The sequence below is a fragment of the Neoarius graeffei genome, chromosome 22 (genome assembly GCF_027579695.1).
Source record: "Neoarius graeffei isolate fNeoGra1 chromosome 22, fNeoGra1.pri, whole genome shotgun sequence".
Classification (NCBI taxonomy): domain Eukaryota; kingdom Metazoa; phylum Chordata; class Actinopteri; order Siluriformes; family Ariidae; genus Neoarius; species Neoarius graeffei.
Window position 1 is genome coordinate 28,399,026 of NC_083590.1, and position 140,156 is coordinate 28,539,181.

Consider the following 140,156-nt stretch of genomic DNA (forward strand, 5'->3'; position numbering starts at 1 on the left):
ACACACACACACATAAATAACATATCCAGTTCATATTTTTTCTCAACAATTAGGTGAATAACATGTCCAGTTTTGTGTAGCTTCCTAGGCAGAGATATGACAGTATGGATCCGATGTGCGTGGTAACATGGCGCCCAGATCGCTTCACTCTGATTGGCCAATGAGTGTTACGTAGAGATCAGTGAGCAGGCAGCGCTGCCTTTTCGAGAACAAGAATTGACGCATGCGCAGTAATAATTTCGGTGAAGGACATTGGAAGAGATGTGACATTAAGAACCAATTCTGATGTTGCAGTATTTGCGTTATAAAATCGTTGAGTGCATCTGGCCACACATTCACGTTTCCTCCTGACAGGTACGCCTTAAAGTGCTCACCTGGAGAAAAGCCGGGATTGATGGCTCATCGCTTTAGCGGAGTTTGAATGTGTTAGCATGGAATGCTAATGCCTGATAGAGCGAACGTTCTAGCTAACAGAATCACAGCGTAGTTTGTCACTGAGTCTCTTCTCACAGGCGGGGAGTTTTCCTCGGTGGTGACTGCTCGAACAGTTCAGGGAAAATAATTTAACAGCAGGCAAACAAATGTAAAGAGACGCGGCTGTGTGTGTGTGTGGGGGGGGTTGTTCAGAAGTGCGAGCTGTAAGGAGTGGAGTTAAAGCTAACCGCAATGTTTCACTCAGGTTCGGGAAGAAGCACCGAATTTCTCTCATGGAGAAGTTAAGTTCAACTAAAGTTAGTACAGAAAGGTTTTTTTTCTGGGTAAACGTTTCAGCACATTAATTTTTTTCCCAAACATCACAAACTTGGTGCTCTCACTCAGCCAGGGACAAGTCACGTGACCTTTTAGTGCAGGAATTTGTAAATAAAAGTGAATCTGTGTTGGATTTTTGGAAATTCACGAACCATTTCTTGATTTTATATAATCTCTGACTGCACTCGTCTAAATTTTATTGGGAGGTAGCTTTTCTTTTGTGTAATATACTCTGGGTTAATAAGATCTCTGTCGGTGTCTGTCTGTCTGCGTCTTTCTGTTTTTCTGTCGCTGTCTTTCTGTTTCTGTCTGTCTTTGTCTTTCTGTCTCTCTGTGTGTTTCTCTGTTTCTCTGTCTGTCTGTTTCTCTGTCTGTGTCTGTCTGTTTCTCTGTCTGTGTCTGTCTGTTTCTCTGTCTGTGTCTGTCTGTTTCTCTGTCTGTGTCTGTCTGTTTCTCTGTCTGTGTCTGTCTCTGTTTCTCTGTCTGTGTCTGTCTCTGTTTCTCTGTCTGTGTCTGTCTCTGTTTCTCTGTCTGTGTCTGTCTGTCGGTGTCTCTCTTTGTCTGTCCAAAGGTTTTTTGACTGCATTGCAGAGGTACAGGGATAGAAAACTACAATTCCAACTGCTCCTGTGATTTGCTCCACTATGCTCCTTTGCTGATCATCTCATGTTGTGAGGATCGTGAGCAGTCTGTCCTGAATGGCTGTGTGCAGAAGAAGCGTGTCGTTTTGTGGAGGTTACATTCAGAGCCGCAACTGCCAGCCACTGATAAAGAAACAGAGCTGGAATGTATGGCAGGTGAGGTGTATCATATGATCTTTTTAGGCATGATTGGATAAATCTGATATTGATTATAAGACACAGCACTGGCCTTAAACACTGTCTCGGTATTGGATTGGATTTGACACATTTATCAGTCCTGTCCACTGATGCATTTTTTGCTGTAAGCCATGTCTAATATTGACTGAAGAGACTCAGATCTTGCTTATTAACACGGGACGCAACTTGCTTGCCACATCACATCCAGAGTCTTATTTAGCAACTCCCAGTACACGTTGGGAAACTTGCGTTTAGCGCACGTGTGTGAACACAGCTATACAAAATCAGCACTAATAAATCCCACACGTTCTAATTTACTCTGCTTGTTCATAGCTACACGTATTCACATAATAAAACGTCTCAGGATCTCCATATATGGTGATCAGCTTCCTTTTAAAAGGTTGATTGTTATGGCTGTGTGTGTTGCACCAGTTATATTTAGAAAAGCTGTGATTTTCTGTGAAAATGCCTCATTACTCTTATTTCCTCTGCCGCATTTAGAAATGTAGTGTATCACAGCGTGAACGATGTGAATGCATGTAAGATGTGCCATTATTCAGCTCATAGCTGATTGAGAAATCCCAGGCCTGTCTCCATTTTTTTTCCCCCATGTTTTTGTTGCATTTTGTCCAAAAGTGAAGTGAGCTGCTGTCAGAAATCACTTGAAATAAATCAAGGTGAGCAAATGAAATCGACTAATCAGCTCAGCAGTCTAAACATCAGTCAAGGCATCTTTAGATGAGCCTTTTATGATTTTACTCCACATTTCATGTGCGCCACCCATCCACACTTCGTAAACATCTGTTCAGTTATGCTGACATGATGGGTGAGATGGGAACGCCTCGTGATCAGTGATCTGCAATTACACTTTTTGACCACTAGGTGTTTCTGCATAACGTGATTAGAAGAACAACTTTATTCATCACATGTACACTTGTGAAATTCCTCTCTGCATTTAACCCATCTGAAGCAGTGAACGCACATACATACCCAGAGCAGTGGGCAGCCATCCTCAAGGGCACCTCAGCCTAAGGTTGCCCCTTGTTAACCTAACCACATGCCTTTGGACTGTGGGGAAAACCCACACAGACACGGGGAGAACATACAGACTCCACACAGAAAGGCTCTTGTCGGCTGCTGGGCTCGAACCCAGAACCTTCTTGCCATGAGGCGACAGTACTAACCACTAGGCTACACCACCGTGCCACCCAAATTAATCACACCCTATAGCTGCTTTTACATGGGCACTTGCGCTGGAACAATTTGCTGCTAGCTCAACTGCCCGTCTAAACACAGTTTGTTCCAGAACAATTTTTTTTGTTTGTTTTTTATCCCCCCCCCCACAAGCCAGTCGCAGTGATAACTGGACTAAAGAAGTTCTTACCCCTATCCAGTTATGGGGAGATACAGATCATTGTTTGCTTTTTCAACTTAAAGTTCATCTCAGAGTCGATTTGTTCCCTGAATGACTCATCACTTGGAGTGAATCAGTTTTCCGGAAGTGAAAGTTGGATTTATTGCCAAATCACTGAGCGTTTAAATAGAAACGAGCGGCAAGAGGACAATAAAACAAGTTAAAAACAAGCTTCTGATGACTGATTTGCGCATGTGCACTTTAGGGTTTACCACCATTAGAAAGTAAGTGTGTAAACATGAAGGAAAGTGGGAACAACTTGTTTGTGCTGCCCTGTAAAAAGTGTGTATGCAATGTTTAGGCACAAAACTGCATGGCTGATAAATTGGGTTTCACGTCATTCAGGAAAAGACAGTTGCAGAGAGTCACTCGGATACTAACGGAAAAGGTGTGATTGTATTTAAAGTTGCTTATATCATTTTTTATATTTGCAGGTGGCGTTAAATGCCCCCTGTAGGTCTTTGAGCAGTGGATCATGGGCCTTGGCTCCTCCAAACAGCCTTCGTTGTCAGTCTGTCCAGAAACCGTCCCCACCTAACCCATTCCATTATGTGTCCTTGTTGAGAGAGCAAACTCCAGAAGAAAACTGGGAGGAGACCCTTAGTATGTATGTTCTGCTCAAACACAGAGAAGCAGTCGATCAGCACACACTGGTGGAGGTTCCGCTGTTTGGACAAATCAAACTGAGTGAGCTCCTGGCGCTGGGAGCCAACCGTCCCACTGACTTTTCTTTCCCTTTAACCACTGTTGATGGAAGAAGAGAAGATGACATTAGTGTTACTGGAGAGTCAAGGACCGAGTTGAAACCAGATCGAGAGCAGAGCTCATTTCGGAGTTTGTTCGAGGCTGAAAGATGTCCTGCGCCGTTCGTGTTGGGATCACGCTTTTATTGCTTTCACTGTCCTGGAACAGAGCCTGTACCTGAGACTGGAGATAAGCTGAGAATTGAACATGCCACCTTTCCACATTCTTTTCGCTCTCTCTGTAGTTATGCAGAGACAGAACACATGGACAGGGGTTCCAGTCAGAAGGACAATGAGAATGAGGAGAAATTGGCACTGATGCATGAAAAGCTCAGGATTGAGGTAAGCTTAGGGTCTTGGGTCTGCTTGTAGACGTAACTTTCTCATCAGAATAATGTCCTGAAGTGTATACGTTGTGTTTCAGCTCCCCAGTTTTTTTCTGAAGAATCATGATTACAGCATGTATTCTAACAACGTGGAGTTCATCAACAACCTTCTCAACATGAAAACCAGGTATTGTATGGAATTCTCATATTCGATTGGTCAGAAGGTGTTGATTAATTTTCAGTAACAGCAGGTCTGTATTACTGTGCTTGTTCGGATGTTGTTATTTCTATTGTGCATTAGAGTGTTCGACACCCTAAAGATTTAAAGTGCATGTTCTGGACCAATTTTTTTTTTTTTTTTATGAAAGTATGTCCCTTTACACACTCATCCAGAAGGGTAATTTTGCACAAGGCCATCTGTCTACAGCAGAAAAAAATAAAATAACAAAACACGTCTGGAAAAATCCCAAGGGAGTCTGGAGCCAGATTCGTGACGTTACCTGCGGAAGCGTGAGCAGGCTGAGAGAGCTTTGCACAGTTTCAGTGCACAGCCTGGGTAGACCAAGCGCTCCCATTTCTCTCTCATTGTCCGGTCTTTTGGGAAACGATGAGTACTAATCCCATCAAGATTGGTGCTGCTACACCCTCCTACGATACATCTGTTAACCATTTTAATAATTACGTGATAACGTTGAAGAAATTTGCAGAAAACCACCAGGTCATTTTCTCATAAACAAACCAGCGCTGACGTAGGATTCATGCCCCTTTTCCACCAAAGCAGTTCCAGGGCTGGTTCGGGGCCAGTGCTTAGTTTGGAACCGGGTTTTCTGTTTCCACTGACAAAGAACTGGCTCTGGGGCCAGAGAAACCGGTTCCAGGCTAGCACCAACTCTTTGCTGGGCCAGAGGAAAGAACCGCTTACGTCAGCGGGGGGGTGGAGTTGTTAAGACCAACAACAATAGCAAGATCGCGAAAGGTCGCCATTTTTAAGTGGCGAGAAGCGGCAGCTGTACAAATGCGAAGTCATCCATTATTGTTGTTGCTGCTGCTTCTTCTCCGTGTTGTTGTTGCTACGATGTTCACGCCAAGGTTTATACAAACGCAGCGACGTAACTGACGTATACAGCGACGTAATGACGTGGCTCCGCTTAGCACCCCAAGCTATGGAAAAGCAAACTGGTTCTCGGCTGGCTCGCAAGTTAAACGAGTTGTGAACCAGCACCAGCACTGGCCCCGAACCAGCCCTGGAACTGATTTGGTGGAAAAGGGGTATCAGAAGGAGGCGTCCCGCGTACCACGTCACGAAAATCAATGTTTGCCGGAAAATCCAAATGGCAAGTTTTTTCAGAGGCGGACCAATTCGCCTCAAATGGCTCGATTTCAACTGAATTTTTCTGGTATTGCGCAAGGTAAAAAAATTGCATAAAATGTGACAGATATTTGACCAAAGTTTAATATAAAATAGGAGAACTACATTGATCTTGCTCCTGAATTTACCCGTGATATGCACTTTAAACAACATCTGTAATTGTTGCTATGGTGAGGTTTTCTGTGAGGGGGAAACTTTTGGAAGGAGTCTCCAGTGTCAGTAACGCTGTAACTAAGTTTTCCACCACATAAAACTTTGATTAACGTCATTCTTTAATAGACAAAATTGCTGTGGTATAAGAGGAATAAAACACTTCTGTTATTAGAAAATGATCAACTTCAGGGTGGTAACAGTAACGCTGCTTCACACAAGACCACCTCACACCACCCTGTTATTGATTATTTTCCTATAACAGCATTCCTTCCCTGTTATGTTTTATTAGCTCATCTGGCCATAAGACTGATGAGCTGTTGCCATGGCATCCGTCCGTCGTCCACAATTCAGTTAAATCGTATCTTCTCCGTCAGTTCTACACAAATTTCCGTTCCGATTGTTTTGTTTGAAAGAACTCCTCACTCTGCACAAAACTTGGTTGTTGTTTTGTCAGAATTTTTGCTAACGAGTTAATTAGGCCAAATTAACAAGTTTTCTAGGCCTCTCACTAGAATTGTGAGGGGGCCTTTCATTTCTCATCCGATTCCAGTTCTGATCGATGTTTTGGGTAGATCTTCCCTTGAGGAACAAAACTTGGTTGTGTGTTTTGTTGATTTTCCTGTTGTAAACAATTTATTTTCAGTTAAATCATATCCCTTCCTTCAGTTCTCAGTAGATTTCAGTTCCATCTTCACATTTGTTGTTTTGTTCTTTACATAACCGCAGGACCTCAATTTCAAAACCAACTTGCATTGGTTTAAAATACATGTCCGTCTTGCACAGAATATTTTGAACATAATATAACTGCAAGCATGCATTCTGACTTGCTCGCCATAATTTCATTAACCCTCTAGGCTCCAAATGAAAATGCAAATACAGTGGCCGTATGTGACCACCTCAGGACCAAAGAAAAGTGGTCACATAATAGGGGTGGTGTCTCATCAGAGGGACCTAATAAAGTACATTCTTTCAGTGGACTTACCGCCAAGCTGAGGTGCCTGGATAAGAAGGGGAGCTGCTCATCAGAGGGGTCACATAACCGAGGGGCTGCTGTATCGCGCTACAATTATTTATGTAAATGGTCTGAAATGGGTATCAAACTCCCACTCTCGCACATCTGCTACCGAGGTCACCAAAAAGGCCAGGACTTTTTGCAACTCACACTGTGAGTCCAGTTCTATTATAAAACACTCCTTTCAGTCTGTAGACTATGTAACATGACTGGCATGTACATACAGTGGTGCTTGAAAGTTTGTGGACCCTTTAGAATTTTCTACATTTCTGCGTAAATGTGACCTAAAACATCATCAGATTTTCACACAAGTCCTAAAAGTAGATAAAGAGAACCCAGTTAAACAAATGAGACAAAAATATTATACTTGGTCATTTATTTATTGAGGAAAATGATCCAATATTACATATCTGTGAGTGGCAAAAGTATGTGAACCTTTGCTTTCAGTATCTGGTGTGGCCCCCTTGTGCAGCAATAACTGCAACTAAGCGTTTGCGGTAACTGTTGATCAGTCCTGCACACTGGCTTGGAGGAATTTTAGCCCATTCATCCGTACAGAACAGCTTCAACTCTGGGATGTTGGTGGGTTTCCTCACATGAACTGCTCGCTTCAGGTCCTTCCACAACATTTCCATTGGATTAAAGTCAGGACTTTGATTTGGCCATTCCAAAACATTAACTTTTATTCTTCTTTAACCATTCTTTGGTAGAACGACTTGTGTGCTTAGGGTCGTTGTCTTGCTGCATGACCCACCTTCTCTTGAGATGCAGTTTATGGACAGATGTCCTGACATTTTCCTTTAGAATTCGCTGGTATAATTCAGAATTCATTGTTCCATCAATGATGGCAAGCCGTCCTGGCCCAGATGCAGCAAAACAGGCCCAAACCATGATACTACCACCACCATGTTTCACAGATGGGATAAGGTTCTTATGCTGGAATGCAGTGTTTTCCTTTTTCCAAACATAACGCTTCTCATTTAAACCAAAAAGTTCTATTTTGGTCTCATCCGTCCACAAAGCATTTTACCAATAGCCTTCTGGCTTGTCCACACGATCTTTAGCAAACTGCAGACGAGCAGCAATGTTCTTTTTGGAGAGCAGTGGCTTTCTCCTTGCAACCCTGCCATGCACACCATTGTTGTTCAATGTTCTCCTGATGGTGGACTCATGAACATTGGCTAATGTGAGAGAGGCCTTCAGTTGCTGAGAAGTTACCCTGGGGTCCTTTGTGACCTTGCCGATTATTACACGCCTTGCTCTTGGAGTAATCTTTGTTGGTCGACCACTCCTGGGGAGGGTAACAATGGTTTTGAATTTCCTCCATTTGTACACAATCTGTCTGACTGTGGATTGGTGGAGTCCAAACTCTTTAGAGATGGTTTTGTAACCTTTTCCAGCCTCATGAGCATCAACAACGCTTTTTCTGAGGTCCTCAGAAATCTCCTTTGTTCGTGCCATGATACACTTCCACAAACATGTGTTGTGAAGATCAGACTTTGATAGATCCCTGTTCTTTAAATAAAACAGGGTGCCCACTCACACCTGATTGTCATCCCATTGATTGAAAACACCTGACTCTAATTTCACCTTTAAATTAACTGCTAATCCTAGAGGTTCGCATACTTTTGCCACTCACAGATATGTAATATTGGATCATTTTCCTCAATAAATAAATGACCAAGTATAATATTTTTGTCTCATTTGTTTAACTGGGTTCTCTTTATCTACTTTTAGGACTTGTGTGAAAATCTGATGATGTTTTAGGTCGTATTTATGCAGAAATATAGAAAATTCTAAAGGGTTCACAAACTTTCAAGCACCACTGTAATTATATCTGCCAAATAGTAAATTCACATTCATGACCGTGTTTCCTGAATCGGATTATACTATTCGCCATCGTCGTAGGTTAGTTTCACAGTTCTAGTGGTTTCATGCTTTTGGGTACAGTTTAAGAATGTAACCCATCTGAAGCAGTGCACACATGCATGCACACACAAGTGAGCAATGATCACACACACATACCCAAAGCAATGGGCAGCTATGCTACAGCACTCAGGGAGCAGTTCGGGGTTGGGTGCCTCGCTCAAGAGTGCTTCAGCCCAAGGCCGCCCCATGTTAACCTAACCGCATGTCTTTGGACTGTGGCGGAAACCCATGCAGACATGTGGAGAACATGCAAACTCCACACAGAAAGACCCATGTCGGCTGCTGGGCTCGAACCCAGAACCTTCTTGCCATGAGTCAACAGTGCTAACCACTACACCATTGTGTGTCTGGTGTTGTAGGTCATAATCAAGACGGATACGAGTCCTACACATTACAGATTCTATAGAGCATGCATGCTTGGTGTTTATAACTATTCAGTAGAGCATCTGATTTCAGTTCTGACCGATGTTTTGGATGGATCTTCCTGCAGAGAACAAAATTTAGTCCTTTGTTGATTTTCCTGTTGTGAACAGTTTGTTGTGGAAGTTGGTCCTCTCTCATGTCACATTTCTGTTCTATTTGGTAGTTTTGATGGCAGGCCAGATGAGTTACATCCTTGACGTTCCGGTTTGAGTAAACCATGATTTGGCTGTGCGATGTGATTTGATATTCGAACTCTGCCTCTGTTCTTTCTCCTTAGAGGCCGTGTAGCGTATCAGCTGACCCTGGCGCTGTGGAGACTCCTGTGCTTGTGCTATTACGCAGACGCACAGATGGAGGTGCTGAAGCTGACCAAGCACCCAGAGGACGGCTCGATCAAAGCGCGCTGGAGGGTCAAAGGGTTGCCCTTTCACACTCTTCTCTTCCGCTTCTACAAGAAGGATAAAAGCCAGTTTTACAGGTAGGATATAGTTACACACAGGGGATGATCTCATGACCTGAGAAGTTGAAGATGATTGGTACATTAACATCTGTTTTTTGTTTGTTTTGCATAGAACTTTTGATGCATTCTCTACCTTCTATCTGGGCTCTGACGGACTCATACACTGTCATAAAGTTGAAAAGGTAAAAACCTTTTTATTGTTTATTCTTTATGCTTGGCATGTTTTTTCATTGTCATGTTATAGGCATTTAGCAGATGCTCTTCTCCAGAGTGATGTACGATGAGCACACACCCAGGGCCTGGGGAGCACGGGGGGGGGTTAGGCGCCTTGCTCAAGGGCACTTCAGCTATGGATTTTCCTGCCAGTCCTGGGAATCGAACCAACAACCCTTTGGGCCCAAGTCTGCCCCACATTCATTAAAGGAGCAGTCTAATACCCCCCAACCAAACATCTGTCTCCCATAATTGTAGAGTATGTTTCAGCTATCCTTTTTTTGTGGGCAGGTTTTCTCTACTGAAAGACCCTTTTTTTTTTTTTTTTTTTAAATTATTTTTTTAATAATGGAAGTCTAAGGGCAGCTGTTGGGGTTATTTTGTGAACCGTATTGTATTTTTGTACAATTTCCTGAAATCTTCAATGATGTTTGTTATATTATGCTCTATAATGTTTGTCCTTATAGCAACGGGACAACTTTCTAAGAGAAACAGGGTTCTTCAGAAAATCTGAAGTAGCAAGCGAAAAAAAAATAGTAGGTGGCTCTGGAATTTGGCAAAGCCAAAGACATGCTAATGCCAGGGGGGTTTGGGGGCATGCCCCTTCCAGAAAATTTTGCGTGCCTTCTGGTACCTTCTCAGCTCATAAATTACTAACCGTTTCCCTGTAAAATACTTGCAAAATATGTATGAAATTTCCCTCCGGGGGGGGGGTGAGCTTGGCTTTCTCATTTTCCCCTCTGTAGTATGCTGCCTGGCTCTGTAACATAACTACATGGTGAGCTTATTTGGTGCATGTGTAATGTACTTGATGTGCTTCTGGTGTGGTGGTGTTTTAATTTTGGGATAAATATCTCCACACAATTAGTTATTTGCACTTTATAAGTACGAAGTCTTGGCTAAGGGACCAAACATCTCTATAGGAACTTTGGCACTCGGGTAGCTTCTGGACATGAAAATAACAACTCTTAGATGGTGACGAATCTTCTAATTATTTTATCAGAGGTGGACAAAGTACCCAACTTTATTACCTAAGTCAAAGTACAGATCCCGCTGTCAAATGTTACTCCGATACAAGTGAAAAGTTGTCTAGTCAAATTTTTACTGAAGTTAAAGTACTGAAGTACTTTTAAGTATTAAATGTACATTTTCTGTCAATGCATCATTGTATTATTACTACACTGCTTATAATACCTAATGTCGTTACCAAAGACAGAAATGTGAATTCACAAAATGAACGCATGCTGTACCATCATGGTGGTTTAACGTTAAGCTAGCTAGTTAGTGAAGCTCCACCTGACATGCTCGCAAACTCTTTTCAAACTTGAAATCATATTGGGTAGCTAACGCTACTAGAAAAGCTTTCTATATTCTGTTTATTTGGCAAGATTATGCTAAAGCATATTTCTGAAAGGACTTCAGATAAGTTAACGTTATTCATGCTAGCGTGACAGTGTTTTTACATGCAAACTAACTGTCCAAGTTAACTAGCTAAGTGTAAATGTTAGCCGTGGACAAGGCGATGGCAACTTGGCGGGCAAATCCATAGAAAGTCATTTGACTAACCAGACTGCATAGCTATTGCAACGTTATCGCTAGCTCCAAAAGCACAGACAACTCCGTTGCAGGCTTTCTTTTGGAATAAAACGTTTATATACCTCAGTATGCTTCCGCAGGTCGGACGGCGAGTTTTTGTAGGCCGTGATGTGGTTAGTTTTTGGCAAACATTTAAAACAAAACCCATCTTTAATCCTTTCAGAAAACTGAAACATGGGTTCATGGGCCATGAGTGCGTGCATTCGCCAGAAGAACTGCCTCCTTCCATTCTGCCGTCAACTGATCATGTTCAAATAACGCTGCTGAGAAATCACTGAACTTGATTTTATACAGTCTATGGACGTGACGTGACCCTAGTGATTACTGATCGGCGGTCTCAGTGTCGCCTGTGAAAAAACCATCACATTTTAAAAAAGAAAAGAAAAAAACCATCCACTTTCAAAGCTGCTTCATAGTAACGAGGAGCTTGATAGAAATGTAGTGGAGTGAAAAGTACGATATTTGTCTTTCAAATGTAGTGAAGTTAAAGTTATAAGTTTCCATAAAAAATTAATTTTCAAGTAAAGTACAGATACTCAGTGTACTTAAGTACAGTACTCAAGTCAATGCACTTCGTTACTGTCCACCTCTGTCATTTATACTTCCTAATCTAATAAATTTAGGAAAACTGCTACGGTGTGGTCACATGGTTCAGCTCAGCCAATCAGAGTGCGAGAATCAATCAACAAATATGGCATCGCTTTTGGTCATGTGAGACACAAATCGGAGACAATTTTGTGGTGAAATAATTGGATTTGCAGCAAATTACGGGCAGTGAAGATGATATAAATCACTTGAACTTTGAAAGGCAAGGTTGGCTTTTTTTTTAAAATAAATATTTATCTTTTCTGGGATCGAGTAGCCAGCGCAGACCGTCTGTGTAGGCAGAGAAAAATGCTGGTCACAGGCGCTTGTGGACAAATCTGGAGAAACTATTTTAAGAATGTGTGTTTAGGCGTTAAATGTGAACAATTTGTTTCATCATCATTGAGACACCTCCAGCTTTGGGAAGAATTTCTGTCGGGTGTGCTTTGAGACATGTATAAAGCCAGCTTTACAGAAATTTAGAGAGCATCCGGACTCTCAAGTGTTTTCAAAACAGAATTCAGCGTTGTCCTTACGAAATACATCTGAATTGTTACTTTAACTGCAGAAAAATTTAAAACTGAGCTGCGGAGTCATGGCTGTTCTGATGCGGAGTGCTGTGGTGTTAATAATTTTAATTTTTTCTGGTGCAGGTAATGCAGGCTCAGCCACCTGTGCTGCCCAAAGTGACATCGGTGCTGGCAGGAGCTCTGGTGGCTCTGGGGCTTCAAGAGAATCGTCCAGCTCTTAATCTTCTCCCAATGATCCTCTCCACCTTGAGACAAGCTCAAGATTAAAGAACACTGGACGGACATGGCACCGCACACCTACGTGTGGGTAGAGGGAGAAATATACATTTCTGTTGATGGTGAGAAGGACTAGGATCCATTCTCGTAGAGAAGAACGATAGATTTGGAGCAGTGAGATGTTCCTGATGATGGGTAACAAAAGAGATGAGCACAGTCCTCTTAACTGTTGAATATTAAGTGATACTGTACCATACGACATCCCAAAGCTCTGTCGAAGTAAGCTGATATAGGATTCACTACACCATTTACTTCCATTCTGTTTACTGTTTAAAATCTTCATTGGATTAAAATGTCTGGAATGGTAACATCCTTAAAATCGCATTAACAGAATCATCGCCCATAAAAAGGAGAAATGAAAACGCACACCTAGGCCGTGTCATACCGTAAATACTGTTTACCTTTAGGAGTACAATCGTCTTAAATGCTGTCGTGATGATTTTCTGGAAGAAATTTGTCAAGAGTAGCAAATATTTAATACTCAAGCACATTTCTTTATCAAACTGTAAAAACATACATGCAACTATTAGGATGTTTTTTGCTCCTGCGTAGGATGAGGAACTAGTCTGGTTGATGGTAAGATGAACGAGTAATTACCCTCGGGGACCTCAGGACTTGGAACAAATTCCACAAAGTGAGTTGTTTAGTTTGACGCAGAATTAAAATAAGTCAGCGCAGCTATGATTGTTTAAGGCAGATACATAGAGCTTATTCAGTACGCATACTTGCTTTTAATCGCCTGTTACACAAAGTGAAGTAGTTGTTGTGTTTATCTTGGCTGTAGCACAGAGCAAAAAGCACAGACTAATGTCAGGGTTCAGTTACGGTCAGTTATATACAGGGTGTTTCAAAAAATTTGATATTTATTTGAGATGTAAATATCCCAGAAACTGGGGCGGCACGGTGGTGTAGTGGTTAGCGCTGTCACCTCACAGCAAGAAGGTCCTGGGTTCGAGCCCCGGGGCCGGCGAGGGCCTTTCTGTGCGGAGTTTGCATGTTCTCCCCGTGTCCGCATGGGTTTCCTCCGGGTGCTCCGGTTTCCCCCACAGTCCAAAGACATGCAGGTTAGGTTAACTGGTGACTCTAAATTGACCGTAGGTGTGAATGTGAGTGTGAATGGTTGTCTGTGTTAGCCCTGCGATGACCTGGCGACTTGTCCAGGGTGTACCCCGCCTTTCGCCCGTAGTCAGCTGGGATAGGCTCCAGCTTGCCTGCAACCCTGTAGAAGGATAAAGCGGCTAGAGATAATGAGATGAGATATCCCAGAAACTAGATACTCTAAGGAAATGAAACCGAACAGGCTTAATGTTGAGCAATATAAGATTTATTCCTCAAAATTTAAATGAGAAATTCAAAAAGTATGTGGATTCTATGAACGATTTCACAAATTTTCAATATGTGCGCTGCCTGAAGCGCGCGCACAGCCTTCCTGTTTGAAGTGTTTGTGCCATGTCCAAATCTGCACTGCAGTTGGTGCGTTTTTAGAGAATAAATGCACGCTGCACACAGTCTTGTTCAAGCATACTCTAACACACAAAACGTCTTTTCTTTTCCAGTGAATGGCATTTCTATATACCTAAAAGGATTTTTAAAAAATACAATTTTGACCGGGCGGCACAGTGGTGTAGTGGTTAGCGCTGTCGCCTCACAGCAAGAAGGTCCGGGTTCGAGCCCCGTGGCCGGCGAGGGCCTTTCTGTGTGGAGTTTGCATGTTCTCCCCGTGTCCGCGTGGGTTTCCTCCGGGTGCTCCGGTTTCCCCCACAGTCCAAAGACATGCAGGTTAGGTTAACTGGTGACTCTAAATTGACCGTAGGTGTGAGTGTGAATGGTTGTCTGTGTCTATGTGTCAGCCCTGTGATGACCTGGCGACTTGTCCAGGGTGTACCCCGCCTTTCGCCCGTAGTCAGCTGGGATAGGCTCCAGCTTGCCTGTGACCCTGTAGAAGGATAAAGCGGCTAGAGATAATGTGATGTGATGTGTGACAATTTTGACCGGACGGCACGGTGGTGTAGTGGTTAGCGCTGTCGTCTCACAGCAAGAAGGTCCGGGTTCGAGCCCCGTGGCCGGCGAGGGCCTTTCTGTGTGGAGTTTGCATGTTCTCCCCGTGTCCGCGTGGGTTTCCTCCGGGTGCTCCGGTTTCCCCCACAGTCCAAAGACATGTAGGTTAGGTTAACTGGTGACTCTAAATTGACCGTAGGTGTGAATGTGAGTGTGAATGGTTGTCTGTGTCTATGTGTCAGCCCTGTGATGACCTGGCGACTTGTCCAGGGTGTACCCTGCCTTTCGCCCGTAGTCAGCTGGGATAGGCTCCAGCTTGCCTGTGACCCTGTAGAACAGGATAAAGCGGCTACAGATAATGAGATGAGATGATATCACTTTTTTTTTTTGAAACACCCTGTTTAATATTAGTGGAACCGTTTATCATTTACACCACGGCAATGTCGAATTCCTCAAATGGCCAATATCCACAATGGGGGGAAAGTCTTTAGAACAGAGGATACTGGTTTGCAGTCTCTCTAAAGCATAGGTGATGAGTGTTTCACGGAAATCCCATATCATTAAAATGCAACTATAAATGGATAAAAAGGACATGTTTGGTTCATTTAATTAAAAGAAAAGTAATATAAGAGGAATAAAACACTCCACAACATGGTGTTTTTACAGTATATCAGAGTAACTCCGACCTCTTCGCACCACCTGGTCGTTGATTAGTTTCCTATAACAGTATATTCCTTTAGTAATGGCTTTTAACACTATACTGTATTGTTTCATACATCCCTCACTGCTAACTGAGTAATGTTGGTATAGTCCATGACTATAGTTAATCCCCCAGTGTGGATAAAACGTGTTTCTCTGTAGCCTTTTGACTGATTTAGGTGTCAATTAAATAATCAGGGATTAGTGTAGCTTACCTGAACGGCCTGCAAAATTCCTAGTCATAAGAACTCGCTCTTCTGGTTGGAGCCTTGGACATAGATGATGGCAGTTTGAGGTACCATCAGTCCATGTAAGTGCACATAATAGATGTCCAGTTATTGACTAGTGGAATTTTCTCACACTTTTTAAAAATAAAAAAATTGCTTTCTCAGCATTGTGGTTGGCTGGACGTCTTTTGGTAAGATGATCCAGAAGTGAAACTGAGATGTTTAACCTTATGTCAGTGCGAAAACTCTGATCAGGGGTGGGTTTCCTGAAAGCATCGTAGCACAAAGATCATCGTTAAATGATAGAGTGAGAATCACAATGAACACACTCTTTTTCTCCTAGTTAAGATGCTCTTTGCATTAAGAGCACCCCCAGAACGGTCCACAAATCAAATCAGCGGTAGTCTGGTGGTGGTCACTTTTCTAAAGCTGTATACTGAGGGGGGAAAAAAAAAAAGCACCAATATGGTAGGTTCACCTGATAAAATGGCAGTCTTGAAAAAAACACAACTCCTTTGCACTTGTGCCTCACTTGTACACTGCTCTTTTAGTGAGAAACAGTTCTGCCTTAACAGGAAATCTGTGACTGACGAGTGAGGGACAGAAAAGGGGTGTCCTATACTTCTGAATGAAACACAGCCGTGACTTTATCTCGTATCTGTTTTTGCTTTTCATGTCCTAATCAATACAAAATGAGTGAAAATGTGCCAACTGATTCAGGAGCTGTTGATTAATTCCCTGCCCGACTTGCAAACCAAGCTCAGATGACTAGACAAAACATACATTACCATATGTATGCCAAAAGTTTGTGGACATCTGACCTTAACACTTTTTTATATTGTGCTTGCTGAACATCCCATTCCAGATTTATTTTCCCGTTACTGTTATCAACGCCATTCTTCGGCGAAGACTTTCCATTAGATTTTTGTTCATTCAGCCATAAGCACATTAGTAAGATCAGGTACTGATCTTGACTGAGGAGGTCTGAGATGTAGTCTGTGTTCCAATTCATCCCCAAAAGGTGTGCAGTGGGGTTGAGGTCAGGGCTCTGTGCAGGACTCTTCCACACCAAACTTGGCAAGCCATGTCTTCATGGGTTGCTTTGTGCACAGGGGCATTGTCATGCTGGAACAGGTTTGGGTCTCTTAGTTCCAGTGAAGGGAAATCTTAAAGGTACATCATAAAGAGAGCCTATAGAATTGTGTGCGTTTGTGACAACAGTTTGGGGAAGAACCTCACACAAGTGTCCATGTACTTTTGGTCATCTAGGGTCATTCCGCTCAAGTAAATCCATAAAACAGGAGTGGATTGTCTGTCTGCTGCATAAATATGCAAATTTTATTAGCATGTGGTGTTTTATTGATCAGTGTTCTATTCTGAGCCAAGTTTATGTTCTTTGACAAGATTTTGAAATCAAGTCTGGGGGGGATCTGTAATACGTCTGATCTACATGAAACTGAATTGTTGGTCTGATGCTGTGATGCTTATTTATTTGCTGCCATTAACCCAAATTCTGGTATGAAAACGTGGATAATAAAGTGTACAGGCAATGTTTAACATCTGAGCATTTAACTTTTTTTTTTTTTTTTTGAAAAACAAGTGAAAAGCAGCTTTCTATTCAGTCGCTGTTTTGGATAAGGAGATATTCTGGTGGTTAAAAAAAAAAAGTGCCCTGACAGCACAATATCCCCCACTGGCAACTCTATCGATGCTATAAGTGCCTAATACACCCTCATGAAATTGTCGAAGTACAAGTTTGGTAATCGAGGACCATAACTCTGGTGACCGAACTGAACAAAATTGTAATATGCGCATTACTGACATACAGCAAAGTTTTGGAAAATTCCTGCAAAAATTGAGAGAGGAGTTGATTTCAAACAACAAGCATCATTTCACGAAATTGTCAAAAGTACAAGTTTGGTAATCAAGGGCCAAAACTCTGAAAAAAATTTGACCAAATTGAACTAAAAATTAACATATGTCAAGTTTTGTGAAATTCCTCCAAAAATTGAGAGGAGTTGATTTCAGAAGGTGAATACCCTTACTGGGATGGATGGATAGATATCGCCATGATATAATCCCCCTCGAGGGATTTAAAAAAAAAAAATTTTTTCCAAGAACAATACATAGTAAAATTAAAGATGGATTTTATTACATCATGACAACTCTGACACAAAATATCGGTTTTAAAACATTGATTCTCTTACAAGTTTGAGATTTGTTTTTCAGCCCAACAAGCACATATACAGTCAGTATGCATCTCCGGTTAGGAAATCGACTGGCTCGAGGCCGAGTAAAGCATGAAGACAGAGTGGTAAAAGCTAATTACACATGACTGCTCTGCTATCACTAAATACACATCTGAGTGAACAGATTTAACAGCCTAATGTGTTTATATTGAAAATTACACATAGACCTACTTAGGTGATCAAGCCAGAACGTGGGTTTTTTATTTTTTAAGCACACTTCATGTATACATGGTATATGATAGCTGCTATTATTGCAACTACTAAAACAAATCATTACAACATTCATCTATTTTACATTACAAAGAAAACCTGGTGTAACAAGTTCATCTGAGTTCCAGTGCTGGGTGTTTCTGTGACCTCTACATGTATTTGATTATGTCTTCTTCTTGTGAAGCTCTTGTCTTATTGGTGCCGCAGTGCAGTGCATGCTATCGTGTATAAATTTGAGCTTTTCTGAATCATAGCCGTCGCAAAGCAAGACAAATTTTACCCCAGCTGTCACGTCCGCCAATGTTGATTACAAGGTTTCGGTGCAGTGAAATTGCAAGTGGACATACAGAAGAAATCCATTAAGAAGAGAGAACATGGAGATGTGTTAACAATAAACAGCCATCAATGGCTATTGCACACCGAGTGAAGATAAGCATCAGCTCCTTTCACAGAAGAATCCAGCTCCTCTATTTCCTGGCTATGGTGATTAATTCGTCTGAACTTGGAATAATTGTGCAAAAAAAAAAACGAACAATGAGATCAAGAGTCTTCAGAGAAAGCCTTGTGCGTGTTTGGGAAACGCTGAGAATTGTAGTCTGGGTCTTCGTTAACTCTTTTCTTTAGGTCACTCTTAATCTGAGAGAGATGAAGAAAAACAAACGGAGAACTACTTGTGAATACAAAACTTCAGTCAGACTGATTTAAATATACACAATTTTCAACTCCTGTGCTTTCTCACTGTCCATCAAAACTCCACTCAGCAGGAGATGAATCAAATGTCTTTGAGCATAGCAAGCGTGTCTAACACTACGTTCAGACTGCAACCTGAAACGACCCATATCCGATTTGTTGTGAAATCCGATTTTTTTGTTAGGCCGTTCACATTACCAATTATATAAGACTTGTATGCGATCTCCAATATGAACGGAAAACGACCCAAAAGTGTCCCGCATGCGCAAATTGACACGTAATAAGCACATCTACATAATACGTAAAAAAAAAAAAGAGCACTCATGTTTAATGATTTCTTTTTTTGGTTTGTTCGTTTAATTATCTGGTTAGTGTTAAAGTGTGAGGTCTCGTGTGTGTTTTTGTTTCTGAACTGAAATGAAAACGTGTAGCCTGGTAACGAGGGTTGACTCCTAAATGTCTCTCTAATTTATAAGTGCACTACATGTTACTAGGAAGTAATGGATTTTTAAACTCTATACAGTGCACTCGAGCTTCAGTAGGCAGTCATTTGGGATACGGCCGCTGTATTACCAAACTCTTAATTCAGGCTTAATAATTTGCACATATTTATTTCATCATATTAATAAACTTTCTACATTTTTATAAATATTTATTTAGATTGTTTATAGCCAGCTGAATTCTGCAACTTCTCTCAGCGCTGGCTCAAGGTGTATAAACACCAGTGCAGTTTGCTATGGAGATGAGGCGAGACCTGGCGATGTGGTTTTTGTGGCGGCGGCGGAACTCACACAATAATCTGATTAACAGCAGACTAATGAGATCGAAGGTGTCAAATTACTGGAAATTTCCAGAACAATCTTATAATACAGGATGGTTTAAGTTATAAATCAGTTATAGAAACTGTTTTATTTAATCAGGCTAACAGATCAACATCCAGGTCCCTACCAAATCCACCATTAGCTTGATCAATTCTATAAAAGTCTATTTAAATTCTGAAAACTGTACAAATGTTGTCGTTTTCCACCAAAGAGGCGGGATTAGCCAACGCAGAATAGTGACGTTTGTCTCTTGTTGATGACGTGTAGGTCGCATGAATGTGACCTGTCCGGTCAGACTGCAGTCGCATGTGAAAATAACGGATATGCATCGGATTTAGGACCACATATCCAAGCGGCCTGGGTCGCATGTGAAAAAATCGGATCTGTGTCGTTCAGATTGTCAATAACAAATCGGATACAGGTCGCATATGGGGAAAAAAAAAAAACGCATACGGGTCGTTTCAGGGTGCAGTCTGAATGTAGTCAAAGTCTGCTTTCCCTGTTTTGGATTCCCAGAAATCAGCTTAGCTAGAGAACACATTAATACCAACTAGTACCGAACAAAAACAGCTTGACATCATTTTAGTAAAATGATGTTTGTACTGTGGTCAGGGTTGTCACTGTGAGCACTATTTGTTTAAAAGAAATTGTCCATCTGTAAAAGTTAAATTATTTACCTAGTAAAATTACATGCACCAATGACCAGAATGCATCCTTGGTTGTTGTGTAGTGCCACAGGAGCTGAATAGATCATGAGTTGCTTAACCGTAAAACATACAATATAAACCAACTACATGATGTTACATTCAACCATAATCTCACACACACCAAGCTTAAAAAAAAAAAGCTCACAAAGAAACTATCAGGATGTTTCTCTTTCTGGTGGTGTAGTGGTTAGCACTGTCGCCTCACAGCAAGAAAGTTCTGGGTTCGAGCCCAGTGGTCGACGGGAGCCTCTCTGTGTGGAGTTTGCATGCTCTCCTCATGTCTGCGTGGGTTTCCCCCACAGTCCAAAGACATGCAGGTTAGGTTAATTAGTGGCTCTAAATTGAATGTGAATAGTTGTTTGTCTGTGTATCAGCCTTGTGATAATCTGGCAACTTGTCCAGGGTGTACCCCGCCTCTCACCCATAGTCAGCTGGGATAGGCTCCAGCTTGCCCGTGACCCTGCACAGGTTAAAGCATATACGCAGAGCCATGGCCTCACTTTCGTTTATAAATGCCTTGAGACCTCAAGAATGGCACAGGAATAGTTTTAAGCGTTAACAATAAATCTAATATAGTAATTTTTACGATTAAAGTGATTTATATAGGTAGCGGTCTGAGTGAATGACCTTGACGTCCGTAACGTCACAGCAGGAAGTCTATCGGTCTCACCGCCATTTCCGCTACACTGAAACACAGAGCTGACTGCAACTCCGATCCTCCATTTTGAGCTAATTTATCACCATGCCACGGAGATGTGTTTTTGGCCGGTGCAGCAACACGACAGAAGGTGGATTTACGTTGCATTCATGGCCCAAGAATGTTCAAACTGCAAAGATTTGGACGCGTTTTGCGAGAAGTTCATGGGCACATTGGGCGGCTATGAAGTGGTCTCTCCTCCGCTCTGCACATTTTACTGAAGACTCGTACGAGACCTCTGACCTGTTGAGGAGCGTTGGCTATAAGCCCGTATTGAAAGAGGGTGCAGTACTAATAATTAAAGGAAAAGAAAACTACAAGCAAAGGAAAGTATTTTTTTTAAAAGGAAAGTTCAGTTGCACCAGTTTTCCCGGAGTGAGCCGAGGGTTGTTGCTAAAACCCGGGATGGAACAGGAAGTGACATACAGTATCGCTCGGGCAGTGGCCTCCCTGCAGTTGTTGCTAAAACTGGTGACGTCCCGTTCCATCCCGGGTTTTAGTAAGTGCTTGAGCCGAGCAGTAATAGCGGAATGCACAGTATGAAGAAAAGTGAAAGAGTGGAGCAGCCGTCTTATTTCTAATCTGGATATTGCTGCCATCTCGCCCTTACATGGAAGAAGCGAATGAACGGAGAACTGAATGAACAACTGAAAGTCAGATTGTTTCAAAACAATCGGCCACAAGATCGGCCTTCAAGAAGCGAGAACACAGACGGGTTACGCTCCGACTCTCATTTGGATACAAAACAACAAAAACACCACACGTTGTTTACCTGCATTTAGATTAATACACGTAACTTGTATTGTGTGTTTAAATTACCGGTATAAGATTATTTAATTTGCTTCAGAATGTGATTGTCTCAGTTCATCTGATTATTTAATGAGCCTTTTACGTTTTATCAGTGAAAATGCATGCATGTACATGTAAGTTATAACACCCATCCTGTTTTAATGAGCGTCAACCCACAATCAATGAAGTCAAATCAGTCTTAGTTGAGCAAGTCGGTAACGCTATTTATATATCGGTTACCGCAGGGACGTCACGCACTCAGGGCTGGCTGGCTCAGCGGGGCAGCTCGAATGCCAACACTGCGGTCGATTTTAACTCTCAAAAAAACATTTTTTGTTCCCATTTATGCAGCCATACAAGAGTCAAGGATGGAGATACTATCCACTCAGAAATTTATTTAAAAATAAAGGCTCTGCGTATCTGCTTTAAGCGGTTATGGATAATGGATGGATTTCTCTTTCTCTGATTAATGGATAGAAAAAAAGATGCTTGTCACCACTTTCTTAAAAAGCCTACCATCTAATTAATTAATAACAACTGAATTAAACCTACTTGTCCGCTGAACAACTAGGAATAGAAAACTAATATCCCGAACATCCAATCTGCTTGTCCTGGGTGCTGGAGCTCACGAATGATCCACCTGTGTGTCGCTAAACGTATGCAGCCAAGCAAAGCAGATATAAAACTCGTCATTAATTTTGTCACCTGTTGTGTGTAAGCGTCCTGCAGTTCTGGTGTGTCCAGCTCCCCCTGCAGGTTGTCTGGAGTAGTGATGGGCCGTGCTCCTACTGCTCGGGCAGCGACGCTCACGGCCTCCGAGAGCGAAATGTGTGGTCCCTCACCCTGAGCAGTCTATCAGACACAACACAGACCAGTATGAGTCTAAAACCTCTTCTGCTTCTGTTATACGCTGTATTTGAGAGCTCTATAAAACAAAACGTACAGAATTTGTCGTCATTAGTGCACTCTTTGATCTGGCTACAGGTAATATAAGGGGGAAAAAAATGTTATATATTATTACACACACACACACACACACACACACACAGCTGGGAGTAACGCGTTACAAAAGTAATGAATTACTGTAATGCATTGCTTTTTGCGGTAATGTAAGGCATTACAGAAAAAAATTTGGTAATATTTTACTCGGTACAAATGTCAGTAACGCGCGTTACAATGCATTTTTAACCTGGAATGAAGTGGTGGGCTTTTTTTTTTTTTCCTTCATACAAATTCGCCAAAATCACCGCGAGATCAGCAGAGATGAAACGTCCGTGCAAAATGTTTCGCTTCCTTTTCCTTTAGGCTAGTCAGACAGAAGAGAGAGAGGAGTGAACCTGCAGCTGATCTAACGTCGGATAGCACGTTCTCCAGATGGGCATACGCCCATTACTAAGTTTGTGAAAAATAAGGATGTGAAGAACATCGTAGTCAAATGCACTTTGTGTGCTAAACCTAAAGAACTGTCCACTTCCCGAAATAGCACCAATAATTTAACTAAGCATTTACAGAGGTGCCGTAGTAACATGAAGTTAGCAAGGAAGCAAGCGGAGGATGAGAGTGGCGATAAAATCACAAAGCAGCCAAAATTAACATTCTGCCGCTCTGAGATGCTCCTTCAGCCTCAGGAGGTTAGGACACTTGTGGCGGAGTATGTTGTTGAAGATATGCTGACAGTTTGTTTACATTTTTGTCCTGTATTCGACAAATTCACACCTCTCCCCCCCTCAGACATTAAAGACCCATTCACACCCCCTGCTATTCTGCCTCCTCTCGCCTCTGACCCCACACCAGCACTCAAGATCTATGAAGAGGATGTTTGTCAGCTTTTTCGCAGACAGAAGATCAGGAAGGCACCCGGCCCAGACAGTGTGTCACCCTCCTATCTGAAGGTCTGTGCTGATCAGCTGGCCCCCATCTTCACCCAGATCTTCAATAGATCCCTGGAGCTGTGTGAAGTCCCCTCATGCTTCAAATGCTCCACAATAATCCCGGTTCCCAACAAAACCACCATCACAGGACTGAATGACTACAGGCCTGTAGCCCTCACATCTGTAGTCATGAAGTCCTTCGAGAGACTGATGTTGTCACACCTGAAGGACATCACAGACTCCCTGCTGGACCCCCTGCAGTTTGCCTACCGGGCAAACAGGTCAGCGGATGATGCAATCAATATGGGACTGCACTACGTCCTGCAACACCTTGACTCTGCAGGGATGTACGCCAGGATCCTGTTCGTGGACTTCAGTTCGGCGTTCAACACCATCGTTCCAGACATCCTCCACACCAAGCTCACCCAGCTCACTGTGCCCTCCTCCACCTGTCAGTGGATTATAAATTTCCTGACTGACAGAAAGCAGCAGGTGAGGATGGGGAGCATCACATCCAGCACTCGGACTGTCAGCACTGGCGCCCCCCAGGGGTGTGTGCTCTCCCTACTGCTCTTCTCCCTTTATACCAACTACTGCACCTCAAGAGACCCGTCTGTTAAACTCCTGAAATTTGCAGACGATACAATGGTCATCGGCCTCATCCGGGACGGTGACGAGTCTGCATACAGACGGGAGGTTGAACGGCTGGTCTGGTGGTGTGGTCAGAACAATCTGGAGCTGAACACGCTCAAAACTGTGGAGATGACAGTGGACTTCAGGAGGAGCCCCCCCACTCTGCTGCCCATCACCATCAACGCTGTGACTGCCGTTGAAAGCTTCAGGGTTTCTGGGTTCCACAATCTCTCAGGACTTGAAGTGGGAGACAAACACCATCACTACCATCAAAGGCCCAGCAGAGGTTGTACTTTCTGCGCCAGCTCAGGAAGCTCAACCTGCCTAAGAAGCTGCTGACAATTCTACTCCACCATCATTCAGTCTGTTCTTTGCTCTTCCATCACTGTTTGGTTTGGATCAATCACCAAACAGGAGAACAGCAGACTGCAACGGACAATAAGGTCTGCAGAGAAAATTACTGGTGTCAACCTGCCCTCCATCCAAGACTTATACTTGTCCAGAGTCAGGAAACGGGCAGGTAACATCTCTGCAGACCCATCACATCCTGGTCACAATCTGTTTAATCTTCTCCCCTCAGGGAGGCGATATAGATCTCTGTATGCAAAAACAACCAGACACGAACAGTTTCTTCCCTCAGGCTGTGTCTGTGATGAACAGCTAAAATCCAGATTCATATATCAGTAATATCACTTGTAAAATATCTGAACGCTTATACCGTCATTCTGTGCACACTGTATACTTTATATTTATTTAACTATTCCATACTTGACTTACCTGGATTACTTTGCACTATGCACCTATTTTGTTGTTTGCTTGTTTGTTTGGTGTCTATGCTTTTTTATCTGTTTTGTACTATGAGAGCTAAGTGAACCGGAGTCAAATTCCTCGTGTGTGTCCACACACCTGGCAATTAAAGTGTTTCCGATTCTGTATAACAGTTTTTTTTTTTCTGGTCGGAAGTCAGACTAAAGTGATTGAGCTGCCTTTCCTTCGAGAGCTAATAGGCCTAAGCACTTCAACATCATTAAAAGCACTTTGATTTGTTATTTCTAATTCTGTTTTTCGAAATGTGACTGGGTAGCCTCATATAGCTAATAGTCATTGTCTAGCTGTGATTTAAAAGGCTTGTGGTTTTTTCAGGCCAGTTTTATTGTAGGCTACGATTTGCCATATGTTCATTTTTGTTAAATTTCTGAAATGGAGTCATATCCCTTAGGGCTAATCTTTTTTTTATGAAGCATAAACTATGCTTAATGCTGTAAACTTGAAAACAATAAAGGCATAGAAATGCTAATTTTGTATTCTGTCATATCTTTAGACATTAATTGAACTGTATTGTAATGTTAATATGAATAGGCCTAAAGTTACAGTATTTCTATCACAATTTGCCAGATTTTCACCTTTTGTCTGTTCTTGCGATGATTGTTCCTTGCATTGTGCCATGAGCCATCACTGTGGCTATTATATTCTAGTGTTTTTAACCATAAGCCGAGCTCAGTCAGATACCACATCACCTTCCACTGGATGTGTGATGAGCTAATTGAGCATCTTGAGCTACATTTAAATTGCCAAATCCATACTTCCAGTTATTTTGGTGAGAGTAACTTAAAAGTAATGCAATAGTAGTGTAATGCCTTACATTTTAAAAATACAGTAATATTGTAATGTAACTAATTACTTTAAAATGACAGTAACAAGTAATAAATAATGCAAAACAGTTTTGAAGTAACTTGCCCAACACTATGTGTGTGTGTGTGTGTGTGTGTGTGTGTGTGTGTGTGTGTGTGTGTGTATATATATATATATATATATATATATATATATATATATATATATATATATATCCTGCTTCTATATTATATATTTGAAGGCTGCTAAATGTAAAAATAAAGCATGTGATGTGTATATATTATATATATAAAAACGAGCCTCTACCTTCCTCCTCTTGGCCGGCATTCCCTGAAGGTAAGCATCAGACAGCGGAGGCTGAGCTTTTATCTTCCTTTGAGACAGCATGTCATGCCTAATGATGGGCACCCACTCCTGGCGCACACACACACACACCTTTTACTCAGTATTCACCTTTTATTCAGTACTTAGTGATTTACCTATTTACCTTTTATTCAGTACTTAGTGATTTACCTATTTACCTTTCATTCAGTACTTAGTGATTTACGATCATCTCATGTACGGATTTCACATGTAAGCTGCCAAAAAAAAAAAAAACCAGTCTGTCTTACAGGTGGCACGGCTGCTGCCCATGGCTCCGCCTCTGCTCCTGACTCCTCCCTCCCATTAGCTGCCATTCCAGAAGATTCCTGGGTGTTCACTGATGGCCTGTGAAGCGACATGAGATCTGGAGTTGGCTGCCTGGAGTCAGTTCTCTCTCCTGAAGGTGCCATGGCCTCCTCAGCAGTAGTTGCAGGTGCTGGAGACATCTGGAAAGACACACCTCTGTTATTAAAACAGCTTTTTTTTTTTTGCATTAGTCTACTGGTGTGATCACAAATCGGACAACTAAATCAAATGAGATCTCCAACTCACATCCCGTATGCTCTTACCTCCACGTTCTGGCTCTGCGTCTGCTGGACTGCCTCCGTATTCGACTCGGACTCAGGCTGAACAGAAACACAGTCTATTCAGAACCATGTAATTATAAAGCACAAACACGCGTTTGAGTTCTGAAGCTTGTATTTATGAGAACCTGACCTGTGTGTAGAGAACGTAATGCTGGATTTGGTCCTCTGTAACCGGGTTATGGTCCAGAATCACATGCAGCCTCATGGACATCATACTGGTCAGCCAGTTCACTAGACTGGGATTTACTTCTGCAGACATCCTTCTCTGTATACATATATACACACACACACACACACACACACACACACCCATTTCAGGGAAATTAACCAAGCGGACTGCTAATGCTTACTGAGCATTTTGTTTATAATTGATCATTTGTCTATAGATAAGGAATGTGAGCGTGAACTAACAATGCGATGGTTGATGACTGCTGTAAGGGCCCTCTGCTCTCCTCTTAGACAGTACAGGTTGAGAGCCAGACACTCAAACAGACCCTGAGTGCACAGAAACAGCAAGCGAGGACCAAACATGTGATCTGGAAAGAGAAATTAGGCATTCATTAGGCAGCTGGGCCATAGAAGGTTCACGCTGCACGCTGCATGCTGCACACTACACGCTACACGCGTGTAAAGAAAAGTGGACAAACGTAGCATGACTTGCTCTGGGCCATAGAACGGCGTTCACGTTGCACGCTGCACACTTCACGCGTGAAGCGTGAAATGAACATGCACACTTTTTTCTAGGCGTGAAGATGGAAATTCCAGTCAATGCATGCGGTCACCGCCACGCCAGCCAATCAGAACGGGTCTAGGGAGGTAACTCTATGCTTTCAGGGGAAAACTAAAGAAAAAATATAATTGAATGGTATAATTGAAAAATAGTTCTTCATCGGGATTGTCAAGCAGATTATAGAATGTTCGGTGAAATTCACCACGGGTTTCTCTCAGAAGGAAGTGTTCTCGGCTCCAAATTCTGTTCCTTTTTCTCTTCCTCTGTCTCAGTAAAAGCAGAATGAGGCAATCGTCGTCATCCGAAGAGTCCATATTGTTGGTTACTCGGTCAAAGTAGAACAGACGCAACACGTGAACATCCAAGCATGAAGTTTAATGGCCCAGGGTCCGGTTCTTCACGTGAACATGTAGCGTGCAGCATGCAGCGTGCAGCGTGAACCTTCTATGGCCCAGCTGCCTTAGACACTTACTCATCTCATCATCTCTAGCCGCTTTATCCTGTTCTACAGGGTCGCAGGCAAGCTGGAGCCTATCCCAGCTGACTACGGGCGAAAGGCGGGGTACACCCTGGACAAGTCGCCAGGTCATCACAGGGCTGACACATAGACACAGACAACCATTCACAATCACATTCACACCTACGGTCAATTTAGAGTCACCAGTTAACCTAACCTGCATGTCTTTGGACTGTGGGGCAAACCGGAGCACCTGGAGGAAACCCATGCGGACACGGGGAGAACATGCAAACTCCGCGCAGAAAGGCCCTCGCCGGCCACGGGGCTCGAACCCGGACCTTCTTGCTGTGAGGCAACAGTGCTAACCACTACACCACCGTGCCGCCACACTTAATACTTCCAAGTTAAAATGTAGATACAAAATATTGTCTATCCTATTAAAGGTGCAATGGTCACTTCTGTTTACTTCTTAGTTGTCCAAATAATCTGGATGGTATTTAGAATATGATAAAAAAAAAATTCTGGCCTCAGCACAAGTGTAGGAAGTGGCTGAGAAAACCTGTTTGGAAAATGGACTTTTGGTCTAGAATGCTTATTTGTGCTTGGATGGGCCGCCTGTCCTTGAGATTTGTGAACGTGGGATGGAGGTAGGCTCAAGGAATTTAAATAAATAAATACCTGCCTACATAACTGTTAGAGACCTAATCTTGATTTAAAAAAAAAAAGAGACTCATCTTACCTAATGCACCTTTAACAGTATTTATATTACTATACTATAACGTGGGTAGGCTCAAGGAATTTAAATAAACAAACAAAATGTCAAGCCTATCTACATAACTGTTAGACATTTAATCTTGATCTAAAAAAAAAAAAAAGACTAGTCTTACCTAATGCACCTTAAACAGTATTTATACTTGTTCTTAAGTTATTGCAATTTATACTAAAGCCAATCAATTCACATGATCCAGCAACAGGGGTAATGAGCATAACCAAATAATAACTACATATACAAGAGTGCTCCAAGAGCACAATCTCCCCCGCTGGCAACTCTGCCATAACTCTGGTAAAATGTGACTGAATTGAATGAAATTACAATACGCGTATTACCGACATATAACAAAGAATCCTGTCAAGTTTCAGGAATTCCTGCAAAAATTGTGAGAAGAGTTGATTTCAGAAGGTGAGTACCCTTACCGGGACCAATGGACATCGCCATAACATCATCCCCCTTCAGGCCTTTTGGCCAGTGGGGGATAAAAATTGTGAGGGAAGTTGATTTCAGAAAGCAAGCACACCTTGATGAAATTATTAACAAACTTGTACTTTGGTAATCAAGGGCAAAACTCTAGTAAAATCTGCCCAAATTAAAAACGAAATTTCAATCTGCGTATAACTATCATATAACAAAGCCTTTTGCCAAGTTTGGTGAAATTCCTCCACAAATTGTGAGAGGAGTTGATTTCAGAAGAACGTCCACCCTCATGAAACTGTCAAAGTACAAGTTATTTAATCAAGGATCAAAACTCTGGGAAAATTTTCACAAACTAAATTAAATCGCAATATGCGTATTATCGTTGTACAACAAGGCCTTTTACCAAGCTTTGAGAAATTTGTCCAAAAATTGCGAGAGGAGTTGACGTCAGAAGCCGAGCACACCTTCATGAAATTGTCAAAGTAAAAGGTTGTTAATCAAGAGCTGTAACTCCGGTAAAATGCGACCGAATTGAACAAAATAACAATATGCGTATTACTGACATATAACAAAGCTTTTTACCAAGTTTCGTGAAATTCTTCCACAAATTATGAGAGGGGTTGATTTCAGAAGGAAAACACACTCATGAAATTGTCAAGTTATAATTTTGTTAATCAAGGGCTGTAACTCTGATAAAATGTGAGCAAATTTAACAAAATTACAATATGCGTATTACCGACATATAACAAAGAATCCTGCCAAATTTCGTGAAATTCTTCCAAAAATTGTGAGAGGAGTTGATTTCAGAAGATGAGCACCCTTCGAGGGAGGGAGGGACGGACAGACAGACGGACGTCGCCACGACATAATCCCCTTCTGGGCCTTTCGGCCATTGGGGATAATAAAGTACAAAAACTTTAAAAATGGTTAATCATGATACCTATTTTAAGTTCGTTTCTTAAGACAAGGATTTTTTAAGATGTTGACAGTTTCGGCGAGAATCTTCCGCCTTCTTCAAAACAGTCACCAGATGTCGAGTGGTGACGTGCCTTATCAGCTGATGTTGCATTACGGAGGCGTGAACGTCCCGCCCAATTTGATAGTTCACGCCTCCTGCTGTCAGGTCGCTCCCCCAGGACGGCGCTCCAGGTGTGTGACGGCGCGTACGCTCCCTCATCCCGGTTCATCGTCCTCTGCACCCGCTTGCGTATCTCCACTGCCTCTAAAATCCAACGCTGGTATCTATTTTCTTCAGCGCAAATGACTCTGGCCTCTTCCCAATTCATTATATGATTATGTCGTTTGCAGTGGTCTGAAATGGCTGATTTTAGGTTTTCTTGGTTTGCTTTTTCGGATCTTGTGAGTCTTTCTGTTGTTTCTTTTTCACATTCTATTTGGTGTTCTTTCCTACGAGTATGGAAGCATCTGCCCTTGCCATTCATGTAATAGAGTCTATATTGATGAAACGGGCAGATGCTTCCATACTCGTAGGAAAGAACACCAAATAGAATGTGAAAAAGAAACAACAAAAAGACTCAAGATCCGAAAAAGAAAACCAAGAAAACCTAAAATCAGCCATTTCAGACCACTGCAAACGACATAATCATATAATGAATTGGGAAGAAGCCAGAGTCATTCGCGCTGAAGAAAATAGATACCAGCGTTGGATTTTAGAGGCAGTGGAGATACGCAAGCGGGTGCAGAGGACGATGAACCGGGATGAGGGAGCGTACGCGCCGTCACACACCTGGAGCGCAGTCCTGGGGGAGCGACCTGACAGCAGGAGGCGTGAACTACCTGTCAAATTGGGCGGGACGTTCACACCTCCGTAACGCAACATCAGCTGATAAGGCACGTCACCACTCGACATCTGGTGACTGTTTTGAAGAAGGCGGAAGATTCTCACCGAAACTGTCAACAAGGTAACATCTTAAAAAATCCTTGTCTTAAGAAACGAACTTAAAATAGCTTTAATAGTTAGACATAATGAACTTCCACTACATATGGTTAATCATGATGACGCCAACCGCAAGATCATCATTAAAAACTTGAGAACCATGGGTTTTAGATCATTGCACTGTACTTGTTATAGATGCGAGTACCTGTACAGCGGAGTATGTGCGTTGCCATGCGTGTGAACTGCTGTCTGAGGAAGGACATGTTTGTCTGGATGATGTCAACTCCGTCTCGCACTGTGACTGTGGACTGAATCACATTAGCCAGAGAAAACATCAGCCACCTGTTGAAGTGAAACGCTTCGAAATGACAGATCTTGCTTGTATGATTTAAATACAGACTTACAAAGCTCTCAGCAATATACTCCTCCAGTCCATTAATGAGATCTTCAGCAGCGGTCTAAAGAGAAATGTTAGTGTCATATGGCTCAAGGATTTCTAGACAGTTTAAGAATGAAATTATGTGGGAAAGAACCCAAGGAACGACTGTTTATAGCTCTTGTAGTAATAATTTGCTTCTAATGTTCCACAACATTAGAAACCGAACAATAAAAGGATAAAGAGTGCGGCGGGTCATGCTCGTTTTGGCAAATTACTATGGTATAGCAGGACCTGAAGGCTTTGAAGAAAATAATACATTTCAGACTGATAACGGTCGCTTGTAAAAACAACACACTACTGTCATTGATTATTTTCCTGGTACAGCACACAGGTTATGTTTTAATCCGTACAGACACTGCTACGTTAGTAAGCATCTGTAGAGTACTGCAGATAATTTTCACATACAACTACCTTACTAGAAAGTAAAAATAATATGCCCTCTGTTTTGACTCTGCATAATCATTCTAGCTTGCTAATGGGTTTGTAAAGATGGTTCAACCAGAGCAGACGGCGTATCGTAGTCTTACAGAAATATTAGCATCAGTAGGCTCTCGTCCATTGAGATAGTGCTCATTGAAGAAGGCAGCGAGTTCAGGCTGGATACGACTCAGAGGTTGAGGGTTGCCATGCAGCAACACCACCATATCCACCATGGAGAAACTCTGACACACCAGAGACAGCAAGTCTCCGAAGAAACCTGTCAGAAAGGCAGAGAGAATGACTCATGAATGATTAAAGCGTTTGTTATAATGGTGTAACAAGCATGATAAATGCTTCTGCTTAATAATATTAGGAGACAACAAATAGCAAGAAGCATGTCTAAACTTTACAAGCACTCACTCACCCACAGCATCTCCAGCTCCAGGAGTGAAGAGATTGCTGGTTTGAGAAAGTCTCTGAACGAATTGGGCAATGCTCTCAGTGTTACCCTGACCAGCTCCCAGAGAACCCATCATGGTGGACAGCACGCCCTGCACGATGCCTGTGAACAGCTCCGGGCTCAGCGTCTCCCCTCCGCCGCTGGGAGGATGAGGAGGGTTCAGAGGCGTCGCTGATGGGCCAGATGGAGCAGAGGAAACAGGCGGAGGCTGCTGGCTCGGGGGTGGAGGAAACACAGGCTGATTGGACTGAAAGGAAAACAGGAAGTACGTGCATTTTGTGAATATCTACAAATCAGTGTAATTTTTGTAAACCACTGGACAGAAACTGTCTCTAAACACCTGACTCTTCAAATCAATATAAAATGCATCTCAAGGTAAAAAAAAAATTATTAAATTTATACATCAATTATACACTACCGTTCAAAAGTTTGGGGTCACCCAGACAATTTTGTGTTTTCCATGAAAAGTCACACTTTTATTTACCACCATAAAGTTGTAAAATGAATAGAAAATATAGTCAAGACATTTTTCTGGCCATTTTGAGCATTTAATCGACCCCACAAATGTGATGCTCCAGAAACTCAATCTGCTCAAAGGAAGGTCAGTTTTATAGCTTCTCTAAAGAGCTCAACTGTTTTCAGCTGTGCTAACATGATTGTACAAGGGTTTTCTAATCATCCATTAGCCTTCTGAGGCAATGAGCAAACACATTGTACCATTAGAACACTGGAGTGAGAGTTGCTGGAAATGGGCCTCTATACACCTATGGAGATATTGCACCAAAAACCAGACATTTGCAGCTAGAATAGTCATTTACCACATTAGCAATGTATAGAGTGCATTTCTGATTAGTTTAAAGTGATCTTCATTGAAAAGAACAGTGCTTTTCTTTCAAAAATAAGGACATTTTAAAGTGACCCCAAACTTTTGAACGGTAGTGTATTTGTCAAAATTAACTGCCTTTATTCTTGCAACCAAGTACTCATGCTCATGTGTAATAAAAGTCTTGACGTTATAATCTTTACATTTTCATTAAATCAACCCTGACCTGGATAAACTCAGACATGCCCTGGATAAAGGCAGGCATGCCAGGCATGGTCACAGTAATGGAAGGAGAGCCTCCGGAGACACTCCCACCTACTCCAGCAGCTCCACCCAGGAGGGAACCCAGCAAGTGGGGCAAGTTCCCTTCCGGACCCTCGTTCTGTGACTGGCCTGTGGGAGCTGTGCTGGTAGTGTTAGAAGAGGTATGTGTTGATGTATTGGATGATGAGGAAGGGGGAACTGAGGAGGAGGAGGTAGAGATGGAGAACGAATGGGATGAAGAGCCAGTGGATGTTTGATCACCTGGTAAGAAAACATAACAGTTAGCTTTTTAGCTGAAGGGCCAGTGTTGCTTCAGGTTTTCTTCATTCCACCTGTTAAAATCGATTGATCTTGACCTCTGACTGACTACCACGTGTGGCTCTTGCTTGATCGATCAGTCAGACAGACAGACAGACAGACAGACAGACAGACAGATAACTCCAAGCATGTTATCCAAGTGTAGAAAGAAGGCTCTGCCAGATAACAGTACCAACAGTTGATACTTGTTGGTCATGATTTCACATCCAAGTCATGGTTGATGTATGCTGTCTATAATATTCTTTGGATCTCGAGAAGATTTAAAGATGTGTTGGGGTTTAAAAGGAGTAGAGTCTGTCTATAATGAGCATCTCACCTGTGTGCATCGGCATTAGCAGCTGCCCGACCAAACCACTCACCATCTGAGTGAGAGGAGAATTAGACACTGGGCCCTAGTGAAGATGAAGACGGTGAGAAAGTTTATAACATCCTATTAATGGTACAATACCAACAGATATCTCTACAAATCCTGTTAAAGCTAAAGGAACTAAAACATCTGCAATAACTCCAAACCTGTGCAGGCTGTTGGCCGGTGGTGGGTGGCACCGATGAACGCAGGTTGATGGTAGCTGCCCTGGTGCCAGCGGGCTGAGGAATCCGTGGGGTAAAGGTGGGTCGGGTGATGACGACTCTGGCTTGGGGAGGTGGAGGAACAGCTGGTGTGTCTCCGTTTGGGGCATTTGGTGCAGGAGTGCCTGACTGATGTCCATGGTGGCCAGTTGAGGCTGCAGTGGCCATTGCAACAGCCTGTTGGGAGATCTGATGCACGATAGCCTGCATGAACTCAGGAGGCAAGCCAGGGATGTGCACGGGAGGGGCAGAGCCTTTGGAGGAAGAAGGACTGTTAAAAACAAGCCTACACATACCACAGAGAGCTCTACATGGGATATATATAGCATATTAAAGCTGCAGCCAACATGGAGATGTTTGTTGCAAGTAAGCCATCACAAACTCATAGACCCCAGATATTGCTGCATTAAAGCCTGTTAATGTCAGCATTTGGTGTTCACTATGAGAAGCAGTGGACACTGACCAGTCTGTCCAGCAGCGTTGGGATTCTGTTGGCCTGGGGCCTGAGCTCCACTGCCTGAATCTGTTGCACAGAAATGCACAGATCAGTGGCTAGCATTAACACTAATGCCTCCCAGTCCAGGTCTGAGAGCGTTCCCTTTTATCGGGATAGTTGACTTGTATCAACTATACAAGATCAAATGAATCATGAACAATTGCCATGTCTTTATACTCCAGAATTAGTGACGCTAAAATAGTGTCAGACCAGGAATGGATGGCTAGACTAAAGGTATGCGATTTAAACCCCCTCCCTCCCCACACACACACACACACCAAGCTTAGGTGAAAGAGTTATCAGAGACTTACCATCCAGGTTCATCTGCATCATCACGACAGGCTCCATGGTCTGGTGGGTGATTCTGATCACACGAGGCGTCCCCTGATCAGGTGTCTGACTGCCTCCATTTGGTTGAGAGGACGGTGCCTGTGCCTGATCCTGCTCTTCTGACTGACCAGATGGTTGAGATGATTGAGGCTGACCTTCACCTGCCTGTCTGCCATTAGAGGTCATTGTAACTGTGGTTCCGATGTTCATCTGTTGTCAGTAAAATGTAAGTGGAAAAACAGTCAAAGGTGTATAGCTGGTTCAACAGCAGGGTTAAACTATCTTACAATGAATTCCTGATGTGCTTAGTAACTACTAAAACATAAGCCAGCTCACTGGTATCGGTATAGGAGGCAGACCACTCTGCAGCAGAACCGGTGACGTGTAGTGGGTTATAGGCCGAACCACGTGTAGGTGGCGGGGAGGCTGTGCAGCCAGGTTGCACCGAAGATCACTCAAAGCAACCAAGGTGTTGCCTAGAAGTCGAAGGGACTCGCCAACTACATTGAGGGTGCGCTGGTCTTCATCACGCTCTTGTGTCTGTCGCACAAACAACAGCAAACATGTTTATACTTATTTAAATTTGACAAATCTTCCTTGGGTTCCTGAAAACATTCAGTGGCCTATCATGAACCATAAGGCAAAATCTGAAACAGAAGAAGGGAATATAGCACATACATTGTTGTTGTAATCAGCAGAACTGGCTGCTCCCAGGATGGAGTGAGTTCTCTCCATGAAGGGGCGGAGCCTTTCCTCCACCCTCCGCACTTCTGAGAGCACCTCCATCAGCTCTGATGGGCTTGGGTGACTGAAGACACGGACAACGGCAAAGAGTCAAAAGACATTATTCTAGATTTATGGTTTGACCCCACAAAAAAAAAAAAAAGTGTCCGAGATCGCTCCCTACTCACTATATAGGGCACCATATAGTCAGGTCACCATTTTGTAGCGCTGTCCAAAACGATAGCGAGGATTATTACACCCTATATAGTGCACTCAAAGTATCCGACAATGCATCACGAAAAGTAGTGTACAACCAATGGTCACTAACCAAGCAATATATCCCATCATGCATTGCAGTCACGCTGAAAGAAATCAAATTAAGTCTCAAATTTGATTTAATAAAAGGAAGCAGCAAAGAAGAAAGTAAAGTATTCAGCCTTGATTTAAAAAAAACTGAAAGATGCAGGTACTTTGTATTGATTAATGTGGGAAATACGCTCAGTATAATATGGATTTATTACACAAATACATGCATGTATTTATTATTTTGAAAACCCACCAGCCAGCTGATCTGGCACATTTTAATTGTGTGACGGTAATGACGTAAATACCAGCACAACAGACTAGTGTCCAAAAGAGCTTTTTCATTTTACCAATGAGCTCAGTATATAGTAATTCCCTATACAGGGAGTAGTGAACGAGTGAGCGATTTTGGACACAGGGCCAGCAGCTTTATTCTATAGTGTAAACACATGATGATGAACACATGAAGTGAAGTAAAAAGTACGGTTTAAAGGAGTACTTCAGCGTTTTCCCAACCTAATCTATATCTACTGCGTAAACTCACTTAAACTGGAAGTCTAATAGCAGTTGTTGGGGCAAAAATAAACATTTGTGCAAAAGTTCTCAACCCTATGCAGTGTGATAGTCAGTGAATTTTTGCTGAAAGTGTAACAGCCACGCCCACTCATGGTAAAGCCACCTCCAAAACGAGTGTGGTATAGCAACAAGGTATCTGCTGTCATACAATCATATATCTTAAACATTTATTGACAAAATTCAACAATTTCCACTAAGCAGCTGTTATACATGACAGCTTTCTTTTCTTTCTCAGTACAGAGAAGTGTGTTGAAATTCTTGTAAGCATGCATACACAAGACAGATGAAGCGCAAAAAAAAAAAAACAAGAGCCGAGGTTGATAAATGCTGGAGTATTCCTTTGAACGTCGAACAGGGCGAGAGGTTTTCTTACTTTGGTCCAGAATGAGGAGGGCCTTCTGTCTGTGTGGAGGTGGAGGAAGAGGCAGGAGGTGGAGGTGGGGATGTGTCCATTGGTTGTGCTGATGAAGAAGAGGAATCTGCTGGCCCCTGCTGGGTGGATCCTTCACTCGCTTGACCCTAAAACAAGGTAATTTTAACAAGATGAGCCTAATAGAAATACAGAAACTACATTTATACAATTTGAATAACGCAGTACAAAAGGGGAAACAAATTACTGCAAAAAAATATCAAGTAACTATTTCTAATGGACGTTTCTCAGTGTCAGGAAAAAGTACGCACCTCCAGTCTGCGAATTAAGGACCGAGTCTCTCGCAACAAATTTTCCGCCAACTGGAGCCTTATCCTCGGTTCACTCTGAGCTGACTGGTCCAAGTTAATATGCACATCCACAGATCCATTGCTCTGAACAACAACATTTTAGTTAAACCTTTAATTATAAGCAAGCTAAAACATCGCCAAGCCTACTGTAAAAGCCATGCTCCAAGTTTAGTAACAAATCGCTAGATAAACATTAATTATTTTATTGGTCATCCACTAGTTCTGAAAATCTGTGAGTGATAGTAAATCTTGATTGTGGCTTTAATAAAGAATTTAATCTGTGGTAAAAAGGAACATAAAAATGCATGCAAAAGGCATCAATAGAAAATGCTAAATAATATTTACAAGTCGGAAAACATCAAATGAAAACCAGCACGAATCTACAGTGGTGCTTGAAAGTTTGTGAACCCTTTCGAATTTTCTACATTTCTGCCTAAATATGACCTAAAACATCATCAGATTTTTACATAAGTCCTATAAGTAGATAAAGAGAACCCAGTTAAACAAATGAGACAAAAATATTATACTTGGTCATTTATTGAGGAAAATGATCCAATATTACATACAGTGGGGCAAGAAAGTATTTAGTCAGTCACCAATTGGGCAAGTTCTCCCACTTAAAAAGATGAGAGAGGCCTGTAATTTTCATCATAGGTATACCTCAACTATGAGACAAAATGGAGAAAAAAAAAATCCAGAAAATCACATTGTCTGATTTTTAAAGAATTTATTATTTGCAAATTATGGTGGAAAATAAGTATTTGGTCAATAACAAAAGTTCATCTCAATACTTTGTTATATACCCTTTGTTGGCAATGACAGAGGTCAAATGTTTTCTGTAAGTCTTCACAAGGTTTTCACACACTGTTGCTGGTATTTTGGCCCATTCCTCCATGCAGATCTCCTCTAGAGCAGTGATGTTTTGGGGCTGTCGCTGGGCAACACGGACTTTCAACTCCCTCCAAAGATTTTCTATGGGGTTGAGATCTGGAGACTGGCTAGGCCACTCCAGGACTTTGAAATGCTTCTTACGAAGCCACTCCTTCGTTGCCCGGGCGGTGTGTTTGGGATCATTGTCATGCTGAAAGACCCAGCCACGTTTCATCTTCAATGCCCTTGCTGATGGAAGGAGGTTTTCACTCAAAATCTCACGATACATGGCCCCATTCATTCTTTCCTTTACACGGATCAGCCGTCCTGGTCCCTTTGCAGAAAAACAGCCCCAAAGCATGATGTTTCCACCCCCATGCTTCACAGTAGGTATGGTGTTCTTTGGATGCAACTCAGCATTCTTTCTCCTCCAAACACGACAAGTTGAGTTTTTACCAAAAAGTTCTATTTTGGTTTCATCTGACCATATGACATTCTCCCAATCCTCTTCTGGATCATCCAAATGCTCTCTTGCAAACTTCAGATGGGCCTGGACATGTACTGGCTTAAGCAGGGGGACACGTCTGGTACTGCAGGATTTGAGTCCCTGGCGGCGTAGTGTGTTTCTGATGGTAGCCTTTGTTACTTTGGTCTCAGCTCTCTGCAGATCATTCACTAGGTCCCCCCGTGTGGTTCTGGGATTTTTGCTCACTGTTCTTGTGATCATTTTGACCCCACGGGGTGAGATCTTACGTGGAGCCCCAGATCGAGGGAGATTATCAGTGGTCTTGTATGTCTTCCATTTTCTAATAATTGCTCCCACAGTTGATTTCTTCACACCAAGCTGCTTACCTATTGCAGATTCAGTCTTCCCAGCTGTCCTTTGACAGCTCTTTGGTCTTGGCCATAGTGGAGTTTGGAGTGTGACTGTTTGAGGTTGTGGACAGGTGTCTTTTATACTGATAACGAGTTCAAACAGGTGCCATTAATACAGGTAACGAGTGGAGGACAGAGGAGCCTCTTAAAGAAGTTGTTACAGGTCTGTGAGAGCCAGAAATCTTGCTTGTTTGTAGGTGACCAAATACTTATTTTACTGAGGAATTTACCAATTAATTCATTAAAAATCCTACAATGTGATTTCCTGGATTCTTTCCCCCCATTCTGTCTCTCATAGTTGAAGTGTACCTATGATGAAAATTACAGGCCTCTCTCGTCTTTTTAAGTGGGAGAACTTGCACAATTGGTGGTTGACTAAATACTTTTTTGCCCCACTGTATCTGTGAGTGGCAAAAGTATGTGAACCTTTGTTTTCAGTATCTGGTGTGACCCCCTTGTGCAGCAATAACTGCAACTAAATGTTTCCGGTAACTGTTGATCAGTCCTGCACACAGGCTGGGAGGAATTTTAGCCCATTCCTCCATACAGAACAGCTTCAACTCTGGGATGTTTGTGGGTTTCCTCACATGAACAGCTCGCTTCAGGTCCTTCCACAACATTTTGATTGGATTAAGGTCAGGACTTTGACTTGGCCATTCCAAAACATTAACTTTACTCTTCTTTAACCATTCTTTGGTAGAACGACTTGTGTGCTTAGGGTCATTGTCTTGCTGCATGACCCACCTTCTCTCAAGATTCAGTTCATGGACAGATGTCCTGACATTTTCCTTTAGAATAATTCAGAATTCATTGTTCCATCAATGATGGCAAGCCGTCCTGGCCCAGATGCAACAAAACAGGCCCAAACCATGATACTACCACCACCATGTTTCACAGATGGGATAAGGTTCTTATGCTGGAATGCAGTGTTTTCCTTTCTCCAAACTTAACACTTCTCATTTAAACCAAAAAGTTCCATTTTGGTCTCATCTGTCCACAAAACATTTTTCCAATAGCCTTCTGGCTTGTCCACGTGATCTTTAGCAAACTGCAGACGAGCAGCAATGTTCTTTTTAGAGAGCAGTGGCTTTCTCCTTGCAACCCTGCCATGCACACCATTGTTGTTCAGTGTTCTCCTGATGGTGGACTCATGAACATTAGCCAATGTGAGAGAAGCCTTCAGTTGCTTAGAAGTTACCCTGGGGTCCTTTGTGACCTCGCTGACTATTACACGCCTTGCTCTTGGAGTGATCTTTGTTGGTCGACCACTCCTGGGGAGGATGACAATGGTCTTGAATTTCTTCCATTTGTACACAATCTGTCTGACTGTGGATTGGTGGAGTCCAAACTCTTTAGAGATGGTTTTGTAACCTTTTCCAGCCTGATGAGCATCAACAACACTTTTTCTGAGGTCCTCAGAAATCTCCTTTGTTCGTGCCATGATACACTTCCACAAACATGTGTTGTGAAGATCAGACTTTGATAGATCCCTGTTCTTTAAATAAAACAGGGTGCCCACTCACACCTGATTGTCATCCCATTGATTGAAAACACCTGACTCTAATTTCACCTTCAAATTAACTGCTAATCCTAGAGGTTCACATACTTTTGCCAGATATGTAATATTGGATCATTTTCCTCAATAAATAAATGACCAAGTATAATATTTTTGTCTCATTTATATAACTGGGTTCTCTTTATCTACTTTTAGGACTTGTGTGAAAATCTGATGATGTTTTAGGTCATATTTATACAGAAATATAGAAAATTCTCAAGGGTTCACAAACTTTCAAGCACGACTGTAAGTGGGTTGCATGAACAATCCATAGAAATAGACGACTGTGTACGTTTATGAACAGACAATTGAAACCTTTTTTTTTTTGCTGGGTGATGAACTGCAGCAATTTTTTTCCACTACAGCAATAAACGATGAGGCGTGTTTTTGATGGTATTCTGGATATTGCCAGTACTTTTATAACATGTCCTCTTTTAATAAAATAGTTGAGTACAGGTCATGAAGCAGGAGAGGAGTCATGGAGAACGAGCAGGTAGTGAGTGAGTGTCTACATCTGTGTGCGCTTATTGCAATACTATTTCTGTACTCGGTGATAATTACAGAAATAAATAAGAACCATTTTGAGAGCTCATTACTGTGTAAAAGTCTTAGACACATGTAAAGAAATGCTGTCGACCAAAAATGGCTTAAAAAAAATAATGAAATGAAATGTTTCAACGTGAAAAAAAAAAAAAATTATATATATATATAAAAATAAGCAGTATGCCATACTAAATGACACGGTCAATATTTGGTGTGAGACGACCGTTTGCTTTATTAAAAAAAAAAAAAAAAAGTCGTCTCCGGTACTATGAGCTGTAGGTTTTACTGAGCGTCTTCCAGAACCAGCCACAGTTCTTCTGGACACTTTGACTGTCACACTCTTCATTTTGCACCAAAACCCAGCAGCCTTCATTATGTTTTCTTTTTTAATCTGAAAAGTGCTCTCTTATGGAATATGTTGCTCAGATACAAACTTTTTTTTTCTGTAACATTTAATGTTGTGCTGGAAAACGAACGTTTGGACTCTAAAATGTTTTTGACTCAATAATGTAGAAGTCATAAAACAGAAAACTATAACAAAGTTTGTATGAAAAAAAATAAGGCGCCTAAGACTTTTGCACAGTACTGTATATATAAATAGTGCATTTTGAAATTTTCTTTATGCATCATGGTGTTGCTGCATCACCTACTTACTGTATTAAGATAGTACTTTTATGCAGACATGTTTCTTACCCCAGTGCTCGTGTTGACTCTGGCGTTTCGTGCTCCATCGACACCAGCCATCATCTGCTGCACAGACATCTAAATACAGATACAAGAGATCCAGAACCTTTCAGCACATGGACCTAGAAATTATGTTTTTTCCATTTTCGATATAGTACCAATATAAAGGCTCAGAGTGTGGGGCTTATTACATCATCGTAGGTGTGATGGCAGTGTGCTTTACAACCAATTTCTACTTCTACCCAGTTCATACACTCATATGTTTATTTCCCACGTGACTAAATTAGCATGCACACCGTCACTCACTGATTCATCTGAAAGTGTCTGAGACTACAAATGTAGTAACCTGAATCTGCTGGGGGTCCAGGATGTTCACAGGGAGGTTAAAGGTGCCCAGCATGACGTAGCTGTTACCGTTGCGGTCATGCGGAGCTCCTTGGGAGGTGGAGGTAGAGGAATGAGTCGAGCCAGATGATCCCTCTCCGCCTCCTGATGAACCAGACACAGCATCTCCTCCACCTCCTGACTGTGTGGCTTGAGGAGGAGCCCGCTCGACGAGATGAATGACCTTCCCATCAACATCTGAGAGAGAGCAGGAGGGTCAGGGGGGAGGAAGGAGGGAATAAAAAAATTAAAAAAAAAATCATCAGCTGAGAGTGTTGTGTCTGTCTTATATAGAATCGAGTATCCTTTCTATCCAGAGTAAGAAAGATGTTCAATAATATTCTATACACATTCACTGGATACAAGTTCTGATTGGCTACTCTACTACTAGGATATCAACTCATATACCGTGAGTAGAGAAAAACAAAATGGCGGACCGTGTTGCTGAACCGAGGACGAAATGAAAACTCTACTAGAAAACAAAACCCCAAAAAATTATGAAATATTTAAAAGAAACAGAAATAGCTAAAAGAATATAGCTGGGGTCCTCCCCCCCCCCCCAAAAAAAAAATCTCCTGTTCCACACTCCAACCCAGTCAGTGGCGGTAATGCACCTTTAAGTTGGTTTGCCAACCCCCAAAAAACCCTGAAGACGACGACGACCCCCAAAAAATACAAAAAAAAGGCAACAAAACATGGAATAAAAGTATTTGATCGTAAGAACGTATAATTTCTTATTTTTAAGAATTATTATTATAGCATTTTTCACAAAGTGCTACTGTCAGTTCGCCTGTTTGTTTACATTCTAAATGGAAATTATGTTGTCGGACATTTTGTATAAAAGTTTTTATTTAACAAATTTGCAAAAAAACAAAAACGCTCCGTTTTTCAAAATCCAGTGAATGTGGACAGAATGTGGACAGTTATTCCACTCAATCTTGTTGTACATACCGTAGCTTCTAGCCGACTCGGTGCTACGCGTCTCATCAGCTATCAGCTCATGTACGATTCGATTTTGTGGAATAACTTAAATACGTGACTACAGACTTTACATCCTATCCGTAGTCTGTTTAGCTGCAATAGCTAGCTTTTAATGAGATGTAATGCTAACACACACAGCAAACTAGTAAATAACGTTAGCATTAAACTAGCATGACTTTAAATATGGGAATGACTAATTAGAATAAATACAATAATTATAATACAATAAGTCATAAGCTTCAACATGTGTCTACTGGGTTGCACAAAACTCTTTACTTATTTTTTTAAAAAAATTTTTGAAAAAAGTGCAGTTTTATTATGATTCAGAAAGTTTAAAAGACATAACCTTTTAAATTATAAGTGGGGGGTATTTTCTGCTGATTTAAAACAAAAGAATAAAACAAAGTGCAAGAAATCTGTGTGTAACCAGGCTGAAAAATTACACTCAATTATTATGCTTTAAATACTAAGCAATCATTTTCATCATCATTGACATTTTAGTGCAACCCTAAGTATCAGCATAGTGCAGAAGGGATGATCAGTAAATGCCAGGTTCAGAGATTCTCTTGAAGCGCAACATCAGATGAAATCTGCAGCTCGGTGAAGACCTGTACAGGGACGCTTACTGTATTCGGTCAGCGTCCGGTCATCTTGCAGCACCCTGCCCTGGTAGATCAGCCTCTGTTTATCAACTGGGATCTCAACCGAGGAAGCAATGTGCTCCTTAAACTCCTGCACCGTCCACTGAGAGGAGAGACGTGATCAAGTTGTTAGTCAAAACACCAAATATTGTAAAGAGCATTATTTTCTCATCGAAATCTATCTTCCTGATAGTTTGAGGTCTGACCTGACGAGAGATTGAGAGTGAAATAGTTAGACGGGACACGCTTATGTAATCTGAATGATTTTGACATGCAGTGGTTCTCTCTGGATTGGGGCGTATTTTACACACCGGCCACATCACTCTCATTTCACACACACACACACACACACACACACACACACACACACACACACAGGCTGTTTGGGGCATTCAAATATTGATACAAACTAGGCTATATTGAGCAATCCTACAAGTTGACCTGTTCTATTACACTGACTGGTTGGCTTTGTAGCTCAGCGTGAAAGGATTTCAAACTTTTAATCTTTGCTCTTGGAGAATTTTACAGCATTTTCAAAGGTGAGAACATGCATGTTTTGGTCTTTTTCTTTTATTCTTCTGCCAGTTTTCCTCTCCAATTTGTTCTTCTCCAATTCCTCCCAGCCAACGCTCCCTTATCATACGACAACTACAGTAGTGCTTGAAAGTTTGTGAACCCTTTAGAATTTTCTATATTTCTGCATAAATATGACCTAAAACTTCATCAGATTTTCACACAAGTCCTAAAAGTAGATAAAGAGAACCCAGTTAAACAAATGAGACAAAAATATTATACTTGGTCATTTATTTATTGAAGAAAATGATCCAATATTACATATCTGTGAATGACAAAAGTATGTGAACCTCTAGGATTAGCAGTTAATTTGAAGGTGAAATTAGAGTCAGGTGTTTTCAATCAGTGGGATGACAATCAGGTGTGAGTGGGCACCCTGTTTTATTTAAAGAACAGGGATCTATCAAAGTCTGATCTTCACAACGGATGTTTATGGAAGTGTATCATGGCACGAACAAAGGAGATTTCTGAGGACCTCAGAAAAAAAGTGTTGTTGATGCTCATCAGGCTGGAAAAGGTTACAAAACCATCTCTAAAGTGTTTGGACTCCACCAATCCACAGTCAGACAGATTGTGTGCAAATGGAAGAAATTCAAGACCATTGTTACCCTCCCCAGGAGTGGTCGACCAACAAAGATCACTCCAAGAGCAAGGCGTGTAATAGTCGACGAGGTCACAAAGGACCCCAGGGTAACTTCTAAGCAACTGAAGGCCTCTCTCACATTGGCTAATGTTCATGTTCATGAATCCACCATCAGGAGAACGCTGAACAACAATGGTGTGCATGGCAGGGTTGCAAGGAGAAAGCCACTGCTCTCCAAAACTTTTTGGTTTAAATGAGAAGCATTATGTTTGGAGAAAGGAAAAACACTGCATTCCAGCATAAGAACCTTATCCCATCTGTGAAACATGGTGGTGGTAGTATCATGGGTTGGGCCTGTTTTGCGGCATCTGGGCCAGGACGGCTTGCCATCATTGATGGAACAATGAATTCTGAATTATACACGTGAATTCTAAAGGAAAATGTCAGGACATCTGTCCATGAACTGAATCTCAAGAGAAGGTGGGTCATGCAGCAAGACAACAACCCTAAGCACGCAAGTCGTTCTACCAAAGAATGGTTAAAGAAGAATAAAGTTAATGTTTTGGAATGGCCAAGTCAAAGTCCTGACCTTAATCCAATGGAAATGTTGTGGAAGGACCTGAAGCGAGCAGTTCATGTGAGGAAACCCACCAACATCCCAGAGTTGAAGCTGTTCTGTACAGAGGAATGGGCTAAAATTCCTCCAAGCTGGTGTGCAGGACTGATCAACAGTTACCTCAAACGTTTAGTTGCAGTTATTGCTGCACAAGGGGGTCACACCAGATACTGAAAGCAAAGGTTCACATACTTTTGCCACTCACAGATATGTAATATTAGATCATTTTCCTCAATAAATAAATGACCAAGTATAATATTTTTGTCTCATTTGTTTAACTGGGTTCTCTTTATCTACTTTTAGGACTTGTGTGAAAATCTGATGATGTTTTAGGTCATATTTATACAGAAATATAGAAAATTTGAAAGGGTTCACAAACTTTCAAGCACCACTGTACAGTACCAACAGGGGAGGGTGAAGGTTAATACATGCTTCCTCCAAGACATGAGTAGCAAACGAATCGCATCATTTCAAACTGTTGCTCATGTTGAATTACATGGCGGTGTAACACACTAGGAGAAAAGCGCTATCAACGCTCTTCCACATACATGAGCTCAGAGACACCAAGGACTGACTTGTGTTGCTGTGATTTACAAGGGAGAGAGAGTATGCCACAGCCAATTGTGCTCTCTTGGACTCCCACCCATGGATAGCTGAAGCATTGTCAAGATTCAAACTTGTGATCTCTTGATGATATGATGAACACTTTTCTGCAGCACTGCTCATTAGCATTTTTCTCTTTAAAACCATACGGACTGTAATTAGCCCTGAATGTGGCATGATGTTGGTTGGTGACGGCAAAAATGTCAATTATTATTATTAATTTATTACAGCCACACACACACACACACACACACACCTTTCTATTCCTGAACTTAAAAGAACACATTAGGTCTAAATTCATATTACAGTATTATTATTTATAGGCTGATGTGTTTAAGGTGCGGTCTGGATTAAACCTGTTCAGTTCAAGTAAACAGTCAAATCAGCTATTTAAAAATATACAGTATAAATATTTTTAGTATAAATACAGAGGTGATTATAGAAACTCTCGCGGTTACGAGAACTAGCCCGCCCACTGTAACCCTAGCTATGTAATAGGCGAGAGGCCGAGGGCTACAGAAACAGAGATCGGCAGAGCCCTATGCGCCACATGGCGTGGGAAGGGACCTTGATTATAGAAAAACACGCACGCTGATTGGTCGAGAAATTTGGACTATTTCTCGATAAATCACTTCAAGCAACTCAGCAAAACGGCACCCGATTGCTTTGCCACCGTAAGTGAGGAAGAATTACAAATGATGAAAGAAAATGCTGGTCCTAAAAGCACTAAAGATGCTATGAAGTTTGGTCTAAAACTATTCAAAGGTAAGGTGGAATTGTGATTTATTTTATCCATTTCAAAACAAAAGTATTTTATGTGACTCGGTGTAGATAAGTGACGAGTCTGCGCCGCGCCATTATTACATTTGCATGCTACTTTTGAAGTTTGAAATAAATTATTTTTAATCCGATTTTCTTGAAATAATCACCGGTGTATTTATACGAAAACAATTATCTGTCTCAGGCTCAGTGAATAATAATCGAGACAAAGTCTTCATCTCGGTTACTGGGCGGCACGGTGGCGCAAGTGGTTAGCACGGTTGCCTCACAGCAAGAAGGTGCTGGGTTCAAGCCCAATGGCTAGCGGGGGCCTTTCTGTGCGGAGTTTGCATGGTCTGCGTGGGTTTGCTCCGATTTCCCCGACAGTTCAGACATGGGGTTAGGTTAATATGGGACGGCCTGGGGTTGAGGTGCCCTTGAGCGAGGCACCGAACTCCCAACTGCTCCCCGGGCGCTGTTAGCATGGCTGTGCATGTGTATCTTCACTGCTTCAGATGGGTTAAATGCAGAGAGGAACTTCACAAGTGTATGATGAATAAAGTTGTGCTTTCTTTCTTTTTCACTTCACCTTCTGCGAATAATTGTTATATATAAATGATGTGGATTGCAGAGGTGGACAGTGACGAAGTACATTTACTTAAGTACACTTTTTGAGTATCTGTACTTGAGTATTTTTTTTTTGGAAACTTATGACTTTAACTTCACTACATTTGAAAGACAAATATCGTATATTTCACTCCACTACATTTCTATCAAGGTCCTCGTTACTATGAAGCAGCTTTGAAAATTGATGTTTTTTTCTTTTCTAAAATGTGATTGTTTTTTCTACAGGTGACACTGAGACAGCCGATCAGTAATCACTAGGGTCACGTCACGTCCATAGACTGTATAAAATCAAGTTCAATGATTTCCCAGTAATATTATTTGAACACGATCAGCTGATGGCAGAATGGAAGGAGGCGGTTCTTCTGGGGAATGCACACACACATGGCCCATGAACCCATGTTTCAGTTTTCTGAAAAGGAATAAAGATTTGTTTCATTTTAAATGTTTGCTTTGTTTGCCGAAAACGAACCACATCAAGGCCTACAAAAACTCAACATCCAACCTGTGGAAGCATACTGAGGTATATAAATGTTTTATTCCAAGAGAAAGCTTGCAACAAAGTTGTCTGTGCTTTTAGAACCAACTCCCAGAGGACATTAAAAATGCTCCTGCTGTTGGCAGCTTCAAATCTAGACTAAAGACCAAGCTGTTCTCAGATGCTTTCTGCTAACTGATTAATATTGTCATCTTTACATGTTTTAAACTTTCTTAACTTTTACAGTCTCTGCACGTTTTAAACTTTACTTAACTTTTATTCTATTTTATTCTGCTGTTTTTTTAACTGAATTTTTACTTCATTTTATTATTTTATTTCTACTATTGTTTAATTCTTATTTTTATTCCCCATTTATTTTATGTAATTTTATTTTCTATTGTTTATTGTTTTGCTTTTACTTCTGTAAAGCACATTGAACTGCCACTGTGTATGAAATGTGCTATATAAATAAACTTGCCTTGCCTAGAGCTAGTGATAACGTTGCAATAGCTATGCAGTCTGGTTAGTCAAACGACTTTCTACGGATTTGCCCGCCAAGTTGCCATCGCCTTGTCCACGGCTAACATTTACACATAGCTAGTTAACTTGGACACTGTTAGTTAGCATATAAAAACGGAGTTACGCTAACATGAATAACGTTAACTTATCTGAAGTCCTTTCAGAAATATGTTTTAGTATAATCTTGCCAAATAAACAGAACGTAGAAATCTTTCTTTTCTAGTCGCGTTAGCTACCCAATATGATTTTGACTTTGAAAGAAAGCACAGCTTTATTCATCACACACTTGTGAAATTCCTCTCTGCATTTATCTGAAGCAGTGAACACACACAATGAGCACACACACATATACCCAGAGCAGTGGGCAGCCATGCTAACAGCGCCCAGGGAGCAGTTGGGAGTTAGGCACCTCGCTCAAGGGCACTTCAGCCCAAGGCCGTCCCATATTAACCTAACTACATGTCTTTGAACTGTGGGGGAAACCGGAGCACCCAGAGGAAACCCACGCAGACAACATGCAAACTCCACACAGAAAGGCCCACACCGGCCGCTGGGCTCGAACCCAGCACCTTCTTGCTGTGAGGTGACCGTGCTAACCACTTACACCACCATGCCGCTAGCAAACTCTTGAAGAGTTCGCTAAAAGTCAGGTGGAGTTTCACTGACTAGCTAGCTTAACGTTAAACCACCATGATGGCACAACATGTGTTCGTTTTGTGAATTCACATTTCTGTCTTTGGTGAATTCAAGTACCTGGGGTCAACTGTGCAGGAAAATGGGGGCTGCGATAGTGAGGTGAGAAAGAGGGTGGAGCAGTTGGAGAAGGATTTCAGGAGTCATTTGTGATAGGAAAGTCCCAGCAGAAGTGAAAGGTAAGATGTATAAGACAGTAGTGACTGCAGCTGTGATGTACGGATCGGAGACCGTCCCCTTAACGAAGAGACAGGAGGCAAAGTTGGAGGTGGCAGAGTTGAGGATGTTAAGGTTTGCGATGGGAGGTTGGACAGGATAAGGAACAAGCACATCAGAGGAACAGCACATGTGGAGAGCTTGGGAATGAAGCTAAGAGAGATGAGACTGAGATGGTACGGGCACATCCTGAGAAGAGACGCAGAGCATGTTGGAAGGAGAATGTTGAGGATGGAGCTGCCAGGCAAACAAAAACGAAGAAGGCCAAAGAGGAGATACATGGATGCGGTGAGAGAGGACATGTGGTAGAGAAGGATGCAGAAGACAGGGAGCAATGGAGACGAAAGATCTGCTGTGGCGACCCCAATCAGGAGCAGCCAAAAGAAGTCGTCGTCGTCTTTGGTAACGGTATTAGGTTTTGTAAGCGTTGTGGCAATAATACAACAATGTGTTGACAGAAAATGTACTTTTAATACTTAAGCATTTTTAAAAGCAAGCACGGTGGTGTAGTGGTTAGCACTGTCACCTCACAGCAAGAAGGTCCGGGTTCGAGCCCCGTGGCCAGCGAGGGCCTTTCTGTGCGGAGTTTGCATGTTCTCCCCGTGGGTTTCCTCCAGGTGCTCCGGTTTCCCCCACAGTCCAAAGACATGCAGGTTAGGTTAACTGGTGACTCTAAATTGACCGTAGGTGTGAATGTGAGTGTGAATGGTTGTCTGTGTCTATGTGTCAGCCCTGTGATGACCTGGCGACTTGTCCAGGGTGTACCCCGCCTTTCGCCCATAGTCAGCTGGGATAGGCTCCAGCTCGCCTGCGACCCTGTAGAACAGGATAAAGCGGCTAGAGATAATGAGATGAGAAAAGCAAGTAAAAATTCGACTGGAGAACTTTCACTTGTGGGGCGGCACGGTGGTGTAGTGGTTAGCGCTGTCGCCTCACAGCAAGAAGGTCCAGGTTCGAGCCCCGTGGCCGGCGAGGGCCTTTCTGTGTGGAGTTTGCATGTTCTCCCCGTGTCCGCGTGGGTTTCCTCTGGGTGCTCCGGTTTCCCCCACAGTCCAAAGACATGCAGGTTAGGTTAACTGGTGACTCTAAATTGACCGTAGGTGTGAATGTGAGTGTGAATGGTTGTCTGTGTCTATGTGTCAGCCCTGTGATGACCTGGCGACTTGTCCAGGGTGTACCCCGCCTTTCGCCCATAGTCAGCTGGGATAGGCTCCAGCTCGCCTGCGACCCTGTAGAACAGGATAAAGCGGCTAGAGATAATGAGATGAGAAAAGCAAGTAAAAATTCGACTGGAGAACTTTCACTTGTGGGGCGGCACGGTGGTGTAGTGGTTAGCGCTGTTGCCTCACAGCAAGAAGGTCCGGGTTCGAGCCCCGTGGCCGGCGAGGGCCTTTCTGTGTGGAGTTTGCATGTTCTCCCCGTGTCCGCGTGGGTTTCCTCCGGGTGCTCCGGTTTCCCCCACAGTCCAAAGACATGCAGGTTAGGTTAACTGGTGACTTTAAATTGACCGTAGGTGTGAATGTGAGTGTGAATGGTTGTCTGTGTCTATGTGTCAGCCCTGTGATGACCTGGCGACTTGTCCAGGGTGTACCCCGCCTTTTGCCCGTAGTCAGCTGGGATAGGCTTCAGCTTGCCTGCGACCCTGTAGAACAGGATAAAGCGGCTAGAGATAATGAGATGAACTTTCACTTGTATCGGGGTAACATTTGACCAGCGGGATCTGTACTTTGACTTAAGTAATGACGTTGGGTGCTTTGGTCCATCTCTGGTGGGTTGTGATTTCAACGACTGTAACTTAAATCAAAACAAAACGACGGCGCCCTCGGACTCCACTTTGGTGTGGTTTCCTTATTTTCTTTAGGGTTGATGCATGAACAAATTAATAGGTTTTCCCTGCTATTTTGGATCATGACTAGGTGAAGCATGATCACTCAAAGCAGCTATTTTATATTAGTGAATCAAAACAAAATGTACACCCTATGAAGAATGCACCTCTCCTCGGACTGTGTAGCTCCTGCTCTGGGAGTCCAGAGTTTTCACAGTCACAGTAATATCTCCAGACTCCTCCATGGACCCCTGCAAACACACACACACACACACACACAAGTGTGAAGTTAAAATAACACAATACTGGGGTATTTAGGAAAAATCAGACATCCAAGGTTTAGCACTGCTCTCTGTATGAAGTGTAATATTAAAGTAAACAGCATATGAATTATACTCACTGTATGATGCCTAAAGTATAACTAACTAACTGAATACCAACCAGCATCCATTGTGAGCTTGCTCTTGAGCTAGCTTAGCTAACACAGGCGACGGTTTTAATATCTATTTCGACGTAAATGTTAAACAAAACAGCATTTCCACACAGATAACATACCTTATTTCCTTCTATAATTATAATAAAATAACAGCGTCAGCCTCACAATACCAGTGTTATGATACAAGCTAGCTCGCTAAAGCTAGCTAATCCCGCTAACAGTTCAGTAGTAGTACACTATCCACCCCGGCCCACTTCCAAACGTTTCCATGGTACCTACATAGGCTCACTACGTTCAGTACATCACAATGGCTTATATACCTTAAAAAGTGCACTAGCTCCTTAGAATTGTGCTATTTGTAGTTCAGCCGCAGATTCAACTCAAACATTGTCCTGAATCTCTAAAAATATAGGGATTTTTTTTAATGTCTAAATATGTATTGATAAATAAGTGCTGTTAATTTTTAAACTGTATGTATTTCGATGATATTTTATATTTATTTTTTAATCATTTCATTTTACTCAGACTGCCAAGTGTCTGTTACATTTAGAGCAAAATTTTTTTTATTATAAATAAATCATAATTCTTACTTGAAAGAGCCCTGAAAGCAAAAATGACTGTTTTAGAGCTGACAAATTAATGTCATGGACACCAGAATAACAGAAAATATTTTGCAATCAATTCAATTTAATTTGAAAGTCTGTTACTTTATGGAAAACCCTACCATTTTTTGATGACTCATCCTGTACTAGTCATGTGTACAGCCAATTAAATGCTCTCTAGTTTAGTTTATTTATTTTACCAGGGGATACATATCGCCTATTGGTATTTTTCAATGAGTCCTGGGGGGCGACCAGTAAGAAATAAGAAAATATACAATAGTAAATAGGCGGCACGGTGGTGTAGTGGTTAGCGCTGTCGCCTCACAGCAAGAAGGTCCGGGTTCGAGCCCCGTGGCCGGCGAGGGCCTTTCTGTGTGGAGTTTGCATGTTCTCCCCGTGTCCGCGTGGGTTTCCTCCGGGTGCTCCGGTTTCCCCCACAGTCCAAAGACATGCAGGTTAGGCTAACTGGTGACTCTAAATTGACCGTAGGTGTGAATGTGAGTGTGAATGGTTGTCTGTGTCTATGTGTCAGCCCTGTGATGACCTGGCGACTTGTCCAGGGTGTACCCCGCCTTTCGCCCATAGTCAGCTGGGATAGGCTCCAGCTTGCCTGCAACCCTGTAGAACAGGATAAAGCGGCTAGAGATAATGAGATGAGATGAGACAATGGTAAATAAAAATATGAAGTCATAACATGAAACATACTGCATCCATAAAATAAATGCCAACTCATAATCACATAATATAACGTTACAATAAGCAAATCATAAATAACTAAACAGGTAAACAATACAAAGTGAAGCAATCCCAAAGAATACGAACAAAGCTTGAAGGAGTTTGCATATTGTTATTTACATCACAACTCTTGTTTATATATGCGTTTAAGGGCTGAAAGGGAGCTGGCGGATGTTAACTGGGACGGCAGTGTGTTCCACAGTGCCGCCCCAGAGAAAGAGAACGCTCTCTGTGTCTGCTGCAGGCGAGCTTTGGGCAATTGAAGACCTCCTTGTGTTCTGAGGCGAGTGGTGTGTGTGTGTGTGTATGTATGTTAGCTAGCTGGATGAACAGATCTGTAATGTGTGGAAGGGACAAACCGTTAAGGGCCTTGTATATCCATCCATTCATTATCTGTAGCCGCTTATCCTGTCCAACAGGGTCGCAGGCAAGCTGGAGCCTATCCCAGCTGACTATGGGTGAGAGGCGGGGTACACCCTGGACAAGTCACCAGGTCATCACAGGGCGAACACATCGACACAGACAACCATTCACACCTACGGTCAATTTATAGCCACCAATTAGCCTAACCTGCATGTCTTTGGACTGTGGGGGAAAACAGAGCACCTGGAGGAAACCCACACAGACACGGGGAGAACATGCAAACTCCACACAGAAAGGCCCTTGTTGGCCACTGGGCTCGAATCTAGGACCTTCTTGCTGTGAGGCGACAGCGCTAACCACTACACCACCATGGCGCCCACGCCTTGTATACTAGTGTTGCCTTATTCCTTTTTTGTATATCAGCTACCGATACCCAGCCTAAAATGCCAAGAACAGTGGCAGAGAGAGTGTAGTAATCACATCCTAGTATTACTCTGCCAGCTCTGTTTTGAAGTTTCTGCAGTTTCTCAAGGTACCCCTTACCTCCCTGGTCCCATACTGTACTGCAGTATTGAATGTGAGGGAGGAACAGTGCTGTGTAGATTGTGAGCAATGCCTGTCTGTTCAGGTATGGCTTTATACATTTCATGATACCGATGGCCTGTGACAGTTTCTTGGTAACATGGAGATAATGATAAGTCCACAGCAGACCACTGTCCAGAACAGCTTCTAAGTACTTAAAAGTGTCCACTTGCTCAAGTTCAGTGTCTGCTAGTGTGAGGTATAAGTGGCTTTTTATGGCCTTGGCCCTGGGTGACCCTACTAGCATGGCTTTACACTTTTAGACGGATTTAATGAAAGCTTGTTTGCAGTGAACCACTGCACAAGTCTAACGGAGTCTTGCTGAATGGTCTGTTTGATTGTCTGAATGTTGCGATCTGAAAAGTAAATAATGGTATCATCTGCATACATTGCCACCTTGCATGCCTGGATACAGTTTGGTAAATCATTGATATATAAAATGAAAAGAAGTGGACCAAGAATTGATCCCTGTGGTACACCGCAAGTTACAGTTGATGTTGTAGATAAAACAGAGTTAAGGCATGTGGATTGTAATCTTTCAGTCAGGTAAGACTTTAACCATTTACAGGAAAAGTCATTCACGCCGTAGGCTCTGAGTTTAAGCAACATTATGTCGTGGGCTCTAGAATATATATGTCCCGCCCCAGGGACGTGTCTTGCTCTATAGTAGTAGCTTATTATCAGCAAACATGATTTAGCCCTGTGATTTTGGCTGTGTGTCTTCCTCTCTTCCAACAATCCATTACTTGAGAACAAAAAAGGTTGGATTTTACTAATTTTGATGGAATTTGTGTATGTTTGCACTTTTCAGAAGAAGAGATGGTTTACCATGTCAGAATGACTGCTATTACAGACTGATCAAAAACATGATGTTGGGTTGATACACAGAAAAAGTATGTAATTTATTTATATATTATATGGAAATTAGTGAAGCACATGTGGAGAGCTTGGGAATTAAGCTAAGAGAGATGAGACTGAGATGGTATGGGCACATCCTGAGAAGAGACGCAGAGCATGTTTGAAGGAGAATGTTGAGGATGGAGCTGCCAGGCACACGAAAACGAGGAAGGCCAAAGAGGAGATACATGGATGTGGTGAGAGAGGACATGAAAGTGGCAGGTGTGGTAGAGAAGGATGCGGAGGACAGGGAGCAATGGAGACGAAAGATCCGCTGTGGTGACCCCTAATTGGGAGCAGCCAAAAGAAGAAGAAGAAGAAGCTAATATGAAAATTAGTGTTTTACTGGGAAATACACCACTCATATTTTTCATATGCGCTACATCTGGGACATGGAGAACCAAAATCAGGACATAAATTTCTATGTCACTTGTGAGGAAATGGATGAATTGTTTTGATAAATTTGGGTACTTTTTGTTTGTGACTGTGTCTATATAATAATAAGAAAAATCACCGTTGGCTTGAAGATATGAAGTTTAACTTCTCATGTTAAAAAACTTGCATTTTTCACACCAAATACATCGTGGATCATGAATTATTTCCCGATATTTCATTCAGATGACGTCACTCCCAGTGTTTTCTCACTGACTGGACGCACATTGTCAGAATGGCGAACCGGTTCAAAATTAAACTTCTTTTGATTAACAGAAAGACTGACGAAAGAAAGAACATGTCATTCCATCATCCATAACCACTTATCCTGTGCAGGGTCACAGGCAAGCTGGAGCCTCTCCCAGTTGACTATGAGCGAGAGGTGGGGTACACCCTGGACAAGTCTCCAGATCATCGCAGGGCTGACACATAGAGACAAACAACCATTCACACTCACGGTCAATTTAGAGCCACTAATTAGCCTAACCTGCATGTCTTTGGACTGTGGGGGAAACCAGAGCACCCGGAGGAAACCCATGCAGACACGGGGAGAACATGCAAACTCCACACAGAAAGGCCCCCATCGGCCACTGGGCTCAAACCCAGGACCTTCTTGCTGTGAGGCGACAGTGCTAACCACTACACCACCGTGCCGCCCAAAAGAAAGAACAAAATAGACAATAATAATTCTTGTAATTCAAATTCAAATTAAAAAGTGTTTATTTAGAAAAAACAATTAAATCTATTTGTCGAAACATCAAAAAACATCATTTTGAAATTAAACCTATTTATTTATTTGTTTGTTTAACTGTTTAACTACACTGACTCATTTATCTAATCCATCCATCCATTATCTCTAGCCGCTTTATCCTGTCCTACAGGGTCGCAGGCAAGCTGGAGCCTATCCCAGCTGATTATGGGGCGAGAGGTGGGGTACACCCTGGACAAGTCGCCAGGTCATCGCAGGGCTGACACATAGACACAGGCAACCATTCACTCTCACATTCACGCCTACGGTCAATTTTGAGCCACCAATTAGTCTAACCAGCATGTCTTTGGGAGAAACCGGAGCACCCGGAGGAAACTCACGCAGACACGGTGAGAACATGCAAACTCCACACAGAAAGGCCCTCGCCGGCCAGTGGGCTTGAACCCAGGACCTTCTTGCTCCGAGGTGACACTGCTAACCACTACACCACCGTGCCGCCTGGAAGAACAAAATAGGCAATCATAATTATTGTAATGCAAATTAAAATAATAAAAAAAAGTGTTTATTCAGAAAAAACAATAAAATCCATTTGTCAAAACATCAAAAACCATCATTTTGAAATTAAACCTATTTATTTATTTGTTTATTTAACTACACTGACTCATTTATCTAATCCATCCATCCATTATCTGTAGCCGCTTATCCTGTCCTACAGGGTCGCAGGCAAGCTGGAGCCTATCCCAGCTGACTATGGGCAAGAGGCAGGGTACACCCTGGACAAGTCACCAGGTTATCACAGGGCTAACACATAGAAACAAACAACCATTCACACCTATGGTCAATTTAGAGCCACCAATTAGCCTAACCTGCATGTCTTTGGACTGTGGGAGAAACCGGAGCACCCGGAGGAAACCCACACAGACACAGGGAGAACATGCAAACTCCACACAGAAAGGCCCTTGTCGGCCACTGGACTCAAACCCAGGACCTTCTGGCTGTGAGGCGACAGTGCTAACCACTACACCACCGTGCTGCCCAGAAGAAAGAACAAAATAGGCAATAATCTCATCTCATTATCTCTAGCCGCTTTATCCTGTTCTACAGGGTCGCAGGCAAGCTGGAGCCTATCCCAGCTGACTACGGCCAAAAGGCGGGGTACACCCTGGACAAGTTGCCAGGTCATCACAGGGCTGACACATAGACACAGACAACCATTCACACTCACATTCACACCTATGATCAATTTAGAGTCACCAGTGTAAGTACAACGCCACCGTCCCGTCTAGAAACTACAGATCCCATCAACCAACTTCCGCGATGACCTACGTCACGGCTGGGCGGGATCACCTACGTCACTTCCTCCATGACTCCATAAGTAACTAAGGCACGCTACTCTCTTCCTCTTTTGGTGCCACGTGAGCTCATCACATGGACACAAAGAGATCTGCTCCTCAGAGCACCCAAGATAAAAACTTCTTTCTTGCAAGAAACAGAATTTAGCGCGTTTTCTTTTGTTTACCACTGGCCACGGTAAAAATCCAGAATCGCGCGATTTAACTCAGATTGAGTACAACCGGTTTCTTTTTCATTTGTTCATTGAGTAATGTTACGACTGCAGCCCAAAGCAGTTAATTTAAAGTTAGAAGCGACCGGATTCTTCTGACTAAAAGCGTTGTGCACATTGTTTGATCAGAGACTTTTCTCCACTAACTACGAAGCGTTTGGACCAAGAAATCCTCTGCTTTCACGGAAAGCCCCACGTGCTCCTGTGGACTCCAAAAGTCTCAGAACATCTCTACGTAATCTTGCATAGGAGCAAGATACTAAGTAAGACTGGCATTTTGGGCAGAAACTAGTCTTAGGAATTAGCTTTATGAAGTAGTGTGAATTTAAACTCAGGAACTGTTTAATTGTGCACACTGATTTTGTGTTCTACATTGTTCTATGTTTTCTCAGTTGTTTAAAAGATAAGCGTTGCATGCTCTTTTTCTCTATTCCTTTCTAACATTTTAATTTCATTACACATATTTTGACCTCATCAAGGTTTCAGTGGATTTGGTAGTGTTATAAACTAGTGAATTAGCAAATCTGAGCTAATCCTTTGTTCTCCTCAAACCCCACATGGTGACCCCCACACCTCAGATAACACACACACACACACACACACACACACACACACACACACACACACACACACACACTCTCCCTTCCTCTCTCACACACACACATACCTCAGATAAGATTCCAATCACTCTCACACACCACTCTCACACACACCGTTTATGCTTGCTTATATGTATATATCTGCTGACTTTATTGAATGTGCATCATTGTTATAATAAATTCAATTATTCTGTTAAACTGTGTCTGTTGTTGTACCGATATTTTTGAAGTCACACAATTTCAAAGAACTCGAAAGTGTACATAAGTGCTATTGGCTGTCTATGTAATACGGTATGCCATAATTTAGCTGTTTGGTAATTTATTATTAAGCACCAAAATTAATGGTATTATTAATGAGACTGATTTAATGATTTAATGAGACTGATCACTTAAGACCAATTGCACCTACACCAGTTAACCTAACCTTTGGACCATGGGGGAAAACTGGAGCACCCGGAGGAAACCCACGCAGAGAACATGCAAACTCCACACAGAAAGGCCCTCACTGGCCACGGGGCTCGAACCCAGACCTTCTTGCTGTGAGGCAACAGCGCTAACCACTACACCACTGTGCCACCCAAAATAGGTAATAATAATTCTTGTAATGCAAATTAAAATTATAAAAAAAGTGTTTATTTAGAAAAAACAATAAAATCAATTTGTCAAAACATCAGAAACATCATTTTGAAATTAAACCTATTTATTTATCTATACATTTACTTAGTGCTGTCAAAAATGTCGTGTTATTAACGCGTTAACTTGACTCAATTTTAACGGCGATAATTTTTTTATCGCGAGATTAATGCTCTGTGACATTATGTAGGTTTTTCATAAGCTTTTGAAACTGCCAGGAACTTGGAACAGAGACTTTGCTTAGAAAAACGATAGCAGCTCGACTGCCCTGCCCTGCCAGAGTCCTCTGCCCCCCCCAAAGAACCAGCACGGGCAGGGCGCACTAGTAGAGATGGGATTTATGGCTCTTTGATGGGATCCGCATCTTTGTGATCCGTTCTTTGAAAAGAGCCGTTCAAAAGACTGGCTCACTTGGCTCTTTATAAATATTTATTCAGTTTTAAGAAGACAGCGTCTAAAGAAGCCAGATCCCTCTGAACTGTAAACTCAATGCTATCCCAGAAATCCTTCCTGTAATATGCAAATTTGGCCACCTCTGATTGGACAGCGCGATGCATCAACAGGCAGAAAGTGTAAAAGTACAAAATGTGTTAAGTGAGCTGAAACAGTAAAGATCAGATTCAATGCAATATTTATCAACGAACAACTTAAAGTTAATATAATAGTGTACTTTATATTATAATCAAGCATGTCAAGCCTACCGTCACTGTGTAACCTGTCTCTCTGATTAGAGTTGTAGACTAACTCAAGCAGTAGATCACTTCACTCATGGTTCATGTGCTAGCCCCGGTGCTCGGCTTAGGCTTCACTTTGCAGTGGCTGTGTCAAGACGTGTTATGCTTTGTAATAAAAAAAACATTGGTACAAAGCAAGCCCATTCACTTTTTTATGCTGATAAGAGAATTACAATGGTTTTTCATGTGACAAAAATGTGTGATTAAATTGCGATTAATCGCGAGTTAACTATGACAGTCGCGACATTAATCACGATTAAATATTTTAATCGCTTTACAGCACTACATTTACTGTCTCAATTATTTAAGCAGAAGAAACCTTTATTTGTCACATACACACTTCAAGCACAGTGAGATTCATCCTCTGCATGTAACCCATCTGAAGCAGTGAACACACGCGCGCACACACACCCAGAGCAGAGGGCAGCCTTACTACAGCACCCGGGGAGCAGTCAGGGGTCAGGTACCTTGCTCAAGGGCACTTCAGCCCAAGGCTGCCGCATGTCTTTGAACTGTTGTGGAAACCGGAGCACCTGGAGGAAACCCGGGCAGAACATGCAAACGCCACCCCGGCCGCAAACCCAGAACCTTCTTGCTGTGAGACAACAGTGCTAACCACGACACCACCGTGCCACCCACAGTGCCATTGCAGGATTTATTTCAATATGATATTTATTTGTTTCATTGGAATTTTCATTTATTTAATATTGACTTAATACGGACTTTAAATTTGAAGGCCTGTTTCTGTGCGCGTGCATTGGCGGAACGTTTTAAACAGCATTGTGTTCTAGCCGGAATGTGTCTATACTGATGCATCAAAGTCTGCAGGCGGTAAAGTTGGCATTGCATTTGTAGTTCCAGAGCTCAAAATTTGCAAAACAGAAAGGTTAACCAATGATCTTGCAGTATACACAGCAGAACTAGTAGCCATCCTCACTGCATTATCCTGGATAGAGGGATATAGTCCTAAGGGTGGAGTGCTTATTGCTTCAGATTCTGCTTCTGCGCTGATGAGTATTCAGAATACTATGTCAGAGTCCAGACAAGACTTAGTGTTGGAAATTGCGCAAATGGTTAGTGGAATTATAAACTCAGGTACAGATGTAACTTTCTTATGGATCCCAGCACATATTGGGATAAGAGGGAATGAGTTGGCAGACATGAACGCCAAAAAAGCATGTGTGACCCCTGAGGTCACCTTAGAAATTGCCTATAGTAAGACTGAGGTAAAGTCACTAATTAAGTCAAAGTCCAGAGAGTTATGGCAGAGTGAGTGGAATGGTGCAGCTACTGGGAGGAAATATTATGCAATTCAAAGGGTGGTAGGTCATGCAAGGCCAACAGCAAGATCCACCAAAGAGGAGGATATTATATCTAGAATGAGGTTTGGGCATTCTGGTCTGAACAGTACTCTATTTCTCTTTAAAAAGCATGTGGATGGAAAGTGTGGTGTATGTGGTTCTATTGAGACTGTGGAGCATGCAATTGAACATTGTGTCAAGTTTGAGCAGGAGAGGCAGCACCTCATCCTTGGATTACAGTCAGAAAGTGTGCCTTTTAATGTAAAAGCAATTTTGCAGAGGAACTCAAGCGAGAAGTGCTTTAAGCATTTATTTCACTTTATGGAAGTCACTGGACTGATTAGAAGAATATAATGGATTCTCTCTTTCATTTCTTTCACTCTTTCTTTACTTTTTTTTAAATTTTCTTTATTATTATTATTATAATAATAATATATATTTTTATTTAATTATTATTTTGTTTATAGTAGAGATAGTTTACACCCAGACTCACACTCCATTTCGGTAGGTGGCGGTAATGCTTCCAAAAAGTTGTTTGCCAACCGCCAATTAAAAGAAGAAGAAGAAGAAGCCGGAATATTATTCCGGTTACACCGAGTTGAACTAGCGCGCCATGTCCAGCGGTTGAATTGATGAGCAGCACTGTAATATCAGATAAAGCGGTAATGGAGAGTTCGGAGGAAACCCGGTCCCGGTTCTGTGAGCAGTTTATAACCATCACCGGGTCGGACAGCGCTGTGGCTCAGGGTTACCTCACTGAAAACCACTGGGACATGGAGGTTAGGGAAAATCTCAAACCGCTCCCTAAGCCCTACTTTAGTGTACTACATAGTGTGCTCAGTAATGGTTCCTGCACACTAGTTAGTGGACTTATTTCCTAACAGGATTCTATTTGAACTCAAGCCTTGTTATTTTCAATTATAACTACTGTAATCCTTTTTAAAATGTCATTTATTTCTCATGTATTATTATTATTATTATTATTATTAGAGAGCCTTGAATTCTTTCTTCGAAGCGGATATGGAGTCAGTTTTTGATGTGGAGGACACAGAAGAGGAAAATGATAAACCTTCGAGCAAGAGAAAGGAGACAGATAGAGATGCTCCAGAGTCCAAAAGGAAGATGAACTCCAGCCCAGCAGCTTGGTGAATATCTAATGTTAATTTTATAGCTTAAAGGAAAGGTCCATTCTGAACCACATTAAAGGTGACGTACAGTGGTATGCAAAAGTTTGAGCACCCCTGGTCAAAATTGAAGAAGAAGAAACCTTTGTCACACGCACACTTCAAGCACAGTGAAATTCATCTTCTGCGTTTAACCCATCTGAAGTATTGAACACACGCGCACACCCAGAGCAGTGGGCAGCCATACCAGAGCGCCCGGGGTTAGGTACCTTGCTCAAGGGCACCTCAGCCCAAGGCTGCCCCACGTCAACCTAACTGCATGTCTTTGGATTGTGGGGGAAACCCGCGCAGGCACGGAAAGAACATGCAAACTCCACACAGAAAGGCCCTGGCCGGCCGCTGGGTTCGAACCTGGAGCCTTCTTGCTGTGAGGCGACCGTGCTAACCACTACACCACCGTGCTGTTACTGTGAACAGTTAAGCAAGTTGAAGATGAAATGATCTCCAAAAGGCATAAAGTTAAAGATGACTCATTCCCTTAATATTTTAAATGGCGGCACAGTGGTGTAGTGGTTAGCGCTGTCGCCTCACAGCAAGAAGGTCCGGGTTCGAGCCCCGTGGCCGCCGAGGGCCTTTCTGTGTGGAGTTTGCATGTTCTCCCCGTGTCCGCGTGGGTTTCCTCCAGGTGCTCCGGTTTCCCCCACAGTCCAAAGACATGCAGGTTAGGTTAACTGGTGACTCTAAATTGACCGTAGGTGTGAATGTGAGTGTGAATGGTTGTCTGTGTCTATGTGTCAGCCCTGTGATGACCTGGCGACTTGTCCAGGGTGTACCCCGCCTTTCACCCGTAGTCAGCTGGGATAGGCTCCAGCTTGCCTGTGACCCTGTAGAACAGGATAAAGCGGCTAGAGATAATGAGATGAGATGTTTTCTAAATGACAAAAAAGGAAAAGGGCCCGAAGCAAAAGTTTGGGCACCTTGCATAGTTAGTACCTAGTAACACCACCTTTGGCAAGTCTCACAGCTTGTAAACACTTTTTGTAGCCAGCTAATAATCTTTCAGTTCTTACCTGGGGGATTTTCACACATTCGTCCTTGCAAAAGGCTTCCAGTTCGACAAGTTTCTTGGGCTGTCTTGCATGCACTGCTCTTTTGAGCTCTATCCACAGATCTTCAATGATGTTTAGGTCAGGGGACTGTGAGGGCCAGGGCAAAACCTTCAGCTTGTGCCTCTTGAGGGATTCCATTCTAGATTTGGAGGTGTGTTTTGGATCATCGTCTTATTGTAGGACCCATCCTCTTTTTAACTTCAACTTTTTTACAGATGGTGTGATGTTTGCTTCCAGAATTTGCTGGTATTTATTCGAATCCATGCTTCCCTCGACGAATGAAATGTGCCCTGTGCCACTGGCTGCAACACAACCCCAAAGCATGATCGAGCCACACCCATGCTTCAGAGTTGGAGAGGTGTTCTTTTCCTGGAATTTGGCACCCTTTTTTCTCCAAACATACCTTTGCACGTTGTGGCCAAAAAGTTCTATTTTGATTTCATCAGTCAACAGGACTTGTTTCCAAAATGCATCAGGCTTATTTAGATGTTCATTTGCAAACTTCAGACGCTGAATTTTGTGGCTAGGACGCAGGAAAGGTTTTCTTCTGATGACTCTCCCATGAAGGTCATATTTGTTCAGGTGTTGCTGCATAGAAGAACAGTGTACCACCACTGCAGGGTCTGCTCAATCTTTCTGAAGGTCTTTTGCAGTCAAACAGGGGTTTTTATTTGCCTTTCTAGCAATCCAACGAGCAGTTCTTTCAGAAAGTTTTCTTCATCTTCCAGACCTCACCTTGATCTCTACTGTTTCTGTTAACTGCCATTTCTTAACGTTATGATCTGAGGAAACAGCTACCTGAAAACACTTTGCTACGCTCTTGTAACCTTCTCCTGCTTTGTGAGCATCAATTATTTTATTATTCAGAATGCGAGGGCGTTGCTTAGAGGAGCCCATGACTGTTGATTTTAGGGACCAGTTTGAGGAGTCAGAGAATTTATACAGCTTTGAAATCTGCATCATCTGACCTTTCCTAATGAAGAATTTGAACAAGCCACAGCTCAATAAGCTAATTAAGGTCTGGAACCTTGGTAAAAGTTACCTGAGAACTCAAATGTATTGGGGTGCCTAAACTTTCGCATGGTGTTCCTTTTCTTTTTTCACTCTCCAATTGTACAAAACAAAAATAATACATAAATCTTGCAGAAAACACTGAAAAGAAATGTCGTCTTTACCTTTATGCCTTTTGGTGATCAGTTCATCTTCTGCTTATTTAACTATTCACAGTAACAGACATTTTCTGTAAGGGTGCCCAAACTTTTGCATGCCACTGTATTCTACTCCTTTTCCGCAAGCTGACCCAGTTCCCTGAGGTCTTAATAAAATGTCTCTGACATGCTTTCATCAAAATACCACACGGATAAAACACTACAGCTCCCTTCTCACCCCTGTTCAAAACGGCTGATTGAGTGCCTGTTCCTTTAAATGATAATGAGTCACTGCTCACCCCACCCCGTCTTGTGCTGGCAAATCAGGACGCACTTTCCTCATAAATATTCATTTACAAAGGCAGTTCAGGGTTTTTTCTAGAAAAATTTAGTATGAGGGCGCTCACCATGGCGAGGGAGCGAAGCGGGGGGATGGTGCCGGTTGTCCCCCCCCCGCCGTGCAAAGCCTTTGAAAAATGCTCCAATGGGACATTCTGAGGCTATCGGAGAGGGAAATTGTAACAAATTGTCTGTCAACATTGAAAAAGAAAGAAGTAATCTTCTTCTGCCCCGGACAGTCTTTGGCTTTCTTCCGCTTCGTGCCGCGGGATGACATCTTTAAATGCCCAAGTGTCAACAAAAACAACTCGCGAACTACTTCTGTCAAAAGCTCCCGCGCCGGCGGGTGAAAGGTCATTCAGTCTCGAGAAATCTCGCTCTACAAGTCAGCCGACCTTGTATGTAACCCATGTCAAATCTCGCGAGAGCAGCCGCGACAAGTAAACAACTAAACAACATGGCGCCTCAGTCTGGAAAACGCCAATTCGGATTGTTTTTGCACCGTCTGGCGGTGTATCTACTATGACTGGAATATTTTTGGAGCAATTATAACGTATTTGATGATCAGACACATTGTCACGTAGTGTTGCTGGGATGTTTTCACGGAGTCGGTAAGAGGGCGCAGCGCCCCTGTTCCCCCGTTTAGATGAAAGCCTGCAGTTCTCAAGCCATGAGTGGAGACGCTCAGATGAGGGGGGTGGGGTTATTCTAACGAGCTCCGCTTGTGACATAGAAAGAAGAGCCGTATCTGAACGGCTTGTTGAAGCAGAAGTTTTCAGAAGTAGACAGAACAAAATAAACTGACCGGGTGTCTTATTTGCACAAGCAAATGAAAAAGTGAGTTTTTCATAATATTCCTCCATAATATAAGATGGAAAAAATTCAAAATGATCACAAATAATGCAGGCGAAAAAGGAATGGACAGAAAGGAGGGGTAGCAGAAAGAGAAGAGATGACACTTGAGTTGAGTTTTGAATCTGGGGAGAGGAGTTGTTTCACGAAGGCTGTTGTGAGGGAGAGAGTTCCACAGCTTGGGGGCTGCAACTCTCAATGCCCTGGAACCCAAGGGGGGCAGTTAATTAGATTAGATTAGGTAGAACTTTATTGATCCCTTTGGGAGGGTTCCCTCAGGGAAATTAAAATTCCAGCAGCATCATTACAGGATAAACAGAGAATAGAAAATAAAGAGAACTTCTAGATAAATAAAATTATTTACATATGTAGAACTTGATTGTTTTCAGAAAAATGACATTTATTTACCCAGACCCATACATTTTGCAAATATTTAATTTATCCTGTTATAATAGATAGTTGGTTCAGTCTGAACATTTTCAACAATAATTGACAAATCGAACAACAATGTTATTGATTATAAATCCAAAGTTTATTATATATTTTTTCAAAATGCTATAAATCCACTCATTCTTTTTTCAAAATGCTATAAATCCATTCATTTTTTGTCTTTGTTTTTAAAACAAGAGAACATGGTGTAGATATATAATATCAGGAACTTTCATCATACAATTTATAATAAAATCAAATAAATTATATAAACACTTAAAATAATTCATTAATTTATGTTTGCTCTCGTTCATGGTTATCTTTGTTTAAACGACGTCTTCTACCACCTGGTGTAGGTCTCACAGGTTCTTCAGAACCATCAAAAGTATTCACAACCACCATTTGCAAAAGTTATTTGTTCTCAAGAAGCTACACAAGTAAACAAAACTCCTCGCTTCAGGGCGCCGCCATATGGGATAGTGTAGAACGCTGACCGAACTCTGGTTGGTTGAGAGGAAATGTCGCACTCAGCCAAAAAACAGGTGTAGCACCTATCGCGTTTTGGAGAGAAACTACAATTTGCAGCACATATAAACAAGGAAATATAGCGATTTGGCATGAAACATTAATGGAGCAGTGAATAGGCTCAATACACAGCAGAATAGTGTGACGAACTGGTTTTTTTTTTTTTTTTTTTAATTTGGCGTTTATCGTGTTTTGGAAAAAAGCTCTTCATATATACAAATATAAAAAAGAATAAGATATGGGGGGGGGGAGTCCAACAGGAGAGGTATTGCACTTTATATTGCACATTGTCCAGTATTGCTTATTGTCAGGCTAGGCTACTGCTCCTTCCCATCCTCTGTCCTCCTGTTCCCCCTCCTCCCCCCCAGAGAGGAGTTGTACAGTCTGATGGCGTGAGGGACAAAGGAGTTTTTGAGTCTGTTCGTCCTGCACTTGGGAAGGAGCATTCTGTCACTGAACAGGCTCCTCTGGTTGCTGATGACAGTGTGCAGAGGGTGACTGGCATCGTCCATGATGTTCAGTAGTTTGTCCATAGTTCTCTTCTCTGCCACCGTCACCATAGAGTCCAGCTTCATGCCGACCACAGAGCTGGCCCGCCTGATCGGTTTGTCCAGCCTGGATGTGTCCTCCTTGGATGTGCTGCCTCCCCAGCACACCACGGTGTAAAACGGGACACTGGCGACCACAGACTGATAGAACATCATCCACAGGAGTTTCCTGCAGATGTTAAAGGACCGCAGCCGCCTCAGGAAGTATAGCCTGCTCTGTCCCTTCCTGTACAAGTGGTTGGTGTTGCAAGTCCAGTCCAGCTTGCTGTCCAGCCACAGCCCGAGGTACTTGTAGGAATCCACAGCCTCCACCTCAACTCCCTTGATCAGAACTGGTCGTGACCTTGGTCTGGACCTCCCAAAGTCAATGACCAGCTCCTTGGTCTTCAAGGTGTTGAGTTGCAGATGGTTCCTGTTGCACCAAACGGCAAAGTCCCTCACCAGGCTCCTATATTCCTCCTCTCTGTCGTCCCTGATACACCCCACAATGGCTGTGTCATCGGCGAACTTCTGAATGTGACACAGCTCCGAGTTGAGGCAGAAGTCCGCGGTGTACAGGGTGAAGAGAAGAGGGGCCAACACCATGCCCTGGGGTGCTCCGGTGCTGCTAATCACAACGTCCGACGTGATGTCCTTCAGCCTGATGTACTGCGGCCTGTCGGTGAGGTAGCTGGAGATCCAGGTGTTTTAACTTTCGGAACAGGCAAGACGAAGATCTAAGACTGCGAATGGGAAAGTAGGGCTTTAATAATTCCGTAAGATGGCAATGAACGTAGCCATGGAGTGCTTTTTAAATATAAACAGAATTATTTTATATAAAAGGTGATGTAGAACAGGGAACCAGTGGAGGTTCTAGAGGATAGAGGTGATGTGTGATGAGGACTCGGGGGCCGTCTTAGACAGAGAGTTGAGGTGATTTATCAAAGGTGATAGGAGAAACAAAGAACACCATAGTTATGTACAGTGGGTGAAGGTTTAACAACAAATCGTCTGTTACAAACATTGAGGCTTTACGATCATAACCATAATGTATATCTTACAAGAAAACATAGTATTTGGTCTGTTTTAAATCAATTTATAAAAAGGAACATTTGGATTCTCATGTCTGGTTGGTCAGAAGGTGTTATTTTTGTGTAACAGCATGGCTAGGACAGTAGTTCCAGCTGGAACATGAATGACAGGTTAATACAGTATTAATGTGCTTGTTCTCATTTAGCTGTTTCTATAGTAACAGCTCATCCACACGGACCTTTCAAGCAGATGCTCCACATAATGTAAGACTAATAATAAACTCACTTAAGGAAAAAAAAAAAAGTTGTTTAACGAAGTAAAATGTATAATTTTTTTTTTTGGTGAAGGCATTACATTGCAGGTATTTATCGGACGCCCTTATCCAGAGCGAAAGTCAGGTACAAGAAGTGCTGAACTTCTACACAAGAAAATTCTAGTGCCAAAAGAAAACAAAACAATTCAACCATGCAAATGAGCTGGCAAAGTAAACTAAATAGAGAAAAATAAAAATCCCAATGGTTCACACTAAGCCATTATGACCAGTACACAGCCGAGGTTGGTCAAGACCGCTCAGACTGCTATGTAATTACACAGTGGGCAGGGAAACAGGAGAGAGGTGCAGTCTGAAGAGGAGGGTCTTCAGTCCGTGCTTGAAAGTAGTCAGCAGTTCTAAGTTAAGAGACATTTATTTATCATTTGTGGAAGGATAAGTAGGTGACAGTACTTTACGAGGCGCATTCAATAAGTAATGCCCCTGACCCACTTCCAGTTGTCTGATCTAGCTGAAATTTTGCATGTGCAATGATTTATATCTCTATGGGTTATGTGGCAAATTACAGCTCTGAACTAATTGTGGTTTCTGATTTACACGTGTTTGAACTGAGTCAGGTGTGAAATGGAGCCTGTTGAGTGTCGCACAGTGATCTGGCTTTTGTATTTGAAAGGACGCACACCACAGGAGACTTTTGATGAAATGAAAGAAACTTATGGTGATAATGCCCCATCATATGACCTTGTAAAACGCTGGCATCGTGAATTCAAGCATGGCCGGAAGTCTGTGGAAACAGCTCCCAGACCTGGTCGCCCCCCTTCTGCCATTGATGAGGCATCTGTCCGTCAAGTTGAGGCTGCCATTTTGGAAGATCGGCGCATTACTATTCGCCAAATAGCCCAAGAGGTCAAGATTAGTACAGGGTCTGTGGAAACTATCATTCATGACCATTTGCATATGCATAAGGTGTTTGCCAGATGGATTCCCAGGTTGCTCACACCTTTCCAGAAGCGAGAACACGTCGAGTGCTCGAGGATGAATTTGGAGATGTGCCAAGAAGATGAGCCAAAGTTTTTCAAAAGACTGATTACACAGGATGAAACCTGGGTCCATCACTATGATCCAGAGACCAAAGCCCAGTCAATGCAGTGGAAGCACTTGGACTCACCACCTCCAAAGAAGGCAAGGGTGCAGCCCTCCGCTGGCAAGGTCATGCTCACAGTCTTCTGGGACCAGGACGGAGTAGTGATGACAGATTTCCTGACAAAGAGTACCACAATTACAGGAGCCTATTATGCTTCACTTTTAAGGAAATTAAGAGAAGCTATCAAAATCAAGAGACGGGGCAAGAGCAGCAAAGGTATCCTCCTCCTGCAGGACAATGCTCCGGTCCACAACTCGCTTGTCGCCCGATCAGAAGCACGGGAGTGTGGCTATGAAATCCTCCCCCATCCTCCCTACTCTCCTGACCTTGCACCCTCTGACTTTCACCTCTTCCCAGCCATGAAGTTGTTTTTGAAAGGAAAGCGTTTCCCAGATGATGCAGCCTTGATTTCTGAAGTCATGTCGTGGTTGGAGGACCAACCTGGGGTGTTCTACAAAAACGGTCTCCAGAGCTGCATCAAACGATGGGAGAAATGCATAACTCTGGGTGGTTCCTATGTAGAGAAAGACTAATAACTGTGCCAAGTTTCGTTGCTCTACTGCTATGGGAAGTGGGTCAGGGGCATTACTTATTGAACGCCCCTCGTATAACCGTTTCACTGGTCAGGAAAGTCTTCAACGGGGGAGAGAGAGCAGGAGAGAAGCAGGAGAGACCCAGAGAGCAGGAGAGAGAAGCGAGAGAGAAGCAGGAGAGAAGCGAGAGAGAAGCAGGAGAGACAGAGAGAAGCAGGAGAGACAGAGAGAGAGCGGTGTGAAAGAGAAAGATGCAGAGAAAGCGGGAGAGACACAAAGTGAGCAGGAGAAACAGAGAGCGGGGGGAGGAGAGGAACTAACTTGTGTCTCAGACTTTCCATAACAAATTAACTCTAATTATAAACCTTTAAAATGTGCGTCATGTCCTTCATTTATAAATTAAACCTTGTAATCATTTGCCATATTGCTGTTTTAGAATCATGCTGCTGTGTGTTATTGCTTATTTAAGGTTTTTTTGGAAGGACACTGACTCCTCTCTGTTGAAACTCTAGTATTGATTTGACCGAGGATGAGCCCGCTTGCTCTAATTCCACACGCAGTTCAGAGGACGAAGCTGACCGCAAGCTCTCGCTCATCTCCTGGAATGTGGATGGCTTGGACACTCTGAATCTCGCCGAACGAGCCAGAGGCCTGTGCTCTTATCTGGCACTGTGAGTGCTCCTGAGTGAATCTCAAATTTACTATTCATCAGTACTGTATATTACAGTGTGTTAAAGAAAAAATTCATCCTGAACGGTTTCGTATATCTGCATGTCACGCCGGTTAACTGTTCCCTGTAATACCCACGATACAGTTTAACTAACTGCTGAGAGTGGAACCTGTCTCTAAAGAAAAGGATGCAGCAACGCTTTAGTCTTTTCGTCTATCCAGCTCTCTCACCTCCTCTTCTGTTCACTCTTCAGGGCTCGACATTAACGGTAGTCCGACTGTCCGGGACAACCAAATGTTGGGTCCAGACAAGGCAAATCCGACAGGACAAGTTGAATATTGTTGAAAAATCACCATTTTTATAGTAATTATTCAAGAGTTACATCAATAAAATTCCCACCAAACTAGTTCAATCCCCTCAGTGATCCAGCCACGTTATTGTTTACAAAATCCCGGGGAAGCAGAGTACAGCAGGTGCGTGTGTAAAAATAACCACGTCGTAATATCTAATTATAGATTATTAAGTTCATCGAAATCTGAGAAATGGTGATCAAATACCTCAATAAAATAAATATCTGTGGTGAATCTTCATGTCATTTGGACAGTCATTGTATTTTTCTTTTGTATGGTGATGCACATTAACCATCACAAATGTCGTAAAATATTTTGCAGGAATTTTACGACAGTGCCGAACTCACTTGCGGTTCGTTTTCATTCACAACATGATTCTGTCACTCTTATCATGTCCAACTCGTTTTCTTTAAATTAACTTGTACTTCACGTTTTACTGGATTTATCAAGATTTAACTTCATTTCCTCCAGAAGTTATAAGTTTGGGTGGGTGAGTCTAACTCTTAAAACTGCAGATCAGGTAATGGATTAGAACAACACACACACCATAATGGGGCATTGGATAGTTTTTGTTTAACTGTAACAGTTTAAGTTTTATTAAAAAATTATAAATCATTAAAGCATAATGATTATCATAACTATACCTGCTTTTTGAAAAACTTCATTAACCACTTTCCTTTCATTGAACTAGTAAATACAGAGGAATAAAAAGGTTATGGTCAGGACCAGGCTTGTAGTACTCGAGTCCGACTCGTGCCCTAATTTTAAGGACTTGTGACTTGACTTGGACTTGAGCACTGAGGACTTGGACTCAGACTTGTGCATTAGCTGCATTCGGACTTGTAAATTGGAGACGAGGACTCTGATTTTTTTTTCTTTATTTTTTGTAACATGCCATAATAATTTGGCATAAGATATTTATATCTACATTTTTTTTTTGTACTAATTTTGTGCAAGAGTGTTACACCTGTGCGCCTCAGTACATGCATTAGATAGGCTCTTAGGCGTGCTCCAGACAGCGCACGCGCCAAGTGGACTTTTGCGCACGCCATAAACGACTCGCACCTGCATAGGATTAAGGCGCAATCAGCGCGCTGATGTGAAAACACACTTATTTTGCGAAGTATTGAGTTGCGTTGCTGACACATTACCAAGCCTTATTTCCTTGTTTGGTTTCTTGTCTTTGATTCTGCTGAGTCTATGATAGCCTGTTTGTGCCTTGCTTGACCTATTGCCTGTTTCACTGTTTTACGATTTTGCCTGCCGTTCTGGATTGTTTACTGTCTTCACTTGTATTAATAAACACACCTTCTGCACTTACATCCATCTCCCAACCATCTCTGACAGAATACTTGACACTCCCTGATAAAGAGAAGCACATTCACCTGTTCATACGTCATGTTCAGGAGCAAGCTAATGTTAATGGCGCTAAAACAGTCACCGTCAAATGGTGTGGGTGGAGTCTTGTTCTCTGACTCGATTCAAATATTTTTTATTTATTTTTTTATGACTCGGACTTGAACACTGGGGACTCGAGACTGGACTCTGACTCAAGGTTTAGTGACTTGACTACAACTCCAATTCCAAAAAACTTGGGACGCTGCGTAAAGCATGAATAAAAACAGAATGAGAGAATCTACAAATCATGGAAACTCTCTATATTTCTTTGAAAATAGTACAAAGACAACATATCAAATGTTGAAACTAAGAAATTTAATGGGTTTTTTTTTTGAAAAAATATATGCTCATTTTGAATTTGATATCAGCAACAAGTTTCAAAAAAGTTGGGACAGGGGCAACAAAAGACTGAAAAAGTTGCATAATGGTAAAAAAAAATAATAATAATTTGGTTAATTGGCAAGAGGTCAGTAACATGATTGGGTATAAAAAGAGCATCCCAGAGAGGCGGAGTCTCTCAGAAGTAAAGATGGGGTGGGGTTCACTGCTCTGTGAAATACTGCATGGGGAAACAGCGCAACAATTTTAAGAATAACATTCCTCAGTGTTAAACCACAAAGAATTTGTGGATCACATCATCTATGGTCCATAATATCATTAAAAGATTCAGAGAATCTGGAGAAATCTCTGTATGCAAGAGACAAGGCTGAAAACTGATATTGGATGCCTGTGATCTTCAGGCCCTCAGGAGACACTGCATTAAAAGCAGACACATGTCTGTAGTGGAAATCACTGTATGGGCTCAGGAACACTTCAGAAAACCATCGTCTGTGAAAACAGTTCATTACTGCATCCACAAATGCAAGTAAAAACCAGATATAAACAATATCCAGAAACACCGCCCCCTTCTCTGGGCCTGAGCTCTTTTATGATGGACTGGGGTGAAGTGGAAAACTGTCCCAAGGTCTGACGAATCAAAAGTAGAAATTCTTTTTAGAAGTCAGACACCACGTCCTCCAGGCTAAAGAGGAGAGGAACCATTCGGCTTATCAGTGCACAGTTCAAAAGCAGCATCTGTGATGGTATGAGGGTGCATTAGTGCACATGACATTGGTAGCTTGTACATCTGGGAAGGCATCATTAATGCTGAATGATATATACATGTTTCAGAGCAATATGCTGCCATCGAGACTAAATCTTTTTCAGGGAAGGCCTTCCTTCTTTCAACAAGATAATGACAAACTGCTTTCTGCACATATTACAGCTGCATGGCTCCATAGTAAAAGAGTCCAGGTGCTAAACTGGCCTGCTGCAGTCCAGACCTGTCTCACAGTTAAAACGTTTGGCGCATTATGAAGTGCAAAATACAACAAAGGAGACCCCGAACTGTTGAGCAGCTGAAATTGTATATCAGCAAAGAATGGGACATTTCTCTTTCAGATCTACAGCAGTTGGTCTCCTCAGTTCCCAAACGTTTACAGAGTGTTGTTAAAAGTAGAGGTGATACAACACAGTGGTAAAAATGCCCCTGTCCCAACTTTTCTGAAATGTGTTGCTGACATCAAATTCAAAATGAGCATATATTTTTTTCAAAAAACAATAAAATTTCTCAGTTTCAACACTTGATATGTTGTCTTTGTACTATTTTCAATGAACTATAGGGTTTTCATGATTTGCAAATTATCGCATTCTGTTTTTTACAGTTTACACAGCGTCCCAACATTTTTGGAATTGGGGTTGTACAACACCGGTCAGGACAAATGAAAATTCTTGCTGCTTATCCGACTGGACAAGTGGATTAAGAAGTTAATGTCGAGCCCTGCTGTGCTCAGACAGATCAGCTTGCAAAGCTGCAAATTTCGTCCTCAGCACCTTCACACTTGACATCTCGTAGATAACCGATAACTTCACAGGAATAACGAACAAATAATAAGCACCAGAATCACTAAACGCATCAGGAATATTTCACCATGAAGACAGTTAATGTGTTTCAGGGAAGAGTTTTCGTTTCACAAAAACAGTTAACAAAGCGTGTGGATGTATTATGTACCTTTTGTCACAGATACACACCAGACGTGGTGTTCTTACAAGAACTCATCCCTCAGTATGTTCAGTATCTGAAAAAGCGAGCCGTCAGCTACCAGATTGTTGAAGGTAACGAATGCAAAATACAATTTCCTGATGTGTGAGAAAATATTTTTCTAATTGTTTCATGCCCATTTAAAGGAAACGAAGAGGGATACTTCACTGCCTTGATGCTGAAGAAATCAAGAGTAAAACTGCAAAGCAGTGAAATTATTTCTTACCCGACCACACAGATGATGAGAAATCTGTTGTGTGCCAAAGTTAGTGATTGAGCACAGCATTTACTGTATATCATAAACAGCGGAGAGTTTATGATATGAACTACGTGACCTCACTTCTGTATCCCGCTCACAGGTCTGTTTTTTAGGCCAGGAGTTTTGTCTGATGACCTCACACTTAGAGAGTTGTAAAGATCAGGCTGCAGAGAGGATGAAGCAGCTGAAGGTGGTGTTGCAGAACATAACACAGGAGCCAGATAACATGACGGTCATTTTTGGAGGTGACACCAATCTTCGAGACTCTGAGGTAACTTTAGGAGCAGAACAAGATGTCATCTGTCCATTTTTTTCCCCATTTATTTTTGGTAAAATAGGAGTTAATTCATGCAACCATTCATTGCTCTTAATAAGTAAAGTAAGTGTTCCTTTACTTTTGCTCAATCGTTTGGGCCTTTCAGCCAAAATTTCATCCTGAAAGACCCTAAAAACCTTTTGTAGCCAAAAAGTCTGGGTGTGTTTCAGAAAACGAGCCTCAACTCCACATTTAATATCAAGCATACTTAAAAAGTGGAAATCAATATGCAGAATAAGTCCTTGCATAATCATTCCATACTATAGTGGTGCTTGAACATTTGTGAACCTTTTCGAATTTTCTGTATTTCTGCATAAATATGACCTAAAACAACATCAGATTTTCACACAAGTCCTAAAAGTAGATAAAAAGAACCCAGTTAAACAAATGAGACAAAATATTATACTTGGTCATTTATTTATTGAGGAAAATGATCCAGTATTACATATCTGTGAGTGGCAAAAGTATGTGAACCTCTAAGATTAGCAGTTAATTTGAAGGTGAAATTAGTCAGGTGTTTTCAATCAATGGGATGACAATCAGGTGTGAGTGGGCACACTGTTTTATTTAAAGAACAGGGATCTATCAAAGTCTGATCTTCACAACACATGTTTGTGGAAGTGTATCATGGCACGAACAAAAGAGATTTCTGAGGACCTCAGAAAAAGCGTTGTTGATGCTCATCAGGCTGGAAAAGGTTACAAAACCATCTCTGAAGAGTTTGGACTCCACCAATCTACAGTCAGACCGATTGTGTACAAATGGAGGAAATTCAAGACCATTGTTACCCTCCCCAGGAGTGGTCGACCAACAAAGAGCAAGGCATGTAATAGTCGGCAAGGTCACAAAGGACCCCAGGGTAACTTCTAAGCAACTGAAGGCCTCTCTCACATTGGCTAATGTTCATGAGTCCACCATCAGGAGAACACTGAACAACAATGGTGTGCATGGCAGGGTTGCAAGTAGAAAGCCACTGCTCTCCAAAAAGAACATTGCTGCTCATCTGGAGTTTGCTAAAGATCACATGGACAACCCAGAAGGCTATTGGAAAAATGTTTTGTGGACGGATGAGACCAAAATAGAACTTTTTGGTTTAAATGAGAAGCGTTATGCTTGGAGAAAGGAAAACACTGCATTCCAGCATAAGAACCTTATCCCATCTGTGAAACATGGTGGTGGTAGTGTCATGGTTTGGGCCTGTTTTGCTGCATCTGGGCCAGGACGGCTTGCCATCACTGATGGAACAATGAATTCTGAATTATACCAGTGAATTCTAAAGGAAAATGTCAGGACATCTGTCCATGAACTGAATCTCAAGAGAAGGTGGGTCAAGTCAAGTTTATTTGTATAGCGCTTTTAACAATAGGCATTGTCGCAAAGCAGCTGTACAGAATTTGAATGACTTGAAACACGAGCTAATTTTATCCCTAATCTATCCTCAATGAGCAAGCCTGTGGCGATTGTGGCAAGGAAAAACTCCCTCAGATGACATGAAGAAACCTCGAGAGGAACCAGACTCAAAACGGAACCCATCCTCATTTGGGCGACAACAGACAGCAGGACTATAACATTAACAGTTTTAACATGAAGTTTGTTTCATTTCTTCATTGATGGAAACTTGGGTGCAAAAACTGTTCATGACAACTACAGTCCTAAAGTTAGCAAGTCAACTGTAGTCCTCCGCCATAAAAGCATTACTGTAAGTGTCCAGAGCGTCTTCCAAGTATGACTTTCAACTGTCCATATGGGCCAGTTGCTTAGGGTCATGCAGCAAGACAACGACCCTAAGCACACAAGTTGTTCTACCAAAGAATGGTTAAAGAAGAATAAAGTGAATGTTTTGGAATGGCCAAGTCAAAGTCCTGACCTTAATCCAATGGAAATGTTGTGGAAGGACCTGAAGCAAGCAGTTCATGTGAGGAAACCCACCAACATCCCGGAGTTGAAGCTGTTCTGTACGGAGGAATGGGCTAAAATTCCTCCAAGCCGGTGTGCAGGACTGATCAACAGTTACCGCAAACGTTTAGTTGCAGTTATTGCTGCACAAGGGGGTCACACCAGATACTGAAAGCAAAGGTTCACATACTTTTGCCACTCACAGATATGTAATATTGGATCATTTTCCCCAATAAATAAATGACCAAGTATAATATTTTGTCTCATTTGTTTAACTGGGTTCTCTTTATCTACTTTTAGAGCTTGTGTGAAAATCTGATGATGTTTTAGATCATATTTATGCAGAAATATAGAAAATTCTAAAGGGTTCACAAACTTTCAAGCACCACTGTACATTTTGCATACATTTCTTTTTTGTGCACACTTGTGCCATATATTTTTAGTGTTCATGATATATCTATGCAAAATAATGAAGTATGCATACTAGGATTTTTTTTTTACTATGCATACTTAACATTGCTCACATTTTAAGTATGCATGCTAAGAATTCTTAAGTAGGCATACTAAGTGTGCATGCATATTTGCATAATCTAAAAAAAGTATGAATACTAAAAAGGTGTGCACAAAAGAATAGCCAAAAAAAATACTTTGAGGAATAGCTGTTTTTTAAATTATTTTATTTATTTAGAGTACAGATCTAGAGGCAAACTCTCCTTCTTTTTTTATTTATTTATTTTTAAAAAATAATTTATTTTATAATTAAAAAAAAAAAAAAAATTCTCTTCCCCGAAGTCATTTCTTTTGTGTTTTGGCATCGCAGCACTCCATCATTGATTGATTGATTGTTTTCCCGTAACAGCACACGCTGAAGTGTTCTATTGCTTACATATAGTGTAGTATTATTAAATAACTGTTTCAGATTTTATTATTGCAGTCTATAAGTGTATAGTCTCATGTTTGATATCTGGTATATATTTGTGTGCGCGCACACATAGGTAGCACAAGTGGGTGGTCTTCCTCCTGGCGTGCTCGACGTGTGGGAGGAGCTCGGCAAACAGGAGCACTGCAGGTACACATGGGACACTAAAATCAACAACAACAAAGGCGTGTCCTACACCAGCAGGTGTCGCTTCGACCGTATCTACCTGAGACCTGCTAAAACAGGGGCTAAAGTGAGTCCCGAGCACATGGCGCTGGTCGGAATGGAGAAGCTGGACTGTAGCCGCTACACCAGTGATCACTGGGGAATCTACTGCACTTTTACCAGTTGAGTTTGGAGTGTATGATGTTATCCGCTCGCAGTCTGGAACAAGTCTAGACGTGTTCAAGTGATTTTAATCAAGAAGCCTGAATGACCAGTATTACGATTTTCCCCTCAGCTTCATCAGAGTATAGCGTATCAGTGTTACTTCACTATCTGGCTGCTTGATTTTACCTGATTTGAAGTGTTCTTAAAAATTCAGACACATAGAAACACCTTCTTTTTTTTTTTTTTTTTAAAGTGGCTTTAGCTCTGTCAAGAGTAAGAAATTCTGACCCATATTTGGAGGAAATATGTGCATTTGCTCCAGTTTAGCAGTCAGACTTCCTCTTTCATCGAGGTGGTTGTTTCCTGTACTGAGTTCTAAGCCTAACTGTAAGCTTAATCACGCATCTCTGAGCTAACTGTAATTGTTTTTGTTGAAATGACTACATTCACTGGGAACATCAGTGTACTCAATCATTAACCGAGAGAAATGTACCTGTCTATTACTCTTTTTTTAATTCTTGTGTATATAATTGCATAATCACTTAATAAACTAAACAAATCTTTAATTTATTGAAGCCTTACTGAGACATTTATATATCAGGTATCCTTCCTTATACCACAGTGCTAGTAGTAATATTTATTTTATTATTTATTATTATTATTATTATTTTTTAATTAATCTGATTGATCTCATTCTTTTCTATAGTAACAGCGTACACAGGGTCTTGTATGCTGGACGCTCCAGTATGAACAGGGTTAAAATCCTTGTGTAATTGTTGATACGGTGATTGTTTTCTAGACATTTATGGAAGCATTCTCCAGTGTCAGAGCTTTGTAGCAGTCAGAGGTAAAGCTGTAAGTTTTCTCATACGAGGAAGTTGATTTGTGGTTTGAGTAACGTAGTAGTAATTTGTTCTTGTGGGTTTTTGTCTTTTAGAAAGAGGAGGTCTTTAGAAAGTGAGCCTGGTGAGGGAGTTTTTCATTACCTCCACTGACTGTGTTGAAGGTTGTTTCACCTCCTGTTTTTGTCTTTTCCCAACGTAACTCAAAGTAGTGAATGGATTTTGATGAAATTTTGATGAATGGCGACCCATGGGCCAAGGAATTATTGATTAGATAATTGATTTGATGCAAATCTGGATATGTATGCCGATCCAGGATTTTTTTGTCGTCCCCCCTCCAAGGTAACTCAAAAAGTAGTGAATGGATTTGGATGAGGTGGCACGGTGGTTAGCACTGTTGCCACAGCAAGAAGGTCCTGGGTTCGAGCCCCGTGGCCGGCGAGGGCCTTTCTGTGTGGAGTTTGCATGTTATCCCCGTGTCCGCGTGGGTTTCCTCCAGGTGCTCTGGTTTCCTCCACAGTCCAAAAACATGCAGGTTAGGTTAACTGGTGACTCTAAATTGACCATAGGTGTGAATGTGAGTGTGAATGGTTGTCTGTGTCTGTGTCAGCCCTGTGATGACCTGGCGACTTGTTCAGGGTGTACCCCGCCTTTCGCCCGTAGTCAGCTGGGATAGGCTCCAGCTTGCCTGCGACCCTGTAGAACAGGATAAACGGCTACAGATAATGGATGGATTTGGATGAAATTTGGTGTACGGCTTTAGCATTATCCAAGGTTCAAGTGATTTTGATGTTATGTGACTTGGCAGAGGTATGAACTCTACCGAGTGCACTTCTAATTTATAGCAGTTATAATGCAAGTGATAGAAGGAACTAATTTGTTTCGAAGACATTCCACTTTAAGCATAAATAAACAAGTCATCAGGAGATGACATGCCTCCACATGAAACCCCACTCCAAAATTTCCTAAGTTGAATTGGTTGCCATGGAAATACAGAAAAAAATAGTCACAGAAATCCCAAAATGTCAAAAGGCACAACTCCTCTGGGCACTTAACTCTCAGGTTTCATGAAAAAATTCCTAATAGTTTGAGTTATGCTTCAGAAACTAAAATGTTTACAGACAGATGGACAGAGCGCTAGCTATATCTTCCTGCATTATGTGCCGGGGGATAAATAGGATGAAAAGTACAACATGTTCTTTTAATTAATGTTATTTATAATAATTAGCAAGTTGATGCAGTATTGAGGAATAACACACTTTGGGATGTTCAGTTATAGGAAAATAATCAATATATGGGAGAGAGATGGATGGAAATATTAAAACAAAATCTTCACTGAAAGTCAGCTCGGTGTTTTAGACTGTATCCTCACTGGTTAAAATTCAAACTTCTGGAAATGTTCTACCTGCCATAGCATAGGGATGAATATCTTAGATTAGATGAATAATTAATTAAATTAAAAGATATGGGATTAATAAATGTGTAATCACAATGCCAAGTAATATAATTTATTTATAAAAGTATTTATTTCACACTAATGACCAGCTCACAGTACATTATCCTGCTTATTTTATAGTAACACACTAAATAAATCAATAATTTGACAAAATATTGATTTAAAAAAATGATTTGATGTCTTTATTGCTTCTGCTAAAAAAAAAAAAACTAGTCCATTAGATTCTACATTTGGAATGGAGTCCATAGCAACGTAAACTCTGTAGCCGCCTTAAGATTATCGTTTCCATTGATGGCGAAAGTATAGAAAGTTGAATGTCCTCCAAATATATTACATTTAATATTAGAAAAATCTTCCATGGTGCTTTCTGATGGAGTAAATAAACAGAGTTAGTTTGATTATTTAAGCAACAAAATTTACCGGGCTTCTTTCTGCAGATTGAGCTAATATGGACCTAGTGCTCCAGAATGACCAGAACCGTGTGCATAGCAACGGTTTGTTATTCAGAAAAGTCAAATGGTAAATTTCTGAGAAGTATCATATGTCACACGTGCTGATGAATGAGGAAGTGTGTGATTATTCAGAAAATGGCCCTGAAGGAAACTGTTGACTGGAATAACTCTCCTTTTATTACCTGTAAGTATTGCCAAGAAAAGAGTTCAAAACAAAGACGTGCACAGGTGCAACAAACAGCGGTGATCAGGTATTGGTCCTGCTTTCTACATCAAATATTTCTAGACACAGCTTTTCTTTTTCATACTTTCTCTTGTGGACATTAGAGCAGATAACACACACAAGCATGAAATTGGGCTGAAATATTTATTTTGTATTCAGTATGCTCCTGTGGGTTCACCACCCACAGAGGTAGCAGTAGGGGACTGGTGCAATGTGGATTGGGTGGCAGTCGAAGGCAGGGGCCTCGACGACCTGATCCCCGGACACAGCGGCTGGCTGTTGGGACATGGAATGTCACTTCGCTGGGGGGGAAAGAGCCTGAGCTTGTGCGGGAGGTTGAGAGGTACCGGCTAGAGATAGTCGGGCTCACCTCCACGCACAGCTTGGGCTCTGGAACCCAGCTCCTCGAGAGGGGCTGGACTCTCCACTTCTCTGGAGTCGCCCGTGGTGAGCGGCGGCGGGCTGGTGTGGGCTTGCTTATAGCTCCCCAGCTCAGCCGCCATGTGTTGGAGTTTACCCCAGTGAACGAGAGGGTCGCCTTGCTGCGCCTTCGGATTGGGGAGAGGGCTCTTGCTGTTGTTTGTGCCTATGGCCCAAATAGCAGTATAGAGTATCCGGCCTTCTTGGAGTCCCTGGGAGAGGTACTGAGGAGTGCTCAGACTGGGGACTCCATTGTGTTACTGGGGGACTTCAATGCTCACGTGGGAGATGACAGTGACACCTGGAGGGGCGTGGTTGGGAGGAACGGCCTCCCCGATCTGAACCCGAGTGGTGTTTTGTTATTGGACTTCTGTGCTAGTCACGGTTTGTCCATAACGAACACCATGTTCGAGCATAGGGGTGTCCATAAGTGCACGTGGCACCAGGACACCTTAGGTCGGAGGTCAATGATAGACTTTGTAGTCGTTTCATCTGATCTCCGGCCCTATGTCTTGGACACTCGGGTGAAGAGAGGGGCTGAGCTGTCAACTGATCACCACCTGGTGGTGAGTTGGATCCGCTGGCGGAGGAGGAAGCTGGACAGACCTGGCAGGCCCAAACGTATGGTGAGGGTCTGCTGGGAACGTCTGGCCGAGCACTCTGTCGGGGAGGTCTTTAACTCCCACCTCCGGGAGAGCTTTTCCCAGCTTCCGAGGGAGGCGGGGGACATGGAGTCTGAGTGGACCATGTTCTCTACCTCCATTGTGGACGCAGCTGTTCAGAGCTGTGGCCGCAAGGTCTCCGGTGCCTGTCGTGGCGGCAATCCCCGAACCCGGTGGTGGACACCAGAAGTAAGGGATGCCGTCAAGCTGAAGGAGGAGTCCTATCGGGCCATGTTAACCTCCAGGACTCCCGAGGCAGCTGACGGGTATCGGCAGGCCAGGCGTGCTGCAGCTCGGGCAGTTGCGGAGGCAAAAACTCGGAACTGGGAGGAGTTCGGGGAGGCCATGGAGAAGGACTATCGGTCGGCCTCGAAGAAATTCTGGCAAACCGTCCGGCGCCTCAGGAGGGGGAAGCAGTACTCTGCCAACACTGTTTACAGTGCGGGTGGGGAGCTGTTGACCTCGACTGGGGACATTGTCGGGCGGTGGAAGGAATACTTTGAGGATCTCCTCAATCCCACCGTCATGTCTTCCACTGAGGAGACTGAGGCTGATGACTCAGAGGTGGACTCGTCCATTACCAAGCCGAAGTCACTGAGGTGGTTTGCAAGCTCCTCGGTGGCAAGGCACCGGGGGTGGATGAGATCCGCCCTGAGTATCTCAAGTCTCTGGATGTTGTGGGGCTGTCTTGGTTGACACGCCTCTGCAACATCACGTGGCGGTCGGGGACAGTGCCTCTGGAGTGGCAGACTGGGGTGGTGGTCCCTCTTTTTAAGAAAGGGGACCGGAGAGTGTGCCCCAATTATAGGGGAATCACACTTCTCAGCCTCCCAGGGAAGGTTTACTCCAGGGTACTGGAGAGGAGAATTCGACCAATAGTCGAACCTCGGATCCAGGAGGAACAATGCGGTTTTCGTCCTGGTCGCGGAACACTGGACCAGCTCTATACCCTTCATAGGGTGCTCGAGGGTTCATGGGAGTTTGCCCAACCAGTCCACATGTGCTTTGTGGATCTGGAGAAGGCATTCGACCGTGTCCCCCGTAGTATTCTGTGGGGGGTGCTTCGGGAGTATGGGGTTCGGGGCTCTTTGCTAAGGGCTGTCCGGTCCCTGTACGAACGGAGCAGGAGTCTGGTTCGCATTGCCGGCAGTAAGTCAGACCTGTTCCCAGTGCATGTTGGACTCTGGCAGGGCTGCCCTTTGTCACCGGTTCTGTTCATAATTTTTATGGACAGAATTTCTAGGCGCAGCCAGGGGCCAGAAGGAATCCTGTTTGGGAACCACAGGATTTCATCTCTGCTTTTTGCGGATGATGTTGTCCTGTTGGCTTCTTCAAACCAGGACCTTCAGCATGCACTGGGGCGGTTTGCAGTCGAGTGTGAAGCGGCTGGGATGAGAATCAGCACCTCCAAGTCCGAGGCCATGGTTCTCGACCGGAAAAGGGTGGCTTGCCCTCTCCAGGTTGGTGGAGAAGTTCTGCCTCAAGTGGAGGAGTTTAAGTATCTCGGGATCTTGTTCACGAGTGAGGGAAGGATGGAGCGTGAGATCGACAGGCGGATCGGTGCAGCCTCCGCAGTGATGCGGTCGCTTTACCGGTCCGTTGTGGTGAAGAAGGAGCTGAGCCAAAAGGCGAAGCTCTCAATTTACCGGTCGATCTACGTTCCGACTCTCACCTATGGTCATGAGCTTTGGGTAATGACCGAAAGGACAAGATCGCGGATACAAGCGGCCGAAATGAGTTTCCTTCGCAGGGTGGCTGGGCGCTCCCTTAGAGATAGGGTGAGAAGCACAGTCACTCGGGAGGAGCTCGGAGTAGAGCCGCTGCTGCTCCACATCGAGAGGAATCAGCTGAGGTGGCTCGGGCATCTTTTTCGGATGCCTCCTGGATGCCTCCCTGGGGAGGTGTTCCAGGCATGTCCCCCCGGGAGGAGGCCCCGGGGAAGACCCAGGACACGCTGGAGGGACTATGTCTCTCGGCTGGCCTGGGAACGCCTCGGTGTTCTTCCCGAGGAGCTGGCCGAGGTGTCTGGGGAAAGGGAAGTTTGGGCTTCCCTGCTTAGACTGCTGCCTCCGCGACCCGGTCCCGGATAAAGCGGAAGAAGACGAGTATTCAGTATGGTGTAGTGGTGAGCACGGTCACCTCACAGCAAGAAGGTTATGGGTTCGAGCCCAGTGGCTGGTGGGGGCTTTCTGTATGGAGTTTGTACGTTCTTCCTGTGTCTGTGTGGACTTCCTCCAGGTGCTCTGGTTTCCCCCAAGCAGGTTAGGTTAACTGGCTACTCGAAATTGTCCATGGGGTGAGTGAAAATGGTTGTTTCCCAAACCTAGACATGGGAGAGTTGCAGCAGGAAGCGCATCTGGTGTAAAACTATGCTCCAATTAATGACATGTGGATCAATAGGGTCCACATGTCAGCGACCTCACACGCATAAGTGGGACAAGCTGGAAGAAGTGAGTGATTTTTGTATTAGATTTTGAGGGAAAAAATGTGCTAGCCACTTGAAATTCCTATATGGCAGCTATTTTCCAAGATGGCCACCAGATGACCCCCTCATATGTGATGCATACAACAATACCTTGGGATACATGTTCAAATAAGTCGATTATGGTGACAATTTATAGGTTGTTGTTTTTTTGCCGTGGTGTAGTGGTTAGCACTGTCGCCTCGCAGCAAGAAGGTTCTGGGTTCAAACATCATGGCTGATGGGGGCCTTTCTGTGTGGAGTTTGTATGTTCTCCCCATGTCCGGGTGCTCCGGTTTCCTCCACAGTCCAAAGACATGCAGGTTAGGTTAATTGGTGACTCTAAATTGACCGTAGGTGCATGGGTGCAAGTTTTCTGGCATGTGCCGGAAGCTCCGGTTTTTTCGTTTCTGAAAAAGTCATTTTTCCAAATCGTGTAAATCCGTTAAGATATTTTTTTTGGGGGGTGGCCCTCTCACTGTCTCACTCTCATAGGGCCAATGATTTTCCGCGATCGCGGAAAACGGACGGAAATTACGGAATTTTTATAGTGAAACATTGCTCGTGTGTCAAAGTGTAACTGCCACAGAAGGCTTCTGCGTAACTGCCACTAACGCCCAAGCAGACATGCCTTTCCGGTCAAGGCAGCTTTGTTGGTGATTAAGTGTGCCACAAGCCAATCACAGCCAGGCAATGAGCTGCTTGTTTACAGATTCGCTCCCCGCGTCGCAACCGGAATGGCGACTGCGAAAAAGAAACGAATGCTCTGGTGGCCAAGGACGCCATATGGTTGCCAGGGGCAAGTGTGGACGTTGCGCGCTCCTTTTCCATGTATAACCCTCTTCTAAATGACAGAAGATTCAGTCTCACGGAGACCAGCATTAAACAACTTATGATGCTCTATCATAATGGCGATATCGAGCAGCGTTTCTAGGAACTCTGAGAGCGCGCAATGATTGATCTGCAAGGAATATTCAGGACTGTCATTACAAAGTTAAACTATTCTAGTCTGAGAGTGTGTTCTGTGTTTTGTTAGGAAACATTGTTTCATGAGTTTGTGGTGTACTAAAAAGATGGATATAGAGTAATATTTTTAAACAGTCAGTTATGAGTATTGTCATTACAGGCTCAGTATATTACTGAATATTAATTTATCCTTATTAATTTATCAGTACTCTCAATATTATATTGAGATTATATATGCTATTATATTGCAGATATTATATATGAGATGGGTTTTTAGTTAACGGTGATCCAAGTTTCTTGATTTGTCTGTTATCAGTATCTCATCTCATTATCTGTAGCTGCTTTATCCTGTTCTACAGGGTCGCAGGCAAGCTGGAGCCTATCCCAGCTGACTACGGGCGAAAGGCGGGGTACACCCTGGACAAGTCGCCAGGTCATCACGGGGCTGACACATAGACACAGACAACCATTCACACTCACATTCACACCTACGGTCAATTTAGAGTCACCAGTTAACCTAACCTGCATGTCTTTGGACTGTGGGGGAAACCGGAGCACCCGGAGGAAACCCACGTGGACACGGGGAGAACATGCAAACTCCACACAGAAAGGCCCTCGCCAGCCACGGGGCTCGAACCCGGACCTTCTTGCTGTGAGGCGACAGCGCGCACCACTACACCACCGTGCCGCCCCTGTTATCAGTATGTCAAGTAAAATATTTTGAGTTGTCTCAATCTGTAATCCCACTTAAATTTTTTTTATTAATGCAATTTATCCACTTACTGTCAGTGTAATTGTTTTATTATATATATTTTTTCATGAATGACTTCATCATGCAAAGGACCATTTGTGTCTAGAGATGCAATACTTTGAAACCCAAGTAAAATTATGCCAGCCAGAATTACTAAATTGGAGCCAAACAGAACAATTTTGAACTGAAATTGTGAAATGGAATTGAAATGGAATTTTTCATTGTCCGAAACGGAAAAAGCCAGATTTTGAAACGGAAAATCATTGGCTCTACTCTCAGCGTATTGGTTACTGCGGTACAGTCTCTGCACGAGACAAATCTTTTCATCTCGTCTTCGCCACAAACCTCATTCAATTTATACGCCGCTCACCGACGAGCGGTCCTGACTAGCCCGTTGTTTCACGGTGTTATACATGTGTGATATCATGTTTCACACACGTAGCACGTTGTTCGACCAAATCAACACAGCTATTCCAGTGTATATATTGTAAAAAAGGTATCACAGCGAAAGCATATTAAAAATGGTTGTTTCAACATTTAAATTAGTATTTGCTAGATGTTTTGAAATATCAAGCCTTTTACTTGAAATATATTATTTCAGATGAATTGATAATGTATTAAACATTTGATGTGAATATGCAAATCATATAACTATTAATATTATAAATGTTTGCATGAGATTGCATGAGAGACAACCATTTTAACTTGTAATTTAAATTTTTTTTCGAGCCTTAAGGGGGGCTCACCTCCCTTTGTAACCCCCCCCCATGGCTGCGCCATGCACGTCTGACCTTGTCAGACTTTTCAGGTTTTGTAGGTGTGAATGGTTGGTTGTCTCTGTGTCAGCCCTACGATAACCTGTGACTTGTCCAGGGTGTACCCGCCTCTCGCCCATAGTCAGCTGGGATAGGCTCCAGCTTGCCTGCGTCCCTGTAGAACAGGATAAGCGGCTACAGATGATGGATGGATGTCATTCCAATGGTGTAGCATCCACAGTCCCACCAAAAGGCACACGAAAACAAGTCCCACACCGCCAGCACAGCTGCCACGATGTCACCGGGCAACATCACTCGTAATACCATGCCATGGATCCACAAAGCGAGCACAGACGCACCGCCATGCAGAGCGCTGGTGTGTCCCAAACCGCCTGCACAGCCGCCATGATGCCACCGAGCAACATCGCTCCAAGCACTAAGGCACTGCTACACAGAGTGCTGGACAACCACGATGTTAAAATGAGCAACAAGTTCACTGCAGTCCATAGCTAGGAGCACAGCCATCACCCACGGCGAACCAAGGCCTGGAGGGAACCTACGCCCAAAACTGGGTCCGGAGCTACACCACAACTGGTGGACAAAAACAAACATCAAACTACACAAATTTGTACGACGTATGGAAATTGGGCCTGTAAAAATGTAGCCTGTATTGTTTCTGTACTTTTAGGAATTATAGGGAAGATTATGATACTGAATTTGATAACACGTATAATGTGTATAACCCACTCACCTGACTAAATCTGACAGGGGCAATTGCAGAGTAGAGTACAGCGTAGTCCATTCTTTACACATTTGCACCTTCTACCTCCACATTCTATCTTGCATCGACATTTTGTCAATTCATGGCAACTTGTAGAAATGGGTTCAAGAGTTGTCCACACGATTTTCCAGGTGCTGTTTTTGTTTGACCATCCCCACTTGGAAGGACACTGAGATTCTGGCTGATGGATGGATGAGACACCAGCCCCAAACATGTCCTGCTTGATAGGCAGCTTGTTTGGCATGTTCCATCAGTGCACTTTGTGTTGATGGGATTTGGTTAGATGACCTCTGCCTTTGTGCAGAGATCAAGCCTTGCCTCATCTACAGAAGCAGTTGTACTTGACTGATCATACATCAGAACCACATATTTCTCTAGAACTTGGAGATCAGTCTCCTCAGTTTCAGATGGGCATTGACTGAGTGCATGGCAGAGGCATCATTGAAGATGTTCCATGTCTGCCGTGCTTTTTCTTCCCTTTGCCATTGAAACCTCATACATCACCACGTCTAGTGAAGGTATGGAAGAACAGCATCCCCTTGGTTTTCTCTGGTCCTACAGCAGAAACAAGGTTATGGATAGGAAGCCATCGAGCGCGCCCCCCTTTGCCAAATACAACCCACATTTTTTTTCCAGACCTATTGCTGTGAGGCAAGGCATAAGGGTCATTCCACGTCAATTAAACCAGGGCCCGCACACTTGGGTCTCAAAAAATTCTGAAAAAAATCACCAGATGTACCCATGTTACCTAGGAGAAACACCTGTAAATTTATTTGAATGTAAGATGTATACTTTCCATGTTACAGCCAGTTTTACTGGTGAAGGGGGGGGGGTCAATTTTGTTCAGACTTTTTTTTTTTTTTTGTCAAAGTTCACAAGCCCATAGCTCAAGAACTAAACCACGTAGGAGGTTCAAATTTTGCATGCTGGTACATAAATAGGAATAGTATGTAGCAAAACTGTCATTTTGGGTCTGGATGATCCTGCATGGTCATAGCACTCCCTCAAAGATGATCAAAATTTTATTGGAGTTTTTGGCTGTGCTCTGTTTAGGCCTTCAGAAGACATATTTTTACCCAACATAGGCTCTTGATTTTTTTTCCCTTATTGAGATAAGTAGAAACACCTCTCAAAAAAAGCAATAAACAGAAAGGAAACTCTATCAGTGTTTGAACAGAAGACCTCACAAGTCTGACAAATCATTTTGGATGTCATTTTCAGAGCACCGTAACACCTTGTGGGAATGTGCGCAGATTTTTAAAATATTTTTTTCTTCTCCATGAGCCCTTCTTTTTAAAAACACCAATTTGGCTTGTCTTACTTGAATCTTTCTTTATTTTCCACCCTGAACATGGGCAAAATGCACCATTGAGAGCAATATGTTTTCTATAACATTAATGTAAAGAGTAAATAACCAAAGGCCAATTTTGCCCTGACATGATCGCCTGAGAGTGCCTGTGCAGGGGTGGAGGGATCCTTTTCAACATTGAGAGTAACCACAGGTGCCCCTAAAATCACTGAATCATTGAAATTGAAAAGGATACCTCCACCCCTGCACAGGCGCTCTTGGGTGATCATGCCAGGGCAAAATTGGCCTTTGGTTATGGAAAGTAACATGGAAAGTATACATCTTGCATTCAAATAAATTTACAGTGTTTCTCCTAGGTAACATGGGTACATCTGGTGATTTTTTTTTTTTTTTCCAGAATTTTTTGAGACCTAAGTGCGTGGGGTCCCGGTTGAATTGACGTGGAATGACTAAAATGTTCATGTCGTTAGCGTCAATCACCAGTGACCTTGTAAACCTCCCTAACTGCATGCCAGGGATATTAAGGATATTTGTGTATCGGCTTCCTCATGGGTACAAGGTTGGTCCGTGGAATTCAAGCAGCTGTGCAAGGCCAAAGATGATAATCACAGCCCAGGCTGTTAAAGTTTTGACACCACACTGTCAGGTCTTAATCATGAAAACAAATACTTTGAAACATTACAACTTGTTTAAAAAAAAGTATTTCTTCTATAAATCTACAAATCCTGGATTCAGTACCTTACCAGTGACCATGAATCAGAGCAGGACTTTGTTCCTTGTGTATTAAAAGCTAATGGATTACTATCTGAATGTACTTTGGAATAAAAACAACTCAAGAACCATTTAGCTGCAGCGAGTTATGGACTTGCTTTTGCTTGTTTTAGGAAGCCATGGTCAAACTGTTAGAAAAGCAGTTTTGGGGCCAAAAGATCACTGGTTTGATTCCCTAGAGCAGGGGTGTCCAAACTGATCCATAAAGGGCCGTGTGGCTGCAGGTTTTCATTCCAGCCATGCAGCAGCACACCTCATTTGGCTTATTCAATCAACTGACACACCCACCCTTTAATCAAGGGTGGGTGTGGCTGCAAGTATTTGACTGTGTGAAGACAGTTCAGTTGATTGAATGAGCCAAGTCAGGTGTGCTGCTGCATGGCTGGAATGAAAACCTGCAGCCACACGGCCCTTTATGAATCAGTTTGGACACCCCTGCCTTAGACCATCAAGAATGGCTGAAATGCCCTTGAGCAAGGCATCTAACCCCAGGTTGCTCTTGGTATGTTGTATGTTGCTCTGGATAGGAGTGTCTGCTAAATGCCTGTAATGTAATGTAATGCAGATGGCTTGGTCCCAAAATGCACTTTAAATGAGCTTTTGACCAAAGTACTAGCTCCATTCAGCCAGACAGATGTGTGACCCTAGGTAACCCTGAGCACTTATCAGCCTCTGAAGAGGCCAAATGGGTGCAATTCTATCTCAATTAAACCTTGTGACCGTGAGATAGGCTTATTACTCTGTATAATAAAATCCTTGTTTTTCTCCACAGTACGGTCCTGGGCACTCTTTCACATCGATAAAAGCTGCTATTGTAAAAGCCAGTTCCAGCATATGATTTAATTTGACACTCTTCTTTCAATCACGAAGCTCTGGAATGAGATTACTACCATTACATCCAAGCCACAATCACCAGATTCATAAACAGTTCCTGAAATCTACCCGTGAGCTGATAAACTGGAGACACCAGTACCACCACCACCAGCAACCACCAGAACATGAATAAACACACGACATACTGTTCAGTCTAAATCCTGATCCTTCCAGCTAGAGGATATTCAGCACATCTATAAACTCATCTCCACTTGCTGTGACACACACGCACAGTGGACTTTGAAGACATCAAGGCTGCTATTGCTCATGTAAATTACACAACATAACTGCTGGGATACTGTTTAGCTGACTATTTAACAGTAGTTCCACGTAAAATAATTTCCGCTTAGAATGTAAACAAACCAGCGAAATGACAGTAGCAATTAGTGAAAAATTCTATAATAATTCTTGAAGAAAAAAAATGTTCTGACCATCAAATATTATTCATCAAAAATGATTCTATATTTTATTGCTGTATTTTTTGGGGTTTTGTTTTCGAGTAGTTTTTATTTCATCCTCGGTTGGTTCAGCAACACAATCCGCCATTTTGTTTTTCTCAACTGACAGTATATGAGCTGATATCCTAGCAGTAGAGTAGCCGATCAGAGCGCGATTGCTCATATCCAGTGAATGTGGATTGAATAAACACCAATATACTTGATTTATATATATATATATATATATATATATATATATATATATATATGTATTGCTTAAATATGCACAATTTGCACGATAAAAATCTCTCGCTTCCCTTCGACCTACATTTACTGTTCCTTTCACTTACCTTCTATTCACTGTCTATGCACCTATTGTCCGTTTTTTTCTCCGCAGTCTTTGTCTATTGTAACTTGCACCAGAGAAGTAGCCTGGTAGAGTTTTGTACAACTCTGTACAACCCTTGTACTGGTGGAATGATGATAAAGCTGAATTGAATTGAAGGCTTGGGTGGCATTCTGCCTGAAATGTAAGCCCCTTTGGCTGAAAGCGTTGGCAAGAAACTTGGGCAATTAGATGATATAATACTGCTATTGTAGTAAAACACTTCCCTGAGGTATCATGGAAATGGTCAGTATTTATTTTTTTTAAATAACAATTACAAACTCTGATTAGAAGCATGTTGCACTAAATACAGTTAGGTCCATAAATATTTGGACAGAGACAACATTTTTCTAATTTTGGTTCTGTACATTACCACAATGAATTTTGAAGAAAACAATTCAGATGCAGTTGAAGTTCAGACTTTCAGCTTTAATTCAGTGGGTTGAACAAAATGATTGCATAAAAATGTGAGGAACTAAAGCATTTTTTAAACACAATCCCTTCATTTCAGGGGCTCAAAAGTAATTGGACAAATGAAATAATTGTAAATAAAATGTTCATTTCTAATACTTGGTTGAAAACCCTTTGTTGGCAATGACTGCCTGAAGTCTTGAACTCATGGACATCACCAGACGCTGTGTTTCCTCCTTTTTAATGCTCTGCCAGGCCTTTACTGCAGTGGTTTTCAGATGCTGTTTGTTTGTGGGCCTTTCTGTCTGAAGTTTAGTCTTTAACAAGTGAAATGCATGCTCAATTGGGTTGAGATCAGGTGACTGACTTGGCCATTCAAGAATATTCCACTTCTTTGCTTTTATAAACTCCTGGGTTGCTTTGGCTTTATGTTTTGGGTCAATGTTCATCTGTATTATGAAACGCCGACCAATCAGTTTGGCTGGATTTGAGCACACAGTATGTCTCTGAATACCTCAGAATTCATCCGGCTGCTTCTGTCCTGTGTCACATCATCAATAAAGACTAGTGACCCAGTGCCACTGGCAGCCATGCATGCCCAAGCCATCACACTGCCTCCGCCGTGTTTTACAGATGATGTGGTATGCTACGCCTTCGCCATACTTTTTTCTTTCCATCATTCTGGTAGAGGTTGATCTTGGTTTCATCTGTCCAAAGAATGTTCTTCCAGAACTGTGCTGGCTTTTTTAAATGTTTTTTAGCAAAGTCTAATCTAGCCTTTTTATTCTTGAGGCTTATGAGTGGCTTGCACCGTGCAGTGAACCCTCTGTATTTACTTTCATGCAGTCTTCTCTTTATGGTAGATTTGGATATTGATACGCCTACTTCCTGGAGAGTGTTGTTCACTTGGTTGGCTGTTGTGAAGGGGTTTCTCTTCACCATGGAAATTATTCTGCAATCATCCACCACTGTTGTCGTCTGTGGGCGTCCAGGTCTTTTTGCATTGATGAGTTCACCAGTGCTTTCTTTCTTTCTTTCTTTCTCAGGATGTACCAAACTGTAGATTTTGCCACTCCTAATATTGTAGCAATTTCTCGGATGGTTTTTTTCTGTTTTCGCAGCTTAAGGATGGCTTGTTTCACCTGCATGGAGAGCTCCTTTGACTGCATGTTTTCTTCACAGCAAAATCTTCCAAATGCAAGCACCACACCTCAAATAAACTCCAGGACTTTTATCTGCTTAATTGAGAACGACATAACGAAGGAATTGCCCGCATCTGCCCATGAAATAGCCTTTGAGTCAATTGTCCAATTACTTTTGGTCCCTTTAAAAACAGGGTGGCACAGGTTAAGGAGCTGAAACTCCTAAACCCTTCATCCAATTTTAATGTGGATACCCTCAAATCAAAGCTGAAAGTCTGGACTTTATGTCCATGTCCATTATATAACTATAACTTGAATAAGTTTCAGTAAACAGGTAAAAAAAACAACAACAAAATTTGTGTCAGTGTCCAAATATATATGGACCTAACTGTATTTAAAATGTCATTGTATAGAATTGAATTTCTCTTCATTTACGGTTAAATTTCATACAAAGTATTATTAAAAATTGATTTAAAAAACAAATAACTCCAAAAAACATTTTTTTTTTACCCCAAACCTTCGGTATACAGTAAATTGTGTATCACAGAAATGCCTTCATGTATCATGATCTACAGTACTGTGCAAGTGTCTTATCGAGTCAGTACAAAAACATTTTAGAGTCCAAATGTTCGTTTTCCAGCACAAAATTAAATGTTACAAACTTTTTTTTAATCTGAACAGCATATTACATAAGAGAGCACTTTTCAGATTAAAAAAGAAAACTTAATGAAGGCTGCTGGGTTTTGGTGCAAAATGAAGAAGCGAGTGTGACGGTCAAAGTGTCCAGAAGAACTGTGGCTGGTTCTGGAAGATGCTCAGTAAAACCTACAGATCATTTCCGCATAAAACTGCACTCACTGTACCTGAAACTATTTTTTTTAAAGCAAAGGGTCGTCTCACACCATATATTGACTGATTACTGTTTATAGTATTTTTTTATATTGAAACATTTCATTTCATTATTTTTAAGCCATTTTTCATCTACAGCATTTCTTTACATGTGCCAAAGACTTTTGCACAGAACTGTATATTTTTGTCATATTCCCCTACCCTACATGCCAAATGTATTACAAATGTAAATGTGAAGAACAAGCAAAGGGCACAATGTTCCATCATGTACTACAATCCTATTAAAGTACGGATCAAGGGCTGTCAAACTTTCTGCAGCCAGGGGCACATTTAAGTGTAAAATAACCTCCATATGGAACATTAACCCTCTTAACATAACCAAACTGCTCAAATATTAGTCTTGGCTCTCGGAGAGCGAGAGCTTTTTATTCCTCATCCAATTGACATTATTTAAAATCTCCTTGCTTTTTCGATATTAAAACAATTCAAGTTAAGGTCACATATAGGCTAACTATACAAATGTAATAATAAACATGATAACACTGATAATTACAAGTTATTTCCACCACTGTAACAAAATCTCAGACTCCATAGTGACTCTGGATCCCAGTTTGACAATCATTGCTCTTGACAGAGCATAGTAATATTTTGTGTGGGGTGTAGCCCTGAAGAAAATAGTACTATACCAGATCACCATAATTACCGGTGCCTCTCAGTGCATAGTATATGTGATTCGTATTCTATCCACATTCACTGGATATGAGCAATCACACATTCTGATTGGCTAATCTACTACTAGGATATCAGCTCATATACCATGAGGAGAGAAAAACAAAATGGTGGAGCACGTCAAGTCAGATATATCACTTTGTCATCAAGTATTTAAAAGAAACAAATAGCTAAAAGAATATAGTTTTCTCCCCTCCTAGAACTGCCACCTTATTGTGGTGGAGGGGTTGTGCACTTGAATGATCCTAGGAGCTATGTTGTCGGGGGCATTATGCCCCTGTCAGGGTTTCTCAAGGCAGACAGGTCCGAGGTGACAGGCCAGACCAAGAGCAGTTCACCAAAACCCTAATGGAGAAACCATTGAGGACCGTGACATCGCCCGGTATGGCGCAGCCGGGGCCCCACCCTGAAGCCAGGCCTGGGGTTGGGGCTCATTTGCGAGCGCTTGGTGGCCGGGCCTTTGCCCATGGGGCCCGGCTGGGCTTAGCCCGAAGAGGTGATGTGGGCCCGACCTCCTGTGGGTTCACCACCCACAGAGGTAGCAGTAGGGGACTGGTGCAGTGTGGATTGGGTGGCAGTCGAAGGCAGGGGCCTCGACAACCTGATCCCCGGACACAGCGGCTAGCTGTTGGGACATGGAATGTCACTTCGCTGGGGGGGAAAGAGCCTGAGCTTGTGCAGGAGGTTGAGAGGTACTGGCTAGAGATAGTCGGGCTCACCTCAATGCACAGCTTGGGCTCTGGAACCCAGCTCATCGAGAGGGGCTGGACTCTCCACTTCTCTGGAGTCGCCCATGGTGAGCGGCGGCGGGCTGGTGTGGGCTTGCTTATAGCTCCCCAGCTCAGCTGCCATGTGTTGGAGTTTACCCCGGTGAACGAGAGGGTTGCCTCTCTGCGCCTTTGGATTGGGGAGAGGGCTCTTGCTGTTGTTTGTGCCTACGGGCCGAATAGCAGCATAGAGTATCCGGCCTTCTTGGAGTCCTTGGGAGAGGTACTGAGGGGTGCTCAGACTGGGGACTCCATTGTGCTACTGGGGGACTTCAATGCTCACGTGGGCGATGACAGTGACACCTGGAGGGGCGTGGTTGGGAGGAACGGCCTCCCCGATCTGAACCCGAGTGGTGTTTTGTTATTGGACTTCTGTGCTAGTCACGGTTTGTCCATAACAAACACCATGTTCGAGCATAGGGTGTCCATAAGTGCACGTGGCACCAGGACACCTTAGGTCGGAGGTCGATGATAGACTTTGTTGTCGTTTCATCTGATCTCTGGCCCTATGTCTTGGACACTCAGGTGAAGAGAGGGGCTGAGCTGTCAACTGATCACCACTTGGTGGTGAGTTGGATCCGCTGGCGGAGGAGGAAGCTGGACAGACCTGGCAGGCCCAAACGTATGGTGAGGGTCTGCTCGGAACGTCTGGCCGAGCGCACTGTTGGGGAGGTCTTTAACTCCCACCTCCGGGAGAGCTTTTCCCAGCTTCCGAGGGAGGCAGGGGACATTGAGTCTGAGTGAACCATGTTCTCTGCCTCCATTGTGGACGCAGCTGTTCGGAGCTGTAGCCGCAAGGTCTCCGGTGCCTGTCGTGGCGGCAATCCCTGAACCCGGTGGTGGACACCAGTAGTAAGGGATGCCGTCAAGCTGAAGAAGGAGTCCTATCAGGCCATGTTGACCTCCGGGACTCCTGAGGCAGCTGACGGGTATCGGCAGGCCAGGCGTGCTGCAGCTCGAGCAGTTGCGGAGGCAAAAACTCGGAACTGGGAGAAGTTCGGGGTGGCCATGGAGAAGGACTATCGGTCGGCCTCGAAGAAATTCTGGCAAACCGTCCGGCGCCTCAGGAGGGGGAAGCAGTACTCTGCCAACACTGTTTACAGTGTGGGTGGGGAGCTGTTGACCTCGACTGGGGACATTGTCGGGCGGTGGAAGGAATACTTTGAGGATTTCCTCAATCCCACCGTCATGTCTTCCATTGAGGAGACTGACTCAGAGGTGGACTCGTCCATTACCCAAGCCGAAGTGACTGAGGTGGTTTGCAAGCTCCTCGGTGGCAAGGCACCGGGGGTGGATGAGATCCGCCCTGAGTATCTCAAGTCTCTGGATGTTGTGGGGCTGTCTTGGTTGACACGCCTCTGCAACATCACGTGGTGGTCGGGGACAGTGCCTCTGGAGTGGCAGACTGGGGTGGTGGTCACTCTTTTTAAGAAAGGGGACCGGAGAGTGTGCTCCAATTATAGGGGAATCACACTTCTCAGCCTCCTGGGGAAGGTTTACTCCAGGGTACTGGAGAGGAGAATTCGACCAATAGTCGAACCTTGGATCCAGGAGGAACAATGCGGTTTTCGTCTTGGTCGCAGAACACTGGACCAGCTCTATACCCTTCATAGGGTGCTCGAGGGTTCATGGGAGTTTGCCCAACCAGTCCACATGTGCTTTGTGGATTTGGAGAAGGCATTCGACCGTGTCCCCCGTGGTATTCTGTGGGGGGTGCTTCAGGAGTATGGGGTTTGGGGCTCTTTGCTAAGGGCTGTCCGGTCCCTGTATGAACGGAGCAGGAGTCTGGTTCGCATTGCCGGCAGTAAGTCAGACCTGTTCCCAGTGCATGTTGGACTCCGGCAGGGCTGCCCTTTGTCACCGGTTCTGTTCATAATTTTTATGGACAGAATTTCTAGGCACAGCCAGGGGCCGGAAGGAATCCTGTTTGGGAACCACAGGATTTCATCTCTGCTTTTTGCGGATGATGATGTCCTGTTGGCTTCTTCAAACCAGGACCTTCAACATGCACTGGGGTGGTTTGCAGTCGAGTGTGAAGCGGCTGGGATGAGAATCAGCACCTCCAAGTCCGAGGCCATGGTTCTCGACCGGAAAAGGGTGGCTTGCCCTCTCCAGGTTGGTGGAGAAGTCCTGCCTCAAGTGGAGGAGTTTAAGTATCTCGGGATCTTGTTCACCAGTGAGGGAAGGATGGAGCGTGAGATCGACAGGCGGATCGGTGCAGCCTCCGCAGTGATGCGGTCACTTTACCGGTCTGTCGTGGTGAAGAAGGAGCTGAGCCAAAAGGCGAAGCTCTCAATTTACCGGTCGATCTACGTTCTGACTCTCACTTATGGTCATGAGCTTTGGGTAATGACCGAATGAACAAGATCGCGGATACAAGCGGCCAAAATGAGTTTCCTTCGCAGGGTGGCTGGGCGCTCCCTTAGAGATAGGGTGAGAAGCACAGTCACTCGGGAGGAGCTCAGAGTAGAGCCGATGCTCCTCCACATCAAGAGGAATCAGCTGAAGTGGCTCGGGCATCTTTTTTGGATGCCTCCTGGACGCCTCCCTGGGGAGGTGTTCCAGGCATGTCCCCCCGGGAGGAGGCCCCGGGGAAGACCCAGGACACGCTGGAGGGACTATGTCTCTCGGCTGGCCTGGGAACGCCTCGGTGTTCTTCCCGAGGAGCTGGCTGAGGTGTCTGGGGAAAGGGAAGTTTGGGCTTCCATGCTTAGACTGCTGCCTCCGTGACCCGGTCCCGGATAAAGCGGAAGAAGACGAGACGAGAATATAGTTTTCTTCCCTCCCTTAATAGCGCCTGTTCCACACTCCAGCCCATTTGGTGGCACCAAACTGCCAAAAACCCTAATGAAGAAGAAGAAAATGGCTGAGCATGTTGCTGAACCAACCAAGGATGAAATAAAAATTACTTGAAAACAAAACCCCCAAAAAATGAAAAAAAGCAACAAAATATGGATTGAAAGTATTTGATGGTAAGAACATTTCTTTTTTAATTTTTCAAGAATTATTATTACAGCATTTTTCACAAATTTCTATCATCATTTCGCCAGTTTGTTTACATTCTTAGCAGAAATTATTTTGTCAGACATTTTGTATGAAGTTTTTATTTCTCTAATTTGCAAAAAATAAAAATGCTCTGTTTCTCAAAATCCAGTGAATATAGATAGAATAAAACAGTTATTCCACTCATTTTCATTGTATATGGCTTATAGCCGGGCGGCACGGTGGTGCAGTGGTTAGTGCTGTCGCCTCACAGCAAGAAGGTCCCCCGTGGCCGGCGAGGGCCTTTCTGTGTGGAGTTTGCATGTTCTCCCCGTGTCCGCGTGGGTTTCCTCCGGGTGCTCCGGTTTCCCCCACAGTCCAAAGACATGCAGGTTAGGTTAACTGGTGACTCTAAATTGACCGTAGGTGTGAATGTGAGTGTGAATGGTTGTCTGTGTCTATGTGTCAGCCCTGTGATGACCTGGCGACTTGTCCAGGGTGTACCCCGCCTTTCGCACGTAGTCAGCTGGGATAGGCTCCAGCTTGCCTGCAACCCTGTAGAACAGGATAAAGCGGCTAGAGATAATGAGATGAGATGGCTTATAGCCAACTCGGTGCTACGTGCCTCATTGGCTGTTAGCCCATGTACGACTCGATTTCACGGAATAACTTAAATAGCCCTCTTCAAAAAAATTCCAAACTAAAAGTGTTAAGGCCAATTTATGCTGACAACCCAGTCCTCGCAGATGGCGTCGCAGATGGCGTCTGCGTAGCCCCCCCACCTTCACAGACGCTCTGCGCGCACCTCCCAAAAATTGTGACCACCGCAGAAGCCTCGCAGACAGCGTCGCAGACAAGAGGGCTCTGATTGGTCCACTCTACATCCGCTGTACACGCACTTCCGCTTCCCTACTTTCCCAGTTTGGTTTGTTTTCACGACCGCCATTTTTAAAAACACGAGCGAAGATGGAGCAGCACGAAGAGCGGTTGATCGAGGAAGTGAGGAAGTACGTACATCTATACGACTCCAGTTCTAGTCATTATAAGTAACCAGAGGATAAACACTCCACTAACCACACCCACCAACTACTCCTAGCGATTTCGCGACTTCGCACCCCCTTGCGTTGTGGCGGTGAATAACATCGCGTATGCCTATTACTCCCCGCTCAACGATAAATTACAACTGTCTGCGAAAAGCTATCTGCGAAAGCCTTGTCGCAAGAGCATGCAGAGGCCCTTAGGATTGAATCTCGGCCTAAACTCACTGGAGGCAGCCATGTTTGTTGTTTGTCAGAGCAACCTTCGATCTGCGCATGTGTAATGTACCATGCTATTGCCTGCCTTGCTAGGCATGATCATGATACATAGATCTACACACACAGAAATGCTCACGGAGCCACAGCTGTGACTCGAGTCGGCTGTATAGCTTGAAATTGTGACGTCAGTTTACGGTATATCCAGGATATACCATGACTGACTCACACCATATCCATTTTTTAAATTGTGGATGTCATGAGATCTCATCTCATTATCTCTAGCCGCTTTATCCTGTTCTACAGGGTCACAGGCAAGCTGGAGCCTATTCCAGCTGACTACGGGCGAAAGGCGGGGTACACCCTGGACAAGTCGCCAGGTCATCACAGGGCTGACACATAGACACAGACAACCATTCACACTCACATTCACACCTACGGTCAATTTAGAGTCACCAGTTAACCTAACCTGCATGTCTTTGGACTGTGGGGGAAACCGGAGCACCCAGAGCAAACCCACGCGGACACGTGGAGAACATGCAAACTCCGCACAGAAAGGCCCTCGCCGGCCACGGGGCTCGAACCCGGACCTTCTTGCTGTGAGGCGACAGCGCTAACCACTACACCACCATACCGCCCACGTCATGAAATACATTGCTGAATCAATGATGGAACTATTTTATGTCACGTGAGCCATCCTTGGCCAATCCCTGCATGGGAATCTTTTGATGATGGATATAACAGTTATTCCACGAAATCGAGCCATACATGAGCTGATGGCTATAAGCCATGTACATGAGATTGAGTGGAATAACTGTTTTATTCTATCCACATTCACTGGATTTTGAGAAACAGAGCATTTTTTTAAAAATTCAATAAATGAAAACTTCATACAAAACGTCCGACAAAATAATTTCCGCCGAGACGAACTTCTTAAAAACCTACTGATGGCTGCACAAATTGACTTTAGTGTTGTTTTTTTGTACAAAGTGCCGTCTTGCTGTTGTGCTGAGGTATAGAACAGCTTTAGATATTTATTTAATTCTTCCTTGAACATTTCAGTTCTGTAATTTTCAAACTTCTTTGAGCTTTTGAACCAGTCTAAAAAAATTCAACAAGTTTTAATGCTTAAAGATGAATAATGTAAACAAACTGGTGAAATGACAGGAGCAATTAGTGAAAAATGCAGTAATAATTCTTGAAAAATAAAAAGATACGTTCTCACCATCAAATACTTTCAGTCCATATTTTGTTGCTTTTTTTTTTTGTATTTTTTAGGGGTTTGTTTTCGAGTAGTTATTTTGTCCTCAGTTGGTTCAGCAACACACGCCGCCATTTTGTTTTTCTCTACTTCCGGTATATGAGCTGATATCCTAGTAGTAGAGTAGCCAATCAGAGCACACAATTGCTCATATCCAGTGAATGTTGCTATAATAATTATGGCCATCCACCTGTTATTTTGGACATCTTTATTCACGGTCTAGTTTGGTATCTGGTTGTCGATAAATATGTTAAGATGAGCAAATCAGTCAAGGTTTCAATCAATTAAAGGTCATCTTGTGTAAATACTGCTCTCATGCCTAGCAACACAAAACTCAACAGGTCCCAGATAACTATATGGTATCTTCTCGTCCATATCACTGTCTGAATTTTATCTTTGCTGAAGATGGCAAGCAGGTTGACATGGACCTTTTGTGAAATGTCTTTACACAATCAATCAATCAACCTGTTATTCAGTAACTAAACTGGATTCGTCAGATTCCACTAATCTGCTTTTCCCACAGAACCAAGAGACTAAATGGGGCTAGAATGGTATGAAAGCTGTATAATCCCATATGATAGCCAGCATAACAACATCTTATAGTTTAGTACATTCAAGAAGTACATAAGAAAACACTTGGCAAGTGTTTAAATTATTAGAATTGTTTTTAGCCAAAACTGTATAGAAATACTGTACAATTTACACAGTAGGGGAAAATAATATAATACAAGGAAGGATTTGGCAAAGTAGAGGGTCGTTACCTGCCTGAAGTCGAGTAATTTCCAAAAACAGGTCGTGAGGATTTTATTCCTCATACTACAGCAATTACTTAAAAAAAAAAAAAAAACTTCCTAATGAGTGACACATCATGCTTTTTATCTGTTTGTAGTTATATTTAATGGCGTGGAATGCCTATGAAACAAGTCCTGTCACATTACAGCAGTCCTAAACACTTGTTCCCTCACCAGCCTCTCTTTTTTTCCCCCACTCATTTTTGATGTTAATAAGACAATAAACATATTTGGACTTGTTTGGAACACACAAAGTGCTCTGCCTATGAAAGAAAATTTATTGACCATTACAAAGCACTGACACTGGAGACTCCTTCCATAAATGTGAAATAATCCTCTGCTTACAGAAAGCTTCACCATATCAACAATTATTCTATCCACAGTCACTGGATATGAGCAATCGCACGCTCTGATTGGCTTCTCTACCACTAGCTTATATACCATGAGTAGAGAAAAACAAAATGGCGGAGTGTGTTGTTGAACAAAGCAAGGGCGAAATAAAAACCCTACTCGAAAACAAAACCCCAAAAATTGTTAGAGTATTTAAAAGAAACAGAAATGGCTAAAAGAATATAGTCCAGCCCCACCCAAAAAATAAAATAAAATAAAATAAAATCCTGTTCCAAACTCCAGCCCAGTCGGTGGCAGTAAAGCACTTTTAAGTTGGTTTGCCAAGTGCCAAAAAACCCTGAAGAAGAAAAACACCAAAACTACAAAAAAAAAGGAATAAAAAGTATTTGATGGTGAGAACTTTTTCCCCCCAAGAATTATTGCATTTTTCACAAATTGCTCCCGTCATTTTGCCGGCTTGTTTACATTCTAAGCAGAAATTATTTTGTTGGACGTTTTGTATAAAGTTTTTATTTATCGAATTCGCAAAAAATAAAAATGCTCCATTTCTCAAAATCCAGTGAATGTAGATGGAATAAAACAGTTATTCCACTCAATGGGTGGTGTAGTGGTTAGCATGGTCGCCTCATAGCAAGAAGGTTCTGGGTTCGAACCCAGTGGCCGGCGAGGGCCTTTCCGTGTGGAGTTTGCATGTTCTCTGTGTGGGTTTCCTCCGGGTGCTCTGGTTTCCCCCACGATCCAAAGACATGCAGTTAGGTTAACATGGGGCGGCCTTGGACTGAGGTGCCCTTGAGCAAGGTGCCCGACCCCTGACTGCTCCCCGGGCGATCTAGTGTCGCTGCCCACTGCTCTGGGTGTGTGCATGTGTTCACTGCTTCAGATGGGTTAAATGCAGAGGATGAATTTCACTGTGTTTGAAGTGTGCATGTGACAAATAAAGGTTTCTTCTTCTTCAATCACGTCAGCTACGTGCCTCATCAGCTCAAATACGACTCAATTTCGTGGAATAACTTAAATATATTTTAAAAAAATAAAAAATGTTTATTATTAGCCTTAGATTATGTTGAGCATCTGCTACACAAGTCTTTGTGAATGAGTTGTTACTATAGATACCATATTAGAAATGGTGCATGAATATAAACCGAACTACTGTGAGAGCTCCTGCTAGAAAATGAATCAATACCTTTTAACCAATCAGTTATAAATTCAGTATCACTGTTGTATAAACACCTTGAACCAACTAATCTTATGCTTTATTCTCTCCCCCGTATCTCTGTATAAGCTCATTTTTACAACAGTATCCCATCATAACCTATAATCTTAAGATTAAAATCAGCCTTAGACCAATCAATTTTTTAAATCAGACCTTTTTATTTCATAAATAAACACAGAACAAGCGTGATACAGCGATAAATATCTGTTTACACACTGTAGGAATCTGTATTACAAAATACAGCGGAATTGATAAATGCACTTGATTTATAGGGGCAGAGGTTTCTTCGTAACGGTCCCTGATTTGTGTTTATCTGAAATCACATGTGCACTGGGTTTCTGATGTGCTGTAGTCATGTTTGCAATCTCAGATAAAGCCTCGCCAAGAACCAGGTCATTTCATCCCCATGTCAGATTTATAGCTCCTCTGTTGCATAATCATATTGGAAATATCGACTAAACAACAACAACAAAAAATACTATGTGTAAAACCCATTTATTTAAGTAGTTTGTAATTTCCTTTTTTTGTGCATTCGAAATCTTGTACCTTTTTTTTTTTTTTAAATATTTATTTCCATGAACGTGGTTTATGATCATGCCACAGGCTCGTGTCATGTCCCGTCATAGGCAGCAAGAGGTACAAGGCAGGCTGACATCATAACACAAGACCAGGAATGTTGCATTTCTCTACCTAACTCAAGGACATTTCTGCTTCCAGTTATTGCTAAGGTTAACAAACTCAGGGGACGTTCCTACTTCAAACTGATCTGGACAGAAACATCAGCAAGGAATGTCCGTTTGTGTGTGCCATTTCACAGAGCATGCAAGTGTGAAAACTGATGTAACAAACTGTTATAAAACTTCGCAGGCCCATTTATGTTAGCCATTTGTATTTATATGAGTCTGTAAAGATAAGTGTAGAATTTGACATGTACATACGTGTATATATATATATTTATATTCGAGCCCTTATCAGCATTTCACTCAGACCCTGCGGTCTAAGCAGCAGCAACAATGTTAGAATTAGGATGTAAAAATAAATGGACAAGTAATGCATGGATTTCAAAATGACTAAACGTTCACACACCTGTCGATTGTCTTGTCAGGTCAGAAGGAGAGTCCACAACATTAAGCAAACACAAAAGCTCAGAGAAAAAAAAAAATCTCACATTGTAATAAACTAACAGTTATCCATCAGATATTATTCTATGCACATTCACTGGATATGAGCAATCGCGTGCTCCGATTGGCTACTCTACTACTAGGATATCAGCTCATATACCATAAGTAGAGAAAAACAAAATGGCGGAACATGTTGCTGAACCAACTGAGAACGAAATAAAAACTACTCGAAAACAAAACCACAAAAAAAAGGAATAAAATATTCGATGGTAAGAACATGTATCTTTTTTTTTATTTTTCAAGAATTATCATCCTCATTGCATTTTTCACAAATTGCTCCGGTCATTTCGTCCGTTTGTTTACATTCTAAGCAGAAATTATTTTGTCAGACGTTTTGTGTAAAGCTTTTCTTTATCGAATTTGCAAAACAAAACACGATCCGTTTCTCAAAATCCAGTGAATGCGGATAGAATAAAACAGTTATTCCACTCAATCTCATTGTACATGGCTTATAGAGAACTTGGTGCTACGCACCTCTTCAGCTATCAGCTCATGTACAACTCAATTTCGTGGAATAACTCTTAAATAGCTAAAAGTTTTCAGGGGTGGACAAATCAGTAACCCAGGCACCTGCGACAAGCAAATTTTGGCTCCGCAATATTTGCATTTATTCATAGTTGCATGGTAGGTTGATCAACTAGGAAAAGAAAAGAAAAAAACCCCCAAACCATTTCCTTATGAATTATGCAAAACATGTTTATTTAATATCCATGTTTATGCAAACATGACACCTTTTTGTGACATTACTCACCTCATTACTGTAACTATAATCAAGCTAATTATTAAGAATCCCACTACCTGCAGCACTACATACATCTCGTCTCCTAACGAAAACGACGTGGCTGTTACATAGAGCCCAGAGCAAATCTGTTGTATATAAAACACAGATGTTAGCCAGACAATATTTTTACTTGTGACGTGAGGACGGAAGCCGACGTTCACCAGCGAATTTACCAAGGCGAAAATGTGACTTTAGTTGCATTTAATCTAAACCTTAAAATGTAGTCGTGTTTGTAAGTTACCTTTAAGATACGACCAGCCCTTAAGATTAGTAGTAAATTTCAGGACCTTTATTGAACTTTTTAAATTCGTTAAATATACTAGTAACTTTAAGACCCTTTATTTGTATTCTTAAACGTCGTAGTGACTTAATGTACATTTAAATGTTAAATCGTGTAACTAACAGTGACATCTTAAATGTTCTTTTTCACAGCATTTTGTTATCTTTAAGAATTCATATCGTATAACTTAAGTAAATACACTGGAATTTAGCATTTCATAAACTTTTAGGATCCTTTAAGATCATCTTAAAGCTGTTAATTCGTCTAGCATTTCTGTGCTCCATTTATATGTTGCTATATAAAGGAAAACATCGTATACTTGCTTGTTTTGCTGTGTTTATTTATGCACTTTAACAGGAAATGGGTTATTAGTATACATTACGTTAGCCTCGTCAGATTTCTGGGCAACCAAAATATAGACTTGATCAGTGGACTGCTAATGAATTTAGGATTTGTCCATCCCTGTGCATGTAGAAATAAATATACGGCGCTTAAACTTTCATCTCCGCTGCATAAACATTTTAAAGGTAAGCTACGTCATACTTGTGTTATATTTATTTTTCAAAAACTTTGTCATTCATTAGCGGCTTGCTGCTGGTCATATGGCTTTCAAGGTCATCAGAAGACAGAAAGGCATTGCCATCTTAACAACAACAACAACAACAACAAAAACCCCGCTGTAATGCAAGTGTTGATGCTGGGAATTAGTGACATTTAAAGACTGCAAACGGTTTAAAAAAAAAAAAAAGTCATCAAATCAGAGCACTTGTACATAAATCTTTTCCCTGAACACCGAGACTGTGCCTAATCTCACACGGTTTCATGTGTTTCCACAGGAAAAGAACAGCCTCCGAGTTGTTTGTGCTGTGGGAATACAGTCTCCGAGGACTAATTGACCCAGGAGATCTGTGAGGAAGGAGAAACACCGGGCTCGGAGCACTAAGCTCATTAAGATAAAACCCAGGGCTAGTTTAAACAGCTCGGATTAATTCAGGGAACATTCTGGAGGCGGTTGTATCTTAAAAGAAAAAAAAAAACCAACCCAGTTTACAAGTCTTCTGTCATGGCTACACAACTTATAACAGGCGTCAGTTTTGATAAGGTTAGTCAATCCTTCATTCTGGTCTGGAGAGCAGACTGGATACTGTGGAAGGCTTGTGCAGACATTTCATAAACAAAATATTCACCCTGCGTTCACATTAGCAAATGACAAGTCGCTCGTATCGCTGGTGGTTTGTCTGCAGAGTGTGTGTGAAGTCACGTTACTGTTGTTTGTGGGTGTGTACTAGCCAGCGTGCTGCTAAACAGCAGCCCACACACGGCTTCATTTCATACTAGAAGATTAGTGAGCAAACTGGACTAGTTTTATATAAAAATACTGTATATTATGTAGACACGAGTGTTTTACTGAGAAATACGCCACTTGTATTTTTCACATGAACTACAGCCGGGATATTGAGTAACATTTTTCCAATATCCTCGCTCATAAGGAATTCGATATATTCATTCATCTCATTATCTCTAGCCGTTTTATCCTGTTCTACAGGGTCGCAGGTGAGCTGGAGCCTATCCCAGCTGACTACGGGCGAAAGGCGGGGTACACCCTGGACAAGTCGCCAGGTCATCACAGGGCTGACACATAGACACAGACAACCATTCACACTCACATTTACACCTACGCTCAATTTAGAGTCACCAGTTAACCTAACCTGCATGTCTTTGGACTGTGGGGGAAACCGGAGCACCCGGAGGAAACCCACACGGACACGGGGAGAACATGCAAACTCCGCACAGAAAGGCCCTCGCCGGCCACGGGGCTCGAACCCAGGACCTTCTTGCTGTGAGGCGACAGCGCTAACCACTACACCACCGTGCCGCCCCTAATTCAATATATTGTTCTGATAAATTTGGGCCCTTTTTGTTTGTGAATGTGTCTGTATAATAAAAATAAAAAAAAAATCAATCACACACTGGCTTCAAGATATGAAGTTTCTCTTATGTTGAAAAACTCGCATTTTTTATTCAAAAACACATCATGTTTATTTCCTGATATTTCACTCTATTGAAGTCACTCCCAGTGTTTTCCCGCTGACGAGACGCGTGCTGTCAAAATGGCGAAGCAGCTCGAAATTAAAATTCTTTTGATTCACTTACTTTTTTGTGTGTGTGTGTGTGTGTGTCCATATAATATATGGAACATTACACAGTGGCGCAAAGATATGAACGGTGTAATATCCTCTATACATTAATCACACACACACACACACACTACTGTGCAAAAGTCTTCAGCCCCCTATTCCCCCCCATGCAAACTGTGTTATATTTTATGACTTCTACATTAACAAGTCGAAACATTACAAAAACATTTTACAGTCCAAACGTTTGTATTTTTTCCAGCACAAAATTAAATGTTACAGAAAAAAAAAAAAAGTTTGTATCTGAGCAGCATATTACATAAGGGATCACTTTTCAGATTAAAAAAGAAAACCTAATGAAGGCTGCTGGGTTTTGGTGCAAAATGAAGAAGCAAGTGTGACAGTCAAAGTGTCCAGAAGAACCGTGGCTGGTTCTGGAAGATGCTCAGTAAAACTTACAGATCATTTCCACATAAAACTGCACTCACTGGACCGGAGACTATTTATTTATTTATTTATTTTTAAAGCAAAGCGTCGTCTCATACCAAATACTGACACTTTCACTTATTATGGCTTACTGCTTACAGTATTTTTTTAAATGTTGAAACAATTTCATTATTTTAAGCCGTTTTTGGCCGACAGCATTTCTTTACACGTGCCTAAGACTTTTGCACAGTACACACACTGATCTCTTCCCCTGCCTCCCTAGCTTTATTTTTCTTCATAATATTTCTACACACGTTTAAATCAAGAGCTTATACATGACAGGATACGATGAAACCATAGATCAAATTTTTGCAGTTAATAGGCACTCAAACTAAAATAGTGATTGGGAAACTGAAGAAACGTCAGACTGCACGCCATCGGAATCATTCGATCCCTTCAATTGTTTGGATTTACTGCTTTACCACATCGTACCGTAATTGTAAATAATTGAGAAAATCTTAATGTCACTGAAACCGTGGCTTCGTGTTGCAAATGGATGCATGCGGCTTTGTCACTTGCGAGTGTGAACACAGGGTTGGGTTTAAAGTGTCAATCTCACCAACAAAGGATTTAGCATTTCTAATAGTTAATCCCATGAACAAATAATAATAATAAACCATTCAACATAAATAAGCAAAATACGTGAAGACGAATATCCCTTCCCTTTTTTGATGTTTATCATTTACCTGAAATATTAACAGCGACAGCCTAACACACGTATTGCACATGGTAAATAATGTAATGGAAATCGGTTCCAAATTAAAAGGCAAGGTTGATAAAAACAGGGTTACAGCAGCCCTGGAACACATTTGGTTAAGTAAGGTTTTTTAAAAAAAAAAAGAAAAGAAAAGGCCTGTCATCCTGTCCAAGCAACATTATGACAGACTGAACACGGATAAAATCCCGCTGTTTGGTTTCATCATGCTGCACTTGGCGGATCTTGGCAGGACAGCGTCAAATACCCTGCTGGGAAATTTGCCTTCCTTTCCATCTGTTCCTAGCAGAAGTGAAGAACTGCAAATGTGATCCCAGTTTGGCACAAAAGCAACCATTTTCTAGCCAGGTGGTACGTCTTCCATAATAATAATAATAATAATAATCAATATGACTTGGAAAAGTACCAAAAAACCCAAATGTAAAATGTATTACTAAAAGCATATGACAATATATAGCATTTACACCAGTAGCTGTCTCTGTACTGCACAATACTGTAGTGTTTTTTTCCTCTTTCTCTCTATCACATGCTCGACACCTGCTCTAGTCTAGATATATAAAAATCCTAATTTAAATCCATACTCTATAAAAAAATAATCATTTCAAAACAAAAACTCCCAAAAGAAACTATTAGGCTCTATTCAAACTTTATCTTGCAGTACAAAATACTGGCCTCCTGTCGCACTTCGGAGCGAATTCCCAACCCGATGCAAACGTCTTCGCTGACCCTGAACGGACATTTCTCTGACGTCAGACGCCATATTCGTAATCATTAGCCTGGAAAAAGGGTGTGTAAATACACTTCGAACCAGAATAAAGGTCACTGTTAAGTGTCAGACGATGTTAATCCCTCCGCACGCCGCCGTCCGCTTGCTGCAGTACGTGGAGCTGCCGTGGTTTGACATGCTGCCGTTCATGTGCGACGTTTTCATCTCCATTTGACATGCGGCGATGGCGGCGTTCAGCTCCACCTGCGCTCGGTGTACGACGTAAAACATCAGCCCTATGCTGATAAAGATCTAAGATAAAGAGATGAGAAAGTTTGTTGAAATACATTCACTTTTTTTTTTTCCTAGTCAATTTGCATCAAGACACAGAATACAGAGGATTTTAACCCCAGACAGGTTCGAATCACGCCCTTTAATCCTCTCAGTATTAGTCCCTGCACTCTAGCTGAATGGCTGGGGGATGGAAGAACTGACAAACACTGCAATTTCCTCACTTGGAGACTGAACACGAAGTATCCGCTGATGCTCTGCTCAGCTATAACGTCCTCTATGGTGCGCAGCGTGGTGCCCAGGTAGGAGTTGAGGAGCTGGGTAGGCAGCAGGCCCACTGACGAAGCCACCAGGTAGTCTGGCAAGGACACGTCTGTGATCTAAATGCAGGAAAAAACAAACAAACCAATAAATCAATCATCGCAAGACACAACATATTTTAGAACACACACTTTATGTATTACCAGATGACATGAATAATAAGCACCTTAGTTACAACAGTCAGAACGGTGTCACTCGGAGGAACATGTATATTTTATTAAGAGGGGGAAAAAAAATAGGCAGTGCTGTTATAGGACAACAAATCAATCAATCATCAACCTGATGGTGCTATGCCCCTCCCCCTGACATTACACCACCCATAATTACATAATCATGGTGTTATTTTCCAATGACATTACATCCCGAAGTGTTTTATTCCTCTTCTACCACTGCAAATCGCCAAAGATTATGGATGAACAACTGCCAGAGCTGCTGTTAGAGAAAATTAATCAATCACCACCTTCGGCCCAATCCTCATCAAGAATTCAGCTAGACAATAATGATGACAGCTTGTCCATTCAAATCAGGAAACAAATTTGTTTTTTTTTTTTCCCCAGCTAATAGTACAAATAATTAGCCTAGTAAACTAGACCCACCCGCCTAGTGGCCAAAAATATTTTTGCCTACGAGCGGGTCTAGCCTCGCACCATATCAACAACACACCCCGGGCATCAAATCGTGCCCGCCAATCACAACACAAGGTTTTTGTTTGGATTCTTTGGGCAGGCTTTTGCAGGAGTGACGACAAAGCTGCGCGACGCTGGAGAAAGCACAACAGGAAAGATGGCTATGGCTAGTGAACAGCGCGCGTTTGACTCCGCTTTGGAATCAGTTTTAGAAGAATTAGACCTGGAGTTTTCGTTGAAACATGAGCAGGAAGAGTCTCTCCGCTCATTCCTTTTCAAGAAGGACGTTTTCGCTGTTTTGCCGACCGGCTATGGCAAAAGTCTGATCTACCAGCTGGCTCCGGTCGTAGCCAAAAGGATGGGGCTAGTTTGTGCAGTACGAAGAATTAATAAACAGCTTTGAAACATTACTTTTTGATTGTTTCTTATTTTCCCGTTATTTTAAATTTAAGGGAAATTATTTCACCAAACACCACTAAATAAAAACTCTCAAACAGTTTAAGCAAACCCTTGAAAAACACTTGAAAAAAAAAAAGTGTATGTTAAGTATATGGTACAGACTCCAAACTTGTGGTCATTATCTCCAAACTTCTTAATATCTAGAACCTGTTTATTAATTAATACGCATTTTGAAAAATTATTTATTTCAAGGCCTCCCCCACTGCTTTCTGTCGCTCTGACTACGTCACAGTCGCTGTTGCGCTAATTGGTCAGAGCGTTGGCCTATACGCACAGAGACAGTTTGAAAGACAGCGGGTTGTTCCACCCGCACCCTTCGGAAACGTCTACGAGCGAGGCCAGACTAAATATTCACATTTAGTCTGGCTTGCCAGGCTAACAAATAATGATACGCAACAATTATTATCTCATCTCATTATCTCTAGCCGCTTTATCCTGCTCTACAGGGTCGCAGGCAAGCTGGAGCCTATCCCAGCTGACTACGGGTGAAAGGCGGGGTACACCCTGGACAAGTCGCCAGGTCATCACAGGGCTGACACATAGACACAGACAACCATTCACACTCACATTCACACCTACGGTCAATTTAGAGTCACCAGTTAACCTAACCTGCATGTCTTTGGACTGTGGGGGAAACCGGAGCACCCGGAGGAAACCCACGCGGACACGGGGAGAACATGCAAACTCCGCACAGAAAGGCCCTCACCGGCCACGGGGCTCGAACCCGGACCTTCTTGCTGTGAGGCGACAGCGTTAACCACTACACCACCGTGCCGCCCCTCCCACAATTATTATTATACTTTTTTCAGCACTTGATTTCATACTTCAAAGTATATTTAACAGTTATTCCACAAAACAGATGTGGTGAAGGAGGACATGAGGACGGTTAGTGTGACAGAAAAAGACACCGAGGACAGGAGGAGATGGATGGACGTTATCTGTTGCGGCAACCCCTAACGGGAACAGGAAGAGGAGGAAGATTGAAGGAAGGAGGTGGATTTGATGAAGAAAGGTGCTACAAATGAGTGGTAACAAACATCAGGAAAGCTGGAGAATGATTCAGAAAACAGGTGCAACACTGGCACACTGAGATGTGATGCAAACTCTACAAGAGTGCTCTGACAGCACAATATCCCCTGCTGGCAACTCTGGTAAAATGTGACCGAATTTAATGAAAATTACAATACACGTATTACCGACATATAACAAAGAATCCTGCCAAGTTTCGTGAAATTCCTCCAAAAATTGTGAGAGGAGTTGATTTCAGAAGGTGAGTACCCTTCCCGGGATGGACGGACGGACGGACGGACAGATGGAGATCACCACAACATAATCCCCCTTCGGGCCTTTTGGCTAGCGGGGGATAACAAAACCAGACCTTCATTTTATGTTTTCCACCTCTCTCTAAGGTATACCGTAACTGGCTTGTACACCCGATACTGTGTACTACACACACTGATATTCAGCCACAGATTCAGTGCATGTAAAACACACGGGGTTTCACGTTCATCAGTCTGTCGACTCAAAACCTGAAACACCTGCTCCTTAACTGCTATCGTTTCAGGTGAGCACCCTTCCCGGGACGGACGGACGGACGGGAATCGCCACAACAGAACCCTCCTTCGGACCTTTCAGCCAGCAGGGGATAATAAAACTAGCTCTGTGTCTATAGTTATATTGGCACATTTCTCAGATTACAGTGTCCCCTTGTCATTTTAATGTCATTAATAATCCCTTTTTATTTAAAGCCGTCTTCAGTTACATGACAATGCTGGGCTCTGACAGAAATCTGTACGCTTACATTCATTTCAAGAAGACAAACCCCATGCACGATGATTCTAGAAATCTCACACGGAGGTCCCCTTGTCAGCCAAGTGTGCAGTGTACACCGTGTTGGGTTACCTGCATAATGCAGTGTACTGTTTCTCAGCAGAAAACGCATGACGTGCTGAAATGTAGACATCAAAAAAAAAAAAAAAAAAAAAAAAAGCAGCTTAGCGAGGAGCAGACGCAACGAAACTCCAGTATGAGCTCAGTAGATACATCATACTACACAAGGTTGTTGGGCTTTTTTCCCCTGCCGATGTGCAGAAGGGCTTTTCATGTCAATACCCTCTGCGCTTCAAAAATGTTTGACATGCCCTTGTCAAATTCCAGTCGTGACTCAGGAGCGTGTATCCCGAGCTGACATTTCAATTCGAACACCTGAGGACAAAGACGTTGAAGCGAGTTCTTTTCTGTTCTTCTTCCTTTCAACTCTGTAAAACCACAATGACTTGCTGGCTATGAGATTGGGCTGATGATCTACCTTCCTAACTAACCGTCAGAATCACAGATTAAAGTAAATCCGGCTGTCTTGTCCAGATGACGTAGCGAATATCCAGTTTTAACCAAAAAAAAAAAAAAAATCTAAAATATCGTTTAGTAGTTCTCAATATGGGATCCGTGACGCATAACCAGGAGAGTCGGTGATCGTTATATTAAACTGGTGGAAATCACAACCCTCCATTATCAAAGCATTTAAAAGTCATCAAACTGATTTCAATGGTTACTTAAATAGAATTTATTTAAATCAAATCTCAATAACAAGCAGCCTATAAATAATGTGTACTTCAGGAATGAAAATCTCTATGGCCATAATATTATTGTAAACATTTAAATATTAAAATTAATATCCAACTAGGCCATTATTAAAAAATGTTCTGTTTCCGGTCCACCGGCCGGGTGAGTGCCGTTTGTGCGGTTGAAATTTTTTTTTTTTTAACGCCGTTTTTTTTGACATTTTTTTCGGGTTCGTAAATCTAAAATCGAACTTGACATTTACGCATTCCCAGGGCTTTCCACTAAAGGCATCTGCATGCTCTTGCGACAAGGCTTTCGCAGATAGCTTTTCGCAGACAGTTGTAATTTATCATTGAGCAGGGAGTAATAGACACTGTCTGCGACGCTATCTGCGAGGACTGGGTTATCAGCATAAATTGGCCTTAAGGCTCATACTAGCCAGCCATGACAAATAAGTAGCCGGGGGGGGAGTAAACGCAAAATAAACTCCTGTGCACGCAGTTCCCAGGATTAACTGTATTTTCCACAGACCATTTATTTATTCACTTTACTCAAATACAAAGTAAAATGGCAGTAAATCTTCTTTCTTTTCTTGCATATTGCATCATGAGGCGTTCCTGGCTTGTAAATCTCTTATTTTCGGTGCATGACACATTCACGCAGCTGAGCATGCTATGAATTAACAACAACAACGGTCTGCAGTGGGGCTACACAATTACACACTCAGCGAACATTTCTCCATTTGTGTATGAAAATAAGTACACTCCAACCACACAGTTTGGTTTCATTTACAACCAACGGTGTCTTTTGATGCCAGCACGTAATTGAACGAGAGAAGACTGGTTTACCAGAGACAAAATAAGCGTTATCTCTGCTTCTGTCCCCTCCGACACACTACTGCCTCCGCCAAGTGCGCGCGCACTCTGAACTGAATCAGCTCTGCGCATGCGCCGTGTGGCACAAAAAAATGGCAGCCACCGTGAAGGAAGGCGATCCGGAGTTTTCAAACATTTGCTTAAGTGTGAAATCGCAAAATGGTATTCTAGCGAACAACAAAATAGTAAAGATTCAGAAAAACAAATCATTCAGTGATCATTTTAATAGTGTAATTTCATCCAAACTAGGCCTAACGGTCGATTTAGAACTACAAAAAGTCCGTGTGTCGGACATTTTAAGTACCTTTGTGAAAGTTTTGCAAATGTTGCAGTCAGCATTTAAAATGCTAACAAAGTTTTTGTACAAGTTTCAGTTGATTAAACAGTCATATTTTATTAAATGTGTCTGCTTTTGTAAAAAAAGTACTGAAAGAAAAAGCAAACACAGCATTGCGATTTCTTATCCATCCATATAGTTAGAAAAAAAAAAGAATTCTCGCCTGAATTCTCGCCGTCTTGAAAAGAAATTGGTGTCAGATCCCAGTGCATTCTGGGTAAGCGCTGCTCCTGAAGTCTATAGTCATGCCGGCACAACCCACTCTTCAGCCCTCTAAGAGGTCATCGAACAAAAGCCACTTGTGCTAATCAAGTACTGAAACAAGTCTCAAGAAGAAGTGGACTGTAGGAAGATATTGTTACACGCAGCACAGGATTACACGCAACATCTGGTGAATACAAAACCTATACATATAACCCCAGAACGTTCAAGTTAGGCCAGAACTGATCATGAAATCTAATACTATTCATGTCGAAGCATCATTACGTAAAAGATCCTAAAAGAGACGGGTGGAAAAAAAGAAAAACAGCTGTCAAATGCAGAACAACCTCAAAACAGTGCTTAAAAAACAAACAGATAAGCAAACAAAACCCCTTCATTGTTCTTAAATTCTTTAAGGTCACAAAGAACTTGGAGCTTACAGAATCATTTCAACATGGCTGCCACACCCCAAAAACCTGTACTGCCAGTGTGAGGATAGAACAAAGCACAGTAGCAGTCAAAAAGTTTGTATACCCCGACTCATTCATAGGTCACTTCTGTATTTTGACAACATTGTAGAACAATACTGAGGACATCAACACTGAAATAAAACATACGGAATCCTGTGGTAAACAAAACGTTTCATATTTTAGATTCTTCCGATGGTGCTTTGCACAATATTGGCATTATCTTAACCAGCTTCATGAGGTAGTCACCTGGAATGCTCGTCAGTTAATGGGTGTGTCTCGCCAAAAGGTAATTGGTGCAATTTTTTTGCCTTCTTAATGCATGTGACCCTGTGTCTGAAATCATTCACTACATAGTGAGTTCACCATTTTGTAGTGCTGTCCGAATGTATAGTGAGAATTATTACACCCTATATATAGTGGACTCATAGTATCCCACAATGCATTGTGAAAAGCAGTGTACAACTGATGGTCCTAAACCAAGCAAAGAAAGAAAGAAACGGACATTCAAATACAATTAATAAAAACAGTAAGAAAACAGAAAATAAGCTAAAATAGAATAAGACCGATAAAATACAACAAAAGTTACAGTGCAGAGCGAGGAATTAATTAAAAGTCTCAAATTTGATTTAATAAAAGGCAGCGGCAAAGAAGAAAGTATTCAGTCTTGATTTAAAAAGAACTGAAAGACGCAGGTACTTTGTATTTATTAATGTCGGAAATACGCTCAGTATAATACGGATTTATCACAAAAATACACGCATGCATTTATTATTTTGAAAACCCACCAGCCGACTGATCCGGCACATTTTAATTGTGCGACAGTAATGATGTAAATACCGGCGCAGCGGAGTAGTGTCCGAAAGTGGTTTTTCATTTCATCAATGAGCTCACTATATAGTCCTCTATATAGTAATTCCCTAGATAGTGAGTAGGGAGTAGTGAAAGAGTGATTTTGGACACAGCCTGAGTGTTTTCTTTAATGAAAATAAACCATTGAATCAGAAGGGTGCATCCAAACTTTTGACTGGGACTGTATATAGAATGAGCATTCAAATACTAAGGATCCGTGATTACACGAGTGCAGTAAGGATATGCTGTTATTTAACAATTATTTGCTGAAGGCGAGGTGAATAATAACAGAGACAAAGTCGAGGTTATTATTTACCGATATTCAATGAGGTGGATAATTGTTTTAGTACAAATACACAGGTTTAAAAAAATAAAATAAAATAATAATAATAATAATAATAAGTAGTAGTAGTATTCAAACAAGATCAACTGTGAGCTGCTGCTTACTTATGTATCCCCCCGCTCTCGCTTATATCGAAGGAATGGAGCACTTGCATGTGACGTCACAGCCGATCCAGATTGTGACAGACGCCATCTTGTTGGTCAAACGCCATATTTCCGCCTTCCACTTCTGCTTTTACTTCTACCTTTTCTTCTGGAAAACCCTACTATATGCAATTCTACTACAACCGCTGCGGCTACAAGCTCTCCCTACCTGTGCACATTTATGTTTTTCGTGTGTATTTTTGCGTGTTGTTCATCTGTACCAGACTTCAATATCCACTACAACCGTATGGACTTACTGGACATTGGTTTCCAGCAGAAAATGACGGTTTGTAGCGATTTCCATCGCATGCACAACATTCCAGATGAGATGGCGAGACCAGTGGGGTCTCCATGGATTGTTATCGGAAGCAAAGAGAAGGAGGCGGCATCGAGAGCGGAAGCAAAAGCGAGGATGCAGAGCCGGCCTGTTGACTAAGCTCAGAAAACAGCCACTCAAACCTCCACTGCTAAGCCTCTGCCTCTCCAACGCCAGATCCATGTAAACAAGACGGACGATTTGGAATTACAGCTGGAATTACCTTATTCTATTCTATAATCGGCTGGTCAGTGCTATACTCAATACTTAAGTGACTTACCCGTCCAATGAGGATTGTTATCTTCTTGTTTACAAGATGCCACATCTGAGTCGCTGACAAATCCTGAATTTCTGTAAAGATAACTGTGCAGAGATTTATAAGCACGCAGTGCTTCACCACTGAACAGTGAGGGAAAGTTAATGAGGTAATTATACACGTCTGGGTATTCCGCTGGCAGTTCAATATCCACTGACACGGTCGTGAAAACTCCGTCCGGTAAGCCATAAGGGTCACTAATCTGTAGATCGTTTATTTTAGACATATATCTAGTTATCTGTTCATTAGAAAAATGAGCCATGTAGTCCGTCGGTTGAAATTGATCCATTCTGTACACGAGTGCAGCAGTGTTCAGCGGTGTTTTTTACCGACAAGATGGCGGCTGTGTACTTTCCGGTCACGTGACTGCAAGATCTCCATTGGACACTTATTATGAATGTTGACAAATAATTAACCCTGAAATGAGTAAGTAAAGAGCCGTGTCTCTCCCCAGGGATTTCAGATAGCATCCTGGTAAACTGGCACTTTGAAATAGCATTTTGCTTCCTGAAATAGTGTCAGAATCCACCCGATATGTTTCGTAAATACATTGTCGGTAAACAGGAAGTTGATGTGCGTCAGACCTGAAAACGGTACACACGGTTATACCCCAAGCTGAAGTTTGGTACTCCTTTGGAACAGGGGTATAATTTATTTCAAGATTCAAAAGTGATATGCAAATGTAATAACGGCACGGCACAGACTTAACTACACCGAGGCACATAAAATACTTAGTTTTGAAATCGATAAAAATAAAATCACAATTCCACCTTACCTTTGAACAGTTTTATACCAAACTTCGTAGCTTCTTTAGTGCTTTTAGGAACAGCATTTTCTTTCATAACTCGCAATTCTTCCTCACCGACAGTGACAAAGCCATTGGTCGCCATTTTGCCGAGTCGCTCGAGACTATTATCGAGAGATAGTTAGAATCTCTCGACCAATCAGCATGTGCGATTTTCTATCAGCACCTCTGTATTTCTACACTAAACCAGAGCAAGGTAAAATTGTGTTGCTTCCATAAACAACAAATCAATATATACTTTTATATACTTTATTTTTTGAAAAATTGAGGGGGGAAAAAAAAAAAAAATCTCCAAATCTCCAAAATTTGAAAACTTTCCAAAAAAAGGAAATTTTTTCCAATTTTTCAAAAAACTTCAATTTTTTTAAATATTTGTAAATATATATTCCAAGCATCAGAGTATATAAAAATAATATTGGTGTTTATGGAAGCAACACAATTGGCATCGTGTTGCCTAGTAGCTAGCTAGCATTGTAGCATGCTAGCTAATTTAGCTAGCATGTTACTGGTTAGCTAAATTAGCTAGCCAGTAGCATGAAGTGTGAAGGGAGAAATCAAAATAAAATGAGATCGTTGACATCTGAAGTTGTTTTTTGTACACAGCTGTTTTAAACTTGAGCAGCAATGTGCTGATTTATTATACGTTCTGAAATTTCGAGCTAAATCATCCATCCATTATCTATAAATCACAGCACTTGTCCATCAGGCTCACGGGGAAGCTGGAGCCAATCCCAGCTGACTTCAGGCGAGAGTCAACATACACTCTGGACAGGTCGTCAGTCTGTCAGTACTAACACAGAGACTAACAAATACTCACACTCGTTCACACCTATAAGCAATTTAGAGTAGCCAGTTGAATTAATCTACGTCTTTGGACTGTGGGAGGAAACCCACGCAGGCATGAGGAGAACAAACAAACTCCACACAATTGTCAGCCATGAGGTTCGAACCCAGAACCTTCTTGCTGTGAGGTGACCGTGTGAACCAGAGCACCACTGTGCCACCCAGAGCTTAATCAATCATCGACTCGCAAATCACTACTAAACTAATGAAACTGCTGCACGAGGTATAGATTTCAGTTTCTCTTCTCATTATAGTCCAAAATCTTAAGAAACAAAAAAAAAAATTGTACAGGTTTTTAACTTTTCATTTGAATTACTGAACAAAAATATTCATTTAGCCAGTGTGCGTGTGTACAAATTCCCCTGGGCTTCTTTCCGTTTCTTTGGTGATACCATGTTTACCAAAAAGCTCTGGAAAATGAATGTATCCCTGTAGAATAGTTCTCATTAATGTGTGTGCGAGAGAAGAGATTGTTAGCGGGACTAATTTTAAATTCAGTTTTCTGTTATAACCACAACCAATGATCAAATAACAAACGTAATTGCGTCTGAGTATTTCAGAAACTACTGATTTTTTTTATTCTGTCTTGTTCATACAGAACGGTGTGAAATATTACAAAACCATGTTGGAATGACCAAAGTCAAGAGTCATGAATATTGTGTCATGTGTTTTACATATAATTTTAGCGCTATATCCGGGGTCACCAACTGGCAGACTCCGGTCCAAATCTGGACCGCGACGCTTCTTCACTCAAAATACTGTAAAAATAAACAAAATCAACTGAGAGCTACTGCTCACTTACGTATCCCCCCCACTCTCGCTTAGGCAAGCAATCGAAGGAATAGGACACTTATTATGAATGTTGACTTCAACAAATAATTAACCCTGAAACAAGTAAGTAAAGAGCCGTGTCTCTCCCCAGGGATTTCAAATAGCATCCTGGTAAACTGGCATTTTGAAATCGCATTTTGCTTCTTGAAAAATAGCATCAAAATCCACCCTATATGTTTCGTAAATACATTCAGTCGGTAAACAGCTCGGTACCCTGTAGAGCCGTCTGGGTCCTACGTGTTCCCATTTTACACTGTGTAGGTTGCTAGATAGAGAGAAGCACGCAGACGGATGCATACGGGCGCAGGCGAAATATGGTAATATCAAAAATTAGGAAAGTTGATCTTGAAAACAGAGTCTTCTAAACAGAGTGGACAGAAAAGTATGCGTTTATTCTTCCTGCAACAGTCTCAACGAGCTCAGTCTGTTGTGGTTGTCAAAAGCAGCAATTTAAAACACCGTTACAAAACTAAACGCACACTTTGAAGACCTGCAGCAGTCCGAGGTGAGGACACGGAAAATAAAGGAGCTTAAAGCCCAGCATGCGCGATCTACAGTGGGGCAAAAAAGTATTTAGTCAGTCACCAATTGTGCAAGTTCTCCCACTTAAAAAGATGAGAGAGGCCTGTAATTTTCATCATAGTTACACCTCAACTATGAGAGACAAAATGAGAAAAAAAAATCCAGAAAATCACATTGTCTGATTTTGAAAGAATTTATTTGCAAATTATGGTGGAAAATAAGTATTCGGTCAATAACAAAAGTTCATCTCAATACTTTGTTATATACCCTTTGTTGGCAATGACAGAGGTCAAACGTTTTCTGTAAGTCTTCACAAGGTTTTCACACACTGTTGCTGGTATTTTGGCCCATTCCTCCATGCAGATCTCCTCTAGAGCAGTGATGTTTTGGGGCTGTCGCTGGGCAACACGGACTTTCAACTCCCTCCAAAGATTTTCTATGGGGTTGAGACCTGGAGACTGGCTAGGTCACTCCAGGACCTTGAAATGCTTCTTACGAAGCCACTCCTTCGTTGCCCGGGCGGTGTGTTTGGGATCATTGTCATGCTGAAAGACCCAGCCACGTTTCATCTTCAATGCCCTTGCTGATGGAAGGAGGTTTTCACTCAAAATCTCACGATACATGGCCCCATTCATTCTTTCCTTTACACTGATCAGTCGTCCTGTTCCCTTTGCAGAAAAACAGCCCCAAAGCATGACGTTTCCACCCCCATGCTTCACAGTAGGTATGGTGTTCTTTGGATGCAACTCAGCATTCTTTCTCCTCCAAACACGACAAGTTGAGTTTTTACCAAAAAGTTCTATTTTGGTTTCATCTGACCATATTACATTCTCCCAATCCTCTTCTGGATCATCCAAATGCTCTCTAGCAAACTTCAGACGGGCCTGGACATGTACTGGCTTAAGCAGGGGGACACGTCTGGCACTGCAGGATTTGAGTCCCTGGCGGCGTAGTGTGTTACTGATGGTAGCCTTTGTTACTTTGGTCCCAGCTCTCTGCAGGTCATTCACTAGGTCCCCCCGTGTGGTTCTGGAATTTTTGCTCACCGCTCTTGTGATCATTTTGACCCCACGGGGTGAGATCTTGCGTGGAGCCCCAGATCGAGGGAGATTATCAGTGGTCTTGTATGTCTTCCATTTTCTAATAATTTCTCCCACAGTTGATTTCTTCACACCAAGCTGCTTACCTATTGCAGATTCAGTCTTCCCAGCCTGGTGCAGGTCTACAATTTTGTTTCTGGTGTCCTTTGACAGCTCTTTGGTCTTGGCCATAATGGAGTTTGGAGTGTGACTGTTTGAGGTTGTGGACAGGTGTCTTTTATACTGATAACGAGTTCAAACAGGTGCCATTAATACAGGTAACGAGTGGAGGACAGAGGAGCCTCTTAAGGAAGAAGTTACAGGTCTGTGAGAGCCAGAAATCTTGCTTGTTTGTAGGTGACCAAATACTTATTTTACCGAGGAATTTACCAATTAATTCATTAAAAATCCTACAATGTGATTTCCTGGATTCTTTCCCCCCATTTTGTCTCTCATAGTGGAGGTATACCTATGATGAAAATTAAAGGCCTCTCTCATCTTTTCAAGTGGGAGAACTTGCACAATTGGTGGCTGACTAAATACTTTTTTGCCCCACTGTACGCAGGTCCTCTGTCATACGAGTGTTCACTGAGAATACAGTGGATTTTGGGACAACATAAAAGGAATTCAAGAATGAACATTTCCCTGCCCGTTTGAGAACTAGTCTGGGCCCGCCCATCCTAAGCGTGACGCAACACGGGGGCCTGTTGCAAGCTTAGTCTGGCCAGGCAAACTACCTACAGCTCTTCCAAGCTCCCGAAAAATCGGGAGCCAATCAACTTTGAGCATCTCCAATGGCCCTGGGTAGAGGCGTGTTCAAGGCAGTGACGTAGTAGAACTGCGACCGGAAGCCATAGATTGTTTACACTCTATGCCGAAAGCGCTTCATTCACTAGAAACATTACGAACATGGAGCAAGTTCTCATTGAAAACGGAGCAAAGAGCAGCCCTGGAGGTATTTATTGAAAGGAAGGACGTTTTCGCCTTGCTCCCGACCGGCTTCGGTAAGAGTTTAATCTACCAGTTAGCCCCGTTGCGTCACATATGTCAGAGGAAAGAGTGATGTGATTGGTTTAAGCTTCATCACAGCCTTTTCTGGCTTCGACCAGTAGCAAACTGAGGCATTTCAGGGAGGCGGGTCAACCACGCACTTTGGGAAACGGTTGGGCTTAATATCTTTGCCAGACCAAATGCTCGCAGAGCTTTGAAGTTGCGTTAGCCAGACTATTTGAGAACGCCACTGAGCCCATTCCTCCCAAGGCTCAAAACACGAGCAGGGAATGCGAAAGCTGATTTCTCCTGCTGAATTATGGAAGTAGGCCTACAGACAATCGGCTTCCTGTGAAAATCATTTGTTGTTACTTTTTTCTAAGAAGTTTTTGCTTCAGTCTTGAAGTGGTTGTTCAGCTCAGTTCAACCTAAAAGAGCACTTTGTGTTTTCCTTTGAGGATGTTACGTCTTTATGGATAAAAGGAACGTAGGCTGATACAAATACCAAGACAAAACGTTTACTGCACTTTTGTTTCATGTTTGTCCCACGCAGGCAGTGTATTTTTGCCAGTTTGTGCGAGAATTGCTTTTGTAATGATGCAAAATCACTTTGTGCAATTAAAACGTTAAAGCAGATACGCAGAACCTTTATTTTTAAATAAATTTCTGAGTGGATAGTACTTCCATCCTTGACTCTTGTATGCTGCATAAATGGGAATTAAAAATCGACTGCAAAAGTTGGCATTGGAGCTGCCCCGCTGAGCCAGCCAGCCCTGAGTGCATGACGTCACTGCGGTAACCGGTTTTAAGGCCGAGGCCTTTGACAGCTATAGACCAAAGTCATATAAATAAACATTTATGGTGAAAGTAAGAAATCCCGTTACCGACTTGCTCAACTAAGACTGATTTGACTTCATTGATTGTGGGTTGACACATTAAAACAGGATGGGTGTTATAATTTATGCAACATGTACATGCATGCATTTTCACTGATAAAACGTAAAAGGCTAATTAAATAATCAGATGAACTGAGACAATCACATTCTGAAGCAAATTAAATAAATCTCATACCACTAACTTAAACACAGTACAAGTTACATGTATTAATCTAAATGCAGGTAAACAATGTGTTGTTTTTGTATCCAAATGAGAGTCGGAGCTTACCCGTCTGTGTTCTCACTTCTTGAAGGCCGATCTTGTGGCCAACTGTTTTGAAACGATCTGACTTTCAGTTGTTCGTTCAGTTCTCCGTTCATTCACTTCTTCCACGTAAGGGCGAGATGGCAGCAATATCCAGTTTAGAAATCAGACAGCTGGTCCACTCATTCTCCATTACTGAGTACTCCGCCATTACTGCTCGGCTCAGGCAATTACTAAAACCTGGGACGGAAAAGGATGCCACCGGTTTTGGCAACAACCACGGGGAGGTCACTGCCTGAGCGATATGTCACGTCCCATTCTGTCCCGGGTTTTAGCAACAACCCTCGGCTCACTCCAGGAGGACTGGTGCAACTAAATCACTTTCCTTTCAAAAGGAATAAATAAATAAATAAAAATACTTTCCTTTTCTTTAATTGTTGGTACTACACCCTCTTTCAGTACGGGCTTATAGCCAACCCTCCTCAACAGGTCAGAGGTCTCGTACGAGTCTTCAGTAAAATGTGCAGAGCAGAGGAGAGACCACTTCATAGCCGTCCAATGTGCCCGTGAACTTCTCACAAAATGTGTCCAAATCTTTGCAGTTTGAACATTCTTGGGCCATGAATGCAACGTAAATCCACCTTCTGTCGTGTTGCTGCACCGGCCAAAAACACATCTCCGTGGCATGGCGATAAATTAGCTCAAAATGGAGGATCGGAGTTGCAGTCAGCTCTGTGTTTTAGTGTAGCGGAAATGGCGAGGAGACCGATAGACTTCCTGCTGTGACGTCATGGATGTCAAGGTCATTCACTCAGACCGCAACCTATATGAATCACTTTAATTGTAAAAATTACTATATTAGAGATTTATTGTTAACGCTTAAAACTATTCCTGTGCCATTCTTGAGGACTCAAGGTATTTACAGAGATGCCTACTCCAAATTTTGAATTTCAGTATTCTTGAAAACATTTTTCAGTATTTTGGAATGACTTTCAGTAACATTAATTTATGCGCATTTCCATTATAAAGAGGTGTATATACCAATATGTTTAATGTTTAAATTATTAAAAAGTACTGTTTTGTGTGAATTGAATAAACAAAACACGAGCAGCCATCTCAACTGAATTTCCACTCAACAAATTTCTAGAGCATACAATAGATCACATTTTTATAAATACAAGAGTGTTCCCTGTTTGCAGACATTACGGTTGACTACCAATCATTGGTACTGAATGTAACTCCTCAAAAGTATTATATTATATTGCCTGGCAAAATGTTCTACCTGTTTACGGATTCTAATAAAATTTAAAAAAAATTTCTTATTTCATGCCAGAGAGAGTCCGACATTGTTATCTTAATGTCCCAATATATAAATACTTCAGCATAATGCTTCAGAAGAGACACTGAATAAAATGACATTTATAATTGTATTTAAAACAGTGGAATGATCAATTTTTTGCCACAATCCCAACAGCACTAATCATAAAATTCTGTTTTTGATCATACTACATGTACATTTGGACTTGCAACACTGAAAAGACTTTGAATTAAAGAAGTACAGCCAGTGTTTGATATTTCAGTGAATAAAAATCAGACTTGTAAAAAGAAACTGAATAAGTTTAACTCACATTTCATGGCACTAATCGGCAAGTTCAACTCCAAGCACAGGTCAACCATCACCGCTTCAGCACGGGTCACGTTCCGTGTCTTTTCATCCACAGATTTCATAAAAAACTGCTGGATACCCCCAGATTTACTTTCCGCCTGACTCGCCATTTCAGCATACTCCATATGTGTTTTTTTTTGTAGTTGACATGCCGCGTGCAGTCATCGCGACCACCATGAGTGATGTTAATGTCAGTTCTACACAGTTTGCAGTGCGCGTATCCATTGCCCTTTTGACTGGGTGTAATGCACGGCCATTCTACCGTATCGAAAATAGCGCGAACAAATGTGCGGAATCTGCGCATGTCACACACAGCATGTGTGGAATCTGCGCATGTCACACACAGCATGTGCGGAATCTGCGCATGTCACACACAGCATGTGTGGTTGTCGTAAAAATAAATAGCCTAGCTGTGAATCGCGCAAGGATTGAAAAAGTCGCTTGGACATTTAAAAACAACTCACTGGAATTTTTTAAGATTTTATAATAATTCCGTACAGAATAACACTGTTTGCCGTACCATCGTATTTACGTAACTTTTCCGTACAAAATACGGCCAATCCGTACTAGTAGGCATCTCTGTATTTATAAACGAAAGTGAGGCCATGGTTCTGCGTATATGCTTTAACTGAACTGATTTAGTCTGGTAAAAAGCATGAGCCCGTATTTGTACGTATCTAATTATCCGGACTCCAGAAAGGGAAGAGGGTTGATTTCTGTTCCTCTTGCAATTGTAGTTGAAGACCCCTGCGCTATATAGTTAAAATTTGCGTGCATGTAGACTGTAGCTGCTAACGGAGTGTAAAAGTGTGATGTAACTGTATTTATAGTGCAGTATAGGGGCTGAGTGACTTGTGTGTGTAACCAGTTGGATCACTCCAGGTCAATTTACAGTCTCTGTAAACAATAGATGAATTAAATTCATGCTCACAAACAGCTTAATGCAGCCACACACAATTATCACCAATTGTGCTAACAAACAACCCATTAACGTTACCCAATCTGCTATTATAAATGCTGAGTAAACGAACATGAACTGCATAATTGCTGGCTTTAGTCTTGATCTCATTTCCTTGCAATTATCATCAGTCATTAACTTTCATCTCATCATCTCTAGCCGCTTTATCCTGTTCTACAGGGTCACAGGCAAGCTGGAGCCTATCCCAGCTGACTACGGGCGAAAGGCGGGGTACACCCTGGACAAGTCGCCAGGTCATCACAGGGCTGACACATAGACAAAGACAACCATTCACACTCACATTCACACCTACGGTCAATTTAGAGCCGCCAGTTAACCTAACCTGCATGTCTTTGGACTGTGGGGGAAACCGGAGCACCCGGAGGAAACCCACGCGGACACGGGGAGAACATGCAAACTCCGCACAGAAAGGCCCTCGCCGGCCACGGGGCTCGAACCCGGACCTTCTTGCTGTGAGGCGACAGCGCTAACCACTACACCACCGTGCCGCCTCATTAACTTTCATTTTCTGAGAAATATTTCTTGAAAAACCTGATGCTTTTCTGCTTGCTGTTTGCTATTTCAGCTAGTTAAATGTGTTGGTGGTGTCTCTGTGTTAGAGATTTACCACAAAATTTCATCTGTTGTTCATGTTTCAACAAATTATTTAAAACAAAAACATTCAGCAAAACCATACATCACTGTTTTAAACCATTTAATGTTTAATAAGTATTTTTTTTTACATTTTAAAAGTTCCTGATGTTTCTATGATGCTATGCTACACTACACTAGCACGACGCCATGAAAAGCATTTGGCGGCTCCTTTGTCTTGACCGATCAGCAGGGGATTATTATAACTATTTTGCATACAACTGCAATGGAAACTTGACCAGTGAAAGATTATTATCTGTACTGAAAATTTTAATATAAACAAGAGTGCTCCAAGAGCACAATATTCCCTGTTGGTAATTAGGCCATAACTCTGGTAAAATGTGACTGAATTGAATGAAATTGCAATATGCGTATTACTGAGATATAACAAAAGAATCCTGTCATGTTTTGTGAAATTCCTCCAAAAATTGTGAGAGGAGTTGATTTCAGAAGGTGAGCACCCTTCCTGGGACGGACAGATGGACATCGCCACGACATAATCCCCCTTCGGGCCTTTCGGCCAGTGGGGGATAAAAATTGTGAGGGAAGTTGATTTACACCTTGATGAAATTGCCAAAGTACAAGTTTGTTAAAAAATCAAGGGCATAACTCTGGGAAAATCTGCCCAAATTAAACGAAATTTAAATATGCGTTTAATTGTCATATAACAAAGCCTTTTGCCAAGTTTGGTGAAATTCCTCCATAAACTGTGAGAGGAGTTGATTTCAGAAGAACGTCCACCCTCATGGAACTGTCAAAGTACAAGTTATTTAATCAAGGATCAAAACTCTGGTAAAATGTTCACAAACGAAATTAAATTGCAATATGCGTATTACGGTCATATAACAAGGCCTTTTGCCAAGCTTCGAGAAATTCGTCCAAAAATTGTGAGAGGAGTTGACGTCAGAAGCCGAGCACACCTTCATGAAATTGTGAAAGTACAAGGTTGTTCATCAAGAGCTGTAACTCTGGTAAAATGCGACCGAACTGAACAAAATAATATGCGTACTACCGACAAAGAATCCTGCAAAGTTTGGTGAAATTCCTCCAAAAATTGAGAGAGGAGTTGATTTCAGAAGGTGAGCACCCTTTGAGGGACAGATGGATGGACATCACAACATAATCCCTCTTCGGGCCTTTCGGACAGCGGGGGATAACAAAACCAGACCTTCATTTTATGCTTTCCACCTTCGTAGGGTATACAATAACTGGCTTGTACACCCGATACTGCGTACTACACACACTGATATTCAGCCACAGATTCACTGCACGTAAAACACACGGGGTTTCACGTTCATCAGTCTGTCGACTCAAAACCTGAAACACCTGCTCCTTAACTGCTATCGTTTCAGATGAGCTTGCATCATCACAAGATAGAATAAAAACCTTTATCATGTACACATTTAACCCTCAAAGCTGGTCAGTTCTTTGTGCCTTTTCTCCCCTCCATTTAGTACCTGTTTTGACCTCTGGACAGCTCTGCTATTACAGACGCTCCAGCCAACAAGACGATCCTCGCAAGCAGAGAGGAAAAAAAAAAAAAAAACCACAAAAACCCTGGTGTCTGTTGGTGGGCAAGACGACAGAATTCCCCTCCAACCAATGTGTACCAGGCAACAGAAAGAAAACAGTGATGTGAAAGTATGGTGTAACTTCTACTCAATAAGCAGTTCACTTTATCTAAAGTCTGGGTAAAGTGTAACAAGCAAACATAACCGCTTCACAAAAGCAAACGTGTCTTATGCACAATGTCTTTATTGGGTTTTCCGCTGGGAGAGTTTTATTTGTCTTTGGTCTGACTGCTCTTTTAGAAGTAAGTAAGTAAATAAATAGATTAATTGCAGTTCGACAATTGACTTCAATGTTTTTACAGAGTTGACATTGGCACTGTGCCTGTTCCCTGACTTTACAAAAAATAAAGTGAGCATGATGTGCAAACATTAGGATGACCTACTGTACCTTTGAAAAATCACACACACACACACACACACACACACACACACACACACACACACTTTATGTCGAGTCTACACTGCTATCATCAAGCGATTACATATATAATGTATAAATATACAGCAATGGATGCTGTATAAAATATAAAACAATGATTGGAAACCCTATATTTGATTGAAAATAGTACAAAGACAGCATATCAAATGTTGGAAATGAGAATTTTTATTGTTTTGTTTTTTTCTTGGAAAAATGTATATGCTCATTTTGAATTTAATGTCAGCAACACGTTTCAAAAAACATTGAGACAGGGGCATGTTTTCATTACCTCTGTGTTGTATCACTGAACTGAGGAGACCAATTGCTGTAGTTTTGAAAGAGAAACATTGTCCCATTCTTGCCTGATATACAGTTTCAGCTGTTCAATAGTTTGGGGTCACCTTGGCCTAAACTGTGTGTTTCATAATGCACCAAATGTTTTAAATAGGAGACAGGTCTGGACTGCAGGCAGGCCAGTTTAGCACCCAGGCTCTTTTATGACAGAGCCATGCAGTTTTAATAATGTGCAGAAAGCAGTTTGGCATTGTCTTGCTGAAAGAAGGAAGGCCTTCCCTGAAAGACTCTATCTGTATGGCAACATATTGCTCTGAAACGTGGATATATCATTCAGCATTAATGAGGCCTTCCCAGATGTACAAGCAACCCATGTCATGTGCACTAATGCACCCTCATACCATCACAGATGCTGCTTTTGAACTGTGCACTGATAAGCCGGATGGTCCCTCTCCTCTTTAGCCTGGAAGACATGGTGTCCGTGACTTCTAAAAAGAATTTCTACTTTTGATTCGTCAGACCTTGGGACAGTTTTCCACTTCACCTCAGTCCATCATAAAAGAGCTCGGGTCCAGAGAAGGTGGCGGTGTTTCTGGATATTGTTTATATCCAGTTTTAACTTACATTTGTGGATGCAGTAATGAACTATTTTCACAGATTACAGTTTTCTAAAGTGTTCCTGAGCCCATACAGTGATTTCCACTACAGACACATGTCTGCTTTTAATGCAGTGTCTCCTGAGGGCCTGAAGATCACAGGCATCCAATGTCAGTTTTCAGCCTTGTTTCTTGCATACAGAGATTTCCCCAGATTCTCTGAATCTTTTAATGATATTATGTACCATAGTTGATGTGATCCACAAATTCTTTGCAATTTTACACTGAGGAACGTTATTCTTAAATCATTGCACTGTTTGCCCACACAGTCTTTCACAGAGCAGTGAACCCCTCCCCATCTTTACTTCTGAGAGACTCCGCCTCTCTGGGATGCTCTTTTTGTACCCGATCATCTTACTAACCTGTTGCCAATCAATCAAACTGGCTGTGAGATGCTCCACAAGGTTTTTTTTTTTAAGCATTACACATCTTTTTCCAGTCTTCTGTGTTCTTGAACCAACTTTTTGGAAACATGTTGCTGGCAATAAATTTTTTAAAAAATGAGCATATGCGCAAATATATTTCTCAAAAAAAACATTTTCTCAGTTTCAAGACATGTTGTCTTTGTACTGTTTCAATGATACATAGAGTTTCCATGATTCGCACATCACATTCTGTTTTATTTCCAGTTTACACAGCATTCCAACTTTTTTTTGAAACCTCTAGCAAAAGAAGCCAAAGACTCGTGATCATCACAACTACAAAAATAAACATACAGAGAAATGTTCATGTACAGTGTGTTCCTTTAAGGATTGTTCCTCACATCCTGTTCAGCACAGTCAAGCTGCTAACACAAGCACACATCTCTGCACTTTTTCGACCTTGTGAAGACTAACTGGTGCTTCTTGGTGTCTCATGTGTCAGTTAATCAAAAATTAATAATAATGCAGGCTACACATCACTCCAGGGAGTAAAAGTACTATGACCAACAACCCATCCCATGTCTAGGACAATCATGCCTAACTTAATGAGTTTAACGAGATCACCCCTAAGCTGGATTAAGTCACTTGAATGTCCCTTAAAAGATCAACAGCATTTAACTCTAATTAAACAGAAACATGAACGGATTCCCTATAAAATATTTAAACGTGTGATTTTAGAAAGGCTATTAAAAAAAAAATCCTCAAAACGCCATCAGCCGATATTGAACGTTACAGTTGTACCTGAGCTAATAAACAAGTATTTAAACTGTGTGTGTTAGCGGATTATTTCTCAAACCAGCCTTCGGTCTGTCCCACTCATACAAACCTTCATCAAGACAATAAGGACGTTAATTATCTCATTCAGGTGTGGGTGGAGCAACGACGCCCAAAGACTGGTTTGGGAAGCATTAAAAATCCACTTGCTAAAATTCTTTGGCATGGCATGGGACAAAAGCTGGGTCATAAGCAGATGGTTTCTTGCGCTATGTCTCCCCCCCAATTTATTCTTAATTGTTTTTCAGTTGGAGTCAGAAGTTTACATACACTCCTCATGGATGTGAACGTCATGGACTTTCTTTGAACCGATCTTTTTCTGTAGCAGAATGATTGTACAAAAAAAATAGTCAAGTTTATTTGTATAGCGCTTTTAACAATAAACATTGTCACAAAGCAGCTTTACAGAATTTGAATGACTTAAAATATAAGCTAATTTTATCCCTAATCTATCCCCAGTGAGCACGCCTGTGGCAACGGTGGCAAGGAAAAACTCCCTCAGACGACATGAGGAAGAAACCTCAAGGGGAACCAGACTCAAAAGGGAACCCATCCTCATTTGGGCAACAACAGACGACATGACTATAACATAAACAGTCCTAACATAAAGTCAGCTTCGCCGATGCCATAAACCTCCCACCAAAATACATCTCTAATAGGAAAAAGCAAAGAAACAAGAATTCCTTGCACAAGCTTTAATTTATTTTGGGTTTCCAGAAAATCACCACATGGTCAAAAATACATAGTCGCTTCGATTATTAATTCAGTGGTGCTGAAAGCTCTAAAATGCCTTTTAACTTGCAAACGCCAATGCCTCAACTTCCTGTTCATGTCTGACGATAGCTGGTAGCTTCTCTGTGCCAACATAAAACAGGTTTGTTTGACAAGTACAAGTTATTGTGAAGTGTAGCTACTTTGCCAAAGTCTGGAAAATGATCCAAATGATGGTCGCTCTCAGTTGAAAGGAAAACAATTTTCTTTTTCATTAAAGATACATGTTGTACAATCATATGTCATACTAACCCTTCCACAGGAAAAAAAAAGCAGCAGTTCAAAGAAACAACTGAAAGCCCAATATTTACATGCACTGATCATGGCAACTTCTGACTATAACTGTACTTGGAATGACTGGAAAAAAAAAAAAATCAATTAACTTGCTTCTTTAGAGACCTTAAAACGTGACTTTCCATCATTTCACAGATACTCTGAACCAAGGTGACCCATAATTGAGCTGAGCACAGGGTCTTGTTCAAGGATCAAATAGTAGCAGTTTGGCAAGAACGGGATTCGAAATCATAAGCTTCCGATCAAAAGCCCAGAGCCCTAACTGCTGATCCACACTACTATCATTGGTGCTTGGTTTCTTTTCCAACTTAATTTCAGCAAAACAAAACGTACTTAGACGTTCAGAAATCACAAATTTGCACAGAGTAGGCCACATATAGAGACGACGATAACTTATCATGACTCCATATGCAAGGAATAAAACACACCTGGGGGACATAACGTTCAAGAAAATCAAAGTTAGCACCCTGAAATTTGATTACTTTATGACTCTTATACAAGAGCCATTTGCTAATTAGTTAAATTAAAAAAAAAAAAATTAAGAAAAATCACACAATGTACTTTTTATCCATTTATAGTTACATTCAGTGTCGAAGAACATCTGTGAAACAAGTCATCACTTATGATACAGAAACTACGAACAGCTGTTTCTCTTTTGCGCTTTCTCAAGACGACAAGAGAGTTCTCGGAGAGCACAATATCCCCCGCTGGCAACTATAGAGATCTTGCAGTCACGTGACCGGAAAGTACACAGCCGCCATCTTGTCAGTAAAAAACACCGCTGAACACTGCTGCACTCGTGTACAGAATGGATCAATTTCAACCGATGGACTACACGGCTCATTTTTCTAATGAACAGATAACTAGATATATGTCTAAGATAAACGATCTACAGATTAGTGACCCTTATGGCTTACCGGACGTAGTTTTCATGACCGTGTCAGTGGATTTTGAACTGCCAGCGGAATACCCGGACGTGTTTAATTACCTCATTAACTTTCCCTCACTGTTCAGTGGTGAAGCACTGCGTGCTTATAAATCTCTGCGCAGTTATCTTTACAGAAATTCAGGATTTGTCAGCGACTCAGATGTGGCATCTTGTAAACAAGAAAATAACAATCCTCATTGGACGGGTAAGTCACTTAAGTATTGAGTATAGCACTGACCAGCCGATTATAGAATAGAATAAGGTAATTCCAGCTGTAATTCCAAATCGTCCGTCTTGTTTACATGGATCTGGCGTTGGAGAGGTAGAGGTTTAGCAGTGGAGATTTGAGTGTCTGTTTTCTGAGCTTAGTCAACAGGCCGGCTCTGCAGCCTCGCTTTTGCTTCCGCTCCCGGCGCCGCCTCCTTCGCTTTGCTTCCGATAACAATCCACGGAGACCCCGTTGGTCTCGCTATCTCGTCCGGAATGTTGTGCATGCGATGGAAATCGCTACAAACCGTCATTTTCTGCTGGAAACCAATGTCCAGTAAGTCCATACGGTTGTAGTGGATATTGAAGTCCGGTACAGATGAACAACACGCAAAAATACACACAAAAAACGTGCACAGGTAGGGAGAGCTTGTAGCCGCAGCCATTGTAGTAGAATTGGAGCAATTCCAGCGTTATGGACGTGACACTTGAACTCAAAATGGCAACAAATGACCCAGTGCATGTTTTATTGTCTCCCAGTATTTAAACAGGTGTTGCATATTTTAAGGCTGTACCATACTGGAGAAGTGATAGAACAAGAACAATTCCCATAGTACATCTAGGGCATGCCAGAAAATGCCAATAAAAGATGCGTTATGGATGTGACAGAAAAAGTATCACTTTTCTTGGGTGACTGTACATTTTTATCAAACTCTGTGAAATTGTAAACCTAATGTCGAAATGGAGATATCCATTTGATAGAGGGGTCCAAGGTGAATATTAAAAAATCTTTGTTTAAAATATTTTGTATTTCATGCAGAGTTTCGGAAGGAAAAGTCAGCGTTATGGATGTGACGAAATTCCGTTATGGATGTGACGCGTCTGAAATAGACATGGCATATGTTTAGAAAATCAGCAATTTAACCACCATAACCCTTTGAAAAACTCTCTAAATATCAGCTAAAACTATCAGAGTTCTTAAATAATATTTAGGATGGCTATTGTTTTGCTGTTTTGTGGATTTTAGCATACATTTCTGTGGCTTGTGGCAATTATATAGAATTGTACATGATCAAAGTTGATTTTAGCTTGGGGTTTACATTATAAGAAAGAAAGACTGACAGTGACATATTAGGTTGGTTACAAATTGGTTCAACTTATTCACATCTGTAAAATACAGGCCTAGGTGATATCTCTGGGAGTGGTTTTGATGTATTACATGTTGCTTTATTTTTGCATGGTGAGGTTGACATTTACATGGAATTGCCCATTGTATATAGTAGGGTTTTCCAGAAGAAAAGGTAGAAGCAGAACCAGAAGTAGAAGGCGGAAATATGGCGTTTGACCGACAAGATGGCGTCTGTCACAATCTGGATCGGCTGTGACGTCACATGCAAGTGCTCCATAAGTGCTTAATACACCCTCATGAAATTGTCAAAGTACAAGTTTGGTAATCAAGGGCCATAACTTGGGTAAAATGCGACTGAATTGAACGAAATTGCAATATGCGTATTACCGACATAGAACAAAGAATCCTGCCAAGTTTCATGAAATTCATTCAGAAATTGCAAGAGTTGATGATTTCAGAAGGTGAGCACCCTTCCCGGGACGGACATTGCCACGACATAATCCCCTTTCGGGCCTTTTGGCCAGCGGGGATAAAAAACTGTGTCAACAGCAAAAAAAAAAAAAAAAGTTTGTTATTGAGTAACTGGAAAAACCAAAGTCTTTCCACTGGTGGAAAAACTTTAGCTCTTACTGATACAAAGCACAGACACTGGAGACTCCTCAAAAAAAGTTAAACAAATCTCCTTTGAGAAAGCATCACCATATCAGCAATCCATTTTTATTTGTCAAATAACTAACATTTTTAATTAATTTCTTATTAGGCCTCGATTATGTTGTTGACCATCCATTATTACCATCCCTGTGAATGAGCTGTTGCTATAGAAACAGTATTACAAAGAGCTCAGCAAGACAAAGCTGTGATTAAAAACAAACAAACAAAACAAAAAAACGGCTGATGATACCGTCAGAGAAAATTAATCAACACTTTCTACCAGATCAGAAAGGAGAATTCAACAGTACTGTGGTAGAATGTGATGTCGTTGACCTATTTTGGGGTTTGGGACGCAGCCCGAGACTCCAGTGTGTCAACAAAAGACCATGTTCGTGATATGTTTTGTGAACTGGAATACGTCCTTAAATATCGTGATTATTTTCGTATTGCATACCCATAACTCAGACTCCCTGCTGTACCGAGTCATATTAATGCTTTATGTCAGAAAAGTATGCTTCCTATAGCAACTTGTGGTGAGCTACTACAGTATTTTGACATACCACAGCAATATGTGGAGATTATAACAGTCAGTCAGACACTCTCCAAAGACACACCTGAAAGGACATTTGTGATCTGCACTGTATTAAAAAATCCTCCACTAATCACAGTAATGGAAAAGTAGTTCACTTCCTGTCTAAATTAATTGCATGTGAATGCAATGGTGAAGCCATAACTTTATTAAAAAAAAAAAAAAAAAAAATCACACAAACCCACAGTCAATGCTGTAAACCTGTAACAAAGTTCACGTCACCTTTGGCATCTGTAAATTATTATTCGTAATCGCGGCTTTACAAAATCCCCCTTTTCCTGACAGAGTTCTGAGAGTAATTCCCATTCGAGTTGTATTTGGTTGCTTCGGCAGCATAACTAATATTTTGCAAGTACAGCACAACATGAAAGCTGCGAGTACACAAGACATGAATTCTGGGTGGAAATTTACATTTGAAGGCATAATCTATAGACTGTACTTATGAAGCATGGGTTAAAACCTATGACATGTCCTAGTTATTGTAAATATTGACAAATTAAAGATTGCGGTTGAAATTTATTGGAAAATAATCAACTTCTTGGTGGTAATAATAACTCTGCTTTGCATCAGGCTACAGGACACCACCCTGTCATTGATTATTTTTCTATAAAAAAAAGTTTAAAACAGCACACCCTGTTGTGGTTTATTCCTTAGAGTTGTACTGGTTAGCAGAGGTGGCCCTACTGTTTTACTGCTGTTCCACAACAATAAGCATTACTATAAACACATTAAAAAGCACATGTCGTTCATTATTAAATTACAAGTTAATAATAACAGTAACAGATTGGCTGTAGGACAAGAGTAATAAAATAAAACACTTCAGGATTTATCGCATGATTTTTATTGCAGTTGTTAGTTGTCGTGGCTCAGTGGTTAACCTTTTGAGTTAGAGAGCAGAAGGTCAGGAGTTCATATATCAGCACTACCAAACTGCAATGTTTTGGTTCCTGAGCAAGACCCTGAACTTTCCGCTCAGTTGTATCCATCAATTGTACGTATCAGGCAAATTAATTGGATAACATGTTATTTCTTACTACATAAGGTACTACCATTTATCTATAATTGGTATTCATGGTGGACAGCAAACTAAGAACTTCATTGTGCAAGTGGACATGTCCTTACTGTGCATGACAAACACTTTGGACTTGAATTACAGCACCTTACTGTACATCGTTTACTGATCTTTTCAGCTGTTACTGTACTGATTTTACTGTAATGTTTTTTCCAGCTGCTTACTGTACTGATCATTACAGCTGTTTACTGAACTGATTTTACTCTAATAGGTTTTTTCAGCTGCTTACTGAACTGATCATTACAGCTGTTTGCTGATTTTTCAGCTGTTTATTGAACTGATTTTTTTTCAGCCGCTTACTGGACTGATCTTTACAGCCATTTACTGATCTTTCAGCCATTTATTGTACTGATTTTACTGTGATTTTTTTCAACTGCTTACTGTAATGATCTTTATAGCCGTTTACTGATTTTTCAGCTGTTTATTGTACTGATTTTACTGTAATTTTTCAGCTGTTACTGAACTGATTTTACTGTAATTTTTTTCCAGTTGTTTACTGGACTGATCTTTATAGCCATTTACTGATTTTACAGTAAAATCAGTAAACAGCTGAAAAATCACTAAATGGCTATGAAGATCAGTCTAATAAACAGCTGGAAAAAATTACAGGAAAATCAGTTCAGTAAACAGCTGTAATGATCAATACAGTAAGCAGTTGGAAAAACATTACAGTAAAATCAGTAAACAGCTGAAAAATCAGTAAATGGCTATAAAGATCAGTCCAGTAAACAGCTGGAAAAACATTACAGTAAAATCAGTAAACAGCTGAAAAATCAGTAAATGGCTATAAAGATCAGTCCAGTAAACAGCTGGAAAAACATTACAGTAAAATCAGTACAGTAAACAGCTGGAAAATCACTTCAGTAAACAGCTGTAAAAAGAAAAAACCCACATTACAATAAAATCAGTAAACAGCTATAAAGATCATTACAGTAAACAGCTGAAAAACATTACAGTAAAATCAGTTCAGTAAACAGCTGGAAAATCAGTAAATGGCTATAAAGATCAGTCTAGTAAACAGCTGGAAAAATTACAGGAAAATCAGTTCAGTAAACAGCTGTAATGATCAGTACAGTAAGCAGTTGGAAAAACATTACAGTAAAATCAGTTCAGTAAACAGCTGGAAAATCAGTAAATGGCTATAAAGATCATTACAGTAAGCAGCTGAAAAAACATTTCAGCTGCTTACTGATTTTAATGTTTTTTCAGCTGCTTACTGTAATGATCTTTAGAGCCATTTACTGATTTTCCAGCTGTTTACTGAACTGATTTTACTGTAAGTTTTTTTCCAGCTGTTTATTGAACTGATTTTACTGTAATGGTTTTTCAGCTGCTTACTGTAGTCTTTATAGCCATTTACTGATTTTCCAGCTGTTTACTGAACTGATTTAACTGTAATGGTTTTCAGCTGTTTACTGTAATGATCTTTATAACCGTTTACTGATTTTACTGTGTGTTTTTTTTACAGCTGTTTACTGCACTGATCCTTCCAGCTGTTTACTGCACTGATTTTTTTTTAATTTCTCAGTTGTTCACCGCACTGATTTTACAGTTATATATTTAACCCTGATGGCAGTAAATTACCATAAAATGTATAGGTTTATAAATAAATAAAAAGCCCCAGTGCATGTCTGTCCACATCACTCACCGAGAACACAGCGTTCTGGAGGCCGAAAGGGATGGGGGTGAGCCGGGCTAGCGCCACCACCTTGAGCCCGCTGCCTCCCTCCACCACCCGGATGACGGCACCGAGCTGCTCGTTGTTGCCCACGCGGCTCAGCACCCAGCCGGACAGCAGCCTCCTGCACGCCACATGGGCCACCGAGGTCCCGATCAGCACGCCCACCATCACCAGGCCCACCCCGGGCACGAAGCCGTACAGGTAACCCGCGGCCACGTTGAGCAGCATGTAGCCCCAGCCGCAGGGGAACGACACGGTGATGAGGCAGACGATGAACAGCATGGCGCCCATCAGGCCGTCCAGGCTCTCCAGCCACAGCAGCGCGTCCTTCAGGTAGCGGCGCACCAGCGTCACCGAGAAGAAGCAGGCGGCGGTCAGGACACACGCCAGCAGCGCGCTCTTGAAGCAACAGGTCGCGATGCAGCACGGATTCCTCAAGTCCGCCACCGCCGCGGACTCCCCACCGCCCGCCGGCTCCATGTCCGCCCGGCACATCAGCAGCTCCAGCTTCTCACAGTCCGCCGAGTCGGGCGGCCGCTGCAGCCACCGGTTCAGCTGGAGGTGCCCTCTCCCCGCAGCCAGCTTCACCCACTTAAACACAAGCTGCAGCGCCACCGAGGCGAGACTCCACATGATCAGAAAAGTGGCTTCAGCTCAGAAATAAACAACAACAACAATCAGCGCCGTCGTCGTGCAAGGCGTCCTGAAGCACAGCGCGCCGCTCCCGGCCACCAGTGTGTGCTGAGAAACCCGAATGAGAGCCGTCAGTGTCCCGCTGCTCCGCCGTTTCGGGCTCGGGTTCATTCCCCTTCACCGACTCAACACCACAACATCAACCCCCGCCGCGCGCCTCCACCATGTTTACACTACACTACACACACACACACACACACACACACACACACACTCCCCTATATCTGCTCACACAGGACCCAGAGTTTAATCCATCACACACACACTGACAGTAAAATCTCCCAACTTTCTCTCAGACACGGAATAAACCCATCACACTGCAGCACTCCATCCCTCCGCCGGAGAGCACAAGTTCCCTTTCACCCCGCCACTGTGTGCACCCTCTGCCTCTCTCTCTCTCTCCGGGTCTGCGCTGCTTAAACACACAGCTCCATGAGTCACAGCTGAACCTCTCTCTCTCTCTCTCCGCGCTGCAAGACGGATTTT

General features: G+C 42.1%; 4 protein-coding genes across 10 annotated transcripts in view; 2 read left to right on the forward strand and 2 right to left on the reverse strand.

The window, feature by feature from the left end:
- Positions 1-219: 219 nt before the first annotated feature.
- c22h6orf136 (chromosome 22 C6orf136 homolog) lies at positions 220-17,078 on the forward strand. 2 transcript variants are annotated; one of them, XM_060904711.1, is made up of 7 exons: positions 220-354; positions 1,322-1,547; positions 3,417-4,067; positions 4,150-4,238; positions 9,215-9,415; positions 9,510-9,579; positions 12,445-17,078. In XM_060904711.1, the coding sequence occupies exons 2-7, from the start codon at positions 1,449-1,451 to the stop codon at positions 12,586-12,588; spliced, it is 1,254 nt and encodes a 417-aa protein (XP_060760694.1). In that variant the 5' UTR covers positions 220-354; positions 1,322-1,448; the 3' UTR covers positions 12,589-17,078. The 2 variants fall into 2 exon arrangements, with proteins under 2 accessions (XP_060760694.1, XP_060760695.1); XM_060904712.1 differs by lacking the exon at positions 220-354 and adding an exon at positions 363-731.
- Positions 17,079-17,651: 573 nt separating this feature from the next.
- Positions 17,652-52,209, reverse strand: bag6l (BCL2 associated athanogene 6, like). 6 transcript variants are annotated; one of them, XM_060904713.1, is made up of 25 exons: positions 52,067-52,209; positions 51,679-51,762; positions 44,008-44,125; positions 42,363-42,598; positions 42,026-42,094; positions 37,450-37,572; positions 37,142-37,287; positions 35,845-35,974; positions 35,503-35,706; positions 35,148-35,376; positions 34,804-34,863; positions 34,284-34,594; positions 34,087-34,162; positions 33,415-33,713; positions 32,330-32,612; positions 32,013-32,182; positions 31,451-31,504; positions 31,252-31,354; positions 27,182-27,306; positions 26,901-27,035; positions 26,753-26,809; positions 26,432-26,629; positions 26,127-26,234; positions 22,390-22,536; positions 17,652-18,616 (listed from the first exon to the last, which is right to left on the reverse strand). In XM_060904713.1, the coding sequence occupies exons 2-25, from the start codon at positions 51,754-51,756 to the stop codon at positions 18,521-18,523; spliced, it is 3,555 nt and encodes a 1,184-aa protein (XP_060760696.1). In that variant the 5' UTR covers positions 51,757-51,762; positions 52,067-52,209; the 3' UTR covers positions 17,652-18,520. The 6 variants fall into 6 exon arrangements, with proteins under 6 accessions (XP_060760696.1, XP_060760697.1, XP_060760698.1 ...); XM_060904714.1 differs by lacking the exon at positions 52,067-52,209 and adding an exon at positions 51,912-52,055; XM_060904717.1 differs by lacking the exon at positions 17,652-18,616 and adding an exon at positions 22,628-22,662 and having other exon boundaries at positions 22,447-22,536.
- Positions 52,210-61,659: 9,450 nt separating this feature from the next.
- tdp2b (tyrosyl-DNA phosphodiesterase 2b) lies at positions 61,660-78,919 on the forward strand. The gene is made up of 7 exons (XM_060904719.1): positions 61,660-61,877; positions 62,089-62,243; positions 70,644-70,802; positions 74,612-74,703; positions 74,776-74,894; positions 74,989-75,159; positions 78,096-78,919. The coding sequence occupies exons 1-7, from the start codon at positions 61,731-61,733 to the stop codon at positions 78,369-78,371; spliced, it is 1,119 nt and encodes a 372-aa protein (XP_060760702.1). The 5' UTR covers positions 61,660-61,730; the 3' UTR covers positions 78,372-78,919.
- Positions 78,920-103,776: 24,857 nt separating this feature from the next.
- Positions 103,777-140,156, reverse strand: part of tmem64 (transmembrane protein 64) — a 36,398-nt gene continuing 18 nt past the window's right edge. Inside the window, exons 1-3 of the mRNA XM_060904720.1 lie at positions 138,945-140,156; positions 110,442-110,597; positions 103,777-110,238 (exon numbers count right to left, since the gene is read on the reverse strand). The exon at positions 138,945-140,156 is cut by the window's right edge and continues 18 nt beyond it. Coding sequence (XP_060760703.1) covers positions 110,053-110,238; positions 110,442-110,597; positions 138,945-139,610 — 1,008 coding nt within the window. The 5' untranslated portion in view covers positions 139,611-140,156 and the 3' untranslated portion in view covers positions 103,777-110,052. The remainder of the gene's footprint in view (positions 110,239-110,441; positions 110,598-138,944) is intronic.

Bases quoted from the DNA above. Each gene is read 5' to 3' on its own strand.
- tdp2b (XM_060904719.1), top strand. From the start codon at position 61,731: ATGAGCAGCACTGTAATATCAGATAAAGCGGTAATGGAGAGTTCGGAG. The intron at 61,878-62,088 runs GTTAGGGAAAAT...TATTATTATTAG, and splicing joins AAAACCACTGGGACATGGAG to AGAGCCTTGAATTCTTTCTT. The intron at 62,244-70,643 runs GTGAATATCTAA...TTGAAACTCTAG, and splicing joins AACTCCAGCCCAGCAGCTTG to TATTGATTTGACCGAGGATG.
- c22h6orf136 (XM_060904711.1), top strand. From the start codon at position 1,449: ATGGCTGTGTGCAGAAGAAGCGTGTCGTTTTGTGGAGGTTACATTCAG. The intron at 1,548-3,416 runs GTGAGGTGTATC...TTATATTTGCAG, and splicing joins AGAGCTGGAATGTATGGCAG to GTGGCGTTAAATGCCCCCTG. The intron at 9,416-9,509 runs GTAGGATATAGT...TGTTTTGCATAG, and splicing joins GATAAAAGCCAGTTTTACAG to AACTTTTGATGCATTCTCTA.
- bag6l (XM_060904713.1), bottom strand. From the start codon at position 51,756: ATGGAGGAGTCTGGAGATATTACTGTGACTGTGAAAACTCTGGACTCC. The intron at 42,599-44,007 runs GTAAGCGTCCCT...GCTCTCTCTCAG, and splicing joins CCGGACGCTGACCGAATACA to ATGTTGATGGGAAGGTCATT. The intron at 18,617-22,389 runs GTGACAAAATTA...CATCTCTCTCAG, and splicing joins AGGACGCTTACACACAACAG to ATTAAGAGTGACCTAAAGAA.